Source organism: Rhipicephalus microplus, chromosome 7, assembly GCF_043290135.1.
Source record: "Rhipicephalus microplus isolate Deutch F79 chromosome 7, USDA_Rmic, whole genome shotgun sequence".
Lineage (NCBI taxonomy): Eukaryota > Metazoa > Arthropoda > Arachnida > Ixodida > Ixodidae > Rhipicephalus > Rhipicephalus microplus.
In genome coordinates this window covers 67,429,409-67,573,587 of record NC_134706.1, presented here as the reverse complement: position 1 = coordinate 67,573,587, position 144,179 = coordinate 67,429,409, and the positions used below count along the sequence as shown (strand labels likewise).

The 144,179-nt window shown below is 45.7% G+C and overlaps 4 protein-coding genes across 4 annotated transcripts; 2 read left to right on the top strand and 2 right to left on the bottom strand.

The window, feature by feature from the left end:
- Positions 1–28,245: 28,245 nt before the first annotated feature.
- Positions 28,246–31,598, top strand: LOC119179196 (monocarboxylate transporter 14). Its single transcript, XM_075870022.1, has 3 exons — positions 28,246–28,441; positions 28,818–28,961; positions 31,168–31,598. Exons 1-3 carry the CDS (start codon positions 28,246–28,248, stop codon positions 31,596–31,598), a joined length of 771 nt encoding a protein of 256 aa, XP_075726137.1.
- A 2,507-nt stretch (positions 31,599–34,105) lies between these two features.
- On the top strand, positions 34,106–40,265 carry LOC142766967 (uncharacterized). Its single transcript, XM_075868159.1, has 2 exons — positions 34,106–34,508; positions 39,208–40,265. Exons 1-2 carry the CDS (start codon positions 34,286–34,288, stop codon positions 39,372–39,374), a joined length of 390 nt encoding a protein of 129 aa, XP_075724274.1. The 5' UTR covers positions 34,106–34,285; the 3' UTR covers positions 39,375–40,265.
- Positions 40,266–73,076: 32,811 nt separating this feature from the next.
- Positions 73,077–87,844, bottom strand: LOC119185388 (ADP-ribosylation factor-binding protein GGA1). The gene is made up of 9 exons (XM_075870021.1): positions 87,592–87,844; positions 83,291–83,410; positions 82,381–82,539; positions 79,628–79,957; positions 78,749–78,861; positions 75,348–75,358; positions 74,515–74,753; positions 73,508–73,674; positions 73,077–73,097 (listed from the first exon to the last, which is right to left on the bottom strand). Exons 1-9 carry the CDS (start codon positions 87,842–87,844, stop codon positions 73,077–73,079), a joined length of 1,413 nt encoding a protein of 470 aa, XP_075726136.1.
- A 16,626-nt stretch (positions 87,845–104,470) lies between these two features.
- LOC119185990 (uncharacterized) lies at positions 104,471–138,359 on the bottom strand. Its single transcript, XM_075869235.1, has 8 exons — positions 138,278–138,359; positions 126,423–126,545; positions 119,729–119,836; positions 116,620–116,643; positions 112,850–112,960; positions 110,653–110,706; positions 110,324–110,347; positions 104,471–104,604 (listed from the first exon to the last, which is right to left on the bottom strand). Exons 2-8 carry the CDS (start codon positions 126,445–126,447, stop codon positions 104,537–104,539), a joined length of 414 nt encoding a protein of 137 aa, XP_075725350.1. The 5' UTR covers positions 126,448–126,545; positions 138,278–138,359; the 3' UTR covers positions 104,471–104,536.
- Positions 138,360–144,179: the final 5,820 nt, after the last annotated feature.

Below are 144,179 nucleotides of genomic sequence, written 5' to 3'. Positions count from 1 at the left end.
TTCTTTGTCCCTTAGTGCATACTCTCAAAATATGACAGGTATATTGCCAATATCCCTCAAGAGGAAGGTATATAACAGCTGTATCCTGCCGGTACTTAGCTACGGAGCAGAAACCTGGAGACTTACAAAAAGGGTTTAGCTGAAATTGAGGACGACGCAGCGAGCAATGGAAAGAAAAATGGTAGGTGTAACTTTAAGAGACAAGAAGAGAGCAGAGTGGATTAGGGAACAAACGGGGCTTAAGGATACCATAGCTGAAATCAAGAAGAAATTAACATAGGCTGGGCATGTAGCGCGTAGACAGGATAACCGCTGGTAATTAAGGGTAACTAACAGCATTCCGAGAGAAGGCAAGTGGGTTAGGGGGAGACAGAAGGTTAGTTGGGCAGATGAGATTAAGAAGTTTGTGGGTATAAATTGGCAGCAGCAAGCACAGGACCAGGTTTACTGGCGGAACATGGGAAAGGCCGTTGTCCTGCAGTGCACGTAGTCAGGCTGATGATGATGATGATGATCACAGCACTAATTTGTCAACGTCATCGTCGCTCACTCATCGTCAACCACCTGCCCATCATCCTTCGTGTCAAATGTTACAAAGCACCTGTGCTGCAAAATTAACGTGTTCAAGTGTTCTCTTTTCCTGTGTATCCACCCCTTATGTATTACCTCCCTTATGTAATGTATGTAGTGGGGTCCTTAAGGAAATAAAAATGAAATGAAATGAAATCGTCACTTATCGCCTGAGGCATGGCCAAGCATAGAGTTTCCTAAAATTAACTAGAGGGGACTCTGTCGCTGCGATCGTCAAGCCACCATGGGAATGATGGGCAGTACGCACATTTGCCTAGTCTTCATACTTGCGGGCGGTGAATCGTACTTGCGGCTCCGTTTATTGCTGTTTCGTTTTTGTTTTGAAAGAAAGATACAACCCTTTTGAACTTCATGACCCGATTTGGGAAGGTAAGTCTAAAATAATAAGGTCGTGAAGCGCAAACGATCAACATTTGCAGATTTTTGTTTCGTGAGAAAACAGCTCCAAGCCACACGAACACACACGGAGCCAGAAGCAGGCCAGAAGTACGAAGATTAGACAAATGTGTGTACTACCCTCCATTCCGACGCTCGTTGAAGCGCCGTGCGTCGCAGCTCCTATAAACAATAGCGCCAGAGTTCCCTGTAGTCAATATTAGGAAACTCTATGTGACCAAGGAGCTCGCTGAACACGTCAAAATATCGTCGATGTCGCATGGCGCGGAACACGCCGTTGTGCACTTGGACGCTCCTTGCTCTCGAAATCATATAGTTTCCTTTAATTACCTACAAGAAGTTTTGGCGCTTCGATCGTTCAGTGACCATGAGAAGTATGGGTATGACGCCGATTTGCCTAGTCTTCACGCTTGCGGGCGGCGAACACACTTGTGGTTTCGTTTATTGCTGCGTTTTAGCTTTGCTTCGAAGGAAGTAACAAACCCGGTTTTCACTTCGTGACGCAATTTGAAGCTGTATAAGCCTAAAAGATTAAGGTGGTGAAGCGTATAACTATCGAACATTGGCCGATTGTTGTTTCGTGACAAAGCAGCTTCAAGCCACGCGAAGCCGGAACGAACGTAAAGGGCCAAGACCAGGCAAATCCATGTCATACCCGTAATTCTGATGCTCGCTGAAGCACCGTGCGTTTCAGCTCCCGTAGACACTGGTGCGAGAGTTTCCTCTAGTGTATATTTAGGAAACTATGCTCTAAATAGAACAACTGCTACGTAACAAATTCCATCAATACTTCGCTAAAACAAAAATTTATGCATACCAAGCAATCGAATGACTTCCAAATCTCGAACTGCTTTTGCTGCTGTTTCGAAAATTTAGGTATTTCTGATAGCTTTTGTTGAGAAAAGGACCAGCTGCCGTGCCAATGGTGAAGCCCACTCGTCGACCTCTTCTTTATTCCGAATGCCGCTTTCCCACCAATTATGATATCGACTGTCTTCGTCGTTCACACAATATTAAACATCCTACGCACCACCGCATTAACCATTCTTTATGAAGAACAATAACACACGCCTAGTTTGAAGCACACGATGTTCAAGAGTACTTGTATAAGTCCAGGTTAGTCCATGTAGGAAAATCCGTGATATCCAACCGCGTCTGCTTTTCCGGCGGTGCTTTCGGCGCTTGTTCCACACTCGTGCTTCTGAGCGCGTTGACCTTCATGAACCTCCATTGTCGCTGAGCAAGTTTCCCTGGCATGAAAATTCGCAAATGATACTGTTCCAGAATGATCTCGTGTAGATATACTTGAGTAAAATTTTCCTTTTCTTTCGGTTCGTTGCAGCATTTACCTTGTAACCCTTCTGCTTCCGCCTTTGACTGGTCTCTCTATTCGCCGCTGTTGCGCTGAGTCAGCATTTATCAACTTTAAAGAAATAAAACGTGCCTTGCACACTCTCTTCAATATTAACTTCTGTAGCTTTCTCGAAGAACCCAAGCTTTAGGCAGCGCAAGGGGCTGGCTTTTGTGTCGTCGTGGCCTTTTGTTTCTTTCTTCTGTTTCTTGTCGCTTTGAGAATTGACCTAGATTTTTCTCCATCGGGAACTTGTACGCAGGGCGTGAGGACTTTACAACGTCTAAATTGGGCAGCCTTGGCTTGGACGTATCCTCAACATCTAATGGGTGGCTCTTTGGATCTACAAAGTCTTCCCCCTTTTCAATCATGGGAATGCCTTCCAACTCCAACACCGGAATCGTTCTTCAGCTCCATGCACTGGCACGTAGCAATATCTTGACAACAGGTTCATGGTTATGGCACGCTGACGACAGCTCTGCAGGCGTGCGCCGGGTCCTTGTAGGTATCGATTGTTCTGCGCAGGCTCGTACGATGGTCGTTACTTCAGAGAAGGTCCTGGTCGATTGGCTTTCACCACGCTCAAGAGTATGTTCTGAGGCTGACTTGACTGGCATCTGTGCTACAGTATTGCTGTCTAGTGGGCATTGGCTGGATGGTGGTGACGCTGACGCAAAGAGTGCCTTGCTTTCTGTTTCCATTTTAGTCTCTAGTCTTGCTGTCTCCAAACAAACCAGCCGTACCTTTAATGCGTCAGCGATTTTATATTCAGTTCTGACTTTCGCTAGAATAATCTGACGCTCATAGACTTCCGCCTCCTCCATCTCGTCTTCCAAATCATTGATGTCGACTGCATCCTCTATTTTTAGTCAATTCTTCTGAGTTACTCACATTGCTGAATCAAAACTCGGTGAATACGTCGTAAATCACAGATTGGTGGGCAATCCGATCACCTAAGACGTTCGACGTCTGCAATGACCTGCGTGACGGCCTTGCGTGTTTGACTCCGCCTTTCGTAGAGGGCCTCCATGATCCGGTCCAGTATCGGAAGCGTGAGAAGTCACTGGCCGGCCGTGTCACGAGGCGAAGTTGGAGTTGCTACGGCATTCATCGCAGAAGGTTCGCACAACGAATCTCTGTCAATTGTGAGGCTGCCACTTTCGTGATCGTGTGCATATCGGGCAATTGTCGTGAAGGGTGAGTCAGTGCTGAGCCGGAGAAGACGTGAGTGCTCCCGTCTCGCGAAACTCCAGGCGCTGCCTGCACTCACGGGGCTGCACTGCCAAAATGCACTTCGTTGATCTATGGACTGCCTTGCCTTGTGAGTATCGGGCCGTCGTCGTAAAGGGCGAGTCAGGACGGAGCCGAAGTAGATGTGAGGGCTCCCGTCTCGCGAACCTCCAGATGATGTCTGTACTCACGTCAGTCTATTGGTGCTCCTAGGGGTCTAAGTTGCAACCGGAGTCGCGCTCCCAGGTCTCGGCGGTGGTTAGGCCTCGCACATAGGCCGTACGCCACGGCGGCTTCACAAAAGCCTTCGAAGCTACCGCGGTGGACGAAATTCGTGAAGGCCACTCCGTCTCACCTCCGAAGGTCCTTCCTCCCGGTTTTCACAGCACCAAAATGTTCAGAAAAGGACGAGCCGCCGTGCCCATAACGAAGCTCACCCGTCGACCTCTTCTTTATTCCGAATTAGGCTCTCCCACCAATCATATCGACTACCTTCGTCGTTCACACAATATTTAACAGCTTTCATGATGGCAAATTGATGTCAGTACCTAAACATGACCCGTCGTGCAGTTAGCCCAGAAGAATGGTGACCATTTATGCTTCTCAACGTTGATTACAAAACTTTTTTGTTATAGTCACTCGGCGTTCAAAAAGCATTCCTTAATAGAGCGCCTCATCAAGAGTGCTCGAATCCTGGTAGAGAAATTCAGACTCTGCTTTGCTAGGCGTGGTGCGATTGCGTAAACGCATAGGCGAGATAAGCACGTGAACTTTTATTTTCCCTGCATCAAAAAAAGCACCCAATCGCCTGGAACATGTTTAACGTAATAGTACCGTTGGCTTGTCACAAAGCTTCACTGAGTTTCTGAGAAACATCTGCAAAAACACTCTCAGCACGCATTTTCTTGATGGTTTTGAGGGTGCTCGACGTCTTTAACCCACCGTGTTCGCAATGGTTGTCCTCCATCCGCTGTACTATTTGTATCCAGCCTCGAACCGTTCCTGCGCTTGCTACTTGACTATTCGTACCTTTGAGTCCTTCCACTACCTGGTAGTGGTACACCGTGATGATCACAACCTTCACGTTGTATCTGAAGAACGAGGACAGCGTATAACCCGTAGCCTACGGCTTTTTGTGGAATATGACTCGATTGCTGGTGCTTCGGAATTTTTTTTCCAAATTTCAATATTTATGCATAAGTTCTAAAGACACTAACCTTAATCACTTTTTCTGTGTGCAAAAAAGAAAAGAAACGGCTCTATTCGCCTTCTAGGGCTTGATTGACTATACCTGCTACGGTATATCCGCCTCCGTGTGGGTTTGAGCGCTCGAGAATATATATATATATATATATATATATATATATATATATATATATATATACATATTTTCTCGAGCGCCCGAAACGAGTAGACGTAAGTGCCTTCTGTGTTGATGTCAGGGGCTTATTTTACTCTTTACCTCATGACCTTGTGTGCGATGAAATTAGCCAGTGCATGGAGCGTTATGGCTGCACCAAATTTAGAAATGCATGTGGAATTCTCGCTCACAGGTTTTAGAAGTACTGCGTTTTTATCAACTTTCTACCTTTGTACTTCACAAGGACACCTTCTACACTCAGCGGGAAGGAGTGCGCATTGACCTTTTACTCGCGTGGTATGACAGAAGTCTCATGGCTAACTTTCATGAGACAAGCACAGTTAATATGTTCCGCTACGTTGACGACTTTTTAGTGTGTTACCCCATCGACCAATTTCACCCTCGACGAACCACCGCTGAGATTTTTTACGTATTTCGGCACGAAATGGAGCAACATGAATTAACGTCGGAGCTCATTTCTGATGACAAGCTACGATTTCTAGATTTAGAAATGCTTTTTTTTGGTGGACCATGTTTGTTGGTGGTACGATCCACGCTCATAGAAAGGCCTTCTTCCTTTTACGTCGGCCCATTCCAAGCTAGTCAAGCGTGGCATAGCTTTTTCTTGCCTAAAAGCAGCTCTAACTCGCTCTTGTCCCCACCAAGTAGATTGTAGTTTTTCAAACCAAGTTCATCGCCTTCGACAAGCAGGTTTTTGTAATCCCCTGCTAACTTCCATCGCCGACTATCCTTATATCACTAAGAGAGCCTGATAAGAGACAAAGCAACAGCCTATTCAACGAACCACATTCCAGCACGGCTCTTATTCCCTACGTTTACGTGGTTTTCCATAGGCTAAAGAAGGTTGCTGGCAAAATAGGTGTATAAGTTGTGTTCTGCGCACACGATGAGCTCGCTGGGCTATGTCGCAGAGTTAATATTGAAGGACCTAAGAAAACAGCATGTGCTCAAAAACATCCTACGCACTATGTTGAATGTGTTTTAGCGATTGTATACAAGATATTGTTTACATGCGGGCTCTGTTACATTTTGCCAAACAGGCCGATGCATTAATAATCGCTTGAGGGAGCACGCTTATTATCTGAAAGTCTTCGTTCCCAGCCACTTGGCGGACCATTCTAAAAAGTGCGACTGTCACCCAATTTTTGACAAGTGTGTGATTACGGGGCGACATAAAAATCAGCGCGAGCGCCAGTTTATCGAAGCCTTCCACATTCGACAATTTGATGCTTCCTGCGTTAACATACCTTCGATTTTTCTTCACGGCTGTGAAATTCGTTATTTAGGGTCCCCTGATATGACTGGCTCTTGATTAGGTTGGCCGTTCGGCACATGTATGTCCAATTTTGCTGATGTTGCGTGGTTATGCGCAGATTCTGTTTTCCGATATATTGCAGTTGGATTACAATAAACTTTGGTTGTTAGTTCAGCGCTCTGTTCTCGTCTCTTCTATCCCCTCCGGTTGTTTGCGCTGTTGAACACTTTCTTCGTCTACCATGGTCATAGCGTGCATATAAAAACGGTAAACTGGCATAGCATACACATATGATTGGTCAAGTAGGCGCTGTGCCGTCCCATATAAAATCAAAGCTGCTCACTTCCGAGAATGTCTTCGCTGTTCGAGAAATGTGGCGCCGTCATTGTACCAGCGCGCAAGCATGTCGGTGGACGCGTCCGATACGAGGTCGCTGTCCCAGCGCACATTGCCACACACGTAGCCCACTGGGTCCCAGCAAGGGTAGACGCTGGTGTTCAGCTCGTTGGACAGGCGCGCCATGTGGTCGATGCAGTCTCTGCACAGTGGTAGAACACTAAGGCTGTCGTTAGGCGAAGCTTCTAGATAATCAGACGAAGCGCTATACGCCAGCGAGAATCTTTACTGGCACTCCTAAACGCAGCAATGCCATACAGTTACGCATTTTATACGCTTTTAAGACGCCTGGTTTTTAAAGCCTGGTATGCCTCGTGAGTTGAAGTTTTCGAGTTTCGGCGAGACCTGACGATGCCTCAAGAGGCCAGCGTAGGCGTCGACACGAATGATGCAAAATATCAAGTCATAAAAGTTGGTCAAAAGCTGTGCTGTATGCGGTGTGCGTGTGCGTGTGCGTGTGTGTGTGTGTGTGTGTGCGTGCGTGCGTGTGTGTGTGTACGTGCGTGCGTGTGCGCGCGTGTGTGCGCGTGTGTGCGTGTGCGTGTGCGTGTGCGTGTGTGCGTGTGTGTGTGTGAATGCGTGCGTGCGTGTGTGTGTGTGTGCGTGCGTGTGTGCGTGTGTGCGTGCGTGCGTGCGTGTGTGCGCGCGTGCGTGCGTGTGTGTGTGTGTGTGTGTGTGTGTGTGTGTAAAATCAGCGTACCAAGTCACATGACCTCAAGGTAGCATAATGTCATCAGTGATGACACGTAACGACAAAGTCTGTGACCTCATAATGACGCTGAATGATGGTGTCATCGTCGTTAGCTCAAAAGCATGCCGATCGCCGAGAATGGCCAAACCCACGATAGGTGCAAGAATATTCGATTGAAAAAAAAGTAGGAAAAAACAAGCATGATTTTTGCCTCAAAGAAACGCATAATGGACCATGAAACTTTCACCGCGAAGCCTGTGAGTAATAGTTCGAGGAATGCCCTGTAAGCAATCATGAGTCACCAACTCGCCTAATCAGCCATTTCGTGAAGATTTCGGCAGGAAATTTTCAATTGAAGTTGTATCATCCATTTTCTCATTTATTTAAAAAAGATATTATAATGAAATAAACGACTTTTGAGTTCTCAGAGTACAATTTGCCAATCTAGGTCGATTCAAGGTTTCGCTTTAGTGTTATTTTAAGGACATTTTAGAACAGGAAGCAGTGTGCATAGCTGATAACGCATCTGTAAGTGAACGAATTCCAAGAAAAGGCAGACTTGGGTGGTCGGTCGAGATTAAGGTGTTTACAAGAATATTCTGGACTACGGGCAAGTCAGGCGGGATATAGGTGAGTCAATGTACTAACCACCCTGATTAAGCAGAGTTAACTGTGAATATATAAATACGGTTGTCGATCATTGTATGCTGTAGCGTTAAACAGCTGGTTTCTCCGAAATTCTGGCGTTGATGTTGGCCATGGCGGCGTCATTGGACAAGAAGGAAAACCATCATCTTGTCGGTGACAAAAAATTGAGAAAGGCGCAAATAAAGTAGACAATTTGTGGTCTGAGCGGAAATCAAATCCAGGTCGTCTATTTTGAAAACAGGTGTTTCAACACAGAGCCACAATATTTCTTGAAGCTGCTTTCAAAAAAATACACTATACAGACTTCACGTAGGGGAAGGATCCTCTTTAATTATCTATATAATATTTAAACTATAATACCTGGGGTTTTGCGTCCCAAAAACCGCAATATGATTATAATTGCTTAAAATGAAAGACGAGGATAGTCTCGCACCGCGCGCCTAAGATCATCATTAGGCTTCAGAGTAGCGTTAAAAGCTGAAGAAGGTCAGCACGCCGTCGGTCCCTGTCTTTTTTACATTTGGGGCTGAAACCCGGGAGTGGTCGTTCCAGGACTACGATGTCATCAGCCGAGCGTCTTCGGAAGGTGCGTGGGACTGTCAGGGTCAGCGTCTCACGAAATATTACGCTCCTGATAGGACTACTGCGGAACTCCGAAACCGTGAAACACGATAGGAACAGGCAAATCACCGTTTCGACGACTAGAGAAGCTGAGCTCCGCCCGTTGACCAAGCCAATCCTCGACGTCGCAACGACGACGCAAATGAGGTAGTTGACCAAGAACTCGAGGATGTGGCACACTACCATGAGAAGATAGTGTATGCAATTGGTGAGGGGCAGTACTTCCTCTCTGAACACGAACAGCTTTTTGAGCTATCGAGACACAACCTATTCTGCGCTTGCTTGCGACGCGACAATGCAAACCACAATGGAGCTGGCTTGCGTAGAATTGTCACCAACTGTAACAGCATCCCGAAAGACAAAGAAAGAGACATCCCAAGTTACGAAAGAAGGCTCACATTCTAAGCACGAAAGCGGATTGTCAGCGAGTACAGAGAGAAATGGAATCATCTCAATCGAAGTGGAAATCATTAACGCCTAATCGGTGGTGATGACGTGCGTGAACAACGAGCTTCACCAGGAATCATTTGAAGAGGGACCTGAAGAAGGAGCTCACGGACAGCTGTTACACTATTGGGTAGGCGAGGATGAGCCAATGGATCAGTTTCGAAGTGGCAGGAAGAACCGATGGAACAGTATCAAACGATAACAAATCCCGAAAGTTCAGGGTGGAAGTCGTAGTAGAAGCTATGAACACAACCATCGAAGAAGATGAACACGCTGCTGTCAGTGACCAACTGAGGAAGCGGACAAATGAAAAATCCTCGCCTACACCTTGCCTATCAGCAACAATGACTCCTTCGACCTCTTCGGTGGTGAAACCAGCAATCTATTGTTTCCTGTGGGGCCCCAGTCGTTGTTTGCACAGGCTGCACGTCACGACATTGTTCCGCTCAACTTGAAAGAACTGGATGACTCTGTCACAAAACAAAGGGATGGTCGCCTGAAAACGAAAGTGAAAGCACTGCTTCGAACTGCGAAAGTGAAGCTGGGGGTCCTGAAAAAAAGAGCCGGAGCAGGACTGCAACCGCGCAAAGCAACTGCGCAAGCATCGCAGAAAAAATATTCCAACTGAGCAGCGAGAGAGCAGGGTGCAGGGTGCAGGGTTCGAGCCGCAGAAATAGACGCTGCCGCAGGTATCCAGGCTCTTCATGGAGAAGAGCCTTGAAGAAGACTCCTGAACGCTCCAGTAAACGGTCCATAGGAGAACCTGAGCTTGCAGTACATCCACAGCGCCACACCGAGATCGAAACGACGGAGATAGAAGCGTGCGCGTCATTTACGCGTTGGTTATGCAGACTTCATCTCATATTGCTGTCACAGACGTGGCGACAGTACAAGAACACCTGTCCCAATAATGTAACTGCATCATGGACGAGACAGTTTCCAAGGTCTTCCGAGGCGTAAACAGCGTGCATTGGCGAGAACGGACACACGCAAAGAAAGATACAGACACAGGCGCTGGATAAAAACTGAAGTTTTATTGCTCATACGCCACGGGTACAACAACCGTGACGTATCAGAATTCTAACCTGCAACACTCAGACTGATGCTCTCTTTTTAGATTTCGCCAAAGCATTTGATGCTGCCCTCATCAACGCCTAACTCTTCAATTATTTTGCTAAATCGAGAGCCTAACGTACTTGCATGATTAACATTTTCCCTGACTAATCATTCCCGATTCGTGTTTGTTAATAATCACTCTTATAACCGACCACCTGTCGCTTCAGGTGCCCCGCAAAGGTCTGTTCTAAGAACCCTGCTCTTCTTATTTATATTACCGATCTATCATTTTATATATCGTGTAACTTAATTTCGTATGTTTGCAGATGGCTGCGTGATCTACTGATCAGTAACCAACACCGTGGACCAAACAATAATTCAGCATGACCCTAACAACGTGCAAACATCATGTAATCGTTTGCAAATCAACCTTAATCCCAATAAATGTAAACTTGTTTCCTGTTCTTTCCGGCGTGGCTTTTTAAAGTTTCCTTATTCTATCGCTAATGTTCCTATTCAATCAGCTTAATCATTCAAGTACCTCGGTGTCACTTTGGCTGATCATCTGTCCTGGCATCATCACACTACTGAAATAATTTCAGCTGCTAATAAATCACTTGAATTTCTCAGACGTCACTTACACCGTACCCCGCCCCATGTCAAGATGCTTGCATATAAATCATTTGTGAGGCCTAACATCAAGCATGAATTTTTCATATGGTACCCCCATAAAACATGCATCGTAAATGAACTCGAATAACTTTAAAATCGGGCTCCCAGGTTCATTCTGCACAGTCAAATGATATCAGCATCTCATCTCTCAATGCAGAATCGGGTTTGGGAACTCTTGGTTCCTGCCAAAGATTTGCCGCCCTCTTTATTTTTCATGTTTTATTTCAGTTCACTGAATTATCCTACATACATCACGCCCCCTTCTCACATATCTCATCGCACTGGTCAAAATCTTACTGGTCAAAATTTCACATATCTCATCGCACTGGTCAAAATACCACGTACCCGAACCACTGCATTTCAAGCCTCTTTTTTTTCGTACTAGCAGCAAAAGACTAAAACGGCCTTCCTCCCGCCATCTGTACCATCTTTAACTTATCTATGTTTCCTGAAGCTATTAATAACACCCATGTATAGTTTTCGTTAACACCACCCCTTATGCGATACCCCTAGAGGGGGTCTTTCAAAAAAATAAAGCGAAGTGAAGCTTGCTATAGCGCGAGCTCACAACGACATCGTTCTGAGGTCACGCTATAACAATCGTCATCGTTTATATCTTAGTTCCCTCAAGCGATCGATATTGGACATTATGACAAGACTTCGGCATTTACGTGCTAAATGCCGAAGTCTGTGAACGGCACATTTTTGAGAATTAAAACGTGGCCACACAGCCAAAAGTGGTTGCCATCGAGTCGAGCTCGAATCTACGAAGCAGCCACAGTGCGTTTTATGGCTCGTGATCTCTGAAGTTCTGTTATTGTTTGCTTTCCATTCGTGTTCTCAAGCTTCGTCAGTAAAAAAATGTACGTAGAGTCGACACCGCTTTCAAGAGCCACACTCGAGTGATCGATGCTTTAGGCTTAGCGAGTGTCGATGGGCGCTCACAGATTCTCGCAGAAGGTGGATTGCGCGTTTGTTGTTTTTATCCGTCACAGCTGGCGCCACTTGACGTGCTTGCTGCTGTTTTGCGGCTACCATAGCCTCCAATATAACTTGAGTTTTTTGAGCTAAAGTAGCACCACTATGATAAAAACCACTAATTCGTCATCATGGCGGAGCTGGAGTGCTACTCGGCAAAAGTGAGATTCGGTCATTTCTTTGTGTTTAGAAAAAGTGGGTAACAATTTGGAGTACTAGGTACTCTATGGGAGAGCATGAAGCCGTCCCGTGGGCCTCACACTTGATCAGTCCCTGTTGACAAAAATGACGCTGTGAATGAGTTCACGACGAGTCTATGACAAACCATGAAGTATCAGTCGACCAACGTTTTCGCGTATCTACTGTTCGCATAATTTTTTTTACTTATCGAAGATGATAGTCTCTCTTGGAATACGATTCAGCCCCCCGCCCAATGCTTAAGTATTTCCTCAACGCCCAGCCCTCTTTATGTAGCGGCTGCATTAATACTTGTGAACATTGTCGATCAAAAAGCTAATATTACGCATATCTCAGTCGCGACATGAAAACATAGATCGGTCGTGTGTTCCTTTACTAGAAAATACATAGATATACGTAATTCTGAAGACCCTAATATTTCTCACGCCACGATAAAAATTCGACGCTACGCACGAAAAAGTGCTCTGCAGACAACATGGTGCTGCCACCGGGCAGTAATCCTGGGTTCTACACAAGCTCATGTTTCCCGGCGGCAGTGCCAGATGGCGTTCATATCTCACGCAGCGCATCCACACCAAAGACTGTCGTCTTTCGACGACATTTGTAGCGAAGCAAGGTGATATGCGGCCAACTTCCTTACTGTCACTGGACAGTTCCTTACTGTCACTGGACAGTTCCTTACTGTCACTGGAAAGTACTGTCACTGGACAGTTGCGCAGAGACTGTTATAGGCCTACTGGTTCATTGTAGAAATGCGATTGACTGACTTGCCTGGACATGCAGCTCTCAATCTGGAGGGCGTCCGGGTGCGGCTTGCGCACAATAGACGAGATCACGAAGTATGCGACGAGCACAAAGACGGTAAGAGCCAGCACGCAGAGTGAGGCCATGTTGCGGGCCCACGATCGCAACGCCACCACCGCCGCATGCCGCCAGGTGAACACGCCGGAGCAATGCTGGTCCTCTTCAGATTGATTGATATGTGGGATTTAACGTCCCGAAACCACCATATGATTATGAGAGACGCCGTAGTGGAGGGCTCCGGGAATTTATACCACCTGGGGTTCTTTAACGTGCACCCAAATCTGAGCACACGGGCCTACAACATTTCCGCCTTCATCGGAAATGCAGCCGCCGCAGCCGGGATTCGAACCCGCGCCCTGCGACCTCTTCAGATTGCAAAGCCTGTAGACAGAGTGAGCAGGGGAGCAGATCTTGAAAAAACTTTAGGGGCACCTCCCCTATCGCAAAATTAGAAAAAGTGAATTTGGGCGCATGTACATGCCTGACCTTATTTATTTATTTATTTGATTATTTATTTATTTATTTATTTCAATCGCATTGCGAAATATTCATGAATTCTCACTTTTTCCATTCTGGGAGTGCACACACGGCAATGGTAGTCAGAGAAAACGGCGCCCTAATGGTGCACGTGCTGCGCAGTCAGAAGTTTTCGAGGTTGTAGAGGCCGAGCAAGTGGCTATAGCCCTAGTCATCAGCCAAAATGGGGTCACGGTTGACATCAGGGACTCTAAAAACGCCGTGAGAAATCATGAACCGGGGAAGCTGAAGGCGACTGCCCTCCGTATAATAAACACGGCGGGTGGACCCGAGAGATGGTTCTGCTCGTCCAAGCACCAGCTCACCAGGTCCTGTGAGAGGGGCTCATTTGATTGATTGATTGATTGATTGATTTGTGGGGCTTAAATTCCCGAAACCACCATATGATTATGAGAGACGCTGTATTCGAGGGCTCCACAAATTTTGACCACCTCGGGTTCTTTAACGTGCACCCAAATCTGAGCACATGGCCCTACAACATTTCCGCCTCAATTGGAAATGCAGCCGCCACAGCTGGGATTCGATCCCGTGACCTGCGGGTCAGCAGTCGAGTACTTTAGCCACTAGACCGCCACGGTGGGGTTGGGGGCTCATTTGGTCACCTTAGGTCTCAACTACCAGTCTATCCCCGGAACCTTCCAACTTACAAAAAGAAGATAGGATATGCGCACATAGCATGAAATCATAGCACACTACAGGCTTAATAATCAGCAAGTATACCGGGAACGGACAGATCACTCAGTAAGAAAGGCGAGGTTATGTGGTGAAAGTTACAGACGGACCGGATTTTCCCAGACACCATATTTACAGAAAGTGGCATTCAGAAGATTTCCGTTCCCAGTGCAAATTTTGTAATGAGGTTCACAATTTGGTCGAATTTGGTGTCGCCACTTCCGGGTAAAGACGATACAGCCCAGGCTACAACGTCAAGCAAGATATCGTCAGTCAAGCCCTTGCTGCTGCGGTGTCTCGGGGGTTTCCAGCCGGAGAATGCCTGACATAACTGAATACTTTTTCTGGACGAAGCTCTTTAGGCTGTGGGTCGTTCCCTCCTCTGTCGTAATTGTATGTAGCCACCTCTGGTTTATGAGTTGCTCTATAGATGGCGTTGTGTGTGGCCTTTGGCAATAATATAACCAGATGGCGTTACTAGCTTTCACAGCATATTCACAGAATGAATGATGATGAGTGGGGCAAAGTTTCCGCCCATCATTCATCCATGCGTCCATCCGTTCGCCCGTCTATCTATCCATCCATCTGCCCATGCGTCCGTCCTTTTGTTCGTACGTCCCTACGTCCGTCAGTCTATCTGTCCGTTCGTGCGTCTGTCCGTCTGTCTGTACGTCTGTGCTTCAGTCCATGCGTCCGTCAGTATGTCCATGGTTTCGATCATCCATTCATGTGTCCGTCCGTACGTTCCGACGAACAAACGCTTCGCCCCACTCATCATCATTTGCTCCGTGGATATGCTGCGATTTTCTATGAACCGTTCTTTCCCTCTCTTTTTCTTTCCATGCTGGGAGTCAAATCTTTATGCACGTACTTTGCTGCGCGACACCTCCGTCACTACAGCCAGCTACGGTGGTTACGCGTTCATACCCAGGCAGCAATGAAATGTACTAACGCTAAACTACAAGGCGCCTCAATAAAAAAACGCCAGGCCTGCGTGGAACGTGCAGCACTGTCAGAGTGAAAGCTCAGAGCATTTTCTTAACACTGCTACAAGCCTACTTGCAGGCATTCACTATGCTAGCCTTCGTCATTTTTCGGAGAAGCCTGATGTCCACTACATACTTGTTAAGAACATTGCGCAATACTTTCATGCAGTAGCTGACGAGGATGAAGAATTATGCCTCAAGTGGGTATGCGCCACAGTTACTAGGTGAACAAGAAGTAGTAGTTTTGGTAATGTGTTAGTTCAGTGGAACACCCACACTTTATGCAACTCGCATTGTGTGACGCCTGGTTGTGAAGCCTTCCATGCTAGAACTAGGGTGCACCTCGGTGGAACAGTGCCTGCAGTGCTCGGCTGCTGACCCAAAGGTCGAGGGTTCGATCCCGGCCACGGCGCGCACAATTTGATGGAGGCGAAATGGTTGAGGCCCGGGTACTGTGGGCGTTAACAACTGATGGTCAATATTTCAGGAGCTCCTCACAACGGCGTCTCTCATAATATCGTGCTTTTCGTACGTAGAAACCCAGATATTATTATTATTTATACAAGAAGTATGGAAGAGCAGTCTGAGTTAAGAGTGCTTGATGATGTCTGATAAGGAACTCGATTTTTGCGGAGGCCCCACCGTGGGGGTCTAGTGGCTAAAGTACTCGGCTGCAACCCGCAGGTCGCGGGATCGAATCCAGGTTGTGGCGGCTGCATTTCCAATGGAGGCGGAAATTTTGTTGGCCCGTGTGCTCAGATTTGGGTGCACGTTAAAGAATCCCAGCAGGTCGAAATTTCCGAAGCCCTCCACGGCAGCGCCTCTCATAATAATATGGTCGTTTTGGGACGGTAAACCACCCATATCAATAATTTCTTGCGAAGCACGAGTAAAACTCCTACTACAGAAGTGTAACGTCAGCCTCGTGTTTGTTAGCTGCCTGCTTTTCACTTTTTTTCGTTAGTATGTATACGACGCAGAGTTGTCATACGTTCAATAGGTTTATTTCGTATTTATTCGAATGAACCGGTGGGTGAACATAAGTTCCTTGAAGGTGAAAGAGTATTTCGTTGTTTCCAATGAATGCAGTCGCGAGTTCTCATCCGTGGTGTCTCTTTATATCTTGTCCGTGTCTGTGTGTGTGTTGCGCTGCCAGTGAGTCAGCACCGACTGGCCTTACATTGAGTAATGTTGATAAAATTACGCGTGCGACCAGTGAACCTTCGAAAGCTGCATTTGCATGCGCACTTTGCGTTTCTCGCGTACGACATCGCCACCGCATTCTGTGAAGTCGTACAGGGTTACAGCGCAGCTATGTTTTAGCGTGAAGAAAAAAGAATCCAGTGTGGAAGAAGAATACAGACGAGAAGATGAGCGCTTACCTTATAGCTATAACCTTACGTTTTCAGCCTGCATGCACAACTCGCCCAGTCTGCAGTACTTGTCGTATTCAGCCAATCATAACAAGCTTTTCTTAAGAAAAAAAAAGGGGATCAACGTCACATATATGCAAATGGACGGCGCTTGCATTACTTCCAGAGAATGAAGCATCGAAGTCATGAAACAACTGGGCAATAAAAGCCATATTCAACGTCGCCAGTGGTGTATGCAAAATAAAATCCCAACTGCAAACGTTCGGCTTGAATAAAGCATGCTAACTGTCTCAATGCGCCTGCTTGAAAGTGGGGAGCAGCCGGCGCTGCGAGAAAATCGGCATCGTTTGCATTTCAGGTGAAGTGTTGACACATATTGCTCGTGTTTCGAGAGAGACTCGCATTGCCGACATCACCTTTACGGCACAAAATGTCACTTCTGATGCCTCGTCTTGTGGAAGAATGTCTTTCCTTGAGTGTCTCGGCCTGCCTGGTGAACCTTCCGACGTTTGGAGATATCCTTTCAAGAAAATCTGACTTGTGTAATGCTTCTTCTAAAGGAAGAAATAATTACTATAGTGTTTCGCCTTTCTGGTGAAATTCTGACTTTTAATACTTTGTCTTTCGGGAGAATGTGTCACCTTAATACCTTGGCCTCTCTGGCGAAGCTGTGACCTTCAAGGAGGAAAATCCGTCTTGTATAATACTTCGTCGAAGGGAAGAAATAATTACTACAGTATTTCGTCCTTGTGAAAAAATTGTGACTTTTAATGCTTTGACAATCTGGAGCGGGTATTACCTCGAGTCCTTGGCCTCTCTGACGATGTTGTGATCTTTAAGGATTGCCTTTTAGATAAATCTGACATTTGGTGCTTCGCCTTTCAGGAGAAACAGTGACTGTAATACTTCGCCTTTCGGGCGAGCTATGCTTTCATTTATTTATAGATATGTTGCGTTTAACGTCCCAAAGCCACCATAGGATAGTGAGAGACCCCGTAGTCGAGGGCTCCGGAAATTTCAACTAGCTGGGGTTAACGTGCACCCAAATCTGAGCGCATGGGCCTACAACATTTCTGCCTCCATTGGAAATGCAGCCGCCGCCGCCGGGATTCGATCCCGTGACCTGCGGGTCAGAAGCCGAGTACTTTAGCCGCTAGACCACCGTGGCGGGGAAGCGCGCCACGTTGACACGCGCAGTAACGCGAAAACGAATTAAAACACCACGCGCACTCACCAGGTCATGCATGTGAGCGAGCACCGAGCTGCCAATGGAGTCGCTATGCCTGGGTGCATGGCTCGAGTCTCCGTCCGCGGGGCTCTCTGAAGCGCTGGGTGCCGCTCTGAGACTCTCGTCGAGGGGTCCCTGCTGCCCAGCTGGTTCCGACGGCTTCTTCGTGGCGGAGCTCTTCCGTGGCGTCGGAGAGCTGGTGCGAGAAGAGTGAGGTGATCTTCTCTGCACCGAGACGTTCGTTTTAGCATTCATCTTCCGAAGTTATCGGGAATGCCGACCCTACAGCCAAGCTCTTCTTCTTATTCGTCTTCTTCTCTCGAAGTGGCTCGTGCCTGGTCTCTACTGCCTTCCCGTTCCACAGGCTGCTCCACAGGCATCCTACTTTTCGGTGCATGGGGCTGGTTGGGTAGTTGAGAGCCGGATAGTATTTAAGAGCGAAGCTGTTTAGCAAATTGTTTCTTGTTAGTCGACCGCAGAACACTACATTAATCCTTATGGGCATAAGCCAGGAAACTTTCATCATCGTGAATCGGTATGCGCGAAAGAAATGAATATGTACTACTGCTCACTACTGGTGCACTAAAAACTAATAAGGCACTAATCGCTTTCTTTTTGTTATCAATATTTCATACTTGAATTCTCTAAATAGTTCACGTGATTGTAACAAGAGGCAGAGAGACGTGATGAATCTCGCAAATGTATTATAAAGAGCCAAAGCGGAGCGGGGACGGCTGCCTGCGTCCTTTGTTTGTTTGTTTGTTTGTTTGTTTGTATCCTCTAATCCATGGCTCGTACCCTAGCCACCAGGAATCGTTTTCTTCTAGCACGCGCCTCGAGCTCCCAGCACGAGCGGCGCAGTGTTGTCTCTAAGTGATGATGAAGGCGCTACTGGGTTCCCTCCCAAATATCTCTTGATGAAACTTGTTTTTTATCTAGGGTTTTCCCCTAGCGCTTAGCACGATTTCTAAGGTATATACAAAATAAATGGAGGTAAACAAACTAAATGCACGAACGACAATCCATAGGGTGTCCTTTGGTAAGTCCGAGTCGTTAACATGAAAGCGCACAAAGTCGTCATGATTTTGCCGGTGGTCGGCATTGGCAAAAACGCGGGGGGAGGGGGGTATAAACAACAAAAGGGAAGGCCGGGAGGTTGACCAGGCACGTGTCCGGTTTGCTACCCTACGCTGGGAAAATGGGAAGGGGGAATAAAGATGAGAGAGAGAGGAAAGAAAAGAGAAAGAGAGAGAGAGAAAAAAGAGGGTTTTCAGTCAATCGTCTGGCGCGTATGCAGCGGTGGCACTACACTAAAGTTAAAGGTGGTCACGTAGGCCTGTAGTCCTCAAAAAGCACAAGACAGCTTTGACTGCTTTTTGAGCCGACGAAAGGCGATGACGGTGTTCCAGAAGCATCTGCACAGAGAGTGGCCGATCGTCCAATTGTCGCAATGCATCCGAAAGCTTCTGTCTTTCAGAGGCAAATCGAGGGCAATGGCATATCAGATGGTCGATGTCTTTTTTGGTGCAGCAGACGTCGCATTCCGCATTGTCGTCAATCCGGTGAGGATTCTATATGCTTTTGTGAAGGCAACCCCCAACCAAAGGTGACAAAGAAGTGAAGCTTCACGTCGATGAAGTCCAGATGGAGTTTGAAGTTCCAGTCGAGGGTTTTTTTGGTATGGTCTCGTATGTCTTATGCTTGGGGTGTTCCACTCCTGCAGACTCAGACTACGTGGCAGGTGACGAAGTTGCTTTGCAGCGTCAGTCCTTGACAAAGGAATCGGAAGGGTGTGCTCTTCTTGGTGTGATGTGCGAGCCGCGTTGTCTGCGGAATCATTGCCACTGATCGCACAATGGCCAGAAAGCCACTGAAACTGTACCTCATGGCCTGTTTCTGGAACGTGGTGAACACGCTTGACAACTTCGTAAGTTAATTGTTCATGGCAACCTCGTTGAAGGACTGACTGCATGCTCTGTAGGGCTGCTTTCGCATGCTTTGTTGGGCAGAAACGCAGTGGCTGAGGAACAAGGCACCTGGGCGTTCATATAGACATGCAGGTGCCTCGATGGCTTGGTGGGTGCGTTCATGAGCGCACCAAGTGGCGAGAGCGGACATGGCTTAGAACGGTGCCGGTTTGGCCGCTAACATTGGCAGCAGCAGATCGGTGGTGCTGCTGTGGACGTCGGTGGCTGTGTGTCACAAAACGAGCGCTCAAAAAAGGGCGCGCCGCCGAATTCTCTCGACGAAGCGCCAGAGATGCGCCTCGAGGTCAACGATAAAGAAGAAAAACAAGCACCCAAAGACTCCCCGGGCGCGCGTCTCTCTCCCTTCAGAAGCGTAGGTTCGCCTACAAACCTCCTCACATCGGCGGCCGAACAAGCCCTGGAAGGTTCCCGATGGAAAGGGGCGTGGTGATGCAGGGTTGCGTCATCTGTCACGGACGGCCCTTGAACCGTTTCGCGCTTTCCCCAGCCTTCGCTGCGTATCGCGCCGACGAAACGATGAGAATGTTCTGGAATCTAGCGTGAAGGGTATTTAACCGAGCAGCAGAGACGGGAGTGGAAGAGACGAAGAAAGTATGCGCCAGAGTGCGTAGGGTGTTCCGCCGTGTCTGTCGGCGAAGGTTTTGTCTTTAGTGAGAAAGCAGGAGAAGAAGGAATTTCACGCCAGAGTGCGTAGGGTGTTCCGCCTTGTCGGCAAAGCCTTTTGTCCTCAGTGACAAAGGAGGAGAAGAAGAGGATTTTTACCTGAGGGGTGAAGACTCGTGCTACAGGCAAGAGTGTGTGTCTACCGCCAGCGAGCGAAGACGCGTGGCAATAGCTGCGCGTGGGAAGCCGACGTGTTACCGTTGAATAAGTTTGGTGCTTGGAGAGCGGCCAATTGAAGACGCGAGGTTTTCCGGAAGCGAAACTTCGGGGGCAGCAGAACGACAACAGCGCTGTACTTTGAGTGAGTGATTCTCAAAAGAGTATCATTCAGACTTTTGTTCCAAGGACATTGGACTAAGTTTTCCAACTCTTTAGTCTTTAAGTGTCTTGGTAGTTCGATGCATGCGACTCCATTGTAGTGCGTAATGTTGTTTGTGTCCGTTGTTTCGAGTGTGGCTGATTGTACTGTGTAGTACGTTTGATTGGTGACTCATGGTATTCATATATTGTGGAGTGTGCATATTTTTGTATCGATTTGATCTGCCATAATTGAGAATATAATTTTGTTCTGTTTATCAACTCTCGGCTCTGACTTGCTCTTTGGGCCACAGCCGGCGTCCGCTGGCGCGCCAAATAGGACCACTTCTAAATTGTCCACGCTTTCGTGGTGCGGTTCAAGGGGGCCGTTACTTCGGCCCTTGGAATTAGCCCGGCGATCGCCTCCCTAATAAACGGGGCCTGTGACACTGTGCAACAACTTCCTTTGCGTCTTATGGCGGCCGGCGTTTCTACTCGGGAATTGGGCGCTAGGACATACCATGGCGCCACCATGCGGAGGCGTCCCTGTGACATACGTGGTTGGATATCTCCGCCGCTTTTTCGCGTGCAACCTGCCGCCACTTCGGCGTGTCCTTTTTTAAAGACGACAGTCTTTCTTGAGTACCTTCGACGGAAAACGTTTGGTCTTTCTGACTGTCTGTCTGTCTGTCTGTCTGTCTGTCTGTCTGTCTGTCTGTCTGTCTGTCTGTCTGTCTGTCCATCCGTCCGACCACTCTAACGATAACTCAACCGGCATCAAACGGCCAACCCTATCCGCAGCGCCCACCAATATTGCTCAAGGTTTAGCGTTCATAGTTGTGCAATTGTCAATTAAAAAGCAATTATTGTGCATATCTGAGACGCCACAACAACACTTCGATGTTTTGTATGTCTGCCTTTATACTCGAAGAAGCACACATAAGTAACTCTGAGGAATGTATCGTTTATCGCGCTGCGCTGACAATGCAACGCGGTGCTCAAGAAGGTGTTTCCAACGCTTCGCTACGACATCACGGTGGTGGCACCTTCCCGTCGCTTTTCGTTCACCTCCGAAACTGGTGCGCATCTTTCTCCGCGGACTGCACGCCTTCGTTTTCGTAGATAACTGCCAGATGGCACTTGTGCCTAACGTGCCTCGATGCGCTCGTTCGCCTACGTACAGGCTCGAGGCACTCTAACGCAGCGCCTCCAAAATACCATTCAATACGCAGAACATCAAAATACGTTTCGTTCACTCTCTTTAGACGCAAGACTGTCATCTTTCAACATTCGCGGTATAACATGCAGATTTTAAACCAATTTTTATTATTAATTTCCTAAACTTCACTCAAAGAAATCAGTGAAATACTGCTCCACCTTCTTTTCTGACTGTATGAAGTGCTAACGAAGTGCTCCGTAAAAGTTTTACGCTTCTCGTAATGCCTGACTGCCGGCGTCGTCTTCCATGGCCACCTGAAGGAAAACCATGGGGGCCTAGGGGGCCGCTGGCTCTGTAAGAGGTGGAAGCTCATTCCGTGTCCAAATCAAGTATAGAATGAGTATTATTCGTGAAAAACTAAAAAGTTACCTTGACTGCTGGAAGTGCGTGAAACCATGATACTTCATTCATTGTAGGTTTGCGTCTGAAAACGGGCCGCGGTCGACATGAAAAGCATGCGCAAATTACATTTTCGTTTAGCACACATAGCCCTACGATGCACAGTGAAAGCGGATTCCACGCTTTGCGAGAAGCAACACAGCATTATTACAGCCTCATGCAGCCGCAGCCTTTTTTGTTATTAGCAAATGTGAGAATCACACGTGCCTCAATCAGAAATCTAACTTTTCTCTGCGGCACCATCCTAATATCCATTGCGCATAACTTCTATGGCGGTCACGCGATGCACATTCGATCGCCATCAAGCCAAACGTGGGTGAAAATTATGCATGATTAGTTCAGTTCAAGAGCTTCTATGAAGGGTAAATCATGATGGAAAAATGCGATCAGCCTGCCGTATCATTTTGTGTCCTTGAGTGTGCATGCTGCTAGGTCTTGCGTACCGTGATCTAACTGTCAATTTCATGTTTCAGTAAAATTGCTCATGTCCAGTTTTTTTTTACAGGTTTATTCATAAGTTGTGTTATATTTCACGAATCTCATAAGATGAATCAGTTCTCGAAGCTGACCACGTTTTCTCCTGCAGACTAAGACAACATTGAGGGGCTATGGGCCCACTCTACAGACGTTGTCCATAAGCAAAGAAATAAATTTGTGAGCTGAAGTCGCGGATGGCAGGGGCTTTGGCAGAATTTTTTTTGGGGGATGCGGCATTGTTTTCTTAGAGTTGGGCCCGGGCAGCAAGAGGCTGTACACCAATATTTTGTGCGCATATATTCCGGGAATTCTTTCCAGGGGGAGGGGGGCATGGGATGTTTGTGCTTGCCACTGGCGGATGGAAATCGGGCCACGAAATAGATCGAAACAGGGTGAAAATAACTAAAGTAAAGGGAAAAGAATTGGAATTCCTGGCTATCTTGAATCTCTGACGATTCAGACAATGGCGCACATTTTTAATGTTTTAAAGGCAACTTCCCCCACATGTATGCTCGCACGTCCTATTTTAAAATATACATAATCAGACCATTTGCACATTTATTTTTCTTTGTGAACGAGGCTCTCGTGAGCAAACTGAGACGATCTGCTTTTATGTGAACACTCATGGTCTCTGCTTATTTTAACCTCTTCGGCTCGAATAAACAACAAAAAGAAAGAAAGAGAGAGGGGACAGTAGCACTGCCAGCGGCCGTGACAGTGGCATCGCATGCGCAGTGAAATGTGGCACACCGCCAGTAACCTTTACTGTGACTTTCCGCATTGTGTGGTCTGCAGAAGCTCGCACCCCTTAAACCAGAGTAATACAATGCTGTTAAAAAATGAAAACACCGTGAAGTCACGGTTAAAGGCAACGCATCCAACCGCCAGCCATCTTCGCCAGAGCGAGGCAAGATCACGTGATCCAACCCTGCACGTCAGAGCGATTACAGCGCTCGCACCTTTAGTGGTGGGCCTCGCGCCCAGTTGACAGGACACGAAAACGCCGTGGTTGAAGGACCTTGCTACACGCAGTGCGTGTAGTGGTGGGCACGGTACGACATTGCTCAGCGCGTCTGGCCGAGCTGGAGGAGGTTTGCGACGTGTCAAAGAGCATGTCTGTGTTCGAAATACACGCTTCCTTGTTGGCGTCCATGAGTCGAAAACTCGGCAGGAGGCATGACATGGAACATAAAGCTATTGCGGAATCTGGAGGAGGGTCAGTTGGGACCATCCCGTCCCGCACCCTTTTTGGAGTATGCCACTCGGGTTCATCTTCACGCGGTAGCACGTGCGCGTTCATCGTGCGTCTTCACAATCTCTATCCCCGACGCCATCACGTGAGTGTTGAAAGAGTGTAAGGAGAAGAGGCCACACACAGACCCTTACAAGCACGCACCACTATCACACACAGGCCCTTACACACACAGTCCCTGATACAGGCCCGAACTCGTTAGCGTGCGAGCGCGTTCTGGCAGTGTTTGAGCCAGCTGTTGCACATGCGCGGTATACTCACACCAGATTGAGCTCAGCCATAGTACAGTGTACTAGAATTCTAGTACACTGTAGCCTTAGGCTACTTCGCATCCAAAACATACCTTGAAAGTAATCGGCCTGCCAGGCAAACGACACGTCCCATAGTGGAACACTGAGTGTCGTAATGCGGGAAAGGTACAGAACAGGGCATGGAGGTTGCTTCGAAACTCGCCGACAGTGGAAAACCTTGAGAGCTTTAAGAAAATATAGTCTCGAGGCAGGAGAACGCGTCGGCAGGCCAGAAGAAAAAGGTGGCACAAGTTTGTATCAGGGAAAATTCACATACACAAGAGGCTAAAGTCTGAAACATGGTTGGTAGGGTAGCAGGAAGACAAGTATACTCACTCCCACTCGTAAACACACAAGGTGATAGACTGGAAGATCAGGCGAACTTCCTCGGTGCATAATACGAGCAGGTGTCTAGCTCGTCACACTATACTGAAGCTTTCCAAAGATACAAAGGAAGGATAGAAAAGCAGAAACTAGAATACAAGTGCACAGAATACAAGGCATACAACCAACATTTCAACTTAGCTGAGCTAAACACATCACTAAACTCCTGCAGTAATTTTGCCCCGTCTACGACCGTGTCACATATGAAATGTTGAAAAATCTGCCGCTCAAAACGTAAAAAACTTTGCTCTCCCTATACAATGCTATCTGGCTTTTAGCACCATCCTTTGTTCCAGGAAATAGGCTATTGTTATCCCTATTTTGAAACAAGGCAAGGACCCTTCCTCAGTTGCGAGTTATAGGCCCATAGAACTTACAAGCTGACTTTGTAAACTTTTTCAAAAGATGATAAACCGCGGACTTTTACATTGCCTCGAAACACACAATCTGCTCGACCGATTCCAGTGCGGGTTTCGAGGGTGTGGATCCACCACCGACCATCTGGTGCGCATTGAGGCAGACATCCGAGACGCTTTCGTCCACAAACAATACTTCCTCTCTGTGCTTCTCGATATCGAGAAGGCATACGACACAACATGGCGTCTAGGCATATTAAGAGACCTGTGTCACTTGGGTGTGCGGGGTAGAATGCTTTCCATAATCGAGAGTTACTTGTCCAATCAGACATTCCGTGTCCGTGTGGGCAGTATTCTCTCCCAAACATTTGTCCAAGAAACGGAAGTACCGCAAGGTGGTGTACTTAGTTGTACACTTTTTATTATGAAAATGAATTCTTTGCACCTGTCCATCCTTCGCAACATGTTCTACTGTACATATGTTGATGACGTCCAGCTTGGCTTTAAGTGATGCAACCTGGCAATGTGTGAGCGGCAGGTTCATTTAGGTTTAAGCAAGGTCTCCCAATCAGCAGCGGAAAACAGATTTCAACTGAACCCACAAAAAAGCACGTGTGTCTTGTTCTCCCGAAAGAGAAGCATGCACTCAGAACCCGACATTGAACTGAACGGTCAACGCCTGTCTGTTAATGCGGAGCATAAATTCTTAGGCTTAATCTTGGACAAGTTGACCTTCGTACTGCACATCATGTATTTAAAAACAAAATGTTTAAAAGCCATGAATGTTCTAAAAATGTAACGTACTACGTGGGGTAGTGACAGGCAATGTCTCATGAACCTGTATAAAAGCCTCATTCACACCCGCTTAGATTATGGGGCCGTTGTTTATCAGTCTGTGACTCAAAGTGCTTTGAAGATGCTGGACCCCGTGCACCATTTGGGCATCCGCCTTTCTACGGGTGCTTTTCGCACCAGCCCCGTAGAAAGCTTTTACCTCGAGTCAAATGAGTGGTCGCTTCATCTGCAGAGAACTTGCATGTCTTTTGTATATTTTCTTAAGGTGAAAGCAGACAAGAAGCACCCCCTCATACTCCCTTATTATTGATTTGTCGAGCTCCATACTGTTTCAAAACAGGCCTTTAATGAGTCCGCCCTACTCAGCTCGCCTCACGGGTCTATCTGAGGAAACTGGTGTCTCACTGGAACACAGTTTATTGGCTCCTGTAGCATACCCGCCACTTTGGCAGTGGCAGACTATAGAATGCGATGTGTCTTTCCAAGAAATGACAAAACACACACCCATTTCCCATTACCGAACATACTTTCTGGAACTTCAACACAAATACACACGTCCTGAGTTCTTTACAGATGCCTCCAAGTCTATCTCATCTGTGTCCTACGCTGCTGTCGGCCCATCCTTTTCGGATGCTGGCCCTCTAAATCCAGAGACATGTATCTTCACAGCGAAAGCTTTTGCGATACTTGTGGCTGCTAAACACATCAAACAACTAGAACTACAAAAAACTGTAATTTATACGGACTCTCTCAGTGTGCTAACAGCTCTGCATACTCTTAAAAAACAAAAAAAAAGTGTCTTCGTCTCACTTTACTCCATTTTATGCACACTCTACTCACTCAAACAACTTGTTGTAGTGTGCTGGGTGCCAGGGCACCGTGAGATCCAAGGCAACGTGATGGCGGATCAGCTTTGTGCATCCGTCCACGAAAGTAATGCCACGACACCCATATCAATCCCGGCCCATGATGGTAAGCCGTCTCTCAAACGAAAGCTCAGGGACTACTGGCAGAGCAAGTGGGATAGACACACACAAAACAAACTAGACGTTATTGAGCCACACGTTGGCCATCGGCCGCCAGTATCAAAATCACGTCATACAGAGGTGACACTAACGAGGCTCAGGATAGGACACACACACACGACACACTCATATTTTTTGTCCGGTGGCGATCCACCATTGTGAAACAGATGTGGTGAACTAACAGTTCTTCACATTTTAATTGAGTGCAAACAATTAGACACTCTAAGAAAACAACACTTTCCTGTACCCTACCTACAACATATTTATTTTTATTTTATTTTATTTATTTATTTTTTATTTTATTTTCACCAAAACAGATACAATGGCGAAAGATAGGGAGACGGCAAAAAAGCTGCAGTTATTGCAGCTTGACTGAGCGCCGTCCACCCTACGTCAGCAGTGACAGGGTGAAAACAAATTACAATAAAATGAAAAAAAACAAATAATATAAAGCAGGAAACAATACAAGCAGTAGACAAAGTAAATGGCAGGTCAAGGTATACAAACAAAAAAGAATATTTCATAAACACAAGAGCACAGTAATTCACAGAGTATGTATCATTGCTTTCGTACATAAGAAAGGTACACAATGAGGTTACACTAAAGAAATAATAAGAAATAACCTTTACACCCTGCAATGTTCGTCGGTAGGGAACCACTGTTCACTCATAAATCGGTGCTAGCTTTTTTGAGAGATGTTAGCTTTTATCATGTCATATACACAGGTAATGCATAGCACGACCTCTCAAGAGAGGTTGCTGCTGTAGTGACTACATTTAAAAGCACTTGCCTCGTAGCCCTTGGATACAAGGGCACTGATGAGGCACTTGTGATAGTGCCAAATATTTTTACACATGTGTTTATTATCAAAACCATTTGTCACCAATTTTTACTTTCCATATCACGCAACTGTCATGATTTTAATACTTATGTTTTTACCCGCATTATATCGAGGAATTTTAAGGCCCCTATACAGCCACGCAACATATCATTGTCCACATCTCTAGTCATTGAAATGGCGCTCTCTGGCCATCAATTGGTCCTTGCGCCATAAAGCGCTACACATCATCATCATCCATCCAGCGTGATATCATTTTTCTTTCGTCCCATTCTACAACATCCATTCCTCCAAATCTTTTTTGTAGCCATGTTTGTTTGCTTGTTTGTTTGTTTGTTTTTTCCACCTAGACTCATGGCTCACACCCACTCAGGGGCATAGGCCAAGAAAGCGCAGTGCATTTTTTCTGTCAGCATTACAACTATGTGTCAAGAATTTGCATTATTATATGACTAATGTTAGGAAAAACCACATAAAAAGAGTAAACGAAAAAAATTTAAAAGTCAACTTGAGAGATTTTCAGATTTCATGTGTTGTGATAACCACTCAGCTGCGTTTATTTCACCTCATCAATTAGAATTTTCTTTTTTTAGATACTAAATAATAATTATTTCATTGACGACCACAATGGTATACGTTCGGCATGTACATTAATATACTCATCGTCGTCGTCATCATTCACGTTCCTAGCTCGAGAAGAGAAGGAACGTCACGCGCGGTGATGGCGTATTCGCCGCTGAGCAGCGGAACCATGCCAGCGCCGCACCTTGTGGACAGCCTCTACGCCTGGTTAATGGCCGCCATGTGCTTTTGGATTCAGATATGGGTAGCAACCATCTTCCGCAGCGCTGGCGTCCTCCTGGTTGGCCTGGTGTCCGCCTTCCGCATCTCTCGCGAGCAGGCCGCGTGGCCCTTCGAGATCTGCAACACCATCAACCTGGCGCAAGGTAAGAGCCTTACGCGAACACACATCACGCGCTGTATTTTGCCCCCTGTTAGAAGCTAACGTTTGTTGCACTTTTGATGACACGAGGGCGACCTGGAATGTACGGGGTAGGACTGGTGCATAGAGGATCGCTCCAGTGAAATGCGATGTGGAGTCATATCACCGGTGCAGTGCATTGCATATCCAGGGTTGTTCTGTTGACATAATGTATGAAATCTTGATAGCATGTTTGAGAGGCTCCGTTCACGTTTGTATGCTGCAGCTTGGGCAACGTAGCTGTCTGCGGTATTCTGAAAAAAAATAAATAAACTAGCCTTACAAAGTTGCCGCGTACATTACGGCCTGTGTGCAATAAAATGTTTCTTTCTGTCCTGCAGGTTTCTTAGTTGGCATTTTGGTCAGATACTTTGACACCCGAGCGTTAAACTCGGGAGCAACGCTTGTGTCTGGAGTGAGCGCCATCACTTGCTCCCTTTGGGACACGCCTAGTGCCTACCTTGTATTTCTTGGCTTTATCTTCGGTAAGTTGGCCGTAGAGAGCCAAAATTTACTGATATATCGAACTGCCAGCTCTCCACGACCCTGGCTACGCCACAGTTCTCAATTTCATGGACGGATCAAAGCACCGAGCTAACGCACTACTAGTAGCTAGCTACGGCATATTTTTGTAAACTTCACGAAAATCGTGAATATTTTTAAAGCTGTTCTACCTGCAGCATAATGAAGCTAAAGGTTGAAGCTTTTTTCTACCATACGTACAGTGCCTTCTCATAGCCGAACCAAAGAAACATACGACATATCGGCTGACGAAATCATCATTTTCTAATCATCCTGATGTCGGCGTCACCCTCTGTGGAACAGTAGCTAGGGAGCTTGGCTGCCGTACGGAGGCCATCGCGGGTTTGATTCCGGCTAGATGGTCGCATTTCGATGGAGACCAAATAATAGAGGGCCGTGCACGTAGTGTGCGATGTGGGTGCACGTTAAAGAAAACCCGACGGTCAAAATTTTCCACAACCCTCCTCTACGACGTCTCTCATAATCTCATTTGCCCAAGTAGTGGTGTGTCAAATACATGACTAGTGGCTCAGGTTTCGACAGAAAAAAAGGACGCGAGCTGTCCTTTTCCTGATCTAACTGAAACGACAAATTTTTCTCCGAGCCCTGCAGCTCTATAACTAATAAAGCTCACCTGTACCTCTGAGGTGACGTGACAGTATCGTGGTTTTGTGAAGTAAGACCCCACATTGTCAACAAAGAGCATCGCGCTTTGATATGAAGCACGCCACGCGGGTTCATTGTCCCACCATGCGGGAAAACTTGCGTTCGTCGCGCGTCTGCGGAATCTCGTTTCCCGACGCCATCACGCGATTGCTGGGAGAGAGTAAGGGAGAGAGCAACCCAGCCCGTTGCACAGGCCCGAACGCGACAGAACGCCAGAAGCCCTGTCAGAACGCGCTAGCACTTCAGTGCGCTCTGGCAGTGCTTGGGCCAGCTGTTGCGCATGTGCAGTAAAGGTAGTCAGGTCACACACCACCAGGTCTAAATCCGCCATAAGCTGCTTCGCTTCTAAAAACCACGTACAAGCTCACTTACTGATTCGAACAACAGGTCACAACAATTACACATGTCACCTCGGATAACTCTCGCCGTGTCACGTGGTGCTGAGACACGGCTGTGACGCGAGCTAGGGGCGTATGCAAAAAATTTTTTTTCGAGGATAAATTGATTACAGGGGAGATGAGGCATCGCCCGAAATTGTTACTTTTTGCTCTGTATGCCAAGGGTGGGCTGATTTTAGGGAGTGCACAGTTTCGGTGGGCCAACCTTTCTCTATGATCCTGGTCGGAGCACAAATGTCTATGTAGGGAAGCTACGGCAAAACGCAGCTTTACATGTTGGCTAACTACGTGGTGCCATTTATCGTCGCACGTCATCTCCATCATCTTAGAACACGTGCCCGCGTGACGAAGGGCAAGCAATGTTCGGCTTGAAGTTTTCCTATACTCGCGGCGTGTAGTGTTGCAGGTTTCGGCCGACGTAATGGGCAACGCCGAATATAATTATTGGCCGCGAGGGCCTCCACTTGAAAGGCCGGTGCTGCGATCGTTGTGACGTCACATACAGAATAGTAGTTGTGGAATACGGCAGCTTTGCTTTCGCGACACCACTTGCATCGTCCCCCGTGGCTGCACCGGTTCTTAGTCACAATTTTACGATGCAAATTAGACACGAGAGTGCCACCGGGGGTACCGATTGGTAGTTTGCTTACCCTTAATATCATCTCTTATCGCTTTTTTAAGCACTGAGCCTCAAAACAAAGAAAAGCATGCCCGGTGTCCACAGCAAAAGCGCAGAAAATGCGGTGTTCTAGCAGACAAAGTCATTCCGGCATCCTATGAGTGACGTCATCACTTAGGTGGCGCCCGGTATGTCCTCGAGGCCAATAGCGCTCGTCAGCTCAAAATGCTCAGATCTTGTTAGGGGCTCTAAAGGACTATACTCTTCAGCTAATAAAAACACCAGTTCAGAGCTAACGAGTTGCAGGTTACTCAAGATCCTCTTGGTAGGCTCGTTGGGGATGGCAACCGCTTTCGGTGATGCAGCCATGTTTTTTGTGGAGGAGGGGAGGTAATGCGCAGTTCACTCCCGGTTATTCCGCTATATGCAAACCATCTTTCGTATTACCGGGCGTATTAAAACGTTCCATTCCTGTCGCGCGCTCAGGTGCCGGGTCGGGTCTCATGATTCCCACAAGCGTGGTGGTTCTGAACCGCTACTTCGACGTGTACCGGGCCTCGGCGAGTGGCCTGAGCTTCGCAGAAGGGGCGCTCAGTAGCATCCTGCTGCCGCCGCTCATCGGGATGCTGATGGACACGTACGGCCTGCAGGGCACCATGCTCATCGTGGGTGCTCTCATGCTCAACACGATGGCCGGCTCCATCGAACTCCGCTCGTCGCCCAGCTTCCCGAGGCCGCTAGTCCTCCCCGTAATCAGCAGCACGTTCACGAGATGTAGCAGCAGCAAAAACTCGCAGAGCAAGAACATCATCAGTTACCCCCTGGTGTGGGATAGCGGCATTGTCGTTTCCTCTCTGCCGCCGCGCTCATCTGCACCTCAACGGCGAAGTCATCGAGGGGTGAGATTGCGCATCTAGTGCAAAACTAGCGTTGGCGACCTGCGGGTCAGCAGCCAAGTAACTTAGCCAATAAATCACCGCGGCGTGTGACAGGGGTAAAGCTTTACCAAGATATACGGGCACGTACAGGACTGGTCGAAAGTTGCCAGGCCACTATCTCATGTATTCCTACAGCAGAAAGACCCGACAACGTTTGACAAACTCCCCCCTCCACGTACGTCCCAGTGTGCACGCACGACCCCACTGCGTTGCGTGTCTGCGAGTTCATGTAGTTCTATGACGTGGGTGGGGCTCGGTTAGTGGCGATCTTCCGCTTGGCCAGTGTTGTACGTTCAAATGAAACAGTGCAGGTTTCGAGCGCGCTGAAAAGTTGTACGTTCAAATGGTTGTTTCTGAGCGCTAGAATGCACGTTAAAAACGCCAGGCGGTCGAAATTTCCGGAGCCCTGCACTACGGCGTCTCTCGTAATCATATGCTGGTTTTGGGACGTGAAAGCCCAGATATCTATTTATCTATCTATCTGAGCGCTCGAAATATTCAGAATTTTTTTAAATTGAAATAATGCAGGCCAAAATTTCAGCTTGAGCAAGATGGTCGTCACGAACTGCGAAAAAGGAACTAACACAACAGGTGTAAAATGTGAAAGACCAACAACTACTGTAATTAACGAGATTACCAACTAAAGTAACCAATCCAGTACATGACTGAAGGACTAACATGAAGTGCATGCCTGCATACATGGCCTGCATACCTGATTGTCTTGGTTGTGAAGCATTAAAGCTTTTGAATTTATTCACCACTTTTAAACACAATCCCAACGCTCTCAAATGATCACCCGAATGAGTACGGGCACCACCCTAACAGAGCCTCGTTTTTCTTACATGCATATGCAGCCGAGCACATACTTCTCCCTGTCTGATTATTCATTAAAGCCTGCTCAAGTATAGCAATGGATGGTTCATGGTTCAAGTTAGGAGTTCTGTGAGATACGTGTGATATCGCAGCATGATTTGACTTAAGCTAAGAATCAATGAACTGCCTGGATTCCGTCTCCATGCGCTCTCTCGCGAAAAGCAGGTCACGTGGGCTTTTAGTTAACTCGATTCGCTTGCCGTATTCGGCTTGATTCATCGCGCTACAAGGCCCTTGAGGCTTTCTGCCTCAAGGAATAACACAGGCGGTATCGGCACGTTAAACCCCACATATCAATCAAATCATCAATAACACAGGCGTGAACTTGAGACAATAGAGCTGTATAGATTCTAAAGCATGAACATATTCTTAAGAAGCACTAGAAAAGACACATGGACTAAGAAAAGAATAAGCGCAGCTCTGACATGCGCAGAATGAAGCGCCTCTCCCGTGTGTATCTCTGCGTCGTCCCCGCGTCCTTCGTCCCCGCGCTTCTTATGCTAGGGCCGATTGCAACCAGTTCAAATAGCTGTGTTGCGTAAGCTTACGTCCGCTGCTCTGTGTCGAATGTGGGAGCAACGAATAGGCAGGTCATCGAGAAGAAAAAAACGGTTAAATGAGGGCGAATAGAAGCTTAGCTTTCGTGTTGGTATTTAGAATCAGACAAGATACAAGAGAAGGACTCAGTGTGCTCGAGGCAGGTAATGGGCTTTTAGTACGGTTAGCGTTGAGGTGATAGGTGTCCTTCGGTTGTTAAATTGTGGTTACACGCATGCGTTTCCATGTATTGGAAAGAAAACCTGGCCGTCTTTTGTGAATGAACTTCAGTTTGAAGGAGAACGCTCGTTTGTGTCTTTTATATCTTGTCCGTTTCGCTCTCTTCACTACCGATATAAATCAGTACAAAATCGCCCGATTGACTGTGCCTCTAAACGTTAGCCTATATCCGCATTCATTCTGTGTACTCATCGGTGTTCTCAGGGTTCCCCTTCAACAGTGGGTGGGTGAGCGGGATCAAGTCAAATGTTCCATCCAGAGCCCTCATTTCCTACTAATTCAATATATGTAGCAGGCAAGGGAGGAGGTCACTTTCACTTCCCCTCTTGTGCTCACGTCTGTGTTTGTGATTGATGTTTATCTCGGCCCCGCCGTGGTGGTCTAGTGGCTAAGGTACTCAGCTGTGTACCCGTAGGTCGCGGGTTCGTATCCCGGCTGCGGCGGCTGCATTTCCGATGGAGGTGGAAATGTTGTAGGCCCGTGTGCTCAAATTTGGGTGCACGTTAAAGAACCCCAGTTGGTCGAAATTTCCGGAGCCCTTCACTACGGTGTCTCTCACAATCATATGGTGGTTTTGGGACGTTAAACCCCACATATCAATCGATGTTTTTCTCCGACTTACCTCCGATGTGTTAAATCGTAGCATCACGCCAGCTTTGCGCTCTGATCTCTGAGTAGAACGAGTGAAGTGCAGGCATCCCAAAAATGATTATTCTCGTGGAAGCAGGGGCGTTTAGGCGAAGATAGTAAAGGTGGGCAAGAGATATGTGCACCACTTCGTGTGACTAATATCGCTGCGTTGTGAAATGATAAGAGGCGATAACGGACAGATTCGTTCCAGTGCTACACAACGGAGCCTTGTACGCCCACAAAACCTATATGTGACTTATTGTATACGGATGAAATTATCCATAAAAAGCACCCCCGTGAGTCACATTACTTTTGCATACTTTTCTTGCGCGATATAACAAGAGCCCGACACCTGCAACGGAATAAGAGAAGATGTGATCACGCAGATGTTCAGCTTTTTTCGCGACCCGATTTTCGTGCAGCTGATGACGACCGGTATGTTGTACGGCGACGTGTTCAGCACCTACACGATAACGATAGTGGACCACGCGGTTGGTGCGGCGCATGCCAGCAACGAGGACGGCGCCGTGCTGGTCTCGGCCATGGCCATCGGCGACTTCGTCAGCCGACTCGGCACGGGCTACCTCACGGACCGGCACTACATCACCCGTGAGTGGATGCTCATCATCAACTTCACCGTACATGTATCTAATAGAAAGCTGAGCGACAAAAACTGTTCTGGCAGAGGGCATCTTGGTAGTCAAATAAGGGACTGTCAAAAAAGAAACATCTGAAGTATCCTAAATGGCCGTATTTTTTTAGCATGACGACACTAGATAGCTGAGAGACCGGAGGTAGCATCATCTTAATCGTTGGCCCAAAAAGAGAAAAAAAAAAAACGTCTGCGCTGCACCGATTGCTGCCTCCGGTCTCGTATCGCAATGCACCTAGCAGCCGTTTTTTCGTGGAATTGTCTTCTTTTCTTTCATACTCCTTCACCCCTTTTCTTTATTTTTGTACTGGTACCGTACAGCCATCGCTCAGTGTCCCTCGTAGTCGCCGATAGCCTGTTCAAGCAACCTTCGTGCGTGAGAAGCCTTCGCTAATTCATTCAACCTACATTTGAGGCCAGTAAAAGTGCAGCGCGTTAGGCGGATATCACGTGGTAGTTTTTTTAATATATTTCGCACTCTTTAAACCAATCCTAGAAAAAATAAGCCTTGTTATGTTGCCGTAACTTGAAAATTTTGTCATTTCTGGATAAGAGCTACTAGTCTTGTACTAATTTTGTTGCTAGAGTCGGTATTTAAAAAGTTTATTAAGCATTTTGTGTTAATTACTGTGCTTGGCGGGTCAAAAAAAATATTCTGCCGTGCTGCATACAGCTAAAAACAATACTGGACTAGCTGGGGACGCGAGGCACTCATCTTTAATTTTTTTATTGCTTGGTGCTTTTTAGCTGAAACACCCTGTATACACGACCGCAAGTTAAGGGCAACAAATAAACTACCCAATGCCCTGCTCCTCACCTCCGCTCTTTACCTATAGATAGCGCTGTCCTCAGGGTGACTGAATACAGTAACTCTATAGGTGGCTGCATGTGGGCAGCGAACCCTTCGGCAATGGAGGAGGCATATAACGATGGGGAACGGATGTGCAGCTGTAGATAACAAAAGGGGTCATTTGAAAGTAATAACAAAATTGTACTGGCATTTTCACTTGATCGTTTAACCTGAGTGATATATCAAATATAGATATGCTAAATCCCACCTATACAAGCCACACAGTAGCTATAATTTCCTGAACGTACCAATCATTTTGTGGCTGCTCTGTAAGGTTAAGCTCTCTGATCTGGCGACGAGGCACAAGCTGGCTGTTAACAGTATAGCTGCTTAGGAAATAACTATCATCATTATCAAAGGGTATGGACAACATAAACAGGGACTGGTCACTACAGGTCCTCTAGAAATTAAGATAGTGTAAGGGCATTTGACATCTACGATCGACGACAATGAACAGGGGCGACAGTCAAGGCAAAGTACAAACTCTCAGCTCTAGCTAGCAGTGCTCTGTCATAAAGAAGCCGAAGAGGACGACCCTCTAGAAGGTGCTAGAAAAGATGACCCATCAGATAACCTTAAGGTTTTTTTTTTGTAAAGGTGATTTCAGTTGGCCCAAAAAATGGCGCCGAAGCAACAAAGGCAAGCCGAAAACTCCGAATTTGCACAAGAATACTAGGTAGCGGGAAAGAAAACGGTGGCTGCGAAAAGACCTCGAAGTGATGGAAGGCCTACGCCGCCGCCAACGTGTCCGTAGGTGTCTTAAAGGTGCACACGTTTTCTTTCAGGGTTGAGTTTCCGTCTCTAGAGTTTGTAGCTATAACCTCCCTGCATAGAATCAGCGTAAAAACAACCTGCGGCATCACTTCTAAAGCATCGCAGTGACCAAAAAGCAACCTCTAACCCACGTCACGTAGAAAAATAACCTAGAAGAAACCATAGCCCTCAAGACTGCTTCGTTGTTTCAAGCCTTTCGTGGCTCAGCGCTTGATTCGTCAATTGTCAGCTTTATTTTCAAGCCATGACTTGAATTTCTAAATACTAAAGTTATCCATCCATTTCTTTCAAAAAGCAGGCTGCTGATAGGTGCTGAGACAAGTGGCATACGACCTACGCACTACGTCACTGACGGGATCAAGACCGAGGACTAACTGCGGCTCTAAAGCTTTAGGTTATCAAATAATTTCTTTGTGTAATGTATACCCATTTTGAACCATACTGGCCGATGAAATTCCCGCTATTTCTCAGGTAAAAAAAGAACAAGTGAAACCTTCAAGCATATAAATTTTCAATGATGTATCATGAAATACTGATGTTTATCTTCTGCTATATTCTGTACGCGCTCCATATGCTAAGGCTAAAGTTTGTATAAACTTTTCTTTTATATTCATGTCAAAGTGTTTTCTTTTTAATTTCATTCTTATTTGCATATTGAGAAATTAACACTGTAATTATTTCTATAATTGACACGTTCTCACCGGTTTTGTTTCTGCTGTCGGACAAGTAAGTCCGGGGAGAAGGCCTCGTCAGGAGACATATGAGCCTCCTTTTGCCTGACATCATGGACATATTTCACACAGCGAACAAATCGAAGCTGAAGTTTGTCCCACATCGTGAATATTCCGGCTTTACGCCCCTGTAACTGTACACGTTCTGCCCTCAAAACCGTTGCATTGCAGGGCGTGTGCTACGCGCTGTTAGCTAACCTGACCACCGTGGCTTACATGGCGGTGGTGGGATTGGTGTTCGGCCTGAACAACGGCCCAACAATAGCGTCGATGCCCGTGCTAATAGCCGACCACCTGGGCGACGAACACCTGCCGCTCGCGTTCGGTCTGCACCGGCTCACCATGGGAATGGCGACGCTCTTCAGGCCTCTGCTCATTGGTGAGAGCATAAAGGCCCGACCTCACGTATCCGTCGCAGCGCGTCGACGCATGTCTTTCTGACGCCACGCCGTGCCCTCTCTCCGTAGAGAGAGTGGGTGCGTGGCGACGCGAAGCCGCCTCTCTCTCTCTCTCTCTCTCACTCTCTCTCTGTAGGAGGGGCTCGACGCCGCGTCAAAAAGGCACGAGTCGACGCGCTGCGACAGATACGAGGGGGCCGGCCTGAAGTACGTTTGCTCAGGGCAACACGCGATGTGAACCGAATTGAGTGTTCTGACAATTTCTGCCATAGGAGTAAGCGAAGGAAGGGGGGGGGGGGGGGAGTTGCGCTTTTAATCATCTTTAAGAGTGGGGCGCCTTTTCTGTCGCACACCTTCACTCCGTCGGACCTTTCGTGTAATTTTACTCACGTAATTACCGCAATTTCACGTTATTACGTTTTACAGCATATTTAATGCACGGGGTTGTGGTTGCGCATGTTTCAGGGGCATATGTCGTTGAAGAGCTTGTTTCGCTGAAGTTCCGATGTCCGCGGTGGTGTCGCTGGTTATGAGCGAGAAACGCAGCGTTGTGCGTTGGCGAAAGTTCGAGACGGACGCAGGGAAATAAATGAGCAATATTCCTTCCCTTTGAAAATCTAACCTAGGCCTTCTGCGTGGCAAGCAGATGCCCTATCACACAGACACTCCAGTTCTTAAAACAGCTTCTGCGAAAATAAAAACTATATGAATTTCATGTGCTGGGCGAAGTTTTCTTAACACACGCAGTATTGCGTTGTAGTCGCAACGGGAACCAAAAGGTGAGAATTGCGCAACGAGCGGCTGCCTACTGCCCACTCGTCACAAAGGGGCAAAGCTACTTAGGTGGCAATTTACGGACGCGTTGTGGGTATTTGCAAGAGGAAGAATTACGACGCTTTAGCACTTGCATCTACAGCAGTGGTAGCTTAGGTGGCCAATTGTCGCACACTCAAATTTTGCGTAACGGTTAAAGACGGTGCGCATGGGACGCGATTACGCTGTCGCGTTCTACTCTAAGCTGAAGCCTCCTCCGAATTTATTATTTTAGTTTTTGTAGCGTGAGCTACACTGGCCGAGGTTGAGCAGTTTCGCGTGGCTTACGGTGAGCAGTTCTGCGCAAGCGTGGGGAGCGGTGACGTCACACGGTGCGCTGCTCGCACTTGACTCGCGTGAGATGGCTCGAACGCTAGTCCGCCTGTCAGTCCGTCCGTCTGTTCATTCAAGGTTTGTGCGTCCCTCCGTAGCTCACGCTACGGATATCTTGGCACATCCGAGCTAAGCCATTGCTATATTTGTCTTTTTTTATGTTAATGGCGAACAATAATTCCTGATGTTGCATTGAAAGAACTATTTCTCACCTTGGCCTCTGAAAGACAGGAATATTGCAGCCCTTCGTGAGACGCACTTGCCCACTTCGTTTTGAAGCCGTTTCAGAACTCTTTTTTATCGAGACTCGACCGACGGAGGGCAAGAGGAGAGGAGGTTGTACGCTGCGCACGCCTGTGCTGGGAAGGTTCAAAAACCCCCACGAAATGTTCCAATTTCGCATCTTTGTGTCGGCGCAAAACGTGCGCAAGACAGGCGCACGAACGTACACCCGGGAATCGACGGCACTTTCGTAGCGCTGAAATAATGTTGCCACACGCTCAAAGAGCTTCCCAAGTCACGTCGCCGGGCTAGTTCGTTAAGTTTCATCATTCATATGGCTGTATCGCACCACGACAGCGACGTAAAAGGGAGACCCACCTAGTGATCTGTGTGTGTGAGTCTCTGTTGTGTTCTTGTGGTGTGCTATAGGCACATGAAGGCCCAAAGAGTAATTTCGACTGTGAGCGTGAGTGCTGCCAAGAAAGCCCAGTGAGGTTCAGAGGAGCCGTAGCGATATCAATTCGATGCTTCGCAGGCTACTTCAAAGACAAGCAAGGCTCGTACAACGGCCTCTACTACCTGGTGGCCGGCGCTTGCGCTGCCGTGGTGGTCCTGTGGTGCATCATCGTGACTGCCAGCTCCATCAAGTCACTTTTCCTGAAAAGGCCCGCCCACGAAAACGATCTTCCTATGCCTGCCTGAGCATCGCATTAATTGTATTTTCGCGTTTTTTTTTCTTTGATCGGTTTGCGCGATCGTTTTCTGTGCTCTTTCTTTTTAACTTTTGTATTCTTACAAGAATATTGATAATTTTATACCACTGCATACAATTTTACAATCATACACGCCTCGGATATTCATTTTTTTAGAAGCGAAGTTTCTTAGCCCGTACTCCGACGTCGTAGTTCCCTGCGCTGGGCAAGCGCACCAAGCAGAATGCGTGCCACTGGCACAGCAGGGGCGCTGCGCACTCACTCGCTCAGTCCATGGCCTCCGAGATGGAAGCAATCGGTGGGAAACCCGCCGCGCGTCTCCCATCTCAGAGATCATGCTCAGTCGTTCCCGCCACCGAGCGCAGCAGACACTCTCCCCAACCTACAGACTTCATGAAAGCCAGCAGCTACATCAGGCGCGTAGTTGATTGCGTTCCATTTCCAAGGAGCTTCGCTCATCGGTTGTATTCGTACACGGAATAACTGCTAGTTTTTAGTGGCGAAGCTCCTTATGGTCTAGCCTTCTTAAGGTCTCTGCCAAAAGAGACCATTGCGTAGGCGTAGAGTACTGGGGGCTGCGGTGCTCGGACCACCTCCTGTCTGCTTGATGGCGGACATAGCACCCCCCCCCCCGGCGCTGGCCCGTGATAATGATGAAAATCTTGGCTTAGACCCTCATCCATTGCCAACAAACTGTTGTTCACCCTTGTTCTTGCAGCTATTTCACAGGAAAAGTTTATGCCCGCTCCTTTTCTTTTGAGCATATTGATATTCGGGTCATGGGACAGGTAGTAGGGAGTTCAGCGCGCTAGAGCCGCATTAAAAATGAAGTCACAGGATGACGAAAACTGTGTCATTTGCACGGCTGTTGTGAAAAATATGTACGGGTGGATGCATACGCATCAAGAAAATGAAAGTATTCACGTAACAGACACTTGATTACCAATCAAGAAGGATTGGTAGAAGTGATTACACTTCTACCAATCCCCCGACCCATACACACACAGTTAATAATTAAACCTCTCCCAAGAAACACCCACGTTACCTACCATTCGGCCCACCGCAAGGCCCGTGCAAAAGCTCTCCACAAATACTACGGTTCTGAAGAGGACGCCGTATGGGTGGATGCAGCTTGCACGGGCGACGACGCGGCAGTTGCAGTCGTTGATCGCACACTCCAACCCATTGCAACTGTCCACCTTCCTCCTGCATCCACCCCGGAATCTTCGGAAGAAGCGGCGATCGCGCTTGCCCTCGCACACACTGATGCCCGGTACGTCCTTTCCGACTCGAAAACCGCGATCCTAAATTTCGCGCGAGGACGAGTCCACGAGAGCGCTTTCGGAATTCTCAGCTCGCCCACCAAAAACCCAGCCCGCCATGTGGAGCTGATCTGGGTGCCTGCGCACTCTGAAAATCCCGGCAACGAAGCCGCCAATGACCATGCCCGAGGTCTCATCAACCGGACGGCGGCGGAATCCGAGTCGGGCTCTTCCAGGGAGCGCATACATTCGTTCAACGAGATGACCCAGTCATATCGCGCCGAACGCCAGCTATACCCACCAGCCCACCGATCCCTCAAAAATTTTCACCAAATATTATGGCGTCGCCTTCAGACCCGCACCCTTCCCTCCCCCTATTTTCTTTCCCGCATTTACCCGGGAGCGTACGCCCCGTCCTGTGCTCAATGCACTCACCCCCACGCTACCCTTATCCACATTCTCATGGAATGCCCGGCGGACCCTCCCCCGCGGGGCCCGGAGCCACTGACCACATGGGAGGAATGGGAGACCTTGCTGCGCTCGACGGACCTGGCCAAGCAGAAAATCGCCACTTACCGGGCCACCCACGTCATGGAACTACATGAACGCATGAACGCATAGCGCAGAGGGGTCGTGCGGGGACCCTGGGACGTAAGTGCCCGAATCCCTTGGTCTAATAAAGTTTTACCTCCTCCTCCTCCCACAACTTTAGCAACACCCACCGAAACGCCGTCGCTGCTTCAGCTCTGACCGAGAGGAAGCAGCGCTCCAGAAGCGGCAGACATCCAGATTCAGCTTCAGATCACGATCAAGGTTGTGATCATTATCAAAGACCCCGCAACAACGAAACATCAGCAAGCCTGCGGAGACCCCTGGCCAACCAAACTTGAAGAAAACACCAAGTAGCAGCTGGGAAACAAGCCACACCCATTTCAAGAAAGAAGCAGCAGCAGCAGCCACCGCTGGCCTTAGTACGGAGGACGTACCAAACAACCAACCAAACAAGGTGAGCTGGGCGGGTCCAGTGCCTCCTAAGGTTCCGGTAACCGATAGCCACGACTATATATAGAAAAATTTAAAGGAGAACAAAAGATTAACACAAGAAATTGAAAAACTTAGCAATCAAATGGCTGCGGAGCGTAAAAAGCATAAACTGGCCATCTCGCTAATGGAAAGCAAATGAGAAAATGCAATTGAAAAATTACAAAACCTCAGGTAGGTAGGCAACCCCACCGAGGGCGATAAAGAGGTGCTAGAGCGTCTAGCCGACATGCATGATAGCGCAGAAAACGAGCGATGAAACGATAGACGAAGACTCGTTTGCTACTCAATCAGAAAGCAATGAACTAGTAAAGCTAGTGCAGACGCAGGTTCAAGCAGACAGGGAAAGCATAGCTACATTAAATAAACTTCTAGCCAATTTCGTGGCGTAAATTAGAACGTTTGTCAGAAAAGAACTGAAAATTCAGAGGCAGTGAGTTAACGATGCTGTGGGAGGCTTGCAGAAGGCACTAAACGAACGCCCCCTCTCCACCACAATATGGGCACACCATCCAAAGCGGGCCAAGATAACGTGGACACGACCATGCAACATAGCCAAAAAAGTAACATGAAAAGCGCAGAACATTTAGAGATTTTGCAGTAGTACTGTCACACTTTTCACAAGTGCGCCGCAGCAATAAAAAATTACATGAACTCGGTACCAATTCAGCTGGACATAATACGCCTGCAAGAGGTTGGGCCCAAGATGATCCAATTGCAGGGATATTGACACAATGTGATTTCAAATTACGTTCGCTAGCCGATACTTGTGCCGTCTAGATGGTTTGCGACGCACGAGCCTGCGGGACCCAGCTGTACGCGAACCATGTTGAAAAAACAGGAGAACGTAGAATAAGAGGCAGAAGTGAACCTCGAGACAATCAAGCTGTGTTATTATTCTCGGGCACAAGTTCACCCTGCTTAGGATAGCCTATTAAAAGAGTTCATTGAAGAGTGCGTTACAAATCTGGTGGAAGTGCTGGGTGTGATGACAAGCCCCTCTCGAGTAACTTGGCACAGTCCAGAACCACAGCGATTTCGACCCAACGAGCTGACGCCTGTTCATCAGCGCTGCAGTCGACGCCTACGTGGTGAGGGTCCTGAATTTTCACTTTTATCGACTTTCCTTGGCAAATCAATGGCGGTGAACGGGTACGCAACCGACATGACTGCTCAGGTCACTTTAGCCAACATTGTAGTAAACCATACAATGCTACCAAAGCCTTTTCACGGCGAAAGCTACGAGAACGCAGAGCACTGGCTTGAACACTTTGAACGCGTCGCAAAGGCTAACGGATGTGGAGAAGAGCGCAAACTTGGAAGTGTTTACTTCGCACTGGAAGATAGCGCACGAACGTGGTATGAAAACCACGAGGCTACCTTCCGGTCGTGGAATGATTTTCGACGGGAGCTGCTCGCTGCTTTCCCAAACACAGACCGCAAAGAGAGAGCTGAAGCTGCGCTCCAGACAAGAAATCAGCGAAATAACGAAACTGTCGCCATGTATCTGGAAGACACGTCTCGCCTATTCCGCCGAGCGGATTCAAATATGAGCGAAGCCAGGAAGCTGGGCCATCTGATGCGAGGCGTAAAGCAAAAACTCTTTGCCGGACTAATTCGAAGCCCACCGCTCACCGTCGCCGAGTTTCGTTCCGAGATGACTACAATGGAAAGGACGCTACAACAGCGAGCAAGGTTATACAACCGGGATGCGATTGTCACTTCCTCGGACATGTTGCCACCAGTCTTTGGTAACAGCATGGAAGCACTACGCGAGCTGGTGCGGTCTGTTGTGCGAGAAAAGCTGCAGAAGCAGCGTCTTGACCAGAACGCTCCAATGCTTTCGTCTCTGGCCGATGTGATCCGTGAGGAGGTCAGGCAGGTGGTACGTGAACCTTCGACCAACGCACAGCCAGGGCAGCCACTACAACATAAGACGAGAATGACGTATGCTGATGCGCTACTGCGAGGACCTCCCGGACGTGCAGACGTCGCGGCGGCTACACATATGCAGTACCCGATGCCACCGAGCACCCTGCAGCCAACGCCAGAGAGGAGACTAAGGAAGAGCGATGTATGGCGCACTCCCGACAGGATACCGCTATGTTACCAGTGTGGGGAGCCTGGTCATCTCTACCGAACGTGCCACTACCGCCAGGCAGGACAACGTGGTTTTCCTGTTAACGCACCTCGACCACGAAATGGTGAACGTCCCTTCGAATTTGAAGAATACCTGTCAGGTCATCAAACCTCAAGTAGCTTCCAACGACACCAACCTCCTACAACGACAACGGGGAGGTATACATCGCCCAGCCCCCGACCTTCAGCAAGCTCCCCAAGCCCGCGTCGGGAAAACTAGAGTCAGCGACCTGTGGAGGCAAGGCCGCTGTCGACGCTAATGCAGAAAAACCTCCATTGCTGACTCTGAACAACGACCGATTCAGAAAGCGGTGCTTCGATAGTGACGTTACTTCCGATTTACGTGTGTTCGTTGACGGCTACGAAGTCATCGGACTGATAGATACCGGCGCAGATTATTCAGTGATGAGTAGTGGACTTTCTAAAATACTGAAGAAAGTGCTGACTCCCTGGAAAGGACCACAAGTTCTCACAGCAGGAGGGCACCTCATCGACCCTACTAGAATATGCACAGCAAGAATCGCAATACGGGGTTTCACGTACGTCGCCAGTTTTATTGTGCTGCCGGAATGCCCAAGAGACTTGATTATCGTCATGGATTTCTTACGAGCTAATGGCGCTGTAATTACTTTCCGAGAATCTTCCGTCTCATTTTCGACTAGGCACGCGATTGCTACCTTTGAAACGGAAGAAAACGTATATGACCTTTGTATTGCAGATGATGGCGTCATGGTGCCGCCAAGATCGAGCATATCTGTCGCAATAACCAACAAAGCATTCAGTGAATTCGAAGGGTTTGCTGTCAAAAACACTGCCTTACTACTCCAAAAAGGGATCTGCATGGCACGAGGCCTTGTTAAGTTACGTGACGGATGTGCAAATGTTCTACTCACAAACTTTGGAAATGAGGTGCAGCACGTTGCAAAAGGAACCGTCATCACCAGTCTGAATGATTTCGTCCAGGTTACGGAGCTGCGCACTTTAGAAACCAGTGAGTCTGATTTCGAAGACGCAGAGTCTGTCCATGCAGCCATCGACATCGAGCCAGGCCTACTACCAAGCGAAAAATAGCAAATAGAGGGTCTTTTAAGAGAATTCGCCGAATGTTTCTCGTTGTCATCTAAGGTTCGACGCACTCCTATCGCCAAACATCACATCAATGTCGACGAGTCAATGAGGCCAATACACCAGCATCCCTACCAAGTGTCATCAAGAGAAAGAGAAGCTATTGGTAATCAGGTCAAAGAAATGCTCAAGGGCGATGTAATCCAGCCTTCATCAAGTCCTAGGGCGTTACCTGTTGTTCTTGTGAAGAAAAAAGACCAAATCTTACGTTTCTGCGTTGATTATCGGAAGTTGTATGCCGTCACCAAACGGGATGTTTATCCTCTGCCAAGAATTAATGACACGCTGGTTAGGCTGCGAAATGCCAGGTATTTTTCCTCATTGGATCTTAAAAATGGGTATTGGCAATAGAAGTTGACGAAAGAGATCGCGAAAAGACAGCGGTTGTGACACCGGACGGTTTATACGAGTTCAAGGCACTCCCTTTTGGCCTTTGTTCAGCACCCGCCACATTCCAACGGATGATGGACACAGTTCTTTGTCGTCTTAAGTGGCAGTTATGCCTGGTTTATCTCAACGATGTTGTAGTCTTCTCTGCTTCCTTCGAGCAACATTTGGAAAGGCTCCGGGCCATGCTTACTGCGATCAAATTAGCGAACTTGACGATAAAACCGCAGAAATGTCATTTCGGCTTCCGTGAGCTTCTTTTTCTCGGCCATGTCATCAGTACAGAAGGCGTTCGCCCAGATCCTGCAAAAACTGAGGCCATAGCAAGATTTGCCAAGCCAACAGACAAAAAGGCTGTACGGCGATTTCTAGGTCTCTGCGCCTATTATCGACGGTTCGTTAAAAATTTTTCACGAATTGCTGAACCACTGACGCGGCTGACGAAAGAGAAAATGCCTTTCGTATGGCTTGCCAAACAAGAGGATGCCTTCAATGAACTACGAAAGTGCCTTCAAAGCCATCCTGTTCTGGCGCATTTTGACGAGGAAGCGGAAATTGATATCCACACGGATGCAAGCAATTTAGGTCTTGGAGCCGTGCTCATCCAATGGCAAAATGGACAAGAACGAGTCATTGCTTATGCCAGTCGCACTGTTTCGAAAGCTGAGGTGAACTACTCAGCGACCGAGAAAGAATTCCTTGCCGTGGTATGGGCTATCAGCAAGTTTGGTAGGCCTTTTCGAGCTATAAGCGACCATCATTCGCTATGCTGGCTGGCTAATCTCAAGGACCCATGTAGACGGCTTGCACGATGGAGCTTCCGATTACAGGAGTATGACATCACGCTCGTGTACAAGTCAGGTCGCAAGCACAGTGATGCGGACTGCTTGTCACGTGCTCCGATACAACCTGCTGCTTCTGCTTCCACTGAGGATGGCGAAGATTTTATTTTCTTGGGAGCTGTGACACCATCAGAGATGGCAAATCAGCAGCGATCCGACCCTGAGATACTCCTCTCGATCAAGTACCTAGAAGGACAGTCTATGGTGTTCCACGACCTTTTGTCCGCGGCTTGTCAGCGTTCGCTCTACGAAACAACATCCTGTATAAAAGGAATTTTGACAACAATACAGTGACATTCCTGCTTGTCATCCCTTCACCTCTGCGACCAGAGATTTCGGAGGCTTGCCACGATGATCCATCAGCTGGACACTTAGGAGTAAGCAGAACGTTAGCACGCATGCGCACTAAATACTACTGGCCGAAGTTGCTTAGCTCTGTACGACACTATGTCAGAACCTGCCGGGACTGCCAAAGACGTAAAACGCCCCCGCTAAAACCAGCAGGTCTCCTTCAACTGATAGAACCACCAGAAGCCCCATTCACAAAAGTGGAAATGGACTTACTGGGCCTATTTCCTACGTCGTCATCGGGAAAACGGTGGATAATAGTTGCGACCGACTATTTAACCAGATATGCCGAGACAGCGCCTCTTGTTAAAGGATCAGCCGTTGAAGTAGCCGACTTCTTCGTCTCCAACATTGTACTGCGGCACGAAGCTCCAAAAGCGTTGATCACAGACCGAGGAACTGCATTTACGGCCGATCTGATGAAATGTATTATGAAATTGACGCACATCAGTCATAGGAAAACGACGGCTTATCATCCTCAAGCAAATGATCTTACGGAACGACTCAACAGAACCCTGGCTGATATGTTGTCAATGTACGCTGATATAGAACACCGTACTTCGGATAAAATATTACCCTATGCAACATTCGCCTATAACACTGCGATGCAAGAGACAACACGGATGACGCCATTCCAACTTGTTTTTGGCTGGACGGTAACGACACCTTTAGATGGAATGTTACCTATTGACTAGACGCCCGAGAATTACTATGACGTTCATGGCTACATACAAAGAGCAGAAGAAGCCAGACAGCTGGCACGATATCGCATTCTCAAACAGCAAAAAACCGACACACATCGATGCAATCTACGAAGAAGAGACGTCCAGTACGCACCAGGAGACAGAGTATAGGTGTGAATTCCTGTACGAATACGTGGCCTGTCAGAAAAACTGCTTCGCCGCTATTTCGGTCCGTACAGAGTGCTCCGCCGCGTCGGCTCGCTCAACAACGAAGTTATGCCAGAGGGTCAGGATATTTCATCCCGACGGTGGCATCGCACGGAAACTGTGCATGTCATCAGGATAAAACCATATCACGACCGGCAATGAAATGCCGAAGATACAACGTTCTTTGACGTTAAAGACATCCCCGACGAGCGTTTTTAAATGACTGCCATGCAACCAGCTCGACACAAGCATCGGGACGATGCACTCTGGAAAGGGGGGCAATGACACAATGTGATTTCAAATTATGCGCGCTAGCCGATACTTGTGCCGTCTAGATGGTTTCCGACGCAGGAGCCTGCGGCACCCAGCTGTACACGAACCGTGCTGAAAAAAACAGAAGAGCGTAGAAGATGAGGGAGAAGTGAATCCTCGAGACAAGCTGCGTTATTATTCTCGGGCACAAGTTCGCCCTGCCTAGGTTAGCCTATGAAAGAGTTCATTGAAAAGTGCGTTACAATATTATTGCTTACAAGATCTAAATCATCCCCGCGTAGCCTCGCTGGTTAGCAAAAGTATCGCAGCAAAGGTGGAACACATCGAAAGTTTGCGAATAAATCATCAGATAATCACCATCTTTTCTCTGAAGACGGCCAAAGTTAAAACCGTGAAATAAATATATACATCTCTCCTAAAGATAAACACGAGGACTTTAGTGAACTGCTCACAGATGTAATCGCCATTTCAGGGGCGAGAGATCAACTTGTGGTATTGGGAGATTCCCCTAAGGGAACGCGTCTCGAACACGCCGTGTTGAAACTATAGGATTGAGCTTAATTACTCTACCCACCACACCTACGAGGCCGGTTAACACATTAAGACGAGACACTTTCCCAGGTCTGCACACACTCACACGTGATATTAACGACACTAACTGGACAAACCTATATATATATATATATATATATATATATATATATATATATATATATATATATATATATATATATATATATCAACCGCGATCACTACATATTCAGCATATCTCTCTCAACTTCAAACCTATGTAGGGTCATAGGAGACATGGTGATCACTGACTGGGAAAGGTGCAGACGACGCGATTCCCCACCTTACTCTGTGCCAGAGTGGAGTGGATTGAGGAATGACCAGAGTACATAATCTTGGTTCAGAAACAAACATCTAAACGCATCGCAAAAACATCAGAGACGCCAGCAGTCGACACGCACCTGCTCCACCTGTGGGATTGTCGGCGCCATTTACTAAAAAGGTGGAAAAAGCAGCGACTCAACCAGAATCTTCTACGCAGAATCACTGCTTCAGCCTAAAAGAGAAGGCAAATTACTACGGCAGCGAAATTGCGATTGAGGGATGGATCCAATTCAGCAGTCCTCTAGAGGACACTCCGAGCACTGCGAAAACTTGGGCCATCCTAAGAAATGTGCTTGAACCGGCAAATCAAAATCAGCCTCGAGCAAAACATTACAACGAATAATACATGAGTTTCCGGGTACGGAGGAGGAGTTAATACAGGCACTTAAGGAGAAAATACCGATAGTTGCAGTATTCAAATGTAGGACACTGCTGCAAATAACGAGAGACTGCGCCACAATTACTAAGGTAAAGGTCTTTGCGGCAGCCCAAGCAGCCAAGAAAAATTCTGCCACTGCTGCAGATCGAATCACAAATTCGATGATAAAGAACCTTAGCGATAAGGTCATAGAGACACTGACAAACCATTTTAATGACAACTATAGGCTAAAAGAGAAGGTATCTTGTGAATGTTTAGTATGTATTTTCCTGTCCCCACTCCTCTATGGGCCGTGAAAAGCCTGCAATATACATGTTCAAATAAAAAAAAAGAATGGAAAGTAGCCGAAATTATCACGATGCCGAAACCTAGAAAGAAGTCGTCCCTGCCGGCACTCTGACCTACATCTTTCATGTCATGCATGGGAAAGGTTTTCGAAAGGGTTACTCACAACCGGCTCCAGAACTTCATAGGGGGCCACGGCCTTTTTCCAGCCACTATGCTGTGTTTCCGCTGGTGCCTCTCCACCCAAGACGCGTTCCTCCAGTTACAAGATGTTATGAGCTTTATACCCACGGAAGGAGAACTTCTAATACTGGCCCTTGAATTCAAAGAAGCATTCGACAATATCTCGCATAAGGTTATCCTAACAGAATCAAACAACACCGGATGAGAGGCAACACCTGCAAAACATAAGGGCTTTCCTCACAGAGAGGTGGCCTTCAGTAGGCGTAGCGCAAGTCACATCAGACACTTTCGAGATGCTAAACAAAGGTACCCCTCAAGCAGCCATCTTCTTTCCCTTGTTCTTTAATATTGCCATGTTAGGACTCACGCGAGCTCTGGATGAGGTGCCGCAGTTAGGACACACACTCTATGCGGGTGATATCACCCTATGGGCAACGCGTGGATCTCTGGCTAGCAAAGAGCAGACACTTCAAGAGGCTGCAACAGCAGTCTGAAACTTTGCCAAGACCCGAGGGCTCAGCTGTGCCCCACACAAATCTGACATTATCAGAGTACAAGGAAAAAGACACCAAAGTAATGAGAACATCGGCATACACATTGAAGCTGTCAAAGTATGTAAGGTAACTGTCAGACGTATTCTGGGTTACTGGAATCAGAGGAATGGACGAGCGGGCCATGAAATCAACACATTAAAATCAGCAACTAAACAAGTTGTATGAATTATCTAGAGAATAGCATACCTCAAACAGAGAATGAAGGAAAGAGACACACTCATATTAGTACAGGCACTTGTACTGAGTAAGGTTACGTATAGTCTACCTTTCCACGCGTTAAACAAATCAGAAGAAACCATCGAGTCTATAATCAGGGGTCCCTACAAAGCGGCCCTCGGGCTGCCGGTAAGCACACCAACTTAAAAGCTATTGGACCTCGGTATATGTAACACATACTCTGAGCTAAAGACAGCGGTACTGACCAACGTTACAAGAACCAGGTTGTTGGTGCTGACTGCGCAGAGAAAATGTCTAATTCAGACAAAAGCAGAGAGAGAGATACTCGCCAGGGTGGGCTTCCCGCCAGAACGCCAGAACCTGGACGAGGTTCTTGTAGAAATCCCGGATCCCGTCCGCAGCAAGATCTCGGTCTCTCCACTGCCCAAGAACAAGGACATAAAAACAAACAGAAAGCGCAGAAAGAAGAGAGTGCGATGGCTCCGAAAAACAATAAAAATCAAATCAAACATTTTGTATGTAGAGGCTTTGAGGTATATTTTTAAACGGTCAGTTGCATCCGTGTTCAGCACCAATAACAGCTTGGTGACATGTGCATCGCTCTACACGTCCCCTCCATCGCCGAGGCGGAATGCTTTGCCATTGCCCTTGCAATCAAAGTGCAGGAACAGAGAGATAAACCGCAGACAATTATCTCCGACTCGCAGGAAGTTGCCGTTTCTTTTTAAGAAGCCGCCTACCGATAAGAGACAGAAAATAAAATGAGGTAAAGGCAGGGGGTTTTACCAGAAATTGTAGCATCCGGCTTGCTACCCTGCGCTAAGGGAAGAGAGAATGGGGAAGAAAGCGAAGAGCAAAATAGACGCTCCCAAAAATATTAAAAAGTGAGCTGGGGTGCCTATTCAATAGGTCACTACCCTGCAAAAAGGTCATTAAGGCCCTCACTGATTTCCTGTGCAAAGACGGATCGCCTTCCGATAAAAATAAGCAAATTCTTAGGCGGGAGATTAACTAACAAATAAAGGCTGATCTGGTGTCCAGGACACACAGGCCTGGAGGGAAACGAAAGTGCCGACGCTTTTTCTCAAGGGCTCACGAACAGAGCAGAGCCTCAACAGCACTTTCAATCCTTTGAAACACTCCAGTAGGAAGCTAACGAGGAGGATAACGAGCCATCCAGAATAGTCCCTCGCGAAATTCTTGCTAACCAGCGAAGCACGTGGCAAAAATACAGCCTCCCCCCCCCCACACCACAAATCATTAGAGGGGGAGGATGCAATTGACACCCGCAAAACTCAAGTGGGAGTCTTTCCCAACCTTCAAAGATTACACAAAAGTTTTACAACGCTGTATGGGCATGCTTGTCTTTGGTGTGGCGGTTCGCCATCGCTCTACCACATCTGTGGGGATGCCTAAACAGACCACCAAATTTAGATACACTTTAGGTCAGTATAGCTTTCTAATACTTTCGAGCAATGGGAGGCACAACTTGCCAGCTCTGCCCCAGAGATGCAGCTTGCACTTCTGCGTCACGTCAGGCAGGCGGCAGCAGTCAGTGGAGCCCTGGACTTGGGGCCCCACCCATCAAGATCATGAACCCTATTCCAAGCCCTTGCGAATAAAGTTGTTCCTTCCTTCCTTCCTTCCTTCCTTCCTTCCTTCCTTCCTTCCTTCCTTCCTTCCTTCTTTCCTTCCTAACAAAAAAATGCCTCAGAATTGTGACATTGTTCTAAAATATTTTTTGGATTTCAGAAACATGCAACAAGGCGCATTTGTTTTCGGGTGGCTGGACCTGGGGGAACGTTTCAAATAAAATTCTTCATCGTGAATGACAACGTATTCCAAACCTGGGCGGCTCTGTCTCCGAAAAACTTGGCGTAGTTCGTCGAATCGATTCACTAGAACAATACACCTACGGCGTAGTTAGGCCTAAAGAAGACAATCTCACCGGACTGGGCGAAATCAAAGGCGTCATCTACCACCTGAAGCTGAAACTGGGCTCCCAAGGAGTGGTGAAATCAACACGCCAGATCCCGTATGCAGCCTAGGACAGAGTAAAAGCGGAACTTGACCGCATGAAAGCAGCCAGAGTGACGGAACCCACAGAGTGGTCCAGCCACATGGTTATTGTCATAAAGAACGACAAGGTATACGGATATATCCTGATTCACAGGATTTTAACAAAGCGCTTCTTAGAGAACATTATACCATGCCAACACTAGTGAACGGAACGCAGTACTTTTCAAATTTGGATGCCACTATCGGATTCTCGCAGATAAAACTGGAAGAGGAAAGGTAAAAAAATTGTACTATGAGCATTTCGTTTGGCCACTATAGATTCCTGTGCATGCCATTTAGTGTTTCTTCGGCCCCAGAATTATTTAAGCGCGCCATGCGCACGCATTGTTTTGGAACGTCTTGCAAGTGCAGCAGTCGTTATGGTCGACATTCTATTCTGGGGTCAAAATAAATAAAAAATCAAGATACAAAAAAATAAGTAAATAAGAATAATGAAGAAGAGCATGACAAACACCTGGTCAGCGTGCTTCGAAGATGCCAAGAACACAACTTGAAACTAAACCGAAAAAAATGCCACTTTTTGCAGGAATCTGTGAAGTATATCGGACACGTGCTAAAGTGAGAGGGGTTAAGCCTGATTGCAGGGAGGCTGCAAGACATTCTTCACGTGCCGGCGCTTGGAAACTGTAAAGATCTACAGACGTTCTTGGGTATGGTGACTTTAGTCTCCCGCTTCATTCCAACCATGTCAACACTCACAGCTTCACTCCGAGGCCTTTTGAAAAAAAAAACACTGCATGGGTTTGGAAAGACAGACATCAGGCGAACTTTGAAGCCTTGCGTGAGGCACTAGCAAAGGCTCCAGTATTAGCATGCTACCAGAAAGAAAAACCAATCACCCTATCGGTAAACGCCAGCCAAAGTGAAATGGGTGCATGTGAGATGGACCCATTAGCTTACTCGTCTCATTCGCTAACAGAGACGCAGCAAAAATACGCTCAAACTGAGAAAGAGATGCTTGCAATCGTCCATGGCTGTGAAAAGTTCCAAGACTACCCCTTTGGGCAATCAGAAGTCATTGTAAAATCTGATCCCAAACCATTTGAAATTATTTCAAAAAGCCGTATTGCCAGTGCCCTTCCCGTCTACAGCGTATGCGTTTGAACTTGCAGAAATACCTGTTAAGTACGCACCGGGAAACAGCTCTTCATTGCTGATGCACTATCGCGTTCTCCGAGTAAAACGCAACTTGTTGAAGAGTGCGCCCATTTTCATGTAATATTGCATGATTTCAAGTTTCAGACAGAGGCCTGGATCAAGTCTTGAAGGACACGGACCGCGATCCAAGCATGCTACAACTTCGCCAGTGTGCAAGCACAGTGCGGCCACACTACAAGGCTGACGTCATTCCCAAACTACGGAGCTACTGGAGCTTCGCGAAGAGCTGCATACTCAAGATGGTCTCGTATTTCGGAGCAATCGCCTCATCATCCCGGCTGGACTGCGTGGTGAGGTACTTGATTATCTTCATGCTGCACACACGCGACCAGAAAAAAAATAAGGCACGTGCTCGTGACGTTACCTTCTGGCCAATTATACACAGCGATGTTGAGGAAGTCGCCCTACGTTGACAAACCTGCCAAAAATACAAACCAAGAAATGCGAGACTGCCGCTGCTGTCACGAAGTTCCCACTCTACCTTAGGAGTCTGTAGGAGCTGATATTGGCCATCGCGACGGCGCCGAGTACTTGGTTGGTGTCGATTTCTATTCCTTTTTTTCTTGAAATCAGACCCGTGCAGCCGCCATTTCTAATTAAGGTTATTTCGGCATTCACGACATCTTTGCAACGCACGGCTTTCCGAGGGAAATGTGCACGGACAACGGGCCCCCATTCAGCAGTCAACAGTTCATGGACTACATCGGAAAGATTGGTCTGCAACACGTCCTTTAGAGTTCTCATTGCTTTCGCTCAAATGGAATCGTGGAACGAGCAGTGCAGGAAGCCAAGAAGCTATTGAAACGATGTTGTTTCAGTACTACTCATTTTTTACTGCTTTGCTTGAGTGGAGGAACTCTCCTCGTGACTCTTCCCTAAAATCCCCAGTGCAGAGGCTCCAGGGCCGTCCGACAAGAACGCTCCTTCTGGTAGCAACCAGCCACTTACAGCTATTAACAATGCTGCCCCAGAGTGTGCAACGACGACTACAAGACATCAGGCGGAAACAACAAATGTTCTACAACAGAGGCACACGTCTAGTTCCAGAGCTGTGCACTGGCTCGACCCTAGCAATGTACAACACGCAGTCGGGGACGCGGTCCCCGGTCACGGTCATACAACCGGCTGAGACCCCTCGAGCGTACATGGTTGCAACCGAGGACGGGTGACAGCTTCAGCATACACGATAACACCTCAGGCCGACTCCTGTTCTGCCTGAAGACCACGTGACACCACTGTCGTCGATTCGAGACAAGGGTACCTCTGTCCCTTCCGATTCCACAGAACTCCGCCGGAGCCAACGAAAACGTCAACCACCACGAAGATACCCCGAACCATAGTTCTAACACTTCTCTTTTTGCCCCGCTACGGTGGTCTAGTGGCTAAGGTACTCGGCTGCTGATCCGCATGTCGCGGGATCAAATCCCGGCTGTGGCGGCTGCATTTCCGATGGAGGCGGAAATGTTGTAGGCCCGTGTACTCAGATTTGGGGGCACGTTAAAGAACCCTAGGTGGTCGAAATTTCCAAAGCCCTCCACTACGGCGTCTCTCATAATCATATGGTGGTTTTGGGACGTTAAACCCCACATATCAATCAATCAAATCACTTCTCTTCTGTAAAAAAAGAGAAAAAAGGAGATGTTATGTGACGTAGTGCACAATCATGCACACGCACTTAGCCTGCCAGGAACCGCCCCCTTTATACCATGTGTATAACGACCATTTTCCTGAATAAACGTCATTCTTTGATGCACCTTGCTGAGGCGCATCCACAGCAACTATAGTAGCTCTTACGTGGAAACGAGCTGTTTAATTTCCACTATGGGCTAAAATTACGCACAGTACTAAACCCGTGTTCGAGTCCTGCCGTCGTTTTCATCAGTGGGATTCGAACCAGTGGCTTCCGTTTATGAAACAAAGACACGACTAGTGTTGTGCGTTACTTTAGCCCATAAATAAAATTGCACGGCTCGCTTCTATATCAGAGCCACTATAGTTGCATCGACTTGCCGATTCAGGCAAACTTTTTCGAGTTTTATTCTTGAAGGTCATATGCCATGAACAGTTTCGAAGTATCTAAAAGAAGAAGATCCTGAGCCTATTTTTGCAGATAGGAGATTGCAGAGCCAAATTGGCTGAGAGTTTAAGTGTTCGTTTCCTAACCGGAACGGCAGTGGTTGAAATCCCACTTAAGGATTCATTTCCAACAAAATTTTTTTCCTGAACATTTGACACACTCCACCTAGCGGCAACTTGGCGGCATGCGCCCGTGAAGCTCGAGGTTCTCGTACCACAAAGTGGCCACAAAGTGGAACCTCACAAAAAAAAATGTGATTAAATCCAGTTCGAAACAAGTTTAACAGTGAGATTCGAACCAGCGACCAACCAGTTATTAGACCAACACGTTACCTCTCAGCCAATGTCGCTTTTTCTTTCTTCATTGACTCAGCCAATGTCACACCCTGGTTTCCCACCTGCAATATTAGGCTCAGGACCTTTGTTCTTTGGATCTTTCGAAACTGATAACGGCATTTGACCTTCAAAGCTCGAAAAATTTTGCCTTAATCGGCAAATAGATACAACTATAGTGGCTCCGACATGGAAAGAAGCCGAGTAATTTCAACTATGGGCTAAAATAACGCACAGCACTAGTCGCGTGTACGCGTGTACGCTTGAGTACGCTAGCTTCGCCACACGAAGGGCCAAAACAGCCGAAAAGTTTTAGCCCTTTATCACCCCCGATAAGGCTCAACTTTTGTATGACGTCAGACCTTGCAGTGATGCGCCATCTATGCACGCTTTCCGAGATGAGAGTTCCCCTGGTAAGTTGGCTTCACCACACGAATAGCCAAACACGGTCGAAAAAGTTTAGCCCTTTATCACCCCCGATAACGCTCAACTTTTCTCTGACGTCACACCTTGCAGTGATGCGCCATTTGTGCACACTTCCCAGTTAAAAGTTCCCCTGGTATATTGGCTCCACCGCACGAATGGTCAAAAACAGCCAAAAAAATTTAGCCCCTTACCACCCCTGATAAGGCTCAAGTTTTGTGTGACGTCAAACCTTGTAGCGATGCGTCATCTATGCGCACTGCAGGTCCAAGTTAACAGTTCCCCTGGCACGTTGGCTTCACCGCACGATTGGCCAAATACAGTTGCAAATTACAGACAAAAGTTTAGCCTTATCGGGGGTGATAAGAGGCTAAACTTTTTCGACCGTGTTTGGCGATTCGTGCGGTGAAGCCAACTTACCAGGGGAACTTTCAACTCGAAAGAGCTTATAGCTGGCGCATCACTGCATGGTGTGACGCCAGACAAAAGTTGAGCGTCATCGGGGGTGATAAGGGGCAAAACTTTTTCGACCGTTTTTGCCTTTTCGTGCGGTAGCCAACGTGCCAGGGGAACATTTAACTCGAAAACAGCACATAAATGACGCGTCGTCACATCTTGCACCGATGAGCATGCTACGCGTTCTCTCCAATTTAAATGTTCCTCTTATGCGCCGGCGCCGCCGCAATAATATGCCTAAATGCAGTCGAAAAAGTTGAGGCCCTTTCTGGACCATAATTATAGCGGGGGAGGGGGGGCTAAGATTTTTTACCTTCTTCTCCCCAATGTATTCCTGGTTTAGCAATTCAGTGATACTAAAGTATTTACACGCCTTCACGGGATTCACAGTTACAAAAGTTTGCTGTCATAACGAGGTATTTTTAAAAAACAAAACCTCCTTTGCCGCGAAATTCCACAGAAGTGCTCGACCAGCTGAACACCACAGATCACTAATTAAGAGACATACCATAACACATGAAGTAAGTTTTATGTGAGCTTATTGCAGCAACCACAATTTATTTTCGGAACACACAATGCAAACGTTCACAACATATAGTCGTAAAATCTTGGTGTCCTTACGGCTCTTAAGTCCCAGCGGTGGTCTACATGCAAACCCGCGTGCCTTGCAGCTCCGGCCTGTGCCTCTTGGGTGGCCAAGAAGATCCATATCTTGCTGCCAGGCCGTACTTTAGTTAACAAGGATAAGACTAAACGAAGAAAAAACAGACTTCCATCTCAACCCGAAGAATTGAACCCAGTCCCTCACGATCAGAAGGCGAACGCCTTAACCATCAATTGAGCTAAGCATCATCGCTCATCCGCTGGAATGATTCTGAACCATATGAATTATGCTTCCACTGAAAAAAAATTACATCTGGGGCTTCGCTTAAGGGAACCGTGTGTATATGCGAAGCAGCCGGCGCTAACGCCAGTGGCGGCGGCGTTTGACACTGGCGCTCATTGCAGCGTTGTGCAGGAGAGAAACCTGAGGAGACACAAAGCACGCAGCGGTGGACCGGTGGGAACATGCGGGAACTACGTGAACATACTAAATAATGGGCAATGAGAGACAGGATACTCCGATTGGACACAGAGATCCGCAGTGCGCTTTTAGTTTACGCGCCCGCTGCGAATTTTTATCGTTCAAGAACACACAGGAGAAATTTCCCACCGGCTCCAACTCAGAGGTAATGATGAGGACGACAGCGGGATTCAAACCAGTGACCTCCCGGTTGAAAACAGACGGCGCGTTTCCAAGTCGGAGCCACTATAGTTGCATCGATGTTTCAGATGAAGGCTAACTTTTTCGAGTTTTTTTGAAAGTCATATGCCACTATGAGTTTTGAAAGATCTAAAAGGTGAAGATTGTGAGCCTAACATTGCATGTTGTAAATCACGGTAAGAAAGAAAAAAAAAGGTTACAGTGGCTGAGATGCTAAGCGTTTGTTTCATAACCGAAAGGTCGCTGGTTCGAATCCAGCTGTCGGCTTAATTCTGAACTGGGAACTTTTTTTTCCTCTGAAATTTTGTCTCACTCCACCTTGCGACAACTTGGCGGCATAGGATGCCCGGGCCTCCCTGATCTCACGGTCCCATGCCGCAGTTGGTGCCATAGTTTTGTAATAACAAACTTTTTGTACTAGAAAAAAAAGGCCTGCCATAACTTTCTGGCCTACAAGGGCCACCTCCTATATGTTGTTCTCCGCATTACTTCTGCCCACTTTCACAACAACAGCACGTACATTTCAATTTGAGCAGTGATGTACCTGGGTGACTTCTTGGTGTTCCAGCAATTCCAGCTCTGCAGTTCGATCCTCCAACCTTATGCGGTTATGAACTGAACACTATAGATACTCGGCTACCAGCACAGCACAGTATTCAATGCTTTGAACTTGGTCTGCTCGCTACTGCAGGTCATGATTAAAAACAAAGAACGGACTTCAGCGTTTTAGCTTCCTCACCCACATCGCCTTGTGGCTTTCTTTTAACACTACCTGCACCGTGATTCGAACCAGTGCCCTCTCAGTTTAAAGCTAGACACCGACTGGGCTACTGCCCACTAGACGATTTTTGAAATAAAGCAAGAAACTGCATTACTAAACCATCTGGTTTAATAGTACGTTTTTTCTTAACGAGCACGTACTCTTAACGTGTTTACCTGTCTTCACTCATTTCCTTTTCGTGCCCCGTTTTCCTGCTTATCTGCGCTTGTCACGCACCCCCTCTTGCGAATTTGTCTGCTTAGTATGGCTGTGCAGTACCCGTTATTAAAAATAGGTCCAAGACATTTCGCCGTTCACGGACGGAATGGATGGCGGAACTTTATTCGAAATTCTGTAACCATGTAATTACTCGATGTACGATGCGTTTTAATCCACGGCGTCGCCACGCGGTACACCCGCGCTCTGGGCATCGAATGGCGCCAAAAGAACGTACGCGCCTCGTTGTATGAAGCTCTATGGTACGCGGAATTATCTTTTTTTTTTTAGGGGCGAAGCTCCTTATAGCGGCACCCGTTTGTCCCTCGTAGCCGTTGTAGCAGTGTGTAACAAGTATAACATTTGGACCTCCAAGGTGGTGCCGGTGAAATATTTCGTCTGTGCGTTGTTGAACAATAAAAGATAGTGCTCAATGTACATGCCAATGGCAGGTAAGGGGCAATGAGAGACAGGAGAATTCGGCTTTTAGTTAACGCGCACGCTGCGGATTTCTTTATTGTTCAACAACACACAGAAGACAAGAAAGGGTTGCTACGTTATACTCACTCGGCGTAACCTCCTTCGTTTTAGAAGGTTTAGCGAGCGTTGGGCCGTAGTGCCATGAATACAGTGAACTAGTATATACTATGAAGCCGAGGTGGTTAAGGGTGGGAAGTAGTCCCGAAGCGAAAGCCGTAAGAAAGTGTGCGTGTGCCTCCTCTCGTTATGTCCTTGGAATGTCCGCTGGATGGCGGTGCTTCTATATGAGGAATATATGATGAAAAGATCCGATATGGTTGTTCTTGGAGCGTTGAATAGGTGGACGAACTGACACACAGACAGATGCATGGACGGACGCACGGATGGCTGCACGGACGAATGGACGCATGGACGGACGCAGGAGCGGATGCAAAGACGAAAGCAGGGACGGACACACAGATGGACGTGCGGACGCACGAACAGACGCACGCACAGACGGGCGGATGGACGCACGGGCGGCCACACAGACGCACGCATGGATGGACGGAAGCAAGAACGAATGGACGGACGGATGCCTCGCCCCACTATCCATCATTCACTCCGTGGTTATGCTGCCATTTTTTAAATTTATTTCAATACACTGCAAACCTTTTTGGTCCAAGCAGGAGTGGTAGTAAATAAAATGGTTACAATTCGTCAAAAGTACACATTCCAAAAAAAGAAAAAAAACAGTTCAATGCTGGATGGCATGTTAACAACAGCTTCAAAGATACAGTTTAGATAACATGCAATCATAATACAAAAATGTAATACGCCAACTAGAACAAAAATATCATTGATTTCTTGAGCAAAAGACTCAATGTCATTTCACAGTTCACCGCAGATGATGGTTGGCTATTCCAGTATGCTACTGATGACAGAAAAACAGTTTTTATGAAGAACGTTGTTACTTTTAGGCAGCCGTATTATTGGTAGGAGGCGTACAAGATATCGGCACACTTCGCGAAGTAGTACGGACTTCATGAATAATAACGTGGTATGTGATTCCAAATTTATCAGGGCGCTCTGTTGTGAAATTCACCTTTTCTGCTGCGTGCTGGTCTAGCAAGTCGCGACCATGGAGGTGGAGAAGACTTGCCGGAGTAGACATTATGCCTCAATAGTCATTAGAAAACGCCGTAGACAGCTTACGATGACGGCCTTGGTAGGGGCGAGATAAAACGTAACCACACAGCAAGGCGAAGAAAATGGAGCTTTCCCTAGATCGTTCTTCCAATTACATATGGCAGTTTTTTTCTTTCAGACAGACACCTAAATGTGTCTTTATGTTTGTGGTTTCTTCTGTCTCGGCAAAGTTGTTCGGATATGAAGGCATCAATGTTTTTTTTTTACTGCGAACTCATTTCTTAGTCGAGCTATGTCACGAATCCGGCGTTGGCCGCGGCGCCGCTCTCAATCTTTCTCCCATGGCGGAAATGTTGTAGGCCCGTGTACTCAGATTTGGGTGCACGTTAAAGAACCCCAGGTCGTCTAAATTTCCGGAGCCCTCCACTACGGCGTCTCTCATAATCAAATGGTGGTTTTGGGACGTTAAACCCCACAAATCAATCAATCATCTTTCTCCCATAGGAACAGCTGCGGGCGCGCGCGCTTATCCTCGCTCCGAGCAACCGGAGCATGTGGTGCGAGAGAGTGTAGGAGAGCGTAGGTTGAGTGCCTCGCAGCTTTTTTTTCTCGCCGTTCACACTCTCTCCTCCCTGCGCCCCAAAATACCGTCCGCTCACGCCTCACTCTCGATCGTTCGCTGGCTGGGCGTCTCTTAAGAACATCCGGAAAATATCTGCTCGAGACGCCGCTGTGAAACGCCAATTAACGCCGAGCCGAGAACTCTGTTTTCTTCACTTCATAGTATTTTTAACTGTGCACGCTAGCTACAAGAGCTGGGAAAGCGTACTGCGTTTCTCGCGACAGAAAAACACCACGTGCTGCGAACAGCGCTATTGGCTGCACGGTGTAAGAAAAAAAAATTCTTTTGACGCTGGGTTCTAACGTGCGTAATGCTGTTATGAACGCTACGCAATGCATTCGCATTTCCTCCCGATTCCCTTTGGGGAGGTGGGGACACTTTTTTTTTATTTCAAAATTATGCCTAAGCGGGCAACGCCCAAGGACAGAATGTTTCCGAGATGAGGCACGGGCAAACGCAGGAGTTGCTCTGTTGTAAAAGTTAAGCATGCACACATATCTTGACCACCTTAGGTGATTGCTGCTCTGTGAACGAAACGCAAATTTTGTCTTGTAGTGCACATAAGCTGGTGTTTACAGTAGCTGCGTGCCTTTGCGGAGCAATGTGTCTTGCGATGATGTTTATTCGAACAGAGGAGTCGCAACGAGGTCGCGACGGAAAATGGGCGAACGGCAAGTCTGGCAAAGACGGCACAGGTTCTCGCGCAGAGCACGGGGTTCTTCGTTCTCTTTTGAAGGCGCATACGCGTTAGTGCGTATGCTCCACTACAATACCCCCAGGGTGAAGAGTAGCCATCCTGGCGACTCGAGTAGGCACAATGATGGGGTCGTAGTAGGGCTTGAGACGGTCGACGTGCACGGTCTCACGTCCTCGAAGGCGCAAGTCTGGCAAAGACGGCACAGGTTCTCGCGCAATCAGAGCACGTGGTTCTTCGTTCTCTTTTTAAGGCGCATACGCGTTAGTGAATCATGTGAATTAACTTAGCCAGGAGGCTCAGAGACGGACAGAGCGAAACTGCGATTGGGTAAGATAGTACGGCTTCAATAATGCAGAAACGTCGGCGAGATGAAAAGAGACAATACTTGTTCAGGTGTTCTCAGTGTTTTCGTTGTGCCAAATACATGAGGGCACAAAGGTGATGAAAATATTTGGTCAAATCGGAAGCTGACTGAAAGTACCGAAGAAATGCGTAGCTATCAGCCAGTAAAAGAGCGCTCCGATACATTTACTAAAAATTATGCAACAGAGATCACAAATGTAGAAAATCAGGAATAGACCGAAGTTGCAGCTACAAAAAAGATTCTAAAGACTTGAAGTTGACCGGAATGGTTGCATCTATGCTTTCAATGCATGTGCAAAAAAAAATTTATGAACAAATCTTCCTCTGTGGCAACTGGTGTCATCAGCGCGCACTTTAAATGCAACTCTACAAAACAAATCAGCAGAATCGACACTCGAAGTGCTTGGCGTAACTGTAGCTTTAGCGCATGAAGAGACACGAGGGTACACAGGACTCACAACTAGAAGATTCATTGAAAAAAGAAGAATATAAATGCTGAACGAAACAGAGATCAATGCATGCATGTGAAGGCAAGAAGGGCAACCGTGACAACACAACAGTTAAAAAACAAAAGCAGAAAGATTATCCACAAACATAATCTAGAAAGGCGAAATCCTCATCATGTAGCGCTTGTCATGTGTTCATTTGTCTCTCTTCGTGTGCTAAAACAACAGTACCACCATGCATTCACAGAACATGTAGAAAAAATACAATAAAGGTGGTTAATACGGGTCTTTTTACTTTCAACACTATTCAGAAGAAGTTGCCCACAGAGCACGTTATCTTAATACATATTTAACAGTTTATTAGACTGAATAATGAACTTAAGAAGTTTTCAAGAGAGTTTTTTGTAATCTAGGGATTTTCAAGCATCAGTCTAGGGATAAAACTTTGTCCTATGGATTACTGCTACGTGACTACTTCTGATGGTGAAGCAACATGACAAAACGCACTCCAGGCAATGTGTATCTCAACTACATTAATGAGAAGGAAGTCAATGAAGCATAGCAAACTAGCACCAAGTTTGTGAGACTGCTTTAAGAAGAGTCTAATAATGACAGGTAGACCATAATTGCTTACGTTATTGCTGTCATCGATGCTTTGTTTGGTTGACAGAGCAGCAGGAACATCACGAACAGGAAGTACCATACTTTTTGTTTTGTTAAACACCTTCTTGAATATTTTGATTATAACTGCCTGTCCCACGTTGTACTGCAGCCAGCGTTGCAATAAGTAGTCTTGTCTTGAGTGCAGCAACCGGCTACCATAGCTTGCGTATCTGCATATGCTTCGTAGTCTCCCCTAATTACAATGGTAGAGGGAGGTTGTGGGTGGGGTATGGTCTACGAAGCATACACGTGCGCACGTTAGGATAGACTTTGAATATACAGGACTAGCTGCCCAAACATTGGCTCCAGTGACATCCTTTGATTAAGGATTTGTCATATTGAAGCTTCCGTCTCGTACAGAAGCTCTGCATTCCGCTAAATCAAAACTTATCACTCTGTCAGCGAAGAAAAAGTTGCACAAGGCACAGAGGTGAGGGCAGGAAAGGTGTGCACGTTATAAGGAAAAGAATGCTAGGAAAAATACCTAATGTCTCCTAGGCTTGAGAAGAATTCCATCTAGGCCTAGTTGATACTTCTTACTGTAGCACCCCCCTAACATAGCGAAACATAAGTGCCGCCCATGTCGTTGTGTTTTTCACTCTTTTGTGCGCGTTTTTTTAATAGTGGGCGAATGTCATACAGTGAGTCTCCTATGCTATCGCTAAGGTGACTCAAATGCAAAATACTTGGTGCCAACGTATGTTTCATCAGAATCTGACGTTTCCTGCTCCATTTTGTGCCTGTCTAGCCTCCTAAGCAGTCGTGTACTACTTCGGCCCACCACACAATTCACTAGTGTGCATCTTCCATAGGACTCTCTTCCAGCATTACTCCAAAGCTTTTAGGAGGCAGTCGCACGAATGCCGCTTTTACAGCCAATATGTAAAATGTCTTTGATTTATTGCGATGTCCGTCCGTAAGAAAAAACCCCTAGCGCCCTCTAGAAAACAGTGGAAGGATTTGTGTATTGAATCATTTTGGAGCACGAAAATTTAACCTGTGGCACCTGCTGTGGAGTGGCGAAAAAAAAACTTCTCACCAGTGCAAAGGCTTAAACCCAGGTTTCGACACCTTCTTCTCAAAGAATTTCCCTTTAGAATTCTTCGATCCCAATTGATCGCATCCCCTTCCTGTACTTCTGCTCGTGTTCATCACCATCATAAAGTTCACATTCCATTTCAGCGTACAACAATATACAGTGACTCATTTCTTCCGAAGACGCACGCTGATTAGAATCACCTGCCTGCCTCATTGGTGACTATCGCAGACACTCATCTTTTTCGCGGTGCACTTACAAGCTTACCCAGAACGCCCACCCTTACGCCTTACCTGCTTATCTTTTTTCTTTTATGCTGGTGATATGGAGGTGCGTGTGCTAAAGTCAACTTCGAATTTTTCCACTGCGATCTACTTTTGAGTTCTTGCCTATGTTCACTTCATATTCGTATTGTTTATTCGTATTGCTTCTTAGCAGAATTGCTTTCACCTTATACTTGGTATTGTTGTTAGCAGTGTGTTTTTCAGTTTTTGATCACATTTACCTTATACTTATTGTACCATAACATGCGTGCCCTAACTCATGCCTTTTTGCTGTTGGTTTACTTCTTTGAGTTCCCCATTTTTTACGTACCTTATAATCCACTATTGATGTAGCCCTCCCCTCTTTAACGCTTCTTGCAAGCCCTGAGGGTAATGAATAAATAAATAAATAAATAAATAATCGAGAAGCCAGTATATTGGTTTCTGAGGGAGCATTTCTTTGAAATAAACAGATAATTAAAAGAGTTCTCCAACTCGCTCACTGCTAATTTGTAAAATGTGAAAAGCAGTTTAAACAACTTCCATAACAGGCAAGAATCGGTGGTGCAGCCGGAATGCTTATAAACCGTTTATTCTTCTCAACAAACAGGTGAACAAGCAGCAAGGAATGTATATTACAAGAAAGGAGAGTAGAAAAATATAATATACGCAACTGTTGCATAAGGCAGAGGGGGGTAGCAGGAAAAAAAAAGTTCAGACGTGCACAAACACACAGAAGAGAACACCCGCGAGGACAAGTAAAAGAACACGTCCATCATTTTCAATTGCAATACCCTAGGTAGTTTCTCCTCATTGGAGACAATGTGATTAGCTCAAAGTTTGATGCGTATCGTACCCTGAAATTACGGAATGCTTCCTTCCACCCGCAGCACTAACTAGCTCTAGCTCTGGCCCTCCAGACAACGTGTGTGTGGGCCCAAAGTCGCAGCAGTAACCCCACACTTAGAACTTCATTTTGTCTTCTCTGTGGTCTCAAGCCAGCCGCACACGCTAGCACTAGTTGTGGGGCACTTCTCGCATCTGTACCCCTTTGCATCTGAAGCTCTACAACCAACCCATCATCTATACGTTGACCACATGAGTCTTCTTGCATGGTTAAAAAGCAGCATACACCTTAAGAAACAATTTGTTTAACAGCAGTTACTGAGAGCAATACAAAAGTTCTGTTCTGGTGGATGCCCAAATCATACTTATGTTTTGTGATTGAGACATTAACGTGCAACTAAAAAAATCACTACAGCCATGAAAAGCTCTGTAGTCCTGTTTCCCTTGCCAACGATAGTTTTTCCGACAGACAATAAACAAGGTCCAATTTCAACTCCGCTGTTGTGCCAGAGTACAACCACACTTATCCTGTCAAGCTCTCTCTTCAGCCGTCAAAAAAATATTTCAAGAAACAATTTAAGAATCTAAGCCATCATAGAGTACAATGAAGTTCTCTGCTGCTGAATTATTGTAGACTGTAATGTCGCAACATAGATCGATGCATGCAAGTACTAAATGCTGCCAGCATATACAAGATTGCGCCGATGGGCCCAATTGTTAGGCACTTGAAAAAATTTGACAAGTAGTTTTCAAACATCATCTTAACTTCAATGACAAGTTTCACCATCAATATTTGACTGCTGTGCACCTAGCCATATAAGCCTATGTAAACAATGTAAAAGCATATACAGAGAGAAAAACGCACAACGTGGCACCTTAAATTGCCTCAGCCAACACCTACTAAACATAAGCAGCCAAGTACAGCAAATCAGTATCCAGAGTAAAAAAAAAACGAAATTATGAGATATCACTCCCCTGTGCACTCTTTGCAGCCCACAATTGTAATGACCTCCACAAGAAGATTTGGCATGCTAGCTGCAATGTGTAGACAGGATTATATGTGCACCACACTATTTTCTGTCCCTTAACGAGATTAGTCGGTGCTCCTTAACACTATTCAAGCAGGTATGGGTGAACCTTTACCACCATGCCTGTGTAGAGTAGGTGAACTTGTCCGTGTCTGTGTAGAGCACACTAGCAGACAGTTCTTGCTCTGCAGGGACAGAACGACGACACATACACAAGAAGGACCCGAAGGACACTGTGTGTCATTCTGTGTTGTCGTTCTGTTCTCGCGCTATAACTATCGTCATGTCATACCAACTAGCCCAAGCTGCCACACTTCTAAGTTTGTCTGCGAACATGCGATAGCTGTAGACAACACCGAGAGGAGCTACAATGACGACGCAGTGGCGCAATGGTGCCTCCACAGCTGATAAGAGTTTGATGAAATGTTTCATAGAAATCATTCAGAGGCTAAGAAACTAAGAACTGCGTTCAAAATTTTGCTGCAATTGCGTTTCTAGCATAAAAGAAATGGTCAACCAATACCTACTGGCAGAACTGAATGCGAAAATCAAATAAGATTGCATGTCATTAATGAGAGTACCATGGTCATGGATGGAAGCAACTTCAGCGAGACTGCCCCTCTCTGCATGTCTGCACTGAAGAGGATAAAGCTCCAGAAGCTCTCTACAAGCTAAGGTTGGCTACTACTATCATTGCAGCCACAGTTTCGGGTCAAGGTCTGGTTATTAATATACCGCAGAGGAATCAACATTTGGGTGAGTCGATACTGGCTGAACCTCTTGAAGGGGTAACGCGACAAAGGACACAAAACAGGAGTGAAGACAGGACCACGGTGTCCTTTGCTTCCTCCCTGCCTTGTATCCTTGTTTCTCGAGCTACCCTTAAAGAACTTTCTACACCGCATGATTTTCAAAACACCAATTAAGTTTTCTGTTAAGCACAAATAAATGAAAGATTATGCCGACTGACAGAGTGCTAGGCAGTAACCTTGAGAACCATACTGTAAGACTTCGATGATTTTTTTACATTTCATGACAACAGCTGCAAGGCTGTGTCTGTGTGGTGGTAGTCATCAAAGTCAATGAGCTTCAAGGCTGCTGCTGCTGCTCTGCAATTGTGTTGACAGTGAAAAAAGCCCCAGAACAGTTTCATGTATGCCACTCCCACTCATCGCTACCTCCTTTATCCTTGCAAGATATGCAAAAGATTTGTACACCTGTATTTCTAAACAAGCAACCTCAGCTACGAGGTTTCCTTTTGTACACCTGCCACTGATGTTTTTGTGAAGAACAGTATAAACGTTACACTGTTATGATACTGTATGTTCTCACGCATGGTTCATGACAATATTTTTCATTTCTGCCATACACTTTTTGTTCCAACAGTTTCTACACATGAGCTTTCTTCGTAGTCAGTAACTGCACTTGTGTACTTCCCATTTCATACACAACTTCGATACTTTTTGCTCTTCTGTTGTTTGAAAATCCATGCACCAAAGAAATAGATAAGCACATCACTTTCTTGGATAAAAAGATAGGCTTGATGTTTGGCCTAATGTTAGGCTTAATCTTAGGCCTAACTGATAAATTAGGCCTAGCTTCAAGCCCCTTCATCTTAGGCCTAACTGACAATTTAGGCCTAGCTTGAAGCTCTTTCATGGCGCTTTGAAGTGAAGAAATTTCTACACACAATGCTTCCCAATCTCTCCCGCACTCAAGCACTTAAATTAAACATTTATGCTTGGGTGAAAGATTTTGGCGACTGATCAAAGTTTGAAAGCCTGTAAAGTACTCATACTGTTAGAAATTTGAATTTAATTTCTTTACGTATAGTGAAAATAAATGTACTTCACGAATGTTTCTCTTTGTTTCGCAAGATAAAACAATGCTGAATTTTTCATGTGTTGTCAAGCATGCAAAAAGAAATAAACAGACCTACCATTTAGGAACAGCTCAGTAGTTTCTTCTTCAATAGTACACCCGATCATGCAACATAGATGTTGGTCGTTTTGGTTAAGAGCTTCTTGAGTACAAACAACTAATTCAAGGCACTGAAACAACAAAGCACACTCGCTACAACGGCACATTTACGACAGATACGTCAAAGCAAGAAGCCAGACCCACATGACACCAAAAACCTTGCCTGCATGAAAGGACAGCTCGAAGTCTTAAAAAAACGACAATTGTGAAAATGAGTCTCAAACGGCAGCTCTGTTATGACAAACAACCTACTTTTTTTTTTATAAGCTGTGAAAACTAGTGCTATTCTCGCAGCACGTGTTTTAAGGCAACACGAGGTACTAATTTCTCATTCCTTTTCTTTTTGCTTCAACTAGGCGTGCATTACTTTCTGCTGGTCTCGGTACAAATAATTTTGATTAACCAGGAGCTTCAAACTTCCTGACGCACAAACAGTGACAAGATCGAGCGAATCAGAACACAGTGACACACGTCTATGTATACTGCATGCGCGTTATGCTGCATTTCTCGACAAAACCTGTGCACTAGAAGGAAATTCCAAAAAAAAATAAAGAGGGGAGAAAACCATGGCACTGATGAGTGAATGTCCCAACCACCCGTCTTCTTCTAACTTAAAGAGACAAATACTATCCCTGTCGAAATACAGTGAGAAGTGAACACTGCAACTAGGCCTAAACTTCAGAGCCCAGCATGCCCCCCTCCCCCCACAGCGCATCCGAGCGTTGCCTACACAACCATCTGGTCTCGGAGCTCGTCCCCGCGAATTTTACGCCTTGAGTGAGGCATTCTCATTCTCTCGTTTAGCACCAACACCACCCCGAAGTTATAGTTCTTGTAACTGGAAGAATTTCATTTCCGAAACAAGCATGCAATACGGGAAATCAAAGGGCCTGAGGAAAGGCTGAACGTATGCACGTGTACACTGCTCACGTCTGCTTTTGTTGTCGTCTGCAAATTCCTGCCATTCGCAGCTAGCATGAAACCTGTATTGAGCCACCCAGGGGGGCATGGGATTTGGTCGAAAGTCCAGAGCCATCACAGTAAAGCAGCAGACGACATGCTCAGCTGACATAATCTAAAGCACACAACACAAAGACAGGCAAGAGTCATCATCGGTCAGTTGACGACCAAAGGCCAGACGTAAGAGCTCTCCAGGTCGATGGCTGGAGGATGCCAGAATGCACGCTGCGGAATGTGCAGGGGCTGGATCGTGTATTGGCACTCACAGAGGCTCTGAAAGTAGAAGCACGGCAGACGCAGGCATGTGTGTTACAACAGCAGTATCGTCAACCTGCAGTGGTGACGGTGGGGTAGTGGCAGCGGTGGTGGTGGTGTCCTCGGGTCTTCTTGCCGGGTGGCTGTTGTGATCATGAGGTGGCAGCAGCGGCTGTGTCGATGGGGCAATCCACTTCGCCAGAATGTGTGTGGTTCTCCTCCTCGATGGCGTAGCTCAGCTTGTATTTCAGGCGTACGTGGTCCTGTAATGGGGAGATCAAGCAGCATCTGGCTATGTGCGCCGGCAAAATCTTCGTGATCATAAATGTCGTGCCTGCGACCCCTTTGGTGATAAAGGCTGTGCTCTAGACACTTGTGAATATAAAAGCACTTAATCACAGTTTCTTGTGTTACACAACATATGTAAAATTGGCATACAAATTTGATCACCACGACTTTCTTCCATCATAACACAAAACTTGTCTAGGCAAGGGATAGCCTCAAAGGCCCCATGATCTACTACCACTGATGAAAATCTCTTGATTAAATGGAACTGCTGCTTACACAGAACTGCCTCTGATATCATTGGTTTTATACTTAGATTCTGCACCTTAGTTCATCTCTCACTGAACAGAAGTCCTGTTAAAGAGGGATTATTTTCCTTGGTTCCTTCTGGTTCCATATCATGGGAGTCTGATTGAGAACCAGGCTTTGATACAATTCAGATGCCAAGATATCTGGGTTTTACTGTAAGGCATATGGCACGAGGTAAACACCGCAAACCCCAACTTTGATATCAAAATCAATGAGAGGCTCAATACTCTCCAATCACAGGCATGCTACTTTCACCTTTATGACCACAACCCTATTCCCATTTTTGTCTGTCATATGGGTGCCTCTGTCACATAGACCCAAGCCCTTTCTTAAGACTAATAAACCATGCTTCAAGATATGCATAAAACAAATTTTAGATGGTATGCATCTTTTCCAGCATAGCCCAACATGGAGGGGTGCTGACACAAAACTTTGCAGGCAAGATAGCCTGGGTGATCAATTCCCATGAGCATGAGTATATTACCTGTAAAATATACACAGCAAATATGGTATGCAAGCTATTTTATATGTAGTCTGAAGTTACATGCCTGACTGAGCACATTACGTTGCACTTCGCAGCAAAGACACCCCCGAATATGACTCAACAGTGGACCCCTACTTTTTTCATGTCACTATGCTGCAGCCGATACAAAAAGCTACAAAGACGTCGCAGTCGTCATTACTTTTTTGCCGCAAATGTGCCAGCAAACTACCTCTCGACGACTGCTTGCCAGTTTGTGGTTGCAGCGCACGCATTGAAAGTTCTTTGTTTGGTTATACTGCTTTTCCATTTCAGTTTGAAAGGTCTTCTTGATGTGGACCATGCGGAAGTGCGTCACAATTCTGTGTGCTGACAAGGTTAAGCGTTGCACACGCTAGGTGGTAATAGCTGCATCCGGTGGCTTGTCATTTTTGGAGTTCTTTGAAATCGAAACTGACACTGGTCGGTTATGAGAAGTTTGTAATTATCTGTTGTGCGTCGCAGCAAATTATGTGCCGTGTTATGACTAACAGGCTCCCAGCAACGTATTGTACCAACAAAAAAAACACGAGGCCACATTTTTGTGTTCCAGAGCTCTTTTAAAGATTGAAGGCCAGAGCTTTCACTGGTCAGAAACATGTTTGTTCCACTCACTTTGGCAGGGTTGGCAATCAGCATGACCTGGGTGATGGCAGCAGCCGGCAGGATGGGGTTGTGAGGTGGAAGCTCAGTCGCTTACGGCGGTTGCAACTTGATCCGCATCGTCTGTTTGAGATGCACGAACGACAACAAAAGCAGTGAGAGAGCGAACTAAGGGCAATCGTTTGGGCTAGTTGGTTTTTCGTGTAATTTGTACAATGAGAGAGGAAGAAAATGGGAGTGTGCAATTCATGTATTGGCGTTGTTTGAAGATCGCAGGGATGGTCCCTGCCTGCAGCGAGTGGTCTTTTCATCCACTATTCTTTCATCACATTCACATTATAATTACTTTTAATAACGTCCCCTATATGTTCCTTGGCATAATCGTCTGTTAGACCTCATTAATATTGTGTCTAACAAAAAAACAAGCCATTATATTATACACTTCTTTTCTTCATACATAATGTGGTGACATTTTTGTGCAAAGTTTACGCTACATATTGGTTACAACTATACATTTGGGCGATTGTTTTTTAAGTGTGCGGTGATCGTGCAATTAAACATGGTACGCAGGCAAGTACTCGGCAACTTGTTTGAGAATCTTGAAAGACTTGTGCAAAAGTATTTTCAATAGTGGCTAGAACTATGCCTAGCCACGTTTATTAAAATTTTATGGGCTTGTTTTAGGCTTGTGAAAATATTAGAATGCTTCAAATGTTTGAACGACTAGCAGAGTATTCAAATTTGCTTCGTTTCAAATTTTAATTACAGATGATTTCGAAGTATTCGCAATGAACGAATAGATTTATATTAATTCGCATGTAACCACCCATAAATGTGGTTTCACTGCAGTGTAGGGATGCTAAGCCATGAAAAAACTTATCCGGAAGAAATACGCTTTGCCGCGAAGCTCCACTTCAATCCTAATTTAAGGCCCCTGAAAGATTTTTTTTAGCTTGTTCAGAAAACGCTGCCGATCGGTAGTCCAGGCTACCGAGAACACGCGAGCCAGATATTATAGCGCAACACGCGGCCTATATATAACAACAAATTGTCAAGGTGAGCTAAAAATTGCTCTCTTCTTTCGACAAACGGCGCTACAAGCTAAAATAAAAAATCACTTGTCACAGCCATTGTATCAGCCATTAGCCGATATGAGCATGACACACTCGGTCATTACTGGGGTTACCGCGGGAGGCTGCAACTTGTCCCCGCGTGTGCATGTGATCGCACTAAAAAACTGCCTATTCGAAGAAAAAAAACTGAAATAGGGCTCAAGGTAACAAGGCTCGGGTGACATATTTTCTTTCCTTGAGCCCTCCCTTCCTGCTTAGCTTCCAGCGATTTCGTTGGGATGAGAGAAGAGAGGATGCGATTACTACGTGCGACAATTTCTTGTAACTCTGCTCGTACTGGATGAATTTTAAAGGCTTTTGTGGCAATAAAATTGTGAGGCAATAGGCTCCTTTAGTGAGTTCATTCCATAGTTACTTGAAAAAGTGTTGCAGGGCCCCCTTAAATGAACATACTATCCTCAAATCAATTCATCATTATTTAAGTTTAAAAGGTTGTTATGGCATACATGCTCTAGGCATAATAAATTTTTAAAAATGATATGTACTTTCTAATTACCACTTGCATTTTATTGAAAGCCGAATCCTGTTACAACTCAAAGTTGTTTCAAGTTCTTCTGAAGGGGAAAAAAGGAATTTGCATAGAGGCCTTATTTCAATTAAGAAAGATATTGTGCAGGTTAGTTAGGTCATGATATATGCTATTCTAATCAAATTAAAAACTATTGGACTAAAATCACTCTGTATTCATTCAAATTCACTTTGAACCTAAAATTCACTATTGGCGCCAGCCTAGTTTCTTTCATTAAAGCTGAATATATTCATCATCCTGCTCCAACAATACACGTATACTCGTCTATCAATACATCGGTATGCAAAAATTTACATTCATGATCATTTCTTCACAAGTGCAACCTTTCAAATTAGTTTAATAGACAGTGTCGTTTAAAATTCCTTTAAATACGACACCATGCAACTGTTTTCCTAAGGTATAAAAACAACAGCTGCCCCACAACGAAACGCTCACCTTGGGCACGGTAGCCTGAAAGGCGATTCGGCGGCGCACGGGCAGACTGCTCTGACTCGTGACGGACACGACGAGCACCGACACGTGCTCCTGGGGCCGGTTTCGTGCAATGTGAATCACTGCGCGCACCCCGTTCTCCTCGTGCAGGTTCACGGGAGCCTGCGAGCCTGCATTCACCAGAACAGAGATAACAAGGTCTTGCATGAGATGCGGGGCAATCCAAATCGAAGTATCTCCCTAAGCAGTGCGCGGTGTACGAGAGACACAAGAACCGTGAGTTTCAGGTCAACCTACAACACCAGGCACTTCCAGAATAGACACCAAGAAAAAAAGACTAAACTAGTATATTGGGTTCCTAGACAATTCAAAACTTCTATATCTGTATGAGACAATTTCAGAGAATGTTTATTCCCAGCATGTTCAACACAGGTCAAGCTTCTACATCAGCGAAAATTTTCTGATTTCAATGCTTTCTGTTGGAGTCATCGTGGTGAACCATTGTGTGGACAACCTTTGGGAGGAGCCAGAGGTTGCGTGTGTTTTATACATGGCAATAAACTATTTTGATCTATCGCAAGTGCGCTTTTCTGCATTGCACATTCACCCTTCTAGTGGCGGCATCTGCCACGCTTTCTAGCAGACACAAGGTCTTGATTGCACATGCGGGGGTTTGTCTTTTCGGCGTGCTTATATCAAGTAAGCCATGTCTGCATTTGTCACGTCATAGCTCTGGTAAACTGCGCTTGAATACACTGCTTGCTGTAAGTCGCTAGCCACCATTAACTGCACAGGAGGGAAACTGGCCTTTAATTTACTTCATGAATGGTAAGAGTGCAATGAAGACGAACACACAATGGAAGGCATGTGTGCCTTCATTGTGTGTTCGTCTTCATTGTGCTCATACCGTTCATAACCAAGACAAACTAACATGCCAGAATTTCTGCCTTCGAAATTACGAAAAATGTCCACTGTGCCCTCTATTCATTAAACATGGTGGCACAGCTCACCCGGCTGTATCTGCTCCAGGAGCACAAACAGGTTGTTCAGGAGATCATCCGTGGCCACCCTGGAAGGGGATCCCAGAGGATGCCCCTCCATGGGGGCCAGCATAGACGGTCCAAGCGGCAGCGTCTTTGGTCCAACTCTCATGGGCTGGAACACTCCCGCTGAAGCCGGAATGTAGCTGGAGCTTGCAGCAGTCAGCAGGGGCCGTGACATCTGGTTCAGAGAAATCTTCTGTGGCGTGCTGCATGCAAAAAAAAAAAACTGTACGGTTCCTGTTCCAAAACTACAAACCAATTACCTGAAGCACGCACGTCATCACAAGCGACTTCACATTAACCATTTCTTTGTCAAGAATAAATCTCACTATGTTGGGGACAACCACCCTCCGTTAGGCAGCTAAGGTTGTAGAGCCAAAGCATGTGTGTGGTAGCCGGTGGCAAATTGTATTTTTTGTCGTTCATTTCGCTTCACATATACACTGTAACTATACTTTCCTTGGTTAATTGGTCATTTGCTCTCATTAAAGTTGTGTCTAATGAAAAAAAAACAAGCCCTCCAAATTGACCTTTCATTCACCACTACCTATCATAGTTTTCGACATCGTCAGTGCAATGGTGCACTTGACAACTCATATGAAATCATGTTGAAGACTACTTTTTAGAAAAAAAACTGTTTTGTGCGAGACAACAAACAGTATTCCTGCGGTGTAAGCACGTCACCCAATCAACAAACCGTGAACTTTGTGGGATTTCCACGAGATTGCGCGAGTTTAAAACCACTTAGTTCCAATTATTAACAGCACTTGAAAATGACAGCTTTTTCGCATTTATCTAACCATAGCAGACTCTGAAACGTGGGTGTACACAGGAAAGATCATCTTTCCGTACAACATCACATGGCATGCAGTATTCAGTCACCTCTCTCTCACATATTTCAGTGCATGTGTGACCCAGCAAAGCAACATGCTAAATGTCATTCCTTGCACGATACATCTAGAAGGTTTTAAATTATTTTTTTCTACTCCCAGCTGAAATTCGGGATAATTTGCATGGTTTGTTCATAAACAACAGGAGAAAAATATCAAGTTCTTGTAAGCTTTTTATGCATCACTTGAAAAAATATTTGCGCCTGCCTGTTTCCACAAAATAGGGATAGCAAAAAAAAAAGATGCGAAGAAAGCTTGAGCTATGCCTTCAAAAGTAGAACAGGACGACATAATCAAGCCCCATCACCTTCTCGATTGCTAGCCTGGCTTTGTTTGGTCCTCAGTGCATGCCTCAACCATGCCGTAAGGAAACGAACAACTGTGCGCGTAACAGGGGCCGCTTGAACTGTCCTAGAATGCCTACTGAGAAGAAAGCTGCTAAGTGCCCATCACACAATTGTCTGTTTTCTAAATCAGAAAAGAGCTCAAACTGTTTAAAGACCTTTACACCACAATTCTTGATTTTCCATATCAGCAAAGGGCTCGCCAAGCGTCTGTAAGGCAACAGGCGAACCTACACAGCTGCTCACGTGTGATGCTTTTACAGCTAATGATAATTAAATATCTGAGCGGTTCGTAAGGGGTAGGTCATTAAAACACCCGCTTGTAGCACAATTCACATCACTTGATGTCTGGTGTGATCGTACAATTTAGCAAGCAATACCACACAACGTAGCAACCAAAGAGGAGAATCCTCCCACTACATGATATTCACATAGTTTTTTAATGGGCAGGAATTTTCAGTGAACTTCAGACCCTTTGAGTTTCGAGCATATCTTTCTTTCTTTGAAGTCTTTTTTTCGGGGGGGGGGGGGAGGTTCAGCTTGTGCGTCGATTAGTCGACCGACCACGACCCACTTACTGACCAACCGAGCAACCCAGGCACTCACCTGGCTAGCTGCCTACATCTGGGTGCTCTCGGAATCCTCAAAATTAGTCTTAGAGGGTAAGAGGGTTTGACGAAACTGTCTGGCTGGTCATGACATGAATAACATGAAAATCCAGTCTCAAACTTTCTCAAACCTTTTCCTCCTGACACGTGTGGTACATACCTATGTACCACGAGCCGCGATAGGCAGGTATGCATCACAAGCAATTGACAGTTAATATCTTCCCAAGAACGATGCAAACAGACAATAATTTAAATGTGAGGGCAACAGAAAAAATTTGCATCAGCAGCGTTGACCCGATGCACGGAAAAAAATAAACATTAGGGTCCCAGCAAGAATCAAACCCACAAATTCAGTGTGGCAATCAAACATTCTACCGCAAAGCTATGCCAGGTCTTAAAACATCTTTGAAGAAAGACAATATGCAGGCTTAATGTTGGTGAAATGTCAATAGTGGCTGCAGTGCTGGCTGTCTAGTTTAATAAATATTACATACCGTATTTACTAGCGTAATGAATGCTTTCTTATAATGAACGTACCCCCAACTGCAGTCGTCGAAATTTAGATTTTTTTCCCCCAGGTAATAAACGCACCCCCTACATTCATCCACTGCAGTCCTGCTAACCAACACATGGTGCCACCTTACCCGTTGGATCTCTTCTGTTTTTTATTATCATGTCACCTCAACCAGCTTCCTCTTCCCCTGCACCCTTTGCCGTGCACCGTAGTGTTTTTCTTTTCATGTGTGTACGGCACATTCCCAATCTTTTTTTTATTAACTATGCGCCACAGCGACGTTCACGAACGGTGCGAGTGTAGAGACATCGTAGCTGATAAGCACACAGTGAGCAAAGGTAAGAAAACTGCCCGCACAAAGCAATCGTCGCTTCATGCAAATATAAAATTTTAAGGCCCAGCCACGTGAACGATATTTTAGAGTGACGACGACAGGATTTGCTGTCACCATGGCAGTCCCAAAAGGCCATTCGTCGCCACTGCTTCGCAGGTTTTTGAAAAACTAGAAAAAAATCAATTGTCGTCCAGAAAAAATAATGACTATTTCGGCAACATGGTAGCACCCACGATTCTCCCTTGGAATGCAATTTGCTGTTCGTGCTTGTTATCCGCACATATTTCTGGGAACCAATATATAGACTACCTTTTCTACAGTAACTTCTCATGTGGACTGCGAGGCGGCGGCCGTATTTTGCCGTTAATCTTGTTATCGTTGGTTTGTTTTGATGCTTCGGTGGTAGCTTGCTGCAATGTTGGTTTCTTGCTACAATTTCAACGGCGTCCTCCAGTCGTCATGCGAGGTTACCGCAAAGTTGGCAAAGTGCGTCGTAGGGCACGCTTTTGGGCGCCTCTCAAGATCACAGCAGATACCATGTTGCGGTTGAACGATTGCGAGAAAAGATAGCCGCGAAATGCTTTTATGGCGTGCGCAGGCAGCGCAGGGACATTTTGCAGAAGGTAGCGCCATGAACCACCGAAGATGAGTGAAGTGGAAGACATAATCTGTTTCTAAACAGTGTACACGTATGTGAAATGCAAAAGGCTAAGCGACTCAACTTTTTTTTGCATCACCGCGTTTTTCGCACATCCCAAAAAAGTTTTCATAAAATTTGCCTTGCAGTACAAACGCACCCCCATCTTTGCTCCGATTTTTAGCAAAAAAAAATGCATTCATTACACAAAAAAATAAGGTATCTACTCTTTTGATACAGGCATCACGTCGGCTTAATGTGAGCTGTATACTTAAGCGCCATCCACTGAAGTTGGTCAACGTAGGGGCTAGCGTTCTTCCAAGCACAAGCACTACATATTGCCACTTCTGGCGTTGGTAATACCCACGTTGCTGGTGGTATCGCTACCCAACGGTAAACAACTGCTTATGAAAAACATATGCGACTCTTCAATATATGTCTGTGTGCACAACATTTTTACATATATTTAGCTTCATTTCGTAACGTTTCACACAATAAAAAAATTAAACCATAGTCCCCACTTCTTCACATGCTTTGCATAACCGCATTAAATCGATGCCTGTGGTATGTGGGGTCTGCCAACTTTTTTCTTGAAGCAGTTTTCAGCAATGGCAAAGCGTGGCTCTGTGGTAGAGTATCAGCTTGCCACGCAGAAGGCTCGAGTTGGAGTCTTCTACAAAGAAAATATTTATAATATTTATTTTACGTGTATCTTGCTTAATTTTTCGGTCAAAGCACTGATTTTTCACTTACAACCAATGACATCGACACCCGAACTTCTGCACATTGAGCTTTTCAATGCCATTGCATTGATAAATAAAAGGCGAATAATAATGTGACCAACTCAGTAGGCGCGACAAAGGTGTCTGCTCACGTGGGGGAAGTCTCCCTGTGAGCCAGGGTTGTGGGGCAGGGCCTGCTTGATGAGCGACTGGCCCAGGACGTCCAGTTCTTCCAGGCCACGTGACTTGCTAAGTAGTGACCCACCTGCAGTACGAGGCAAACGTTGCATTAGCAAGTGTTGCGCGCTGAACAGAAAGCCGCCTCCTTGTCCTATCAAGCGATACACTCGAACCTCATTATAACAAAGCTGCATCTTTCATGAAAATAGGTTCTTCACATCCGAAAATTTGTTATAAGGGTACGTTCCTAACACTATATCTATTGCTAGACTATTTTTCACTGAATTTGTTATAACCAGTATTGCGTTATATCCGGGATCGCTATATTGAGGTTTGAGTTTATGTGGCGAAACATCTCTCATCATCTTTCCACTACTGGAGCACGTTTGGAGGAGAGCCTATTTTTCTGGCGTCACCATTGATGGTGCACAAACTCCATAAATGATTTGCAAACGTTTGTTACTGCTTCTTTAGGCTCCAGCATTAGCAAATTTTTAGCTGATTTACATGGCAAATTTAAATATGATGTTAATGTAATACTATATTTGGAAGCAAACAAGAGCGCAGAAACACTGTGCCACTTTGTTTCCGCAAACGAAAAGTGGTGTGGTGCAACCAAAGTTGGTGCAGCTGCTGGCTTTTGCTGAAAAATTCCTTCTGCACGCCGACTTAGCTCTAATATGTTGCAGTGAAATTTATTTCCAATCATTGTGTATGTCTGATTAACAGCAAAGGAGCCCTATAGAGCACTGTAGCCAACAAATGCAGCCTAAGCAATTCCATGTTGCCACTGATGGGAGCCGAACCAGTGAAAAAAAAGTGCGTGAATGTTAGGCTTTCGGTCTCATTACCTGCCATTGCGCCGTTGCTGTTGCCATTGCCGATGTTGTTAATGTGGTTCCCCTGCTGAATGTAAGAAGGTGTCAGCCGCAACGGCGAAGATAGTAGGCCGCTCGCCGTACCGGGTGCCAGCATTGTGGGCTGCGCCACTGCCTGGTGTGAGGGTGAATACCCCGGAAGCCGGGAGGGGGCAGCGGCATCGCCAAAGCCCCCGAACGTGCCTGCACCAGTGGCACCTCCCGCACTGGCATTGGTGCTGGCCTGAGGCAGGCCCGGGGGGGAGAGAGAGCCCAGATCTGCCATGCTGCTGGTCGCAGTTGGCGGGCCTGGATCTCCTACGCCTGCAATGCCAAGGAAAGACAACCCAGGTAATTTCAGTGTTCATCAACTCTCTATGGAGTGTCAATGGGGCCGTGACCGTCATGTGCAGCCTCTATTTGTGTATTTGATAAATAAATTAGACAGACTAACTATTCACAAATAGAATCTGAAGGCACCAGAAAAACATGTTTCATTCAACAGAAGCTTCGTTTAGCGAGAGATGAACAGAAGTGCAAAATCATGTTAGCAGCAGATACTCCACTAAGTCAGCGATTCTTTTTAAGACCTTTCCTGTTTAGTGAGACTGTAACTAAATTTACTGTAGTTGAATTAAGTTTTGGGGTCTAGCATACCGAAACCACGATACATTTATGAGGCACCCCAAAGTGCGGGAAGAGTACAAATTAATTTTGACCGCTCTGTCATCCTGAACGTGTGCCTAAAGGTAAACATAAGGGCATTTTTGTATTTCACTCCTGAAATACGGATGCCATGTCCTGGAACAGAACCAATAACTTACTGCTTTGCAATGCCTTTAATCTACCACAGTGTGTCCAGCAACTATACTCACTGTTCAGAAAGTGAGGTTACGCGTTCTTCATAAGCTAGTGCCAATGGGGCCGTGACCGTCATGTGCTGCCTCTATTTGTGTATTTGATAAATAAATTAGACAGACTAACTATTCACAAATAGAATCTGAAGGCACCAGAAAAACATGTTTCATTCAACAGAAGCTTCGTTTAGCGAGAGATGAACAGAAGTGCAAAATCATTTTAGCAGCAGATACTCCACTAAGTCAGCGATTCTTTTTAAGACCTTTCCTGTTTAGTGAGACTGTAACTAAATTTACTGTAGTTGAATTAAGTTTTAAGGTCTCGCATACCCAAACCACGATACATTTATGAGACACCCCAAAGTGCGGGAAGAGTACAAATTAATTTTGACCGCTCTGTCATCCTGAACGTGTGCCTAAAGGTAAACATAAGGGCATTTTTGTATTTCACTCCTGAAATACGGATGCCATGTCCGGGAACAGAACCAATAACTTACTGCTTTGCAATGCCTTTAATCTACCACAGTGTGTCCAGCAACTATACTCACTGTTCAGAAAGTGAGGTTACGCGTTCTTCATAAGCAAGTTATGGCTTTGAAATGGTAAAGTAACAACTACACAATGAGGTAGTACAGTCGAATCTCGATAATTCGAATTCGAAGGGGCTCGGAAAATTGTTCGAATTAAAAGAAGTTCGAATAAATGAAAGCTAAATAAACAGAGGGCTCTCCATGCAGTGGCGCATGTGCATTGAGCATGTTCATTTCAGAAGACTTACATTTATTAACAAATCACAGGACATCCGTTATTAATTGACACGTTTGCCTTGCAGCGAGTAAGTCAATTTTGCACGCAGCATGCAAAGCATTTCTACTTCAGCTTCAGAATTCTCCTGGCAAGAGAAGTTGCACACGGAATTGTCCAGCGCCGACACTTTCTAAAGACGACGACAACAACAATGACTGCGTAGCAACCGCAGCATGGCCAGCACGTGACGATAAAAGAGGAGTGTCTCCACGCAGAGAGAAGCGGATCGGCATTTGAGAGAAAACCAACACACCCCGACAGCTTTTTTCTTCTTCTCTTTGAACCCGTCATGGAAAAGAGAAGGGTTATGTGGCAGGGACGGGAAAGAGGAAAGCGTACCCCCCCCCCCCCCCTCATGGCTCAGAGCCGTGCTCCCACAAGGGGCAAGGGCTGAAGAAAATAGTGCCTTTTTCCTTTCCTTCAACCACGCATTCATTCAACCCAGCGACAGCTTTCTGTTGTTGTTTTTTTTTTCCTCTCTCTTAGCGGGTGGCATTGGTAGGAGGAGGGTCTTTACGTGGCAGAGACGGAAAAGGGAGAAGTGTGACACGGGCGCATCGCAGATCAGCGTTTTAGAGAGAGCAAACATTCCATCACAGCCTTTTCTTTCCTTTTCATTTCCTTCGTGCGCAGCAGGTGCCGCCGCAGGATAGGGCGGGGTGTTGAAAGCATTTCGGAGTGCGGCATGTTCGAATTATTCGTCGCAAGCGCTTGTGTGTTCGAATTATTGGGCATTTTCGCCCATTGGAATACACAAAGCTTTGATGGGACCGCATCGTGAGTTTGAATTAACCGGAAGTTCGAATTAAGCGTGTTCTAATTAATGAGATTGGAATATAGTAACATGTACTGAATATTTCAAAATCCACTTCACAAGTAAACCTCGACAGTACCATAGTAGCAACATTGCCCACTCAATTTTATGACAATTTTATGGTCAATCTTTACAGCTCAATTATATACCTGACAATGCAGCTGTAGCGCTGCTTTGACCACTGATAAAGAGTTAACAGCATAGAAAAAGACACTAATAGAAAACTATGGCTTCGGATGGTGACATTCATGCAAGTAATGAAACCTCACCGAGGGCAAGTAGCTGGTCATCGAGCAGGCTGAGATCGACGGGGACCTTCTTTGGTTCTTCGCGGACATCGGGGCCCGGGGAGCCCAAATCCAGCAAGGATCCAGCAGCAGCTGCAGCAACCGGGGCAGCCGACACGGCTGCATTTTGACAGTCCCATCCTAGAAACGCAGTCACCATTAAAAGTTTAAAAGACCAAGAGGTACCGGAAAGAGCTGAATATATACACTGCTCCTACAGGCAGCCTTGAATTAAGATTTCCAGCTGGCTCTACAAAGCACTGACAACATGTACTGCGTGGTTCAGCAAAATGCAGTCCTTAATTTCTGGGAAAATCATTGCTTTCTTCGACCTAGTGGCCTCTAAACTTTTCACGCTAACTGTAAAAAAATTTCTACATAAGAGAGAATGGGGAGAGAAAGGTACATCCAAATAACGAGTTTCAATACAAAGATTTACCGAAATAACGGGTCGTCAATACAAAGATTTGGCCCATCCCCAAACATTTCACGGCAGCACACCAATACAGCAGGGACTTTCAAAGAGAGATTCTCTGATGCCTTTTTGAGAGGAAAGGCTTCAGATATGCGTCATGTGCTAAAATGAAAGCAGCCCCATCGTCAACCCCGTTGGTTTGACATGCGAGGGTAGGAGCAAGAAATCTCGCAGTACAGGGACTAGTATGAAATCCCAGCACAGTTAAATATCACTACAATGGCATTTCCCTTATAATAAAAACTTTTCTGTTCCTCATTGGCAGCTCGCACAAAACAATACAAAAAACAACTCTAATGGCAAATAATTTTTTTCGGAAGCTTCACCTTAGTTTATCTTGGCTTGCTACTCCAGATGTCGGGTGAAGGCATCTGTCCTTCGTTGTTCTAACACCGATGCACACACACAGAAACTCACCGTGGGTGTCGTTCAAGACAGTGGTCGAGCTCCCACCGTTGACAGCCGGCTCCAGCCCCGTGGTCTTCTTGTAGATGTTGATCACATTGGTCAGCTCATCATTGGCTGTCAAGATTTCGTCTGAGCGAGAGGAGCAGGAATTACATTGATGAGCAAACGCTAACTAATGCCACCACAAGCTTCACACTCTTTTCCCTCCCCTCCTCCACCCCGACAGAAGCCAGAATCCAAGTACAGTAGACTTGTTTTAAAAGAAACCTGAAGGGACCAAGAAAGTGTGTTTCCTTTGAGAGGAGTTTCGTTTAGTTAAAGATAAACAGGGGTATAATATTCAAGTACCAATACCAAACATATTAGTGGCAGTTATTTCATTTAGGCAGCAATTTAATTTAAGAGAGTTTCCATTTATTAGAAGTCTACTGTACGTACAATAGCCCAACCTTACTCTGTATTTATTTCTTAAAGATGCAGGCTTCAGTTGCCCTTCTCTGTGCACAGGCTTACTCTCGTCCTCTCCCATTCGTGGTGGGGAATTGAGAGCAATGCATAAATAAAAACTATGCTAGACAGGACAGTCTGTGCTTTGACATAGATGAGTCCTCTTGTTGAAGCACTGCCTCCAGCCACCTACCCTATTCAATGATATCTTATTCCATTAAGACTTCATTTGCCTCTGCATTTCTGTATTGTCTGAAATGCTTATTTTAATCCCGATCTAGTTCTGCGAATTTCTTAAGGAGTGGTGTCCACAGAACTTCCTTACGCAAGTTCTACTGGTGGTCAACAAAAAGCGGGAAATATAGAGGTTTGAGTGCACTGAAATCTGGCACATTCACCGTCGTCATCATCATCATCGGTTTGACTATACCCACTGCAGGGCGATGGCCTCTCCCGAGTTCCCCCATTCAACCCAGTCCTGTGCTTGCTGCTGCCAAGCTGTACTCGCAAAGCTCTTAACCTCACCTGCCCACCTAAATTTCCGTGTTGCCCTTGCGCGTTTGACTTCTCTTGGTATAGAGTCAGTTACTCTCAAAGAGCAGCGACTATCTTGCCTACCCACTGCATGCCTTGCCCTAACCATTTCTTGTTCTTGATTTCAGCTACGATATCCTTACCGTACTTCCGCGCGTGTAACCCGCACCAAAAACCTAAAAATTTCAGTGGCAAAGTGAAGGTGCGGATACTACGCGGGGTTTTTCCTATAGTGCTGTCAAGCCTCTTAACAGCAATGCGTGTTGTGCTGTGAAGCCCCTTAATAGTGTAGCGAAGGCTACGGAGGCGGTTTCCGCATATTCGTGTTGCTCCGCAAGTAGCACGGCAGCTTGCGGCCAATTTTGGTTTCGCTTGCTTGCGTCGTTGAAGTGTTTAGAAAAAACATTTCGGGAGAGACAATTCGATTGTTCGGTGTAAAATCTCACTGTCACACCACAATTATATTTTTTGGACGTTCGCGGCCGCTTAGTGACCCTCCACATGTTCCTACGTCACGAACGCCATGTTTACTTTTGAAAAGGGCTTGCCGAGAAGGTGGTGCTGTCTATGAAATAGAAAGAAAAGGAAGGCATTTTTGCAAAGTGAATGATACCTGCATCTTACCTACGACTTCCCGCAACCGTTTGAGTTCCATAATAAATAAAGCAGTATTTATTTCACCAAGGCAAATGAGATATTATAGTGCCTATAGAGGTATTATCAGTGAATTTATGTACTACTTTTTGACGCGGTAGCAGGCATGCATTTCGGTTCTGTTGTTTCCAGGGTGCTGTTACAGTGTACTAGAGGAGGTAGTGCTGTCAAGTTGTCGCCGAGTGTGAGCGCTCTTTACTTCGCTGATACCGCTAGTTCTCCACATCTCGACCCGTTCGCCAAGCCTAAGTCGATCTGCTCTGTCACCATGAGTAGCGTACGGCGGCAGTCCTTCACGGCACAGCAAAAGCTTAAGATTATCGTCGTCGCCGAGGAATTCGGAAATCGCGACGCCGGAAGGCGGCACGATGTGGACGAGTTCTACGAGCCACTGCGGAGAAAGAAGTAAGAGAGCCTACAAGCCGCGCACCGTGACCGTAGGTCATTTCGTGGTCCCAAGACCGGTGCCTACCCTGAGCAAGAGGTGGAGCTAGTAAAGTTCATCGAATATGTGAGAAGCAGGGGTCACGCCGTATCGACCGAGATGGCCCAAGTGGAAGCGCGGCGACTTTCGAGAGAGCTACGCCTACCTCACGAGTTCCGTGCGAGCCGTGGATGGCTGCACCGCTTTATGAAGCAGCAAGGGCTCTCAATCAGATGGCGGACTACAATATGTCAGCGCTTGCTGGATTCTTATGAGGAGAAGCTGCCCAAGTACCAGAGATATGTAATTGGCCTGCGAAAGCAGCACGATTATATTTTCTCGCAAATCGGCAATGTGGATGAAATTTCTGTTTTTTTTAAATTTTGTTGAACACAACGATTGAGAACACGGGCAGCAGTTCAGTGAGCGTGCTGACCAGCGGGAACAAGAAACTGCGCATCACAGTCTTGCTTCGTGCCATCGCCGACGGCACGCAAATGCGACCCTACGTCATCTTGAAAAGGAAAACTCTACCAAAGATTCATTTGCCTACCGGTGTGGTGGTGCGCACACACGAGAATGCATGGATGAACAGTGGCTTGTTCGTGGACTGGATCAAGACGGTATGGGAGAAGAGGCCCGGTGCGATGATCGCAAAGAAACCCATGCTCGTTCTTGACTCGTTCCGCGGCCACACAACTGGGGAAGTGAAGGACTGCCTTTCACGCAACGGCACCGACTTAGTTGTTATACCCGGTGCAATGACGTCAATTTTGCAGCCTCTAGATGTGTCGCTTGACAAGCCCTTCAAAGCGCATGTCAAGCGCTATTACGCCTAGTGGATGGCCGAAGACTGCTACAACTTGACGCCGACAGGACGAGTCCGAAGGCCTGATATTGCCCTATTCTGCAAGTGGATTGTCGAGGCATGGAAGGCCATTCCAGGTGAGATGGTTGATTGATTGATTTGTAGAGTTGAACGTCCCAAAACCAACATATGATTATGAGAGACGCCGTAGTGGAGGGCTCCGGAAATTTTGACCACCTGGGGTTTTTTAACGTGCACACAAATCTGAGTACACGGGCCTACGACATTTCTGCCTCCATCGGAAATGAAGCCGCCGCAGCCGGGATTTGAACCCGCGACCTGCGAGTCAGCAGCCGAGTACCTTAGCCACTAGACCACCGCGGCGGGGCAGGTGAGATGGTGCGAAAAATTTTCAATAAATGCTGCATCACAAACAACATGGATGGAACCGAAGATGACCATGTGCATAATAGTGAGGACTGCGGCTCAAGTAATAGCTCTAGCGAGAGCAGCGACTGAGTAAATTGTGACTGGCCTTGCAGACAGCGTATTTTGCTTGCTAAATAAAGCTTTTTCTGTCTACATATGTGCTATGTTGCTTGAGCAGTAGCTTTTGTACAGCCTTTCCTGTTTATAAAATTTGCGGGCAATACGCGAGGATTTTTTTCTCTTTCTCGGTGAGCTGAAAGTGGGGGTGCGGATTATATGCAGGGGCGGGTTATACGCGCAAAAGTAGGGTATATAAGTCACACCGGTGTTTCAGTACTTTTTGCTTATCCGGCCAACGAGTGTCGCGTCGTGAGAAAGCATTGCGAAAATGCATGCTTGAGGCGGTTGCCGCTTTGGCAAGTTTCCAGCTGTTGGCAGACTTGTGCGAGTGCATCCCAACAAACATAAAAGCAATATTTCCAGTAAAAAATATTTTATTATTCCGATGAATCAAAACCATGGAAGTTGTCTTGCTTCGAGTCGCTCACAAACAGTGCAGTTAGTTTGGGTTGTAGCTCTGCTGGCCGGTCACTGTCGTCCTCCAACTCCCTTGAATCGGACTCAACATTGACCTAGCAGGTGATCAACCCGGCCTTGCGAAAGCCCGCTACAATTGTCTTGTCCGAAATGGAATGCCAGGCTTCACTCACCTATTTCGCCAGACTCATTGCATCCTATGCGACCCGTTTTAGTGAAGCTATGCTCTCTCTCCTACATCCATGGCTCCCACGAACGTCACAGAACGGCCTTGAAAGTGCGGTTGACAGATATGTCGAGCGGCTGAAGCAACTTAGTCATGTCGCTGGGAATGATTACAAGCACGCAATGCTTCGAACTAGTCTTTCTTTTTCCACGTCGGTGATATGAGCCAGCATACTGTTCATCACCCACATTCCTAGCTTACGTGAATGAATGCGCCGGGTCGACGTGAAAAACTGCGGTCAAGCCACACACCCATTGTTTCCTCGTCCGTCCAACCCTTTGCGTTCGCCTGAACCACCACTATAGGAGAAAAAATATCCTTCGGCAAGGTTTTCCGCTTAAATATCAGCATGGGAGGCAACTTGGTGCCGTCTGCGCAGCAGGCGAGCACGACGATGAAGCGAGACTTTTCGTGGCCAGTTATCTTCAACGTCAACGTTTTCTGGCCTTTCTCGGCGACACTTCTCCCGAGCGGGATGTCGAAGGTCAACATCACTTCATCCATGTTGACAATGTGGCTCGCGCTCGCGTTCTTCTTCGCAATTTTCTTCCTCGCGAATTAGCTGAAGTGTTCCTGCTGCGCTTGAAAGTCGTCAGGTAGCTTCTGGCTCACTGAAGTCCGGTCTCGCATGACAAGCTGATTCCACCGCATAAAGCGGAAACACCACGACGGACCACCTCTTAACCCCTCAGTGTTAGTCTCCGCTGCCAGAGCCTTCGCCTTCAGGCGCAGCTTCACTGCAGACAGGCCTCTTTCTTCGGCTCACTGTTGTAGCACCCACGTTCGCAGGCTTTGCTCAAGGTCCGGCCAGCGTGCCTTCTTGCCCCGGTTGGCCTTCTTTGTAGACTTCGTTGTCCAGAGGACGCTGTGAGCCGTGTGACAGTGCCGGATTACTTTTTTGGCGACATCGACTTCTCTCCCTCCAGCACAATTTGAATGTTTTTCTGCAAATTCAACTGCACGCAGCTTGAACTTCGCATCGAAACTTCACCGACTTTGCTTTCCATGTGGCACCATGGTCAGCGAGGATGCTGCGACAACACCGCTACGCCTACGCTACGACGCACGATATCGGCAACCGCGACTGCTATGGCGGGCGGAAGTGAGGGCCAACGAAACGGCTCCAGTGGCTTTTGTCTGAAATGCAAACATTCCTTCAAAAATGTATAATTTTAAATACGTGGCCAGTTCGATAATTATTCACACGCTCAATATATATTTATTTTCTATGCAAAACTATACAAACGCAACTTTTTCACACGCTCAATAATTATTTATTTTCTATGCAAAACTATATAAGCGCTATTATTTCTAGAACAGTTAATTGACAGCTCTTTTTATTTTCTTATGAAATGTGGTTTCCATGCGCGACAAAAGGGGGCGCACGACGAACCGCCCAACGCAGAAACTGCGGCCGTAATATCAGGCCACCACATGTGCAGCATCTGATTCGACTTTGACTGTATATAAGTCGCACCGTTCTATAAGTGGCACCGACAAAAAATTCAGGAAAAAAACCGCGACTTATACACCAAAAAATACAGTATTCATGTTCTATATTTTCAGGTTTGAGTGTATAAGCGCCCCTTATAAAAGGGTTCAGTTTCATTTATGTTCAACTTTGTTGATTTATCACTTGACTACCTACATTATCATGTGCCTAAACTTACCACTCAGCCTGCTGGCTGAGGGGAGCGGGAGGCAAAAGATGGTCAGCTAAAGGTCATGGCATCAGTGCTCATGTTCTTAACGCTTACACTTCAGCACGTGACCGTATCACCGGTGTTCACGTGCCTAACGCTTTCACTTCAGCGCGTGACCGTACCACCACCTTCAATCCGCTTGAGATCAAACTGAGCGAAGCACGAATGCATAGCGAGCAAGCCGAACGAAATGGCTGCTTTCATTGTCAGAGTACTTGCGAGTCCCAGCAGTCTTATGCCTGTTACCATATCTTCAAAATAAATCACTGTTTTGTGTACCACTGCCAAATCAGTACTACTGTTAATGTTGCCTTTCAGCATAGTTTTCGGTTGCATCCCCAGACGGCATCACCATTCGAAAAGTAGGCTTCCGATTCGCTTGACTTAACCAGAAAGACGTTCGACTAAATTATGACAGCTGTGTAGCAGCTCTGCTGAAACTCAGTGGAAAGGGAGCCAACCCTAGAACCTCCCAGTTAAAATCATTTATTAAGGCATGCTTTCGAAATGTTTTGTATGTATCCTAGCCTTTGCATGTCAACCACCTAGTTTTGCTGATGTTCTTTTTTTTTTGCTGCATACAAGTGAAGTCTGCTGTCAATACTTTCCCCTTATCTTACCATTCTGTCTTGTGGTTCCCCAGGCAGCCATTAAGGAGACTCGCTAGAAAAATCATTCCACTTTTGTTGGCTGTCTCTAGTATCCAGCTGATGAAAGTTGAAAGAGTCGGAAACTTCTTGTAGCCTTTTAAAAACGATAGTCTTTCATGGGATATTTGAACGCAGAAGCTTTGGTCTGTCTGCCTGTCTGTCTGTCTATGTATGTCTTTCTGCGACACGATTCAGCCATCTGGCCAAAGTTTAAGAACTTGCTGAACGCTCAGTCATTTCGAACTGGTGGCTGCATTCATACTTGTGAACATTGTTGATCAAACAGTAAATATTACGCATATCTGAGGTGCAGCATCAGTACGTTAGTATTAGGTAGTGTGTTTGTTTACTAATATATACATAGATACGCAATTATAAAGACCTTAGTGTTTCTTATGCTGCGCTCAAAATGCGAGGCTATGCTCGAAAAAGCCCCCTGCCAACGATATGGTACTGCCACCTGGCGAGACAGAAATGGTACGAGAACAGCATCATTGGCGGCCGCGGATGAGACCAGGACTCATGTAGTACGACCGGCAGAAGATTATCGTGCAACGACGACATTTGCAGCAAGGCATGCAGATACGCGGGCAATTTTTGTTCTTGACATGTTTTTCATGAATGCTAGGTGCATTGTACACAATTGCTTTGTCATCTTTTGTTTCCCTCTTTTTAGTTTAGTAAATAGTATGTGACTTGCCTGTTGTTTATTTAATCTCCCTGCCCACCACGCTCTTGCTAAGATACAAATACCATATTTACTCAGGTAATGAACGCACTCGCATAATAAATGCATCCCCAACTTCAGTCGTCAAAATTGTTTTTCTTTTCCCCGCGTATTAAACACACCCCCTAGATTCATCCGCTGCAGTCTCGCTAACCGACACCTGGCGTGTCCTTGCCTGTTGGACCTCTTCCGTTTTTTATTATTATGCCGACCCCCCTTGGCTACCTCGGCTCGCTCGCTCCTTCCCTTTGCCTGCTGCCGCGCGCCGTATAATATTTATTTTTGTCTGTGCGTGGCACGTACCCTGTCTTTTTTAAATGTTTGTGCGCCACAGCGGGGGTTCATGAATGATGCGAGTGTAGAAACAGTAAAGCTTACGAGCACATAGCGATCGAAGGTCACGAAACTTGTCACGCTAATTAATGGCCGCTTCCTGCAAATATGAAACCTCAAGGCCCAACCACTTACACGCAGTTTTCGAGCAATGACGACAAGATTTGTTGGCGCTATGGCTGTCACAAAGGGCAATTCATCATCGTTGTGTCACAGGTTTCTGGAAAACCAGAAAGAAAATGCTTGTCACCCTGAAAAGATCATGACCATTTCTGCAATATGGTCCCCGATTCCGGCTTCGTCTGCAAGCGAGGCGGCCGCTGTATTTTGTCGTTAATCTTGTTATCGATGGTTTATTTTCATGCTGCGGTGGTAGCTTTGGTTGCTTGCTACAATGTCAATGGCATCGTCACGGTCGTCGTGCGAGGTTGTCTCGAAGTTGGCAAACAGTGTTGTGGTGTAGTAGCGCATGCTTCTAGGCACTCTTAGAGAATCCAGTAGATACCATTGTTGCGGATAAACAATTGCGAGAAAAGATAGCCGTGAAACGCTTTTTTTGGCGTGCACGGGCGGCGTGGAAACAGCTTGGAGAAGATAGTGCCTTCAACAACCCAAGATGAGTGGAGTGCAACAAAGAAGCTGAGTGACCTAACTTTCTTTCCCTCAGTGTGGTAACGGCTCTGCACAATCTTAAACAACAAAAAACCCTGTCCTCGTCTCGCTTTACTCCACTTTATGCACACTCTACACACTCAAACAACATGTTGTAGTGTGCTGGGTGCCAGGGCACCGTGAGATCCAAGGCAACGTGATGGCGGATCAGCTTGCTGCATCCGTCCACGAAAGCACTGCCACTACTCTCATATCATTCCCAGCCCTTGATCTTAAGCCATTTCTCAAATGAAAGCTCAAGGACTATTGGCAGAGCAAGTGGGATAGACACACACAAAACAAACTACACGCTATTAAGCCACATCTTGACCATTGGCCGCCAGTATCAAAATCACGTCACACAGAGGTAACACTAACGAGGCTCAAGATAGGACACACATACACGACACACTCACATCTTTTGTCTGGTGGCGATCCACCATTGTGTGACAGATGTGGTGAAGCACTAACAGTTCTTCACATTTTAATCCAGTGCAAACAATTAGACACTCAAAGAAAACAACACTTTTCATTACCCTACCGACAACATGTACCTTTACACCCTGCAATGTTCGTCGGTAGGGAACCACTGTTCACTCATGAAACGGTCCTAGCTTTTTTAAGAGATGTTCACTTTTATCATGTCATATACCCAGGCAATTTGTAGCGCGACCTCTTAATAGAGGTTGCTGCTGCAGTGACTACACTTAAAACCACTTGCCTCGCAGCCCTTGGACACAAGGGCGCTGATGAGGCACTTGTGCTAGTGCAAAATATTTTTACACATTTTTATTATCAAAACCTTTGGCGCCCTTTTTCACTATGCACATCACGCCACTGTCATGACTTTAATACTTATGTTTTTACCCGCATTATCGCGAGGAATTTTAAGGCCCCTATACAGCCACGCAACATATCATTGTCCACATCTCTACTCATTGAAATGGCGCTCTTTGGCCATCAATTGGCACTTGCGCCATAAAGTGCCACACATCATCATCTTCGCATTATCGACGATGCTGTCACGTTACCACCCCGTACAACTGTTGTGGTTCAGGTGGCGTGGGACGGAGTGATGCACGGTGAAGCAGTCGTAGAAAGCAATCAATCGCTTTTTCTTTCTCAGGGTGTCTGCGTAGCGAGAAGCCTTGTTGACCTTCGTGATGATCACTGCAACGTTTTTGTCACAAACTTCAGCTACGAGCATTGGCACCTTTTTCCTGGAACTGTCATCGCCTACGCCGACCCAGTCGCCAATGTCAACGAGTGTTTTGCTTCCGAGACCATCGGCACTGCTGAAGCGCCTTTCCGCAGCGTGGAGATCAATCCAACGCTTTCTGAAGCAAACAAGCAGCGTTTGAGCGAGCTTTTGTTGGAATTCCACGCATGCTTTGCACGTTCTTTGAAAATACGTCAAACACCGATTACGAAACACCGTATTATCACCTACGACGACGCGCATCCCATACGGCAGCTGCCTTAACGTGTTTCACCAACGGAACGGCACACGATTCAAACGCAGGTTGAAGAAATGCTTCAGGATGGCATGATACAGCCTTTAAGCAACCCTTAGTCATCACCAGTCGTTCTTGTGAAAAAGAAAGATGGCACGCTTCGCTTTTGTGTCGACTACAGGAAGTTGAACAATGTCACAAAGAAAGACGTGTACCCGTTGCCCAGAGTGGATGATTCTCTGGACAGACTTCGCCGCGCGAAGTATTTTTCGTCCGTAGACTTGAAGAGTGGTTATTGGCTAATAGAGGTCGATGAACGTGACCGGGAAAAGACCGCTTTTGTAACACCGGATGGCCTTTATGAATTCGAAGTGCTCCCTTTCGGCCTCTGTTCCGCTCCAGCCACATTCCAGCGAATGATCGACATTGTCCTGGCAGACCTCAAGTGGAAAGGCTGTCTCGTTTACCTCGATGACGTCGTTGTGTTTTCAGAAACTTTTGACAAGCATCTTCGTCGCCTTCGGAAAGTGCTCGAAGCCATTATATCGGCCAATCTCACACTCAAGTCTGAGGAATGTCATTTCGTCTATTAAGAATCAAAGTTTCTTGGTCACGTCGTCAGCGCCGTTGGTGTTCGGCCTGATCATGACAAAACTGCTGCCGTCGCCACTTCTTCAACTCCAACTGACAAGAAAAGTCTTAGGCGATTTTTTGGTCTGTGCGCACATTACCGGCGCTTTATTGAAAATTTCTCCAACATCGCGGAGCCACTATTACGCCTCACGCGTGATGACACACCATATGTCTGTACTGACGAACAGCAGACTGCCTTTGCGGAACTACAGCACCGGCTCTCTTCCCCTCCCGTGCTAGGCCATTTCGATGAAGATGCTGACACAGAAGTACGCACTGATCCCAGCAATATTGGTTTTGGAGCTATATTGGTACAACGTTAAGACGGCATTGAACGGATAATAGCCTACGCAAATCGCACACTGTCTCGTTCAGAATCTAACTATTCTACATCAGAGAAAGAATGTCTTGCGGTCATTTGGGCAATTACAAAGTTTAGGCCATATCTCTACAGAATACCATTTAAAGTGGTGACTGATCATCATGCTTTGCGCTGGTTGACCAATCTGCGAGTCCCTTCAGGACGATTAGCACGCTGGAGTGTGCGCCTACAGGAATTTGATGTCATTATCGTGTACAAGTCAGGCAAACAGCACGAAGATGCCGACACGCTATCACGAGCACCTCTTCAATCCGCCAGTACAAGCGCAGAAGAGGACGGTGCCTTCATGGAAATGCTGAGCGGGCCGGATCTGAAGTCTCAGCAATGAAATGTCGCCGATCTAAGAATAATTATAGATCACTTAGAAGGTGGCACCACGCCCATTCCTCGTCCGATGTCACGAACGTTGTCATCATTTTGCCTACGAAATGGCGTCTTATACAGAAAGAACACTGGTGCTGGTGACAGATCGAATCTTCTCGTCGTACCTGAAGCCCTCCGCGATGTCTTATTAGCTTGCCATGACGAGCCCACATCCGGCCATCTGGGCTACTCGAGAACTATGGATCGGGTGCGACAGCACTACTACTGGTCTAAAATGTATGCCTGTGTCAAACGCTACGTGAAGGGATGCCGTGAATGCCAGGGTCGCAAGACACCACCGTTAAAGCCTGCAGGCCATCTACAACCGATCGATCAACCCCCTACACCGTTTGATCAAGTGGGAATGGACCTCCTAGGTCTGTTTCTTTTGTCTTCTTCCGGAAACAAATGAACAAATGTCGCAACCGATTGTTTGACGCGTTACACTGAGACGAAGGCATTGCCACGAGGAACCGCAGCTAAAGTTGCCAATTTTTTATGCATCAAATTGTGCTACGGCATGGCGCCCTGTCATATGTCATCACTGATCGAGGGACATCATTCACAGCGAAGCTCTTGGATGATATCTTTAGATTGAGTTATACAACCCATCGAAAGACTACTGCGTATTACCCTCAGAGTACTGTTTTAACAGAAAGGCTAAACAAAACGCTAGCCGACATGATCTCTATGTACGTGGATGTGCAACACAAAACGTGGGACGACATCCTGCCGTACGTAACATTTGCGTACAACACTGCAACGCAGGAAACTACATGCTTCCCGTCATTTCGGCTCCTTTATGGTCGAGATGTCCGAACTATGCTAGACGCCATGATCCCGTATGAAGACATCGACGACCTCGACCAATTAGCCCCCGACATCAATGAGTACATTCAGCATGCTGAGGAAGCACGTCAACTGGCCCGTGTGCACATAGGAACTCAACAGTGCGCAGATTCACAGTGGTACAACATCCGTCATCGAGAAGTTAATTATGAACCTGGTGACCAAGCTTGGGTTTGGACACTGATTAGGTGGCGAGGTCTTAGTGAGAAACTCTTGAGGAAGTACGGTGGACCTTACAAAGTACTCAGACGTGTGAGCGACGTCAACTACGAAGTGTTTCCAGACGGAGGCTCACCATCATCCCATCGCAGGTTACCACGCCCAGAGACTGTACACGTCGTCCGCCTAAAACCATACTTTACGCGGTGATGCGAATTTTCTTCGTTTGCCAGTGAACTCTTTATGTGAAAAGTGAATGCCGTTTATTTCCGATTGCCGGTCCCAGGACGCATTTTCTGTCGTGTGCTACTTTGTTGAATGTTTGTGTTGCCTACTTTGACCCACTACTGTGCACACTTTTCTTCAGCATCAGGACGATGCTCTCTTGGGAAAAGGAGTAATGCCACCTTGTGTTCTGTGCCAGCGAACAGTGAGCCAGTTCTGTGCCAGTGAACGAAGAAGACGAAGACGAGCAACCCGTGCCAGTGGAGACGTCCTTCTTTGTGTCTCAGATTTTGACAGTGGCGTCTCGATCCTTGTACGTTTCTTCGTGCTCCTAGCGCGTGACAATACATAGAAGACCAACCAAAAGTGCCTAGATAGTTTCGTTTATGCGGCTTTTCTGATTAACCGAGTTTCGTTTAATAGGAGTTAACTGTATTGCACCCTGACATCGCAGAACAGTGTGACCTTCTTTTGACATGCAAAATATTGTGATGTGTCCGCAGTCTTTTAGCCCTGTGGTTTTGTTGATGTACATTCAGCTGTTTGAAATGTTTCGGTCGGTGAAAATTAAAGCTATAATAATATCTAGGGTTTAACATCCCAAAACTGCTGATGCTATTCACACTGGCACGTGAAGCCATCGGAATCGACACTGGAGCCGGACGTCACACAAGTGTTAGTTTTGGTAGGTGCATCATGTGAACATTGGCTGTAGTGTCAAAACGACATATCTCGTCAGTGTTTACCGAGTTTCATGCTTGCTCAGGGTCTTCTCTATGTATAGGAGATCAATCAGCATGGCAGAACAAACTCGCCCTAAATGCGCCACGGAGGTTATAGCGCTCAACTACTGATTCACAGGTCGTGGGATTGAATCCCAGCTGCGGTGAGCACATTTTCGATAGATGCGCAAATGCTCGAGAACCGTGTGCTTAGATTTGGGTGTGTGTTAAAGCATCAGGTGGTCGAAATATTCGGAGCCCTCAACTACAGTGTCTCCATAATCATATGAGGAGTCTTTTTTCAAAATAGGCTCAATCCAGAACCAAAACTATCTCAAATAAGGCTATATTGGCACGCGCATACTCTAAGATTTCTTCTAAAATAGTATTAATAATATTAATTTGTAACATTGTTACTGTTTTAGAGCAAAGCTGGTACTATGTGTGTACCAATACAGCTTTATTTGAGTTTCTTTCGATTCTGGATTCTGAAACCACCATATGAGGAGACAAAAGGCTCCTCATTTGGTGGTTTTGGAATGTTAAACAGCATTATTATTCATATATTATTATTATTATTATTATTATTATTATTATTATTATTATTATTATTATTATTATTATTATTATTATTATTATTATTATTATTATTATTATTATTATTATTATTATTATTATTATTATTATTATTATTATTACTATTATTAAGCAAACTCGTCGTTTGAAATTGGTGTCAGTAGCCCTGTAAATTGGACTTCACTTGCGAACGTTATTTCTTAAGCATGTTGAGTGGATTCAGAGCGATACAATGAAGATAGAGGTGAAAAAGGGAGACAAACAAAATTGCTGGTCTCATATGTAACTTTTTATTAGCATAGAAACACATATTCTAAAGCAAAACCTATAAACACATGTACACATATTTTAAAGCACAACCTTGAATCATGTGTTTACGTGATTATACACTAAAACCTCATTATAACAGTCATACCTGCCCAAAAAATATTTCATTATATCAGAAAATTCATTGTAAACATATATTCACCCTGTATCTATGACGGAGATGTCCTTCATTCACTTCAACATTACCAATACTTGTTCATAACCTGGTTCGCTATATCGAAGTTTGAGTGTAGTTTGGGCTTTGAAATAAGTGTTTCAGTGCAAATAAAGGTAGTTGTGAGACCAGCTTGCTGTTTCTCTCCTTTCTGTTCTTCTTGTCTTCATTATATCACGCTGTGTCCACTCAACATGTTTAATAGCATCGAACTCGCCCAAATGTCAGTTATTTTGCAACCTTATGTGTGACTGCAGCTGACCGTGCGGTCTCAAGACTTGGTGGCTTGGGCCTTCTTGTGCCTGTCTAAGACGGGCAAACTGTGCAACAGCTGCCAGGTGCAAGGAGCGCCGTTGGCCGTCATGGAACGGTGAGTGCTGGAGCTCACCGCCATCATCAAGCATTCAGGGTGAGTCGGCTGAGGATTTGCACTCTGTGTCAAGTTTAGGTATGGCAGATCTGCGAAAACCGGGATCATTGAAAGGACTTCAAAGGCTTAATTGCAACAGAAAAGGCAACAGGTAATACAGTCTTTAACATTTTGATCCATTTTCAGAACCTGAAAATACGTCGATGAAGTCTAAAACATTCGTTGGCACCACCAGAAACCGCCGCTGTTCAGCAAGCCTGGACACCGCCATTGCTCGACAGGGATGACAATGAGCCTGTGCTGCTTTTGCCACCGGCTTGCTATTGAGCCGCAGACGATCCAAAGCTGAAGCTAAGTTGCTCAGTTTATGGTTTTTCTCACGCAGCTGCTGGGTGCATGTGCGGAACAATGCCTTTTCCGATTCCGATGCTTATCATTTTGTTCGTGCTTGGCCTGTGAGGTAACTAATCAGAGCGGCTGTTTGTCCACATTATCAACAAAATCAGCTATCCGCGAATGGTGTATGATAAGAATGGCATAGAATAAGGCAAAAGTCACCACTCCACTATACCCCGTCTCCGTCTCGGCATTGTCGGATATGCTCTGACGGTGGACAGCTGCTGGTGTTAATGTGTTAATGCAACTGTTTGGTTCATTCACGAAAGCAGTTGTAAGCGTTGTTTCAGCGCGCTTTTCACCATGGTCTTGCTCTGTATTATCTCGTGACGCTGCTGGAAAAGAATAGGAAGCAGCGGACACTTTTTGAATGTTCAGAATAAAGGTTTTTTGTTTGCTAGCTCCTATCAGCTTTATATTTTTTTGTTCCACTGCAATTAAATTTTCACTTCAACGAAACTTTTTCCGCGCCCCGTCAGTTTTCTTATAGCGGAGTTTGACTGTGTACCCTATAAAGTGAACGGGGGATGACTGCCACATAAGCTGACTGGTAGAGCATCGGACGTGTTATTCGCAGGTTCGGATCCTGCCGGTGGCAAGTTATCTTTTTCGTCCACTTTTATTTCTTCACATTTACCTTACTAGTACTCCTGATATATCCCCTATATTTTTCTGGACATCGTTGTCTGTTAGTTCTCTTTATTATTGTGCCCAACAAAGAAAAAAAAGAAGAAAACAAGCCCTTGGACATACATGTCTTTCCTTCAACAGCACCTGAAACTGCTGAGACTGTCCATTTAGTGGACGTGTGCACTTCCACCGAAAGTCATCGGAGCACATTTAGTTTCTGCAGAAAGTAGCAAGCCGTGAATACATGCTGGTGTGTTAAACAGACGTGTGGATTAAATCTCACTGGAGATCTGTCATGATCACAGAATCAGAGCTATTGAATGATCTCCAAGAATGCATCTCGCGTTTGCGACACCAAGAATGCATCTCCAGAGGCTGCACTCGCAACGTTGAAGTGCATTTCGTTCCTTTCAGCTGTGTTAGAAATTTTGGTAGCTGTGTCACATCCAAACTACTTTGCGGAAGAAAAATAGGGAAATGGGGGCGTGCTGCTCATCCAGCTCCGGCCGTGCAACCTTTCACATTTATGAGTACAAGTCACCTTCTAAATTTTTTGTAATGCTGCACTTGTTGGTGGGGATACACTATGAAATTAGTAGGCACAAAAAAAACGTTTGGAGCAAGTGCATCGTCCCATTATCCTTTGCTTCATCCGTGTTTTTGTTTTGTACACCGCAAGTTTCCACAAGGTTTGCTAATTAGAGCTTGTTCATTAGCTTCACACATTCTGCACGGATTTCACAAACATTCATGGCTGTAGTGAAGTCTATCTCGTGTGTTTAAAATGATTTGTATGTCATCTGAAGGGAAGAGAGCACCAGAGAGATACGTGCCTCGAAAAAAATGATTCAAATAGTTATCTGCAAATAATGTGCACCTTTATATTCTATGTTTGTTGCTGCCTGTGTGCTAAGCTGTAAGGCGAATCATTGTTAATAAAATAAATGTGTAAGCCACAATTGATGCGCGCTCAAGGTAGATTTGCAATGACAGGTATGTATTATTTGTTTTTTCTTCTCTCTCTAACATATTTATTTTGGTGGAGGTGAAATGCCCTAAGACCCTTTTATAAATGTAATAAAGGCGAAAGTCTTAGATGCCTTATCAAACATGAAAACCGACTCTAGGCAGGGTTGACTTGAAAGCAGGTGATGCGAAAATATTATCAGTTGTGCTCAAGGTGTTTCTTCAAGGTGTTTTTTTCTAAGTGACCTTAAAGTGCCTTTAAAAGATATCAGAAGCTGTTCCTTTCTTTTCTTCCTTTTTTTGCTTAGAGCTGCCTCAGACATACTGACACCTCCAAAGGAAGAGGAGCTGAAGAAGTAAGCCTCTTTTAAGTACATCAGTTTGTCATTGAAAGGGCCCTGCAACACTTATTCAAGTAGACAACGACTGGATCCAGTAAAGAAGCTTCTTGCCTCACAAATTGTATGCCGCAAAAATATTTAGAATCTATCTAGTACAAGTGGAGCTGCAAAGATTTGTCACATGCTGCTATGGCTTTCTCTTTTCTCTTGTCCTGACAAAAGTGCTGGAAGCTAAGCAGGGAGAGATGACACCGGGAAAGAAAATACCTCACGCGGGCCTCGTTACTTCGAGTGGTTTCTTTCTCTTTTTTTTTCTTTGAACGCGCGGATTTTCATGGCGGTCACAAGCGCGCCTGTGAGCAGGTCGCAGCCCCTGTGGGCAGGTCGCAGCTTCAGTAACTGGGAGCGTGCCACGCTCAAATCAGCCAATGGCAGGATACTTTGGCCGGTGACGCAATGATTTTTGAGTATGTAGCATCATTTGTTGAGAGAAGAGAAAGCGATCTTTAGCTGACGTTTAGAATTTATTGTGAATTCCAGGCCGCGTGCTGTGCTATAAAGTTTGGCTAGCGTGTTCTCGGGAGCCTCGACTACGTATCGCCTGCGTTTTCTGACTATACTCAAGAAGTGTTAGTGGGCCCCCTTTGTGAAAGCAGTTTTGAGGGCTCATTTTCTTGTTTAACACAACCTTAATGACAGCCAGGAAATAATGAAGACAAGAATGGTATATGGAACATTAATTGTACTTTTTAGGCTGTATTGTAGTAAATGTGATATAGAATTAAAGTGGATGGAAAGACCACAGTTACCAGGCAGGGACCGTACTTGCAATTTTTGGATTACGCGTATAGTGCTGTTTTTCAATGAAATCTTCGCACAAACTTGGCTTCCATGCTTCACGTCATGGAGTTGTGCATACCCATGAATTTTCTGGAGGAGCAGTGAATCCAATAAGTCTTGTTGCTGTTGTTTGTGATGCTGAAGGATTATAAAGTGCATGCAACTAGGCAGAGCCGAGTGTTTGTTACAAGTAGGTGCGTGTTCATGTGGACCCCTTTTCTAGGTCTAGTTGCATGCATTTTATATTCATTTAGCAAGCAGTGAAGTCTTCCTAAATTTCGTTCAAGACACCGTCTTCCATTGAGCATCTGTATTGTTTGCCTTTTGCTACAGGCGGCACGAGGATTTGGCACAGTTGCCTGCCCAGGTTCGTCTCGTCACTGCTGTCACGTCTACCCAGGAGTAATCTTCGTGGTGGGCCTCTCATTTGTACAGTCCTGTTTCTCATATATACATGCTCGTTTTTTACTAACATAGCGTTTCTTGTGCTCGCTTCGCGTGTAAATCTCGTAACAAAGTAAAGTGCTCATGGATCTAAATGCCAGATCAAAACTTTGTGTACTGACCGGAATGCACAATTGCTAAACATAACTCCATGAATCTGGCCACTGAAGGTAATACTGGCTGTCATGTGAGTGTCGAAGGTAAAGTTATGCTGATATGGCGCGATGTGAATGAACTAAAGTATTTGCACTGTATCGTGTCTCAATCTGTAAACAGGTGTACGTACGACATACAATGAGATGTACGCACTGTTTGCCTTTGTGAGACTGAGTCTTTTTTAGTAGTATTAACTGGATTATCTGCGAGCTTTTCTATGGTCATCGCACATTTGTTTCAGTACATAAGCGTTGTTTACACGTCCTTTGATAAGTTCGAACACTGAGGTGTCTATTCCAGACGTTTTTTGGCATTAGATGAGAATTCGTATTGACAATAGTTGGCAGTGAGAATATCAGAAAGATGTAGTTACGTGTGATTTTATTATGCTTACAAGTGGAGCTAGTCGATTACTGCGTGTGTCATAGACAATTTTGTGCAGCTGGTTTGCTCACTCGAACCTCGATGGCGCCACAATACTCTAGACGTCTCCTTACCATGACCATCCTTCTGCCGTGCCCTTCTGCAGTACTGCTCAACAACCACTCTGCGTCATCTGCTTCGCGTCCCTGTAGAGTCTGCGCACACGCAATTAAAGTGAAGGAAACGCTATGGGAAGCCGAGCAGGCAACGCGACGCAGATGTTCATCATTCCTGCAGAAGGCCAAGAAAGAAAGACGACCACGGTAGGGAAGGTCATCATGGTGGCATAATTGGTTCCAGTTTCGTTCCGCCTCGATTTTATTATGTCGTCGTCCTGCGCTGTGTGGCCTATAAGTTCGCAAGACATGCATTTGTATGATTTATATTTACGTACCGAAGCTTCGAGAGCAATGTATTAGTCGGTATTTTGCAGTGTTTTCTAGAGTCATTCTTGAATTCTTGGAGACAAGGCTTAGCAGGCATGGTCAAATAAACACAGCTAATCTTCTTAAAACAGTACGTACCTGATGTCTTGTCCCCAGCATGAGTTGACATAGAGTCGTAGCCGATTTCATCATTTTTTGGTTGCTCTGACGACAGTGGGCGAGTAGCAAGCGCGAGTTTGGATCGAAGCGGGCGTTTGCGTCTGCACTGGTGCTGACATGTTGGCTTCTAATCCCAGCTACCAGCGCTTACGGCCACGACCGCTTCGCTGGCCCAATGCGTTCGCTTGGGCAACTGACTTGGAAAAGGCCAGTTTATGGTCACGTGATCAAACATGGCAGCGCATAGGCACTGCTGCCGATGAAAAATGAGCCTGTGCCATTGACAATCACATTACTTGTAGCTGAATTGAATGCAGAGGTGTATTCAAGATGAATATTATATACACTAAATATTTAAATGTGCTTTCCCTCTAGTGTGTCGGGTTTTCTTTGGTTAGCCATATGCGCTTAATGTTGCGTCCTCCTGCACGGGCTGCTTCATTCGCATTGAAGTAACCTGCAAAGCAGGGGCTTCCTTAGAATTATTGTTGCTTTCTCCTAGTGTCAAAGCCATGTTATGATTGGTCACACCACATGTCCTTGCACTTGGCTTGTAGAGTGTGACATAGGGAAGAAGCTTTGACTGATAAGAAGGTTTGCGGTGGGCAGTTAGCTGTGAAAAAGGTGAGGGCCGGATGACGTGGTAGACGAGTAGGAAAGTACGGGAACATTCGTCACTGTTCTCACGGCATACTGATGTATGGTGTCTCTCTATGCGGCGGGTCTCTTGTTCAGTGGGTTTTGAATTAACCTCATTGTGCTGTATTCTAAGGCCCACCTTTGGGTTAATAACTAGCACTGCATGTGCACATGAAGTGAGGAAGCCCACTGTTGCTCCGCCTTTGATTGTCTGCTGCATGTTACAAGCCGAAGACCAGTGTCATCTGTTTGCCATGCCATATTCGTCGCTTGCATGACAGTCGGGTTAACGATGTTGAAGGGCTTCACCACTATGCTTATACACTCAAGCGTCATTATAACAAGGTTGCATCCTACCGGAAAATAAGTTTGTTATATTCAAAATTTTTATAAAGGTTATTCTTAACACTACTTTTCAGTGCTTTTGTTATAACCTATATTTCGCTGTATCTGTATTCGCTATATTGAGGTTAAAGTGTACATGTTACATGCCTGCCATGTGTGCCTATTGTTCTGTGCCTGTTGCTCAGTTGTGTTGTATTTTGGTGGGAGCTTTCTCTCATTGGACTGAACAGACAATGACCATGCAAGTTGCATTTACAGTAGGCGTATAATATTGGCAAATGTGCCTTAGGCTGAGTTGGCTGTGCAGCGGGGTCTTTCATTAAATGGGACACCTGATTCAGCCGTTACGCGATGTAAAAATACCGGAACGACATGTTTTGCTTTTGTTAAAATGGTGCTCTGAGATGAATACATCCATAGAAAAGAAAAATAAATCTTGTGAAAACTTTGTCACAAATATGTTCGTTGGCCGTGAGCACTCCCACGGAGAACACTGGAAGTGAGCTTCGCCCTAAGCGGCCCATGACTTTGTGTGAAACTTGTACAGGTGGGTCTCGCCAGATGTGAAACAGAGGTGCGCATTTCATCTGCTTATCAATACCTTTGTTATAGCACTGCTACCAGGAATCCTGTACCTTTCTATTCTTTTTTATAAAGGCGTGTTTCATGCCAAACTGCATCTGTTTGGTGCGTGATCCTCTTCTAATTTAATCAAAGATGCCTGTAGCTTATCACTCTCTGTGGGCTGATGACATCCAGCTGACAATGGGCATTCGTGAAGACTCAAATATATATATATATATATATATATATATATATATATATATATATATATATATATATATATATATATATATATATATATATATATATATATATTCCCATAGTGCGCTATACCAGTTAAGTACCTCATAACCACATTGCAGTTGTGGTGGGCGAAATCAAAGAATTAAGGTAAATGCATCAGGTTTTTGAAGAGATTAATGTAAGCAGCGACACATTGCACCCTTGTTACAGTAGTGTCAGCGGTGCTGTAAAAATCTTACGACTCATTCGTAGTATTTGAAGGCTATGGCTTCAGCGACTACCAAGATGCTGTAAGACATCAAACAACTGCATTCACAGCATTCACGTTTTGAAAAAACTTTAATTATTCATGGCTGCAACCTTAATGACTGCACAAAGCCACATGACTACCGCAGCTTACGTAGAAACGAATACCATATTTTCAGGAAGTCGAAAACACTGCGATCATCTTCATCTGGAAGACGTAAAAGAACAAAAGTTTTTACATTACTGTTAATTGCAAAGCTCCTTGCGAGTTAGTTTTCTTTCTGGTTTTTTACAAGCTAATATTCGAACCAGAAACCTATCATATTGTGTAGATGTAGTTTCTTCTTAGTTATATACTGTCATCTATAATATTAGCGGCTGTGATGGCACAATAAACATTTAAATATTTTTGCATAGTGAGCACATTTTGGTTGGGCTGTAAAGCAGTCAGGTAGCATGTTTCAGTCATGGACATGTTACCAGTAAAAAGTGCCAGTGTTACAGTTACCTAAGTAAAAAAGTAGCTCTGTTACAGTTACAGTTACCGAGTTTCCAAAAGTAGCCTGTTACAGTGACAGTTACTCTGAAAAAGTGATGGTGTTACTTTTGCGCTACTGTACAAAATATGTAATAGATAACAAACAAAGTGTAGAATTTATTTATGAAAATACACGAAGGCATGCGCGGGTAGTCAAAATTGCATATGGTAAAATCTTAAATAAAGGAAACCTAAAAGATGGCTCAACACCAGCCGTGTTTGTGTACGCCTCATTTCGTTGCATCAATTTATTTGTTCAAGCACCGTTGGTGAAAATGGACTTAATTTGCAAATAAATATAATAAATGTCCTTGGACTCTAGAAGGGGAAAGCGTAGTTGATGCACTGGAACAACAGCATTATCCTAAGACGTTCATTAGCGATATGAAGAAGCGCTAGCTAAGAGGAATTGGGAACGTGTCATGATTGAAGACAACATCTAATGTGTCTGTTTTCGATGTTCAAGGTGTATCAGACTCTGTTTGGAGGCCTCTACGTCCGCTGGGTGCAAAAACATGTGTTCATGAAACTACAAGCATGATGTGGGAATTGCAATGCGACTTAACATCGACGGAATTGGCAAGAAAGGATCGACAAATGAAATATTGCTAAAGCAACTCATGCTACGCATTCTAGGACAGAGTTTGCTGAGCACTGCTGGACAACTGGACATAGTTTTGACCTAAGCACTGCGATGATGCTGGCGCGTGAATAGGGGGAAGAGGAGAAAAGTGCGAGTTGTAGTTAACCTTTTACAATCAGTTCCAAAGAGGCTTTAAAGAATTATTCGCTATTTGAGAATATGTTAAGAATTATTCGCTAGTTTAAATAAATATTCGCTAGTATTTGTGGCTCTCAACCGTATTGGGCTCTGCTGCTTTCAAGCCGCCTGTCAAGCAAGATTATCACGGACCCTCGGACGAATGAGACTAAACTTGGCGTCCTAATGATTCACCGGTACACTAAGAGCCGAGCTAGCAGCTCAAGTGACCAATCGGATATATACGTGAAAAAAAAAACGGACGCGAACTTAGCCTTTGCGACCTCCACTCTTTAGCTGCGAGAGGAGCGGTGTTGTGGAAAGGTGAAAGATGGAGAGGAAATGGTAAACTAACTGTAACGCTGTTTCCCGTTACAGTTACTACGTAAGAAAGTAACAGTGTTACATTTACAAGTTCTGCTAACCTTAAAGTACTTAGTTACAGTTACAAGTTACTGAAAATGTAACTAGTTACCAGTAACTTGTAACTAGTTACTAGTTACTGCCCAAGACTGGTGTGCTTGCTTGGCAAATGAATATATATGGCATGGTTGCATGCACATCTAAAGATATCTTCAAAGTTTTCTTTTAAGTAGCTGTGCATAGAATAGCGCTCATCAACCACAGGTGACTGTCAACCACTGCATGTTACTACAGCCTGTTTGAAACATGATGTGCACGTTTGTACAGATTTACCAAGCATGCATTTGGTGCTCGTGGAAAAGGGCCACGATATGGTCACCCAGAAATTCGTGGTTTTCAGCTAAAACTGGAAGTAGAGAACCTATTACAACCATGCAGATGTGAAAAGTGTGCCGCAAAAGAATATTTTAATGCGAAACAGGCCCTAGAAGTCATCAGCTGTGAATGACGCCTACCGCCGGCGGTTGTCGTTGTGCTATGGTGCTTGTGATGTCACGTGCAGTGAGAAGCGGTGCCAGCGTCTCCTACCACACTTTCAGCCTTCCGCCACACCTTCAAATTTTTTGCCTGATCGGAATGAACATAACTGATAGCGTATCGCTCAAATATTTTCAGCTTCAGCGTTTGTTATTCATATTCAGAGAAAATTACAGTCTCCAAATTAGACCGTTTTCTAACTCGGCACTGATTAAGATTAGTACTAACAAATCGCCATATTGCCACCTTCTATTTCTTGCTAAGCAAAGAGGCAAAGCTGCTGGTGAGGATCAGGTAACATCAGATCTGCTGAAAGATGGAGGACAGATTGTGTTAGAAAAACTAGCCACCCTGTTTACGAGGTGTCTCCTGACGGGAAGAGTACCAGAGTCTTGGAAGAACGCTAACATCATCTTAATACATAAGAAAAGAGATGACAATGACTTGAAGAATTACAGGCCGATCAGCTTGCTCTCCGTAGTATAAGAGCTATTTACAAAGGTTATTGCTAACAGAGTTAAGAAAACAATAGAGTTCAGTAAACCAAAGGAACAAGCATGATTTCGAACACGCTAATCAACAATCGACCCCATTCGTACTATTAATCAGGTAATCGAGAAATGCTCAGAATAAAACCAACCACTATACATATCCTTCATAGATTACGAGAAGGCGTTTGATTCAGTAGAAATATCAGCCGTCATGCAGACACTGCGTAATCAGGGCGTCGATGAAGTATATAAACATCCTGGAAGAAATATACAAGGGATCAACTGCTACCATAGTGTTTCATAAAGAAAGCAACAGAATACCAATCAAGAAGAGTGTAAGGCAGGGAGACACAATCTTCCCAATGCTATTTACAGCGTGCTTAAAGGAGGTTTTCAGAGGCCTAGAATGGGAACAGTTAGGGATAAGAGTCAATGGAGAATACCTTAGTAACCTGCGCTTCGCTGATGACATTGCATTGCTGAGTAACTCAGGGGACGAATTGCAACTCATGATTACGGAGTTAGACAAGGAGAGCAGAAAGGTGGGTCTTAAAATTAATCTGCAGAAAACGAAAGTAATGTACAACAACCTCGGCAAGGAGCAGCGCTTCGAGATAGGTAATAGTGCACTTGAAGTTGTAAAAGACTATGTCTACTTAGGGCAGGTAATAACCGCAGAGCCGAACCACGAGATTGAAGTAACTAGAAGAATAAGAATAGGGTGGAGCACATTCGGCAAGCACTCTCAAATTATGACAGGTAGATTGCTACTATCCCTCAAGAGGAAGGTATATAACAGCTGTATCTTGCCGGTACTTAGCCACGGAGCAGAAACCTGGAGACTTACAAAGAGGGTTCAGCTTAAATTGAGGACGACGCAGCGAGCAATGGAAAGAAAAATGGTAGGTGTAACCTTAAGAGACAAGAAGAGAGCAGAGTGGATTAGGGAACAATAGGGGGTTAAGGATATCATAGCTGAAATCAAGAAGAAGAAATGGACATGGGCAGGTCATGTAGCGCGTAGACAGGATAACCGCTGGTCATTAAGGGTAACTGACTGGATTCCCAGAGAAGGGAAGCGGGTTAGGGGGAGACAGAAGATTAGGTGGGCAGATGATATTAAGAAGTTTGCGGGTATGAATTGGCAGCAGCAAGCACAGGACCGGGTTAACTGGCGGAACATGGGAGAGGCCTTTGTCCTGCAGTGGACGTAGTCAGGCTGATGATGATCATGATGATGATGATGATGATGATTTCTTGCTAGAAAAATTGGGTTCCTTAAAAACTTGTGCAAGATTTGACACATTTACTGGTATTGCATCAAAATTCACGCATAAAGAGTTTAGCTGGTGGTTAGAGCATTACTTTCAAACTTAAATTTTAATTTCTCAAGTCAAAATATTTGTAGCAGCTCTTTGCCTGCTGCGGCAAGTGCTGTCGGACGTAGCATTTTATGGCGACCATACATCTCCCCCCCCCCCCCGAGAAACATCTTTTTTATTTATTTTGTTCATTTCTTAAGTACCTGCTTTGCCAAGAAACATTACAGTATGGAGGGTAAATTACATAAAAATAGGCTCATAACAATACATTCTTAAAGCATGGAAAAAAACGTCGTTTGAATATATATAGACAGCGTCAGGTGGCAGGGTGTTCCAGTCTCGTATAGTACGAACAAAGAAAGATTAGGGGTAAGCATCACCCTTACAAGGTAGCTCACGTACTTTAAGCTGATGATCTCGTATTTGAGAAACCTAATATTTTTTGCTTTCTGTCATACTAAGCATATTTTTCATACAATTGCCAATGACAAGCCGAACTGCTCTACTCTGCACATTTACAGGTTTATTAACAAGTTCTTCGCATAGAAGTCCCAGCAGACACACGCATAGTCTAGTGTGTTGTGGACATGCGTAAAGCACAACGGCTGTTTTGAGTTCCTGCGGCAAGCTATCGAAGTTTTATTTCAGAAAATTCGGTGCTGTTATAGCCTTGTTTATAACTTGAGTACAGTGTCTGTTCCACTTCAGATCAGCAGTGGAAAATACACCTAAACATTTATACCCTGCGACTTCTTGAAGAGTGGCATCTCATTGTGTTTGCTGTCTGTTCAATTGATTGTGTAAAAAGCTGGAGTAAAAATAAGTATGATAACGATATTCTACAGCTTAACTAAATCACTTAGTTAAATGGTGTAGCGTAACATCGCTCGGTAATGTAACCTTGTTTTTTTATCTCAAAATGGTCCAGGTTCGCGATAGAAATAATTAAGTTTCATAGTGCTTAATGGCGCTGCTAATGACATTTTAGGGGCGAAGCTCCTAAGGCGTGGGTCTGTCCGTCCCTTGTATGTATGTATGTATGTATGTATGTATGTATGTATGTATGTATGTATGTATGTATGTATGTATGTATGTATGTATGTACGAACGTACGTACGTGACCACTTATAGTTCCACATTGACCAGCTGCTTCCACTACGCCCTATCACCGACCCATCACTTCAACGACCATGAAGCAAATACTGTTGAAAAGTAGCCAATATGAAATCCAAGATGGTCGTGTATTTGTATCCAGATGCACGTTAAAGAACCACAGATTCTCTCACAGTGAACATTCCTTGTTTGTACGTGACCACCTTTAGTTCCACCTTTGCAAACTGTCCACTACTTCGTCCTTGCAAACACTCCACTATTCCCTATCGCCAATCCATCACCTCATTGACCATTAAATCGTTATAATGAAAAGGGAACGGAAGCAACATATAGCTACCACTTATGAACTGCAGATTTTCTTGTATAAATATATACAGTATTTGTATAAATAACCCACCAGCGCTTCACCCTACTCATCATCATTCACTCTGTGGATATGCAGTGATATTTTTTGCTTGATAGCTATATATTATTTGTAGGCACACGGAGTACCAAGGCGTATTTACGACATATTTACATTATGCCCAAGCGTAAGCCAAGACGAAGAAGAGAGCGCGCCCCACACCCAAAATCAAAGGCTTCCTTGGTGTTCGTCTTGCTTCTTCAGCGTGGAATCGTATAATATTATGTCAATATGCTGCCTATGACCTTGTTTCAATCATGGTGTTTTCTATGCAATGCTTAAATAAAAGAAAGTAGTGCTCACAAACTGTGTTGTCTGTGCAGTGTTGGAAATGTACTTTCATGCTCATCTATGTGGCTTTTAAACTTAAAAACAGGTAAACATAAACGATATAGCTCACCCATTTCTGACCTCTCATTTCTTTCTGCATGTGCAAACAGAAAGAGTTCATCATTAGTACATAAAACAAAGTTCGATTTAATCATAAGCTTAAAACACGAATACAAAAACACTGGCTGTAGTGGTGTAATGGCTAAGGTGTCTCGCTGCTAAGTTGAGGACGCCAGTTGGATTTCTGCATACGATTGGAGCAAAATGAAGAAGAAAAAATGTCGACGTTCTTATATTGGGGTGCACATTAAAGGACCTTAGATGTTGATTATTAATCTATTGCTCTCAACTATGAAATCTCAACTGCGCAGTATATTATGACTATGTACCGCAACTTACGCTTAAATGAATTCCATACTTTGAGGAAGTCGAAAACACTGCGAGCATCTTCATCTGAAAGACGTAAAAGAATATTACACAAGTTGTTTAGATTACTGTTTGTTTTTAAGCTACTCGTAAAGAACTTATGTTGTATTTTTATAGTCATAATCAGTAAGCTAGCATGTTGTGTGCATTTAGTTTTTTCCCAATCACATACTGCCACCTGTAATATTATTACTTGTGATGGTACAATAAATATTTAAATATTTTCCTAGTCAGCATGCATTTGGTGTCCAATGTTGTCAGGTAATGTGCTTGTATGTCAGCTGAATATATGCAGCATGATGGTTTACTGCACATCTGAAGATATTTTAAAATTGCATTAACAAGAACTTCATATTTCTCGTGAGAAGGACAAAGTGTGATTGCTTCCCGTTGTGACGGCAGTCGCAGAAAGTGGTTGACCTGTACATGAAGGGAACAAAATCCCTTAAAGGGGCCCTGCAACACTTTTTTAGCATGGTCAGAAAACGCTGCCGTTCGGTAGTAGACGCTCTTGAAAACTTGCGAGCCAAATGTTATAGCGCAGCACGCGGCCTGAAATTCACAATAAAGTATCAAAGCTAAAAATTGCTTTCTCTTTCCTCAACAAATGACAGAAGACACTCAGAAACCACATGTGTTTCTAATCCATATATCAGCCATTGGCTGATTTGAACCTGGTGCGCTCGGCCGTTACTGATATTTCCACGGGAGGCCTTCACTTGTCCACGAGTGCGTGCACGATCACACTGAAAAAGCCGTGTATTCGAAGAAAAAAAAAGAAGTGCTCGAGGTCACTAGGCGCTCATGACCATTTTTGTTTGTCCCTCCCACCCTCCCAGCTTAGCTTCCAGAGCTTGTGTCGGGACGAGAGAAGAGAGAATGCAATTGCAGCATGTGACAAATTCTTGTAACTCCGCTCGTACTGAATGGATTCTTAAGCTTTTTGTGGCGTTGAATTTGTGAGGCAATAAGCTCTTCAAGTGAGTTAATTCTATGGTTACTCATAAAAGTGTTTCAGGGCCCCTTTAACCAGCTGCGCGTGGAATCGTACTCAACTCCAGATGATTGTCACGCACCACAGGTTTCTTCAGCCAGCTTGAAACATGACTTACACATTTGTGCGCGGTTCCCGAGTTTGGCACACGGCTGATTTCATGGTCCTCTATATTGCTGCCGTGTGATCACCTTGGCGAAGGCTCTACGATCTTAGACAGGCGATTCGATGTAACAGCTTGAAGGAACTTATGCGTACCCCTCTGTAGTGGTGTTGTGGTCATGGAGCTCCACTGCTCAACCGATGGTAACGGGATCAAATCTTAGCAGTGGCGGCAGCGTAATGATGGCGGCAAAATGCCAACTGTGTGCGTGCTTAGATTTAAAAAACCCAGAGTGGCCGGAAAATTCCGTAGCCCTTCACTGCGGCGTCTCTCAAAACTATATCGTAGTTTTGTGGTGTAAAACCCCAAAAATTATTTGAGAGCCATTCTAAAGCATCAATTTTTGTCTGGTCAGAATTAGATATACAGTAGAGTCTTAATAAATGGAAATCTGTTAAACGGAGCTACAGCTTAAATGGGACAATTGCCTCTGATATGTTTTACTTTGGCCTGCTAATCTGCGCTCAAGTTTATCTCTCAGTAAACGAAATTCCTGTCAAACTGAACATACTTTTCCCAGTACCTTTATGTTCCATTTACTATAGCGGACAGCACATTGTCGAGGGTTTCCAGCCTGAGAGGTCATTATTCATATTCAAGCACAGAACTTGACTGTATTCTGAGTGATAATTTTCAGACTTAACACCAATTAAGGTAACGGTTCAAAAATGCAAAACTCAACATACTATCACCGTCTATATATCGCAATAGTTTGCCGACTGCATTGGCAGAACGTTATGTAAATTTGACACATGTACAGAAAGTTCATCATGATTCACGTGTAAAGAGTTTAATCAAAGCTGCCGCTCTAAGCAGTGCTTCTCAAGTCTTATATTTTCTGGTGAAATATTTGTGGCAGCATCTTGCCTCTTGCAGTGTTACAGTAAGCATCATCTTATTACGCATTTTTCGTGGACCACGCGTTTCGTTCTCTAATAAACATACAGTTGGGTTTATAGTCTTGTCCGCCGAGTGTACGTTCATTAAGAGCACCATTCTTTAGCTGTACTCACCCTCTTCGTACACGCAGTCGCATTCATTGTGACTGTTGCATCTGGCTTGCAGAAGTACTTTATGAGGACCTTTATGTTTGCACTCATTCAAACACGCTTTGTAGTTGCATTCTGTGATTCGCAAACAAAAACACATTGAAACGCAGGTTTACCATTGGGCATTGCTGAGCAGCGTACTAATTTACGAGTAGCGCGTGAATTTGAGCTTGCTGGTACACAGTCATAGCAAAAAAACTGAGTGAAAAAATACAGGGAATAGACAGAAGAGACCAGCACTCTGGCCAGTCTTTTCCTAGAGGTATTTAATCATACTAGTCGCGAAACTCCCCATAGGCTCGCTTCATGTTTCGAAATCTGAACACGTCATTGTCACCGCCCCCCCAGCCACCTGTTGATCTGCTCGCCAACTCTTAAACGCATTATTTGTATTTTGTATTGTTAATCCCAGGTGGCGTGACAGTCGGCTAACATCCGAAAAATCGAGCCGACTGCGTGTTTAGATTTCGGAACGCCATTTCGCAACTGGTATGATTAAAAAACTCTGGTTTCTTCCTAGTTGTATATTACGAGTTCTCATGAAAAACAGGATAAGAGGCGGTTCTAATGTTGTTTGCTCGTAATTTGTTGTATCGTCCATATTTGCTACACAAAGAGGCACGAAACTTTTGTGTTCACGATAATTTGCAGGAAGTTTAATCTAGAAAGCGTGTGTATTGTGAGAATGTATGAAAAACCTTTTAGTCGTAGTATTTTTTTCTGTTATGCTGAAAACTTTGTCGAATGAATATTTGCTGATGATCTCAGGTACAGGTAAAAGTAAAAATAAATTCAAGATCACTGTATAGTGGACGCACGTGAATTTTATAAGGCAAAAAAGAACGACTGTAGTACTCGCTGCGGTATGCGAATGTATTGCCTTTTATTACAAGACTAAAGAAAAATGATTGTTCACTAACTTGTTCGTATCCCCATGAATAAGCATAGTTTTTGCTGTAAATCTCAAAATTACACAGCCTTGCAGTGGAAATTACGAAGTTTCATAGTGCTTAAAGGTGCTGGCATTAACTTTTTTGCTCAAAAAACTATCTATTTTCTGAATATGCATCTCCCGCTTCCCACGGGCCCTGTGACCCCTCACTCTGATTACTCTGGCAGCGACAACACTAACTTAGACGCCGACTTCTCCATTGAAGATGTGCGCCGAGCTCTCCATGAGCTCAATGGCCGCTCAGCCCCTGGCCCTGATGGCATCACCAACAAGGTCCTACGCAACCTGGACGATTCCTCCGTCACTTACCTCACTGACACTATCAACAAGATATAAAAGATATTGAAAAAGGGTGAGATACCCGATGCTTGGAAACTAGCTCACACGGTTCTCATACCCAAACCGGGATAGGCACCGAGCCTAGATAACCTACGCCCCATATCTCTCACGTCGTGCGTGGGCAAACTGGCTGAGCACGTCGTCCTCAACAGGGTTGGTCGATACGTCGAAGATAATGACTGCATCCCGCACCACATGATTGGCTTCCGACCAGTGTTATCTACTCAAGACGCCATGTTACTCCTAAAGCATCAAATTCTAGATGGCGGAAACACTCGGGACACTCGTGCAATACTCGGTGTCGATTTATAAAAGGCCTTCGATACAATAACGCACTCATCAATCTTGAAAGCGATCGCAGCCCTCGGCCTACGTCATCGATTTTACTACTTTATCCGCTCTTTTCTCACTCGACGCAGAGCCGTCCTCCGCGTAGGACACCTACTGTCGGAAGAAGTGGAGCTCGGACAGCGGGGCACTCCTCAGGAATCCGTCCTCTCACCCACGCTCTTCAACCTCGTGATGATCGGGCTTCCCGAACGACTTTCAAAAATCGACGGGCTGAATCACATTATCTATGCGAAAGATGTAACCATATGGTGCTCCACAGGGTCGGATGGCTTCATTGAGTCCGCCCTGCAAGAGGCTATCGACACCACCGAGGCTTACCTCGGCCACACCGGTCTCAGGTGCTCACCTGCGAAGTCGGAGCTGTTGATATATTTGCCCAAACGCCGGGGTGCCGAGCCCAAAGGGTGGAAACCTTCGGCGGAATGCAATATAACCCTCCACACCAGAGATGGTCGTACTATACCCAGGATAGACACCATCAAGGTCCTCGGCATGATCATCGAGTCCCGCGGAACCAACACCCAAACAGTACACAAGCTCAGGACTAAGAGTGAGAATGCCATACGACTCGTTCGTAGAGTAGCCAACAGGCACCATGACCTCAAAGAAGACAACCTGCTGCGTCTCGTACACGTGTTTGTTCTGTGCCATTTTACCTACGTTGCCGCTATACACAAGTGGCTACGTGCTGAGCGCGAGCAAGTCAATGCGCGTATTCGCAAGGTAGTCAAACGAGCCCTTGGCCTCCCTATCACCACTCCAACGTACAAACTCCTCGAGCTTGGCGTACATAACACGCTAGAAGAGATCGCCGAAGCTCAGGAACGTGTGCAATTGACCCGACTCACTACCACCAAGGCGGGCCGCCATATTCTGCGCGAGCTTGGCTTCTTCTCCTCGAGGGCCAGGGACCCCCCCGATTTGACTCTAATTTCCCGTGATATCCGCGACCTTATCACGATCGCTCCCATACCACGAAATGTACACCCCGAATACAACAGAAGCAGGCACCTTGCGTGGGCGACCGCCATTCTCAAGCGCATAGACATGGAAGCGGACAACGTTTCGTTCGTGGACGCCGCTGCCTATCGCAACAACCAAGCCTTCGCCGCGGTCGTGGTATCATCCGCGCAGCAGACTTTTAACTCAGCCACAATCCTCACCCGAAAACCCGAAGTAGCGGAGCAAGTAGCTATAGCTATAGCTATGCTCGACAGCAAACGGGAATTCATCTACAGCGACTCCAGGCCGGCCATGAAAGCCTTCGAACGCGGAGTCATCTCCGACCAGGCGTTACGTATCCTGCGCAATGCGGACCCGAGTGCCCTGAAGCACCACACTGTCATCTGGTTCCCCGCCCATCTCAGCCAGGTGCCGGGTGCCCTATCCAACCTCAACGAGATCGCACATGATGCAGCGCGCGCACTTACCGACCGCACTGCCACAGGGCAACCTCATCTTGCTGGGTTGGATACCAATCGGGATGCACCAATTACGTACAATGAAATTACAAAGCACTTTTACTTTGAACGCCGCATTTTTCCACCCCCACATCCAAAACTTTACCGACCGTAGGCATTAACCCTACGCCTATTACAGGCACACACGTACCCAATCCTTGCCATGCTTCACGTTTATTATCCCGATGCATACCCCAGCCACACATGCCCATCATGTGGACACACAGCGACACTCGAACACATGCTCTGGGAGTGTAGAACAACTCCTCCCGACTCTACCTCCAGCGAGTAAGTGGGAGAGGTCCCTCAGGAGCTCACTTCTCGCCGACCAGCAATGGGCCGTCCAGCAGGCCCACGAAGCGGCCGCCAGGTACTCCCTGTCGGTCCCTACGTGGGAGACGCCCGCTACGCGCTAAGCGCGTCCTGCAGGACTGAAATAAAGTTTTTTCATTCCATTCCATTCTGAATATTCTGGTAATAACCTTGGCTCATTCACGACTTTTTTTCTGTGCAATGTTTACATGAGTAAAAGCCGTGCTTCCTAACTGTATCGTTTGAGCAATATTGTGAATGTAGCAGCATGTTCACCCGTCCAGCTTGAATACAAAAAAGGCGAAAATAATATAGCTCACCCATTTCGGACCTCTTCATGCTTTCTGCTTGCATAAAGAGAAATAGTTTATTATGAGCATACGAAACAAAAAAGTTTAGTCGTGAGCATATTAAACAAATATAGAAACACCTGCCATGGTAGTTAAATCACAAAGGTGTAACAGGCCGATTAGCTTGCTCTCTGTAGTATACAAGCTATTTAGAAAAGTAATTGCTAACAGAGTAAAGAAAACATTAGAATTCAATCAACCAAAAGAACAAGCAGGATTTCGAACAGGCTACTCAACATTCGACCACATTCATACTATCTATCAGGTAATAGAGAAATGCTCAGAATATAAGCAACCACTATACATAGCCTTCATAGATTAAGAGAAGGCATTTGATTCAGTAGAAATATCAGCCGTCATGCAGACACAGCGGAATCAGGGTGCCGATGAAGTATATATAAACATCCTGGAAGAAATCTACAGGGGATCAACTGCTACTATAGTGCTTCATAAAGAAAGCAACAGAATACCAATCAAGAACGGTGTTAGGCAGGGGGACGCAATCTCCCCAATGCTATTTACCGCGTGCTTACAGGAGGTTTTCAGAAGCCTAGAAAGGGAACAGTTAGGGATAAGAGTTAATGTAGAGTACCTTAGTAACCTGCGCTTCGCCGATGACATTGCATTGCTGAGTAACTCAGGGGACAAATTGCAACTCATGATTACGGAGTTAGACAAGGAGAGCAGAAAGGTAGGTCATAAAATGAATCTGCAGAAAACGAAAATAATGTACAAACCCCTCGGAAAAGAGCAGTGCTTCGAGATAGGTAATAGTGCACTTCAAGTTGTAAAAGACTGTCTACTTAGGGCAGGTAATAACCGCGGAGCCGAACCACGAGATTGAAGGAACTAGAAGAATAAGAATGGGCTGGAGCACATTTGGCAAGCACTCTCAAATTATGACAGGTAGATTGCCACTTTCTCTCAAGAGAAAGGTATATAACAGCTGTATTTTGCCGGTAGTTAGCTACGGAGCAGAACCCTGGAAACTTACAAAGAGGGTTCAGCTTAAATTGAGGACGACGCAGCGAGCAATGGAAAGAGAAATGGTAGGTGTAACCTTAAGAGACAAGAAGAGAGCAGAGTGGATTAGGGAACAAACGGGGGTTAAGGATATCATAGCTGACATCAAGAAGAAGAAATGGACATGGGCTGGGCATGTAGCGCGTATACAGGATAACCGCTGGTCGTTAAGCGTAACTGAATGAATTCCCAGAGAAGGAAAGCGGGTTAGGGGGAGACAGAAGTTTAGGTGGGCAGATGAGATTAAGAAGTTTGCGGGAATAAATTGGTAGCAGCAAGCACAGGACCAGGTCAACTGGCGGAACATGGGAGGGGCCTTTGTTCTGCAGTGGACGTAGTCAGGCTGATGATGATGATGATGACGATGGTGATGATAATGATGATGATGCAGATTCAATTTTTGGTCACTCGTTCAATTGGAGTTCGATGAAAAAATGCCCACGTACTAGGATATATGTGCATTTTGAAAAACGCCAAATGGAAAGGACTAATCTATTGTCGTCAAATATGGAGTGCCTAACGATCCTGTCAGGGTTCTGGCACGTGAAACCATTTATTTTGAAACATTCGAAACACTGGAAGTGGTTAGAGGAAGATTAATAATTGAAAACTACAGACATAAAGATACTGAGCAGTCATTTAATAATAACCGAGCGCTGCAAAAAGAGGTTTTCGCACCTTATAATTAACAAAGTACATATGAGGAGTCAGAGATAATTGAGTACATCTGGGCAGTCCCACTGTCGTCCAATGAATTCAACGATTTATCAGCTAAAAGCTGGAAATTGCTATGAATAAATGTCCGAAATCATGCTAAGATTGCGCATTACATCTTAGACAAAGACAGTAAGCTTTTATTGTTTACACACTCGCACCTAATGACAAAAGTGTTTATTGCTGGCAATTGTCTGGATGTGTACTATGCTTTATACGATGTACAGACACCAGACCTTTTCTCAGGAAGAAAACAGATTGATTCTTTTGGTAATGTCGGTGTTAAAAACAACATTATAATAATTTTTTTCGGAGTCACGCACACGTCACAAAAGTGCACGTTTTCGTGATTTTTCGCCATTGAGACATAAGTGCAAGTTTTTTTTATTACATGAGAAATGGCGCTTTTTGTTGAATAGTTGTCCCTCCAATAAACATATGCTATCATGCTGTTACTGTCACGTAAAAAATGATTTCAACTACTGACAAGATTTTGTAAAATTCACTATTGGTAATAATAATACTAAATTACCCGAATGGCACAACTTTTTTGATGTGCATTTTGTGTTTGATTTCCAAGACTTATTGTTTTCCACAGTTTTTTTGCAATATACAGATGTTCAAAATACCGATTACACTGTATAAATATGTTCTTTATAGGATTGCAGATGCTGAACAACAAAATATATTTAGGAAAGAAATGTTTAGCTACACATCAAAGTGTTGGGTCTGTAACCACTGCGCAAATCGCTACGAGACACTCCTGAAACAGAGCCACGTTTCCCTGTGAGGAAATAACCGGGCTGATTCCGAAATGTCAGCGTTAAATGTGTTTCACGTTACTTTGCGATTAAATTTTTTTCTTCGTTCACGTTCCCGAATGTTTACCGCCATGCAAAACAAAACAAACTGTAGGTTGTGTTTCCGTTTGTATGCAGCTGCTAAACTGCGAAACTTTTTGCCGCACATTATATGACTTGCATCATTCTTTTTAAAGTGAGCATGTTCACAGTGGCCTGTGTTGGTAACACTTTTACATAACACTGTTCAAGTTGTAGACACTTCACGAATTTCTTTTCGGGTAGAGCAAAGGCCGTCAGTTCTTCAAAAATAACTTTGATGTTGATTTTATGTCATCATACCCACTTAAAAACAATATATTTTGCATGTCAGCACAAGGTCTCTAGCTATAACCCCTGAGAAGTTTATGGGGTCAGATATTTATGATAAATGACAATGTTCTTGTAAATAGACAAGCGACAGTGACAAAGTCTGAAGAACCTTCATGTGTTAGGATTGGTAATTTGGAAGGTTGTCTTGTGCAGGCAGCTTAAATACGTACCTTCTGTTTTATTGCAGTAACAGTAGTTGTTTATGCACATGGAAGTTTTAAGCTTTCCATTCGGCAGTGCTTTTTTACAGTACTCACGGCATATGTCTTCTGTGCAGTCTGAAAAACCCGAAAATATGAAGGTGTAGTTTGTACCAACATTTGTGCACCATTTCACTGAATATTCTCTTTATTTAGGACCATTTAGGATTATTAACAGAGAAGTTACATGATGGCCAAGGTCAGTTAAAAAAGGGTGACCTAATGACTTTGCACCAGTGTGAACTTTGAAGTTATACGAGGAGGCATTTTCATTGTTGTCATGACTCGCCGCAAGAATTCGGTTTCTTGGCGTTTTGTTCTATTTTACAATTGATATTCATTGAAAAAATACATTTATCACAAGTGAAATTTTGATATATTATATATATATATATATATATATATATATATATATATATATATATATATATATATATATATATATATATATATATATATATATATTGTGAAGAGATTTATTAGCCGTTAAAGGCAGCGACGAGACAGCGTGATGAACCGTCCAGCGATCGGCACAGCAATGAACCGAAGCACGAGCCGAGAGAGCCGGGCGTTGGCGATGCTGCTCGCTGCAGGCACATCTTCTTCTTCACAATCGCCCCCGCTGAAAAAAGGAGCCATCCTGGCGACTTAAGAAGTTTCAGGCAAAGGCTCATGGTACGGTTTCAGTCGGGAAACATGCACGATCTCACGTGCACGCCGGCGCATGTCGTCCGATCGGGAAACTGGTTCAATTAGGAAATTAACCGGAGAGGTTTTCTCCAAAACGGTGTAAGGCCCCTCGTACCGGGGGACAAGTTTCGAGGAGAGTCCCGGTGTTTGGTATGGGATGGCAAGCCACACAAGAGACCCTGGGGCGTAGCTGGGATCCGGAAGAGAGGTGCTACGGGTTTCTTTCTGGCGTTGTTGCTCTTCCGAGGTGAACGCACGGGCGAGCTGGCGGCACTCTTCGGCTTGTCTAGCAGCATCGGAGATAGGTGGACACTCGGAAGCATCAGGACGGTAAGGAAGTATGGTATCAATTGTATGGGAAGGCTCACGTCCGTAAAGAAGAAAGAAAGGTGAGAATCCCGTGGTGGTTTGCATTGCGGTGTTATATGCGAACGTGACGCATGGGAGAACACGGTCCCAGTTGCTATGATCAGATGCCACGTACATTGAGAGCAAATCACCTAGCGTGCGGTTGAACCGTTCCGTTAGTCCGTTAGTCTGCGGGTGGTATGCTGTCGTTTTCCGATGAATGACGTGGCATTCCGAAAGCAGAGTTTCGACGACCTCGGAAAGGAAAGCGCGGCCTCTGTCACTAAGGAGCTCTCGAGGTGCACCATGTCGAAGGATAAAGCGTTGCAAAATGAAAGAGGCGACATCCTGAGCTGTAGCGCTCGGCAAAGCGGCTGTTTCGGCGTAGCGTGTCATGTGGTCAACCGCCACTATAATCCACCGATTATCGTCTGGTGTCAATGGAAGGGGACCGTAGAGATCAACGCCGACGCGATCAAATGGCTTGGCAGGGCATGGAAGTGGCTGCAATGCGCCAGTCGCACGTGGCAGTGTTGATTTACGTCGCTGGCAGTCAGGACAGCACTGCACAAATTTACGTACAAAATTGTACATGCCGCGCCAGTAATAGCGATGGCGAAGGCGTTCATATGTTTTGAACACTCCGGCGTGGCCACATTGTGGATCGTCGTGAAGGGAGGCGCATACTTGCGATCGTAAAGTGCGTGGAATGACCAGCAACCACCGGCGGCCATCGGGAGCGTAGTTGCGTCGATGAAGAAGTTGATCGCGGATGGCGAAATGGAAAGCTTGACGTCGGAGGGATCGAGATACTGGAAGGTTGGGCGTGCCAGATAAATATTCGATAAGAGAGGCGATCCACGGGTCACGACGTTGTTCGGTGGCAATCGAGTCGAGATTTAGCGATGACAAGGTCTGGAGGCAAGTGTTTCCGCACGTCTGATCTGGTGGTAAAGGTGAGCGAGACAGGGCATCAGCGTCAGAGTGTTTGCGTCCGCAGCAGTATACGACGCGAATGTCGTACTCCTGGATGCGGAGTGCCCATCGCGCAAGGCGGCCAGAAGGGTCTTTCAACGTGGAGAGCCAGCAAAGCGCGTGGTGATCAGTTACTAGATCGAACGGGCGGCCGTATAAGTACGGCCGGAACTTTGCAAGCGCCCACACCAGAGCCAAACACTCTTTTTCTGTCACGCTGTAATTAGTTTCGGCTTTCGTCAGAGTGCGGCTAGCGTAGGCTACAACGTATTCTGAATAGCCGGGCTTTCGTTGAGCGAGGACCGCGCCTAGCCCGACGCCGCTGGCGTCGGTGTGCACTTCGGTAGGAGCCGTCGGGTCGAAGTGGCGAAGAATAGGTGGGGAAGTGAGCAGACGGCGCAGAGTAGTGAAGGCAACGTCACATGCAGGGGACCAGGAGGTGAGGTTCACGTCACCGCGAAGAAGCTGGGTTAACGGTGACATGATAGATGCAAAATTTCGAACAAAGCGCCGGAAATAGGAGCATAGGCCTACAAAGCTGCGAAGTTCTTTCATGGTCGTCGGCTTGGGAAATTCTGCGACTGCTCGAAGTTTTGCTGGGTCTGGTAATACGCCGTGCTTGGACACGATGTGACCTAGGATGACGAGCTCGCGTGCAGCGAAGCGGCATTTTTTCAGGTTAAGCTGCAGACCAGCGTTGGTCAGACAGCTCAAAACGTGCCTGAGGCGAAGGACGTGCGTAGGAAAGTCGTGGGAGAAAACCACGACATCGTCGAGGTAACAGAGGCACATATTCCATTTGAGGCCACGTAGCGTATTATCCATAAGACGTTCAAACGTGGCAGGCGCGTTACAAAGCCCAAAGGGCATGACGTTAAATTCATATAGTCCGTCTGGTGTAATAAATGCCGTTTTTTGGCAATCGGCTTCTGCCATTGGGACCTGGCAGTAGCCAGACCGCAAATCTAGTGACGAGAAAAATTCCGCTCCGTGAAGGGTGTCAATGGCGTCATCAATGCGCGGCAAAGGATAGACGTCCTTGCGGGTTATCTTATTCAAATGACGATAGTCCACGCAAAATCGGATAGATCCGTCTTTCTTACGCACCAGGACGACGGGACACGCCCAGGGACTGTGGGATGGTCGAATGACGTCTCTACGAAGCATATCTTCAACTTGATCGTTGATGACGCGGCGCTCTTCAGCGGAGACACGGTATGGTCTTTGACACAGTGGCTGGTGTAGGCCGGTGTCAACATGATGTTTGACTTGTGATGTGCGGCCCAGTTGAGGTTGCGACACATCGAACGAACTCCTGAACTCATGCAGAAGATTCAGCAGGTCGGCATGTTCGGTGGGAGTGAGAGTGTCGGCGATGGCGCTGGAAAACGTATCATCGGACGACTCCCCGAGTGCCGACAGTGCTTTGGGGTGGTCGCAGTAGTCGTCCGGGACATCAAACAAAAACGAAGGGTCGAGATCCTGCACGTGGCCGAGACATTCCCCCGCAAGCAATGTGACAGGTGTGGAAAGCGGATTGCTTACGAACATGTTGCTTCTTCCGGCGGCAAGATCAATTGTTGCGAAAGGCAGCGGCAAAGCTCGACGACTTTTGAAGATATCGGAAGGCATAAAAAGAACTGTAGCGTCAGTGTAGGCGTTGCATGAAACGGGAACAAGGGCGAAATTTCCAGGCGGAATATTGGTATCTTCATGAACGAGCAACTTCGGCGGCTGATGAGAAGCGTCCAGTAATGGGACATCACACAAGGGTGAAAACTCAACTTCGGCGCGTGCGCAGTCTATGACGGCATTATGGCGGGATAGGAAGTCCCACCCGAGGATGACGTCATGCGAACAGACAGGAAGAACAATAAACTCCACGATGTAAAGAATGCCTTCTATGGAGACTCTTGCAGTGCAGGCTGCGAGAGGCGTTACTTGTTGTGCGCTTGCGGTGTGAAGCGACAGTCCCGAAAGCGGCGTCGTTATTTTGCGTAATAAACGGCAGAGATTAGCGGCAATAACAGAAACAGCGGCGCCAGTGTCGACAAGGGCGAAAGTACGATAACCTTCAACAGTTACTGCGACCACGTTAGCAGGAGAGGAGCGAGGGCTTAGACAGTTCGAAAACGGCGCAGTTCTTGCCTCTTGAACTGCGTTGCTTAGTTTTCCTGGTCAGAAGGTCTGGGCCGGCGACGCATTGGGGAGGGCGATCGCCGACGAGGAGAGGGTGCGCGCGGCGTCACGAAGTCGGGGTCGTTAGGAGGGGCATAGCGAGGGGACGAGACCGGCCCGTATTGCGCGAAGGGTTGGCTGCCGGGTTGCGACGATCGGACATAGTCGCCGAACGTCTGAGGTCGACGGCGGCAGTAGCGGGCAACGTGTCCGGGAGTAAAGCAGGCGTAGCATATCGGTCGGTTATCGCGCGTCCTCCAAGAATTGGCTACTGGTGGAGGTATAAGCAAGGTGCAGTATAAGCAGCCGGGTGTGCGGGCTGTGGGCGCGAGGTATAGGGTGGTTGCGGAAGCCTACGCACAGCGTCTGCATATGTGAACGGCGCTGCTACAGGCTGCATCACTTGCGAGCAGGCGACAGGAGGAGCCACAGGCTGCGCTGCATACGTTAGGGGCGCGGCCACAGGCTGCACGGCTGGCGGATAGGCGACAGGAGGGCCTACCAGCTGCGCGGCACTCTGGCAGTGGGCAAGGCTGGATAGAGGCGGCTCGTGGTGCGCAACAGGAACAGCTTGGGCAACCTCTTCCGAAATAGCAGTGCGAAGCGGGGCAGGTAGACGGGTGGTGGTCTCGTGAGTGAAGGGCACTAGGGAAAGTTGGCGGGCGACTTCCTCACGGACGAAGGCTCGAACTTGCTGAAGCAGCGGTGAATTGTCCGGCAGGGTGTCGAAACTGCACAGTGACTGACCACCATGCTGAGGCTGCCGAGTCAGAGTGCGTTGCTTGTTCAACTCGTCGTAGCTCTGACACAAGCTGACGACTTCGGAAACTGTGCTCGGATTCCTTGCCAAGAGCATATGAAATGCGCCGTCGTCGATGCCCTTCAGGATGTTTTTAACCTTGTCAGATTCGGGCATGGTGTCATTCACACGTCGGCAAAGGTCGACGACGTCCTCAATATAGCTGGTAAAGGTCTCGCCAGTCTGCTGAGAGCGGACGCGCAAGCGCTGTTCTGCCCTCTGCTTGCGGACAACCGGCCGACCGAACACTTCAGCACATGACGTCTTGAAGACGCTCCATGTGGGGATGTTGTGTTTGTGGTTATTAAACCACAATTCGGCGACGCCAGTGAGATAAAATATCACGTGGCCCAGCTTGTCGGCTTCATCCCACTTATTGTTGGCGCTCACCAGTTCGTAGTGCTCGAGCCAGTCTTCTACGTCGGTCCCATCCGCACCGCTGAAGACCTTCGGCTCCCGTAGCCTGGGATGGCCAGGGTAGTTGAACTGGAGCGAAGGCGTCGATGTAGTGGCGTTGGTAGTCATGACAGGTGGTAGCGTGCGGCTTCGCAGCTCCAGGGTGTAGCAACGGGGATTAACAGCACCTCCACCAAATGTGAAGAGGTTTATTAGCCGTTAAAGGCAGCGACGAGACAGCGTGATGAACCGTCCAGCGATCGGCACAGCAACGAACCGAAGCACGAGCCGAGAGAGCCGGGCGTTGGCGATGCTGCTCGCTGCAGGCACATCTTCTTCTTCACAATATATATATATATATATATATATATATATATATATATATATATATATATATATATATATATATATATATATATATATATATATATATAGACAGTTGTCAACTAGTAGCGATTTCTTGCAGACGTTTACTGCAGCAGGAGGACTAAGAATTGTGGTAGTTAGTAGATGGAATATTTCAGCGTTGAACTTTTTTTATCAAGCAACTTTCCTTTTTCTGCAATTTGTGCCCTAAATGTGGCAAATTGAAATTGTTACATTTGTTTTTAGTGACTCAGTCCTTGCAGCGCTGTGTTGGAAAACAATGAGTGCTTGGAAATGCAGAAGATGAGCCTAACAAATGACGTCGAAGGTTTTTAAACAATGAAGATTAGACACCAGGACCATCATTACCATTGTTCAAAAACAATTTCAACATCACGGTTCCTTAGAAACGTTTGTACAGAAATCAATGACTAGGACACAGTGTTTGAGATCGCGGCAGAAACGACTAGTGTAGAGGCGACGGCTCAGTCTAGACACTTCGAAGGTATTCACTAAGCTCCTCCCGCCAGGAGGTGCCAGTGAGTGTGCCGCCATTGCCCTAGTTCGTCAGCAATGCGGCATATTACAGCCGGATGTTTGGCACCGCTTCACCTAACACGTTTTCTTAATCAGCATACCAAATATGTGCTGCCGAGAACTTTGGTTGTGGTCCGACGATGACTTTCATGTGTGATACCACAAGTATGGTGACTTCTGCACTAGCACCCCTTGCGGATGACGTCACGTGAATTCCTCCTGCATGATAGCGTACACTTACCGTAGATGTTTAAAATACAAGTACACGATGCAAGCACGTTTTGAGCATAATCGATCGAGTCAAAAACCAAATTGACGACTGCGAGTGCAAAGCGAGATGTGTCATGTGCATTTCGGGCAAATCGTTACTCTCACCGTCTTCGTACGAGCAGCGGCACATGTCGGCCTCGGGGCACGATGCCTTCAGGACTTTCTTGTTGGGTTTTGCAGCCTGGCAGGCCTTCAGGCAAGCCTTTTGTGTGCACCCACGTTTCTTTACTAGAAGGAAAGAAGTAGCTAAGTGTAAACAGATTTGGTTCTTGCTAGGTGAAATATTTATACATGCTGAGCAGGCACCAGTCACTGTGACATGGTGCCAGTTTAGCATCTATAGTCGCATACAATAATAGAAGTCAGCAACATTTCGGCCTCAAAGGCGGATGCACACAAGCCCGTACCAAAGGGCGCGCTCTCCTGGCTAAGCTCATGAGCCGGGTGGCTGGTGACCCCGCCTTCGGAGGACGCTGCCGAAAGCAAGAGTGGGACTATTTTTTCAGTTGTTCAACCGAAGGGCGACCTGCTATTCAAGCAGAACAACAGGTCACCCTTCCAGTTAGAATGTAAAAGGGACCACTTGCTTCTAGTTTATCTGGTAGCTAGTGGTCCCTGTAGGTGGCCAGTTGAGTTGTAACTAGGATTAGCTGCTTACTGTAACCACTTGCAACTGCATGGGGCCAACTGTTCCCAGAATTGGCCCCCAGCTGTAACCAGTTGACCTGCAGTAACCAGTCTATTAAACTGAATGCCAGAGTTGAAACTAGCTGGATTACCAGTTGGCGCCGCTTACCTAACACGTTTTCTTAGTCAACATACTGGGTACAGCAAAGGCTGCGAGTGCTTCAAAAATACTTCGGATGTTGTTTTATGTCATCATACCCACTTAAAAAACAATATATTTTGCATGCCAGCACAAGGACTCTAGCTATAACCCCTGAGAAGTTTATGTGGTCAGTTATTTATGATAAATGACACTGTTTTTGACCGGGGGCGTTAAAAATACCAGATGGTCAAAATTTCCGGAGCTCTCAACTACGGCGACCCTCATGATCATATTGTGGTATAGGGGTGTAAAAGCCCAGATATTATTGAGGTGTGTAGCGATAAGCGAAGCCAGTCTAGCGAATGAGCGGATGCGTACGAGGTGCACTCTACTCTTTAGGGTGAAGCTCAAGTGTTTCTAAGCTTTTAAATGCCGTGCATTTCTTAATACGCACGAAGTCGCGGATCCGGCGGTGCAGTCCACACCCCCACTGCGCATGCTCATGTCGCGTGCCAACTGTTGCTCCCCTCCCTCTCTCTCGCCTCGCAAGGCCGATGCAGGGAGCGTCTGCTAGTGAAAAAAAAACACAGACTTCTCACACTTCACAACCATTCACTGACCACCCCCTATATGTACACTGGGTCGTGCATTCAGAATTCAGTCAAGGGCATCTTGGCTTTCGCTTCACGTGAAGGTTTGCTTGATGGAAGCAACAGTACCTTCAATCAGAAGTGGGGCAACACCTAACACCAGCGTCCCACCACTCGTTGGAGGCAGCGGTTATCCTTTATTCAACAAGAACAATAAGGACGAAATGACAAGCATTCCCAAACCATACCTAATTGTGCAACACTCGTGTGATACCCCCCCCCCCACTCTGCGACGCACTTACTCGGGTTCTCCCCAAGGGGAGATCTACGCATGCAGCATTTTTTTAGTAATCGGGCAGGACTGAGGGTTGTAAATTATGAGCCTCACATTACTCGGAGCTGTTAGTACGTATCTGGCGGGCGCGTTGGTGGCGCAACACAGTGGCACATATTGTCCCTGCAGGTCGCCTTTTTGAAGTCCGCATGTGGAACTGCCACTTTGCAGTAGTCCTGACATTTCAAATCTACGCACTCTGAAACGGGATGAAATGACATTAGGATTGCTGCCTCTTCTTTTCTCCACATATGCCAGTACGATGATGCATGGACTGATTACTTGTAGCGGGGACTCGCAGTCTAAAATTACACTCGAATTAGGGACGTATAGTCAATAGTAACTGAAAGTTATTCTTCCAGTTGTGCAGCTTTTATTCGTGCAACCTCGTTACCGTTTTAATATTCCCAGCTGTTCGTTAGCTTACCTGGCAGAAGTCTTGGAAATATTGCGGCCAGACACCAAAGAACATTACAACAGGTGACTTGTATTAAACATTTATTTGATTTATTTAGACTTAGCTTTATGAATGACAAACAGTGCTTGCATCTTGAGTGCCATCTTATTTGCCAAAAAAAGCAACAACCACAAGCTTAAAGTACCTTACACATCTGGTTCCTCGGGTAACTTGCCTCGACAACTTGACAGCTTCATTTGTGCTTAACTCTAAAGTTGGCTCCTCTAATTGACAGACTGATATGACAAGTGCATGGTGAAGGCATCCAAGTATACTATGAATGATTTTAAATGCTGGATTCACTAACACCTGTTATCTATGGGTGAAACAGCGGCAACAGTAAAGTTCCTGTAAGCAGTTTTGTGAAATTGAAGTTGAATGCACAGGGCGTCTGGGTGGGCTCCTTAGTTCATGAACATTATGGGGGAACCGTGCAATATACGGGCACAGCGCTATCAACCTGGTCGACTTCGGTGGTTTTCATTATGAGCGGAATGGATTCCACTTGCTGATGCTCCTGATGCGAAGATTAGTTAGCAAAATTGTCAATTCTATAAATCAACGCTTTGTTTTTCATTTGTTAATACCCATTGTGCACGAAGTTTTCGAACATAGTATATGAATTTTTTATAGTACAATTCTTCCTAGTTACTATAGCGTATGTGCGGTGCAACTTAGTTAAATATAAAATGGGCTTTTATTTTTGCATTCTCATATAATCTACTATATCTTTGGATCTCCTTACCATCTTCGTACGAGCATGTGCACATGTCGGATGCCTTGCATGAGACGTTGAGCACCTTTTTATCGGGTTCTGCCTCCCGACAAGCTTTCCAGCAGGCGTCTATCAAGCACGCTGCAAGAAGGTCATAAACTAGGCAGCAGTGCCACATGGTAGAGTGACACGTGCTCTATTACATTTTGTCAGGAAGAACTGGCGTACTCAGGCTCCTAGCGAACTGCGATGTAGTTTCTCTGCTTAAGCTTGTTAATGAAGTGTTTCATTGAATTTTTAATGATGAAGCTGCAGGGGTGGCAGTACTTGCATTTCGTAATTTGAGGAGCCTCTAAACAGCACCTAGACAAATGCGTGCACCTGGGTGTCGCTTCACTTATGGCCGAGCACCTTGTCTTCAAGATGTGAGGAGACTACCTCTTCTTGTCTCGGAATTTATGACAATGAGATCTGCATTTTATAGAGAATGCCTTCATCATACTCACTCATCGGGACCGGTAGTGGTGCTACTGTTTCTCTGCGCCGTTAGAAAGTATGCGCTTTTCTGGCTCTTCTTAACACATACACTGTTATTTTAAACGCCAAATTTCGATCGGAGTCTCCTTTATACCATTTGAAGGCTCTTTATGTTGTCTAAAATTTAATTGCCTCTGGATTTAATAAAAAGACGATGAGCACTTACAGTGTGTTTGCAGCGTTCCTCAAACGACACGAAGGACTACAGAGAACACAAAAACAAGACAGAGCCTGTCTTGTTTGCGTTCTTGAAACCCTATTGTCTGCTGTTTTGAGAACACTGTCAAGATGAAGCAACTCTGCCGTATAGAGGTATTGTACTTGATGCATATTATTATATTTTTGCATAGTGTGTGCCTGCTTTGACTGCACAATGCACATGCTGTGGCGGGGATAGAATTTCGTACGACGTCAGAAGAAAGAAATGACAGTAGGACATAATTCATCAAGCTTTAGAGCATCAAGATTTCTACTGGTGTGTAGTGCTCGTCCGCTCTGGTGCATTCGCCGGCAGTGCGTTCGAAACGTGCTAAATCGGCCGGAAATATCTTGAAGCGACAACGTGAGACTACAAGGTGCCCTTCTCAGTTTGAGTGGGCTTGTAATGCCATAATAATGATAATAAAAAATAATGCATTGAATGGTCTGTTGATAAGCCAGTGATCTGTTGCAAGATTGCGTGCCATTCGGTATGCCAAACAGGCTTATTAATTGATTGATTTGTGGGGTTTAACGTCCTAAAACCACCATATGATTATGAGCGACGCCGTAGTGGAGGGCTCTGGAAATTTCGACCCCCTGGGGTTCTTTAACGTGCACACAAATCTGAGTACACGGGCCTACAACATTTCTGCCTCCATCGGAAATGCAGCCGCCGCAGCCGGGATACGAACCTGCCAAACAGGCTTAGCTCCAGCTTCACATAGGATCGAGCTACAAGTATCTGAGCCATGAGGATTTGAAGCAGCCAAAAGACAAAACACGGACGAGGAAAGCGGCACACACAACTGGCATGCAATAAACACATACGCAGTCCAGTCGTGTGTGCCACTCGTGTATACTGTCTTTTGACTAGTTCAAACCTTCAAAAATATGTTCACTGCCGTCCTTTGCGAAAGACAACATGCGAGCGCACGGCTCTTGCTGCTGCCCACAACAGCAAAAGCCGATAGCTAAAAGAAAGCACGCCCGCTTTTGGCTGTACCTCCCGTAGTGAGGGAGCGTATAATTAATCTAGCAGCGCTTGACCAACGGCCATGACTCGCCATCTTATTTGCCTATAGATGACGCCAAAATCGGACATGGTTTCTTCCTTGATGACTCTTTAGACAGCCGCCGCAGAGTGCAGGCCATGGGCTCACGTGTTTCATTTCATGAAGGCACTACGACATCGTACCAACCGACTCATTTCGCAACTTAACTGTTGTGTGGATCATGTCTGCTCAGTCGAATAGGACTGCTTTCGGCTGCCCGAGGGGCTTGATTAGTTGAGTAACTATTTAATTTAAAAGTGAAACGCTAACAAGAAGTCTGCAGCTGCCATCAACACGAAAGCCGTAGTAAGTGCGAAGCAGTCATACGCGTGCACTTCGGCGACGCTGACGCCCACGGACAAGAGCGTGCTGGCGTTGCAACCATGAATCCTGCTCGTCGTTTATGAATGGAAAGAAAACTCATTAGTGTTTAAGTAGTGCCCTCGCTTCCTTCTTTCCATTCGCACCTTCACGTCACTCGTGACCCTTGCTTCTCTTTTTTCACCACTTGCTATTTGTCACAGGGTCGTGGCGTGCACGACGGTAGCAGGCTGGATGTTCAGATGAAAAATGTTTATTAGACCGAACTTGTGGCCGATAAACGGAAAGTCAGATTACAGTAACACAGCGGCACTGATAACGACGAACGTCGTCGGCTATCGAGCAACTGACCAGCGTAAGCACGTCGGCGTTTATACACGTGCCGTCGAATAATCTAGCGTTATCGCTGGCGGCCACGTAGGTTCCAGAATAATCAGCGATGTTTTTGAAGTGGGCGTAATCTTAACAAAACAATCTGCTACATTCCTGAAACTTCTCGAACGCTGCAGGCGTGGTTTTCGCTGAGAATCACTGACAGTGCAACGGTGTGATAACACAACTTATAAAGAAATGTGGCGTTGCCAAATGCCACCTAGATAATTTCAGGCCTGCTCACTGTTTTTGCCGCGGGTTCTGACGTCACTTCATTTAGACTGGTGTGCTTCGCTGCACGGACGTATCTACGCTTGCTCTCGTCGCTCGAGAGACTTGGATTGCCAAACCTGACGAACGTTTTCGTGGCGTGCTGGTGTGCCTGTTGGCGACTCGGGAGGGTCGTGTTTTTCTGTGTCCGTTAGCTGCAGCGTGGATGTGCGATGCGCTTTGTGCACTGGATATTCGCAATCTGTACGGCTGCGAATCCGAGCGGTTTGGCAATGCTGCGTGGCAAATTGTCGCAGCAAAGGGACTGAAGTTGTGAGTGTTCTCGTTTCCTAAGGGCAACCGAAGCACGAAATCGAAGAGTGTCGTTCGTCAATGTCACGCCGAAATCCGTTTTCTTTGTGACCCGAAGGTACGCGCGTCCGTACTACATATTTCTAAGTCGTTTCAATGACACCATCTCCAGCATGTTCCGTTCTTGATCTAAAGTAAAGGTGTCGTGTTTGCTTTGGACTTGTTGGCGTTAGGCCTGACAGTGAAGCAATAAACGCGCGTGGCGGTACATTTTAAGAACAATTGTTTTTCCTTCAGGGTCGGTAAACATTTGGCTATAGGCGATTAGCGCAGCAGAATTCTTGTATTACGTCTGTTTACTTGAGTAGGAAAAAGGAAAGAGTGCTGTTGCATTACTTAGTGTATCGGTTTAGTGCATAGTATTTTCTTGCCGGTGTTCCAACCACTATATTGCGGTTTTATAATTTTGCGCCAGCTTTGCCATCACCTTAGCCTAATATGTTTTCTTGAAATGTATATAGATATGTGTAGACACTTACGGTAAAGTGCCTTTTAAAGGGGTGACAGCTCTACTTCCGGCTAGAATATTTAAGAACCACTACCAAATATACCGACAGAAGAACCGGCAGAGCAGTAGAAGTGCCCACGGGGGCTGCAAAGTTCAACCTAGACCCAGTACCAACATTTTTCCCAAACCCTAAGTTATATAAGCGACTTCGCACCACCGTAAGAGGGGCCAGAGAAAAAGAGGAAGCGCCAATCCTTGTGTCGGTCACAAGAGATACTTGTGAAACGAAATATTTTGCTTTCTGTTGCAATGGTCATCGCCCTGATGTCGTGCTGAATAACATATAGTAGTGGCAGCCGCACAAACTCTCAATAACTACGGGTCTATGAAGACAGATGCTCGAAAGAGTACAAACAAAACGGCAGATACTCGGCAAATGTGTATACGAACAGTTTCTCTGCAAGTTCTAGCTAGTGTGTGTGTTTGTGTGTGTTTGTAACAAAATAAAGAATGAATAAGATTTATCTTCAATATTTCGTCACTTTGGTGGTCCAACAAAATTTGCTCTTATAGATCGAATACACGTTCGATAGCGCACATTCTTTGACTTTTTCTTATAAGAAATGGTTCAATCCCCAAACACTTTCAAGCGTAATACATTACTCAAACCAGCGCCCCCCCCCCTCTTTTTTTGGCGCCAAAAGCAGAATAAAGACGCTAAGCAAGTAAAACTTGCCGCGAACGTTTTATCCTTTAACGGGAGACGATTGTGGCAATAGATTCACCGCCTCCGTACGCACGCTCGCTCGGCCAAAACAAACGTGATGTAGGCCTGAAAATATGTTTTAGGTAGCATTACATTGCCCCCTCTGAAAAGGCATCGCGCCAATGCTTGAAACAGAACACGGGAAAAATGCACAAACAATAAAAATAACTAAAGTAAAAAAATACAGTAATAAGTATAAGTGCAAGTAATAAAGCACCATAATAGAGGAAGAACAACAAACAATACACTCTTTAGGTTCGTTAACGAGCATGAAACGGCTTGTGGCGCACGGCATGAACGACTATGAACATACTGAAACTTTCAAGTGAGCTAGTATGATCGTCTGCGAAACATTAAATATTTGAATGACGGTGTTTCAAACTTGTGCACCTGAATGTACACAGCCGCACGAGCTTTTTGAAACGCCCATACTCTTCAGAAGGACCGTGCGCAATACGGTGTTCTTACTAGTCCGAAATTTTATTGTATTTAAAACATTCAATATCGGAAGTGACGGTAATTCTAATGTGTGCACCTGAATGGACATAGCCGCACAAGCTTTTGTAGCGCCTACAATTGTTGGAAGGAGCGTGTGCAACACGTTTTTATATTGATGAGCCGACAGTTGCAGGTTAATTTCCGGGTGGACTTGCATGACGTTCTGATTACAACTTACTCATTCTAAGTGCCTCATTTGGACCCATGAGCTGAAATTCGGTACGTCGCGAATTTGTGACAATAGGCTAAAAAAGTTTATGAAATGTTCGACGAAACAATATTTTCAATAATGCATTTTGCTCTCACAAACTTATTGAAGCTATCAAGTAAACTCTTTCATAATTTTACTACTGTCTTCAAACATTCGGTACTTAGGAAATGTCTTCAATATGTGCGCCTGAATGGACATAGGGCATCTGCTTTTTGAAGTGCCTACACTCTTTGAAAGGATCCTGCGAGATACATTTTTTATAGGGCAGATATAGTGAAATGTTGATGGGCTGATTTCCAGATTGAATCAAATGACGTTATGATGAAGATTTATCCATCTTGATTTGCTATTTGCATCTATGTGTTCCGGAACGTTGCGAAATCACAATAGGCTGAAATAGTTTACAGAATGGCTGTTATTGCTTTCCTGCTCTCATAAAGTGATGTTTTAATCACCAGAGTTATCACTATTTGAATTACAACAATGACATTACTGTTAAATTATCGTCCCGTCGTGAATATTGCAGTGAAACAATTCAAACAATAAACTTCATTGAGATTACTCGTGACTTATTTGCTTTTGCCTCAAATGCAGCATGTTTTCGCTTCCCTCATTGCATAAAAGCTGGCCGTGAAAAAACACAGAAAAATTACGAAAACGATAAGGTAACATAAGTGTCAAACTGCTAGCGTTGGAAGTTGAATGAAGAGCTCTGTAATTTCGTTGTTAATGTGCGGTAAAATAAAGCATACATGACTTACTGCATGAATCAGAACTTCTGTGAAATTCGAAGTAATTTCATTAGTTGGAAAATTAACACTAAGTACTGTCATTTCTTTCGGCCAGCTGTGGTCTGAGGTGTAGTGCAGCTTCAAAAAAAGAGGTCCTAGAATAGTAGTTGGCAATGTAATTAATTTACCACTAATCTTGTATAATCTCTGCTGATAACTACCATAAACAGTGTTGAATGCTAATAAGCCCTCATATAGCATGTTACACGACTGTACACAGTGTTTTATATGCAGCTTCATTCAACTGTCAGATGAACATTTTTTGAAAAGACAGAACATACTTCGCCGCCTTGAGAAAGTAACCTCGTCTGGCTTTCGTGGCTGAATGAGCGAACGACTTTACAAATGATTTTACGCGTCATACCGCCTTTCACAGGCGAGTGACCGTAGGTAGTTGATTCTCTAAATTCTGTCAGTCGCATTTATGATGATAAAAACTTTGAAGCTCATTTTTTTTCTCACCCAGACACACTGCCTTTCCACCCACAAGCTTGCACGATTTTCCTTTCTTACTGCACTCTTCACTTTGCACAGCACTGCACTTTGCGGGTTTCTCGTCTGCAGGGCCTCCAACAAAAACATGAAACGAAGTCATGTTTTTTAAGTAAAAAGCGCTTGCTATTACGCTAAACGACTATGTAAACGCAACACAAGCGTCAAAGAAATTGACTTTGGAAATAACTTCGGCAGCGGTATGTACTATCAGCGTTAAGCGAAATGCGAACAGCGGCCACCATTAAGCCCTAACCACACGTATGCCTTGCAGCTTGTCTGTGGGGTGAGAGCTTCGTCCCTATGCGCACCCACTCCCTGTGACGGGAGAGGGCGCGCAGCTACACGTATAGTTTCGTGCTTTCTCCGTCCATATGAAGAGGCACGCGCTAGCGCGTTGTGACGCGTACGTGTGGTTAGGGCTTTAGAAATTGCACAATGCGTGCCGTGCAATCATCACCATTGGCTGGCGCACAGCTCTGCAGTTTGTCAGCGCTGCGCTTGTCCATGGTTATTTCCATGGCGATACCGTTTCAAATGTTGGCCGCTCATCGCGTTTCATTTACGCCGATAGAACAGGTCTACCCTATGGGCTACCGATCGTAATTCGTGGCCTGCGTCTAAGCACGTTCGCTTAGTGCGAAACGTTTTAAAATAACTCGCATATGTAATCGACGTGTATGGTCTTCATTTATGTCTGACACTAGTCGGTGGCTCACAAATTCTATTCACAGTGTGAAGGTGGCATGACGATAGTTATAGCGCGAGAACAAAACGACGACACAGAGACGAGAAGAACACGAAAGTCACTTCTTGTCTCTGTGTCGTCGTTTTGTTCTCGCGCTATAACTATCGTGATGTCATACCAACTAGCCCAAGCTGCCACACTTCTAAGTGAAGGTGGCGTTCAGGGAGACAGGTGTACTATCAGCGTCAAATGAAACCCGAATATCGGCAAATCCTTTGCGATGGTAATGTGCGCATCGCCCATGTTATCACTGATTGACAAACGTGTGCACCTTGTTTAGCAGCTGTGCGCAAATATACGTGCATGTTCATGGTGATAAGTGGGTGGCGCGCACTTTACCATCGCAAGGGCTTTGCCGATGTTCGGGTTTCATTTGACGCTGATAGTACAGTTTGGTTAGGCGAAAGCTTTAGATGTCTCATAAGACGCAGAAATTTACCTTCGGCATCAACACGAGTGATGCGAAAAGAGATCGTCGAGTGATGACGCCACCGTAAACGACGTCACAGGCTGCCAAAATCTGTGACGCCACTGATACGTCTCGTAAAGTGCGTAAGGTTTTCGGGGAAGGGAGGCGTAGGAGAATCAATACAATTGGGGATGATGATATGTGGGGTTTAACGTTCCAAAACGACGATATGTTTATGAGAGACGCCGTATTGGAGGGCTCCGGAAATTTCGACCATCTGGGGTTCTTTAACGTGCACCCAAATCTGAGCACACGGGCCTACAACATTTTCGCCTCCATCGGAAATGCAGCCGCCGCAGCTGGGATTCGATCCCGCGACCTGCGGGTCAGCAGCCGAGTACCTTAGCCTCTAGACCACCGCGGCGGCGCACAGTACAATTGGTTCAGACGCAAAAGAAGCTAACTTTCTCCTTGTAGTCGTCTCAGGGGAATGCATACGGAATAGTATAAACTTTCAATTTTAACGTTTAGTATTTCTCTTCAAAACCATAATGCGGTCCGTAGTTGCTAACTTCTATAATTTAAAACATTGCGCAAGAGCGGGATAGCAAAAGTTAGTGCTTTATATTCAAGGCATTCATATATTGCAGGAAATTAAGAGTTGGCATATCGTCACGATAGTCTGAAAATACCAACAGAGCTGCCTCCAAATATCACAATAATTGCGGGGTATGCAGTTTAAAAGCTGGCTTTCCAGTCCGCAGGTTTTTACCGACTATTGACGGCATATCCGTTGTTAAGAACAGTGCGTACAAGCGGTTTTGCTTGGTGCTGGCGTCGATCGTTGTGCTTTTGACTTTTGCTACATTTGCTGGACGTAAGTCTGACCCTGTAGAGCTATTTTACTTATTTTGGCAGTTAACTCTTCACGAGTAGAGCGTGGCATAAATTACTACATACATTTCAGCAATAAATGAAAAAGTAGATGACGTTTGCTGCTACGGTCTGGGGACGCATGCGTAAGCGTGTCTTCCTTCCACCTTTCTTTTTAAGAGCTTTTGTTTTTCGCGAGTCATGGAAATTGGGGCTGTGGTATAGTGCCATGTGTGTGACTTATCGGCACTTCTCTAGATTTCACCTTTGGTTTTCGCTTCCTGGTTTTTATCTTTTTTTGCTTTGCCTGCGTATATATAGTTGCGTCCCAATCAATATAATCAACTCTAGTTGGAAGACTGCGCGGTGTCTGCGTTCCCTCGCTCGTTTGTTGTCTGCATTTGCGCTGCACTACATTATGATTTACTTGTTCCAACATGGGACGCTGCTGCTGCACATATGTTCAAGTTTGTAATATTGCTTTGTACGCATAATCGACGAATCACAGACGTTCGAATCTGCGGCGAGGAAGGCCGGCAGGTGCTTTTTGCGTATCAGTGTCGCTGCTAAAAATAGTGGCTGCAGTTGGTGCCGGAGTATTGAACAAGAAGAATCAGGCTGACATGCGCACACAAAGCTGTTCCTATATCTGAGCTGTAGTTGCTGGTATAATACTTACTGGGTGCTACCTTTCAAATTTGGGCCGTATTGTACATTTATAAGAATATTTTGGTTATTAAAATTCATAACAAGTGCGATCGACTTTCTGGACGTCTCCAATGAAGTAGTCTTACCTACGCACAGCGCTGCTCCTTTCGAAAAGTCGCATCCTTTTCCAAGTTTCTCGCACACTCTTGTCTCTTCTTTATTGCACTTGGTTCGATTTTTGCCTGCCACGTAAGGGAAGGACGATAATGTAAAATTTATAGAATTGATTGCAACACAAAAGACTGATTAGCACGCGCAATTAGTTCGCGATAAACCTCGTTGCGTGATGGTGGCTTCTGCGTAAAGCATGTAAGTAGCTTTCACTTGCTAAACAGCTGATAGCGAAAATATTGCAAACAAAAAAAAGAACTCCTAGATTCGGCATGCAGCGATTTGCGGGAACACAAGTACAAACGCTATTGCACGTCTTATTTGCTCGAAAAGACGAATGCAAATACATCTTCCGGTAGCAGTAGCCGGAGAACACTCTAGAAAGTTGTCAGCTTGAAAAATAGGAAGAAATGTTTACGGCTTACCTATTTTATTTAGACATCGCGAGTTTTTCTCTTGTGTGCAGCAAGGGACACAACGATACGTCGGAATGGCGCATATTAGCCAATACGCGCCTCACGTCGATACGTATTATAGCATCATCATTATCATCATCATCATCATCATCATCATAATCATTCTGACTCCTTCCACTGCAGGACAAAGGCCTCTCCTATATTCCGCCTATGTGTATATCTATGTATACGTATACGTAAACACACGCGGACTATGGGTACTGCGCTGCGCTGAGCGTACACACACGACGGCCGACAGATGGCAGTAATTTTGCATGATGTCTATGCTTCTGCCCCTTCGGCCCCAACCTAGCCACCATCAAACTTAGTTTTCCCCATTTATCCTCCCCTTCCTGAATAATAAAGTTTATTTCTCATCCTCCTCTGTTTATGAAGCTCTAGCAGAACCATTCTCTCTTAATGAAATTTCAGCTGCAGTATGGCGTGAAATGTGACATTTCCACTCGGGTCACGTCTACCGCACGTGGCGTTGGCCGGAAGTCTGGCTGCTGAACTTTTTGGGTTACGGAAACGCGCAGACAATGATGACGACGATTAAGAAGTTGCCTGTTATGCAGAGTGCTGTGCCGTCGACTAACTCGCAGTTCTGTTTCATCATGCTGCATACTTTCTCCTCTTCCTCGTTGCATTTCGTACGCTTGTTTCCTACGAAGAGAAATGAGGGAGATATTAATTATTTATTTGAAGATTATTCACCTATGCAGGTTCTGGCTACGCTGCTTTTGTTCCTGCGAAATTAAATGGAGCAGATGAGAATTTGTGAACAAATCGCGAGGAATTGACCGTCCTTCATCGGAAAAGCACAGAGTGCACGGCGCTAAAGCAATGAGATGGGCGTAAAAAATATGAGGAACAAATAAACTTTAACGAACTTGACAGGCTTTTACCATAATGAAAAGTAAGAAGCCCCCAACCACGTACGTGTTACAACACCCCAGCGCGTGGCGTGAATACTCGTTTCTCAGCCATCGGTGCAAAAGGAGACCACGAAGAGCCATCAACTAGTATCATTTTGTCGCTGTCTTGTAACCTGCCGCAAAGTTGATTGCGTGAAATCTTACCCGCACACATTGCCTTTTCGTCGACAAACTCGCATACTTTTCCTATTTTGGCACACTCTTGTTCCTCGCGGGTGTTGCATTCGGTCCGCTTGTGGCCTGCCAAAGGAAGCAAGCAGGAGCGTCAGTAAACCTGTAATGTCCACTTGAAGGAGACCAGATGACAGAATTCTGTTTAGTTGGGAAGCAAATGACACTGGAAGAGGGACACCATCCAGCGTATTCAGTTCAACATCATAACTTCTTTTTACTTTACAATGAGAAATTATCCACTTCATCACAATGAATACATCAAATTTAAGGCTTAAGAATAGGTAATGAACTTGTCAGAGCTTCGTCGAAAAGGAGTTAGTGCATATTTCATGTGTGGTAATTGAAGTTACACCGAGCTTATATGTTTTTTCAGTGTAACTAATTATTTTTGATTAAACTACTTAACCCATGCCTGAAAGAATTCACATTTTTTTTAAGTTAGCGGTATAACACCGCATATTAATAAATTATGTATAATGATGAAAAAATCCTTGATCTCTGTGCTGGGAATGCACCTAAGCCAACGTTTCGGCAAGTAGACTCGTCTTCTTCAAGATAGAAACGGCCTTGACAAAACATGTCCTCTTGTCGAAATGTTTCCTCCACTGCATCAGCTTGTTGAAAAAGATGACATCTTCGCCCATGCAGTGAATGGCCTCTCACGAATAGTAGAAATGGACGGCAAAACTTGCTCTAATTGAACTGGAATTAAACACTCAATTTGCTAAAAGGTATATACATTAGATAAATTTTCATTTCTTACGTACGCACCGTATTGCGAAAGCATTGTTACATAATCTGAAGGCAGGTTTGTCTAGTTGTAAAATGCATAGGTTGGCAGAATAAATGAAGCCTACTCACACTCACTCAATAAACTTTTTTCGCAGGACTCACTCGGACTTTGAGTTATGAAATTTATCTCCATCCAAACTCACTCGGACTCAGACTCACCAGAGCATGACTTAACCGGGCTCACTGGATATCAGACTCGCCAAACTTTTTTTCTCAAGCAGACTCACCCGGACTCATACTGACGCCTCAATTTGAGCATCGACTCATGAGTTAGTTTGCCGACCTATGGCAAAGTGACAGCTTTTTGCACAACTGAGTATACAAACTTGCACCCGAAAAGCAGAACCATGTATGGGTTCTGCGTTTTTAAAATTGTATGTCGCACGGGTCGTCAGGCACGTGAATCGTAAATGTCATATGAATGTGGAAGTATACGCAACATGAAAACTCGGCTTCTCAGAAACTACGTGACGGACGTTCATTTTTGAAAAAAAGCTTCGTCCTTCTGGTTCCAAAGCCCGAACGAAGCGCAGAGCTGGGCAGCCTTTCTTTCTTTTTCTGAAGTTTTATCTTTATTTTCCCGTCACTTTATATTTGTTCTCTTTTCCAGTGTTTTGTGTACTTTTTTGTCGTTATTTTTATTAATTTCGATTTTTCTACTGTTTCCCCTTTCCTTTGCTTTGTCTCTTTCTTTATATTCCACGCTCGCTTCCGCTTTCCATTTTTATACATGGCATGTGTTGTCGTGTTTTCATAGCCACAGTAGCAATGACCGCACTTCATATCATCATCAAGGCTTTCGAAGAACAAAATAGAAGAGTTTTCCCTGGCTCGAGTGCGCGCTCAGTATGCTTCAGTTGGCTGTGATATGTAGGTTTGTCTGCGCTACACCAAGAGACGACGACAGCATGCGACAACCTGGCTCGCTAAAGAATGCTGCAGTTAAAAAAATGAATCACCCGGAACGAGCAGTTCTGCGGGACATTGAATAGAACAGAATAAAATAAAATACTTCATTAAAGCAAATTATTCATGCAGAGAGGTAGTCAAAGTGCCCGACTGACCTTGGCCACCCATTCGACCTGGTCAATGAGCGCTAGCTGGTTAGCCAGGTCGAAGCTGGACAGACGGGACTCTAACTGCTTAAATTCAACAAAATTTTAATCCTGAAACCTCAAGGAACCTGATCGCCCAACAGCGTCGAGTAAGTGCATCTCCCAAACGCCACAATAACACTGAAGAAACGTCTAGAATTAGGCTTATACGCGTTGTTCATCCCATATATGGGGGAACCTTCTTAAGTAAGGGTCATCATATATGATGTGGTCGTACCATGTATGGCTGAGTTCGGCTGTCTATATAAAAAGTCTGTGCCATATATAGCTGCATTTGACCCAATATACGAACACATCTGGCCATATATGGCTATATCACGTCCCTATATGGTAATAGGTAGCCACCTATGCTGACATGTATACTCATATCATCACCAGCAGCAGCCTGACTACGCCGACTGCAGGGTGAAATCCTCTCCAATGATTCGCTTAATCAACCCGGTTTTGTGCTTTCCGCTGCCACCTTATACCTGCGAAGTTTGTAATCTCATTGGTCCGCCTAACTTCCTGTCTCCCTTTTGTGCGTTTGGCTTCTCTGGGAATCGAGTCAGTTACCCTTAATAACCAGCAGTTACACTGCCTATGAGCTACGTGCCCGCTCATTTCTATTTCTCTTTCATTTCGACTATGATATCCTTAACTCCGGTTTGTTCCTTGACCCACTCCGCGTTCTTCCTGTCTCTTAAGGTTACACCTATAATTTTCTCTTGTATCGCTCGTTGCGATATCCTTAATTCAAGCGGGACCTTTTTTGTAAATCTCCAGGTCTCTTCTCCATAGCTAAGTAAAGCCAAGATGCACCTGTTATATACCTCCCTCTTGAAAGATAGTGACAATCTACCAGTCATGATATGAGAGTGCTTGCCGAATGTGCTGCACCCCATTCTTATTGTTTTAGTTCCTTCAATCTCGTGGTTCAGCTCCGCGGTTATTACTCGTTCTAAGTTGACGTAGTCTATTTCAACTTCAAGTGCACTATTACATATATCTCAAAGCGCTGTTCTCTTCCTAGTTTGTACATTACTTCCGTTTTCCGCCCGCAGATTAATATTATGACCTACCTTTCTGCACTCCTTGTCTAATTCAGTAATCATGAGTTGCAATTTGTCCCTTAGTTACTCAGAAATGCAATGTCAACTGCGAAGGGCAGGTTACAAAGATATTCTCCATTAATGCTTATCGCTAACTCTTCTCAATCTAGGGCTCTGAAAACCTAGCATTGCAGAAAGTGTCTCTCTGCCTTACACCTCCTTTATTGGGATTCTGTCGCTTTCCTTATGGAGGACTATGGTGGCTGCGGATTTTCTGTAGATTTCTTCCAGTATGTCTATGCAGGGTTCGTCGATGCCCTGACTCCGTAGTTTCTTTATTACTGCTCATATTTCTACTGAATCAAACGCCTTCTCGTAATCGATGAAAGCTGTGAATGGGGTTCGTTGCATTCCGCGCGTTTCTGGATTACTTGACTTATAGCACGAATATGGTGTGTTCTGGAGTAGCCTGTGCAAAATCCTCCTTGGTCCTTTGATTGATCGAGTTCTAATGTTGCCCTAATTCTATCAGCTATTATTTTTGTACAGAGTTTGTGCAGAACGGACAGTAAGCTGATTGGTCTGTAATTTTTGAAGTCCTTGACGTGTCCTTCCTTGTGAAATATTAGGATGTTAGCGTTCTTCCAAAATTCTGATACCCTTCCCGTCAAAATACACTTCGTTTATGAGGTAGCCAGTCTTTCTAACACGATTTCTCCGCCATCTTTGATGAGGTCCGTTGTTCCTTTACCTTCCCCAGCGGAATTGCCTCTTTCCATTCCTTCTAGGGCTTTTATTCCTTCCCCTGTCGTTACTGCTAGGATGTTGCATGCTCTGGGGTATTAATGATCCTTACAATATCACCCTGGTTGTTTCTGCTTCTGTACAGCTCGCTGTAGAACTCCACCGCCACCTTACCTATCTTATTCATATTGATAATGGCTGTAGTAGAGCGCGTCACGTTTGCACGGCAACCAACGCGCATGTGAAACACTCGATCCGCTTATCACAAGCCTCCCTATATACTCGGCTGCGTTACTGAATAAACTGCTTTTGTTCCCCGCTACTCGTCTGGCATACATGGTGTCAGAAGTGGGCAGGGCAGTTAGTTTCTGCCGTGCAGCAAGCTTTTCCATGTAACCACAGCCTTAACGGAGACAGTACGGGACTAGCGTCCCTCACGCCCAAGCCCGCGAGACAAGTCCGGATCACCCAGAACTGCAGACACAACCATGAGTTCGACAATGCTACCACCCCCCAAGCCGCTCGACACCACTGGTGACGTTTATCATAACTAGAACATCTGGAAAAGTGAGTTCGAACTTTTCGCAATAGCAACGAATCTGAAGGCACAGCCGCAAGATGTTCAAGC

Bases quoted from the DNA above. Each gene is read 5' to 3' on its own strand.
- LOC119185990 (XM_075869235.1), bottom strand. From the start codon at position 126,447: ATGTGCCGCTGCTCGTACGAAGACG. The intron at 112,961-116,619 runs GTGAGCTATATT...TGCGAATCACAG, and splicing joins CATGAAGAGGTCCGAAATGG to AATGCAACTACAAAGCGTGT. The intron at 110,348-110,652 runs GTAAGTTGCGGT...TTGCACATGCAG, and splicing joins AGTATGGAATTCATTTAAGC to AAAGAAATGAGAGGTCAGAA.
- LOC142766967 (XM_075868159.1), top strand. From the start codon at position 34,286: ATGTTCAGCTTTTTTCGCGACCCGATTTTCGTGCAGCTGATGACGACC. The intron at 34,509-39,207 runs GTGAGTGGATGC...GATGCTTCGCAG, and splicing joins GGACCGGCACTACATCACCC to GCTACTTCAAAGACAAGCAA.
- LOC119185388 (XM_075870021.1), bottom strand. From the start codon at position 87,844: ATGGATGAAGTGATGTTGACCTTCGACATCCCGCTCGGGAGAAGTGTC. The intron at 83,411-87,591 runs GTGTGTGGCTTG...CCTCTCGCTCAG, and splicing joins GACGGACGAGGAAACAATGG to ACGAAATCTTGACAGCCAAT. The intron at 78,862-79,627 runs GTAATGAGACCG...CTCGTACTGCAG, and splicing joins CAGCAACGGCGCAATGGCAG to GTGGGTCACTACTTAGCAAG.
- LOC119179196 (XM_075870022.1), top strand. From the start codon at position 28,246: ATGCCAGCGCCGCACCTTGTGGACAGCCTCTACGCCTGGTTAATGGCC. The intron at 28,442-28,817 runs GTAAGAGCCTTA...TCTGTCCTGCAG, and splicing joins CACCATCAACCTGGCGCAAG to GTTTCTTAGTTGGCATTTTG. The intron at 28,962-31,167 runs GTAAGTTGGCCG...TCGCGCGCTCAG, and splicing joins ATTTCTTGGCTTTATCTTCG to GTGCCGGGTCGGGTCTCATG.